This window comes from Orbicella franksi, chromosome 2 (genome assembly GCF_964199315.1).
Source record: "Orbicella franksi chromosome 2, jaOrbFran1.1, whole genome shotgun sequence".
Classification (NCBI taxonomy): Eukaryota; Metazoa; Cnidaria; class Anthozoa; order Scleractinia; family Merulinidae; genus Orbicella; species Orbicella franksi.
The window spans coordinates 35,057,624-35,175,123 of record NC_138146.1 but is presented as its reverse complement, the minus strand read 5'-3'; the positions used below and the strand labels follow the sequence as shown (position 1 = coordinate 35,175,123).

At 39.4% G+C, this 117,500-nt stretch overlaps 8 protein-coding genes across 12 annotated transcripts; 3 read left to right on the top strand and 5 right to left on the bottom strand.

Annotated features, from left to right (window-relative positions):
* Positions 1-1,649: 1,649 nt before the first annotated feature.
* Positions 1,650-8,701, top strand: LOC145479555 (uncharacterized). Of its 3 annotated transcripts, XM_081457951.1 has the most exons (5): positions 1,650-2,364; positions 3,473-3,585; positions 5,050-5,435; positions 6,663-6,881; positions 7,371-8,701. In XM_081457951.1, exons 3-5 carry the CDS (start codon positions 5,357-5,359, stop codon positions 8,027-8,029), a joined length of 957 nt encoding a protein of 318 aa, XP_081314077.1. In that variant the 5' UTR covers positions 1,650-2,364; positions 3,473-3,585; positions 5,050-5,356; the 3' UTR covers positions 8,030-8,701. The 3 variants fall into 3 exon arrangements, with proteins under 3 accessions (XP_081314077.1, XP_081314078.1, XP_081314076.1); XM_081457952.1 differs by having other exon boundaries at positions 3,473-5,166; XM_081457950.1 differs by having other exon boundaries at positions 3,473-5,435.
* A 4,988-nt stretch (positions 8,702-13,689) lies between these two features.
* Positions 13,690-31,491, top strand: LOC145479554 (sushi domain-containing protein 2-like). The gene is made up of 15 exons (XM_081457949.1): positions 13,690-13,944; positions 16,674-16,967; positions 17,216-17,350; positions 17,906-18,068; positions 18,434-18,685; positions 19,106-19,352; positions 20,125-20,306; positions 21,978-22,134; positions 23,100-23,335; positions 23,825-24,036; positions 25,142-25,358; positions 25,936-26,061; positions 28,053-28,322; positions 28,558-28,734; positions 29,802-31,491. The coding sequence occupies exons 1-15, from the start codon at positions 13,738-13,740 to the stop codon at positions 30,101-30,103; spliced, it is 3,177 nt and encodes a 1,058-aa protein (XP_081314075.1). The 5' UTR covers positions 13,690-13,737; the 3' UTR covers positions 30,104-31,491.
* A 9,364-nt stretch (positions 31,492-40,855) lies between these two features.
* On the top strand, positions 40,856-42,514 carry LOC145479552 (uncharacterized). 2 transcript variants are annotated; one of them, XM_081457947.1, is made up of 2 exons: positions 40,856-41,268; positions 41,588-42,514. In XM_081457947.1, exons 1-2 carry the CDS (start codon positions 41,056-41,058, stop codon positions 41,627-41,629), a joined length of 255 nt encoding a protein of 84 aa, XP_081314073.1. In that variant the 5' UTR covers positions 40,856-41,055; the 3' UTR covers positions 41,630-42,514. The 2 variants fall into 2 exon arrangements, with proteins under 2 accessions (XP_081314073.1, XP_081314071.1); XM_081457945.1 differs by lacking the exon at positions 41,588-42,514 and adding an exon at positions 41,336-41,487.
* Positions 42,515-45,545: 3,031 nt separating this feature from the next.
* Positions 45,546-50,869, bottom strand: LOC145479527 (uncharacterized). The gene is made up of 6 exons (XM_081457913.1): positions 50,451-50,869; positions 47,438-47,690; positions 47,291-47,311; positions 46,911-47,178; positions 46,233-46,332; positions 45,546-45,615 (listed from the first exon to the last, which is right to left on the bottom strand). The coding sequence occupies exons 1-6, from the start codon at positions 50,825-50,827 to the stop codon at positions 45,600-45,602; spliced, it is 1,035 nt and encodes a 344-aa protein (XP_081314039.1). The 5' UTR covers positions 50,828-50,869; the 3' UTR covers positions 45,546-45,599.
* Positions 50,870-53,172: 2,303 nt separating this feature from the next.
* LOC145479535 (uncharacterized) lies at positions 53,173-67,818 on the bottom strand. 2 transcript variants are annotated; one of them, XM_081457922.1, is made up of 9 exons: positions 67,485-67,818; positions 66,231-66,511; positions 63,805-64,057; positions 63,255-63,573; positions 62,023-62,135; positions 61,312-61,495; positions 54,896-55,008; positions 54,449-54,632; positions 53,173-54,006 (listed from the first exon to the last, which is right to left on the bottom strand). In XM_081457922.1, exons 2-9 carry the CDS (start codon positions 66,509-66,511, stop codon positions 53,957-53,959), a joined length of 1,497 nt encoding a protein of 498 aa, XP_081314048.1. In that variant the 5' UTR covers positions 67,485-67,818; the 3' UTR covers positions 53,173-53,956. The 2 variants fall into 2 exon arrangements, with proteins under 2 accessions (XP_081314048.1, XP_081314049.1); XM_081457923.1 differs by lacking the exons at positions 53,173-54,006; positions 54,449-54,632; positions 54,896-55,008 and adding an exon at positions 59,327-60,775.
* On the bottom strand, positions 55,962-57,947 carry LOC145479545 (uncharacterized). Its single transcript, XM_081457938.1, has 3 exons — positions 57,835-57,947; positions 56,929-57,209; positions 55,962-56,686 (listed from the first exon to the last, which is right to left on the bottom strand). The coding sequence occupies exons 2-3, from the start codon at positions 57,207-57,209 to the stop codon at positions 56,245-56,247; spliced, it is 723 nt and encodes a 240-aa protein (XP_081314064.1). The 5' UTR covers positions 57,835-57,947; the 3' UTR covers positions 55,962-56,244.
* A 2,743-nt stretch (positions 67,819-70,561) lies between the features above and the next one.
* Positions 70,562-76,888, bottom strand: LOC145469909 (uncharacterized). Its single transcript, XM_081453726.1, has 7 exons — positions 76,815-76,888; positions 75,470-75,750; positions 74,283-74,535; positions 73,583-73,871; positions 71,921-72,033; positions 71,624-71,807; positions 70,562-71,132 (listed from the first exon to the last, which is right to left on the bottom strand). The coding sequence occupies exons 2-7, from the start codon at positions 75,748-75,750 to the stop codon at positions 71,083-71,085; spliced, it is 1,170 nt and encodes a 389-aa protein (XP_081309852.1). The 5' UTR covers positions 76,815-76,888; the 3' UTR covers positions 70,562-71,082.
* A 6,009-nt stretch (positions 76,889-82,897) lies between these two features.
* On the bottom strand, positions 82,898-96,131 carry LOC145473730 (MYCBP-associated protein-like). Its single transcript, XM_081455073.1, is given in 19 exon segments — positions 82,898-83,310; positions 83,699-83,786; positions 84,196-84,260; positions 84,782-84,836; positions 86,589-86,686; positions 86,792-86,877; positions 87,012-87,088; positions 87,675-87,703; positions 90,042-90,209; positions 90,581-90,794; positions 90,931-91,089; positions 91,092-91,155; positions 91,893-92,017; positions 92,631-92,755; positions 93,136-93,218; positions 93,704-93,767; positions 93,922-93,972; positions 94,211-94,279; positions 96,029-96,131. Coding segments are annotated over 19 exon segments (1,803 nt in total). The 3' UTR covers positions 82,898-83,230.
* Positions 96,132-117,500: the final 21,369 nt, after the last annotated feature.

Sequence of the window (117,500 nt, the reverse complement as noted above, 5' to 3'; positions counted from 1 at the left end):
GCACAGTTTTCACAGCTCCGACGAACTATGTATCACTGAAAAGCTAATTGCTTGCACATTACAAAAATGTATATTTCAATGGTGTGTCGGTTATTGTAATATGACAACAAGCTTTCAAAGTATCATATGCTGTGCATGACCCCCATGCACTTGAGAAAATATTTTTATGTACATTTTAAAGCAAACGATGTCTTTTTACTTGTATTCTTAAGTAAACAAATGTCCAGCCCTAATGAATAAGAGATTTTGCGAAATTTGAAAATGCGGAGCTCTGATAACCATTTAAAGCTGCGCAATCTAAATTGTGAAACATTTTCCCTCGTGCATAACAGTTAAATCAGGGAGACCTAGCAATTCTGAAAATCTAAGGTCAAAAGCTTAAATCCTTCTAGAGATACCTTTACTAAAAGGTAAAAATAACTGGTTCTGCATTGAGAAAACGAGCTTTGAACTTACAGGGTTCTCAAAATAAAACTTCAATACCGTAAGATTCAAATTCCGGTAAAATTCAAAACTTCCAAATTTCTACAGAATTTCAGGTATAGCAGTCCCGCCTTAATGCACTCCCATTCATACGATTTTTAGCTATACATGTCTAATAACATCGATTCTTATAGAAGTATAATTAATTGCCGTGAATTATTTAGCGAGTTTATCTGGCTAGAAGGTTCTGTGGGTTTCCTGTGCCGATGCCCAAATGCTTTGGAGAAAATAAAACAGGTAGGGAAACATTGCCCCAGTGGACCAACGCCCTTCAAAGGATAACCACATATTTCATATTTTAGTTTTAGGTGGCTGAACCAGTTCGCAACATTTTTCTGCTCCTCCTCTTTAGGGAATCAATGGAGGACCGTTACTGACTTAAGCCAGACTTCCTGAAGGTCTGTAGCAAGTGACTATGATCCAGTCTCTTGTCTGTAGATACTCTAATCAAATACTTTTACTCAAGGATCCGAACGACCTGGGTTCAATTCTGGCTTTTAATATCGTCTTTTTCTTTTTTCCTTGTTTAGAGAGAAAAAAAGTGTCCGGACCCATTCCTGCAATTAACGCCATGTATTCAGAGACTAACTGCTCGTTTGCTAACGAGTATCTGTATTTTAACAAATTTCGCGAAATTTAGTTCCTTCTAACGCATTTTCTTTGGGTGAAATCGTGAAATTTATGTCCCGCGAAATATGCTCGTTCCAATTTGGCAAAGGTATATTCCCGCGAAAACAAGTAACAATAAGGCAGCGAAAATTTAGTCCAGGAATCTTGCCAATCAGATCATGTAGCTCCAGAGCCAGTTTTTGCTCTTGCCAAGGCTCCGCCCGCCAAGAGAGACGGGCTGGGGACGAGAAAGAGGACTGGCAGTCAATTTAAACTCAGTCCTGAAGGACCTCCGAAGGTCTGTAGGAAATCTCCGTAGGAAATAAAGATGGCGGCTGTATATTTAACCACAAAAACCATGTTTGTGCTATATTTGTTCCTGTGCTAACGACGTTGTGCATGCTAGGTTTGAGCATTGTTAAAGGCATCGTGTGCTAAGAATTATGGGCAAATGTTCTAGTCGCTATGTTTTTTCCCACGGACGATTGTAATCCGACAGTTCTTGTTAGCTAGATTAGCTAGTGGATATTTTTTTTGTAATGAAACCAGAAACGGTGCTTTAGGGATCTTGCCAATCAAACCCTTGTCTTCAAAACCGCCTTTTGATCTTCCTTGTGCTAAGTTCACGTCGCCCGGGGGAGGGGCACTCCCTTATATGGGCTATACAGGTATGTGCAGCCATAAAGGGTATGTTTTTCTTGTAGCCGTTTTGGTATCGATTTTGGCCATTTTGGTCATAAATAGGGTATGTTTTTAGCACTCTAGTCTTGAATTGGCTATGTGTTTTAGAAAAAGCTACTTTTTCATCATTGTCAATAAGACCATCAACAAAATCTCTTCATAAATTCTGTCTAGAGCGACTTTTTGAGCCGCAACGGTCATAAATAGGTATCAATTTTTGGTCAGGTCATAAATAGGGAGGGAAAATCGCAAATTTTGGTGATAAATAGGTACGGGTTTTTGGGAAACGCGCCGCACACCCCACCCAATTTTTCTTGGACTACCCCTCGGGTGTGGCCGAACAAAAATTTATTTTGAATACCTCAGGAAATGGCTTTGTCCGTGACTAAACCAACAATATCGTTCAGCTTTACCAAGATCGAAGGCAACCGGAAACTAAGAAGTTAATTTCTTATGCAAATTTACATGAACAAAGGCCTGACGTTCCATATATGAATATTTATTTTTAATATTTACTTTCTCACACATGACTCAGTTGCTGTTCTAGCTAGCGCGTACAAAGGCCGGTAGAGAAGTCATATCACTTGACAGGTAGGCGAGATAAATTTTAATTTATGCTTCCATTCTTTATGGTTCAGCCGGGTTTTTCGAGTGAAAGGCGAGGAATTCAGAAGTTCAGGCAGCAATTGTCATGCACGCGGAATGTTTGGTGTTTCTATTTGGCTTATGGCTAAAGATTATTTCAATATTTGAGAAAACACTGATTGTTTTGAGTAGCACTTCTTATTACGAAAATGGGTGTTTGGTTTCAGAAAACCTTAGTTCCTCTCTAATAGGTTAACAGGTGCAATTTGTGGTTAGGAAAATCCAAATCTTCTCCATCTTTTGCCGTGATTTAGCGTGTATGTTTTGATGTAGGGACGAGTGATAAAAATGCGCTCCAATGTAGTTAAAATAAGTATTTTAAAACACCAAAACTATCTATGTCACTTTTGATGGTTTCCCCGCGATTTTCTAAGCTAAAATTGCGCACCGTCGACGAATAAATAATCCAAACTGAATATGTGAAATTTTTATGAAAAGTCGATAAAATCAACACCGATGGAACACTGCTCATTGAGACCTGCGTTAAAATATAACTAGTATTACTTAAAAATTAAGGGTAAAAAATTCCGGTTGAGAATGAAAACTCTTCTCTTTTTAATACGAGAATTTACCTGTAAGGAACGTGAATAATTTTTTTTAGTGTGTGTTACCTGTTGTTGACACTTTCCATTGACAATTTCCATTCTCAGAAGGAAACCAGCTTGCATGTTGCTTGAATAAGATAAACAAAATATCTGAAAAGCGAAATACGTGACCAATGAAATATTGCAAAATGGATTTTGTTGTAAGATATTAAATATTTAAAGCGAAAGTAGTCATGGCACTCGCAAGTTTTATTGCAGAGTGCATTTGGCCAAGACATCTTTTGTGGAATCTGAACTGAATCTTTGGGCGATGGAATGAAATTCTTAGCTTCGACGTTAAGTAAAATTAACGGCATATTTGATGCACATCTTTTGCAGTGCTTCCTAATCATTTATGACAATGTAAGCAGGAAGATTACAAAGCGCGCCAATGAAATAGACTTCATCATGTAGAAAACAAATTATCATTACTGAGGACACGATTTCCCTTTTTTATCGAATGATTGTAGGTGGAGATTGGAAAATGTACATAACGAAACCCAGGGAAAATTAAAAGTTTGAGTATAAGACCGAAAAAGTTGACAACCATCAACGGATCTTGGAAGAAAGGATTTTTAATTTGGTAAGTTAATTTGCATTTCTTTTTGTTTACAACGTTAACTGAACAGTAGAAGTTACCATTCTTTGCAACGTGTGATCTGAAATTCATACAGTCTGCCAGGCTAACTCGGTTGTTTTATGAAATATATAACGCCGCCGAGTAATCTTGCACTGAGCAAAGCCCGCCATTCACTGTACACACACTACATCGCGTGAGCTGCGAAAACGTGCGAAAATTGAAACCTCATCTCCATTGATCTCATCTCTATGCAAAACCACGCGAACTTCATCACGCATGTCGCGGTAACGAAATGACGTTAACAACATAACGATCACATTCAGTCTGATGTCCTTCGTCTTTAAAAGAGTTGAGTTTGTCTCCCATGCTACGAAAACAAATTTGAACTTTCAGTTAGTGCGTGTCGTTTTTCCCTAATCAATGAAGCGGTTAATCTTAAAACGTGCGTAGTAACAATTTGTTTTTCGTTTCAACGCTTTACTCTTGTATGGTGAACCAGTTTATGTTTCTTATATATTTGAATGAACCAAAGTCATTTCAGAATGAATCGCTTGAAGCTTAAGACGCTACGTGTGACGTGCGGGTGTGGATTTAGTACCAGTCGACAGAAATCTTTCATCCGGAACATATTGCTATGCATGGCCGAGTTGTAATCATAATGTATAACCAAACGTTTGGTAGCGAACTTACTTCTCAAAATCTGAGCTGAGTTTTGGTCCTTAACTGACACCACCAGCGCTGATCGTGTTAGCATAGGCAAGTCACTACAGGTGATATTTTCAAAGTACCAGTGATATTCGAAAACTTTATCGAAATTTCACAAGCCTTTAGGAGAATATAATTTGAAAGAATTTTCATTTATCACGAGCAGCGTAAATTCTTAAAATTTTGCTTGAGCTTTCAATTCATACGATTTTTCATTTGGATATGACCGAGAAAATTACGAACGCGCGCGCCTTAATTTGCACTGCGGTGCAAATTAAAAATTAACGAGTCAAAATGAAGTATTTTTTTTAGTTATGTAATAAACTGAATAAACAAGAGTGACTCGGTGGGTTTTAATAGTTATCCGCTCTGCAGCACTTTAACTTCTGCGGGAGACAATCTGTATAAGATGATGGGAGAGGTGGCTGGGGAACATTGTCAACATAACTTGGAAGCTTGTCGCCTCAGGGCTGGGCTCAATAATTATGACTTTTTCTGTGTCTGTCTTATTCCCGCAGTCTATGATCTCCTTATACCTCAGACTTAACTAGAGCAGGAAGCAAGGGGGTTGGGGGTGGGGGAGGGATTTGGAGTAAACTTCATGAACAATACAAGTGTGGCCAGATTTCAGGTGTTCAAATTATATTAATCAAATGTCCATCTATGAAGTGACAATATTATGTTTCTTCAGTGAGGGTATAGATTGATAAACTTAAAATCACTCAGCATAGATCTGTTAATTTTAATCTCCAATCTCTTTAGAAGCCTCGTGTACTTGGACTCTCTCACTTAGAAGAAAGATTGCCAAACGCGTACATGGACTGGGATTCGAAATGAATGGAACAATGATGATGACGATGAACCCGACCAATGTTAGCGGTAAGCATTGACTGCGATCTCAAACAAAAACGCTGTATAAATAATGAAAGATCTTAAATTCAAAGTCGGTAAATAAATATGAAAGATGAAATTTGAGTACGTCATGAGGGTGAACAAAGAAAAGAAATATCCGAGTCCCTGACGAGATTTCCGGCGAGTTTCTCTGTTGCTCGCCGGTTAGAGCGCCTCAATGACTGGTCGCTGGGAAGTCATGAGTTTGAATTTCGTCCAGGAACCAGAAAAAAAAAATCCTCTTTCAGAAGAGCAAGGTCAGTGCATTTTCAGTATTCACTGAGCTAATTAATATGATCGCTGGAAATGCCTTGGAAAACTTGCCGCAATGATTCTCGTTGATAATATTAGCCTTAGATTTTCGTTATAGTTGTAAAATAAGAGACGTTTGGGAGTGAGAGAAAAAAAAAAAAACATTGAACGGTAAATATAACTCCGACGCCGCGGTGAAGGATCCTGGCTTTAAAGTGGTATAGCCTTCTATCGAGGGTTGATATTTGAAATGGGAACAACAAATCGCTTATTTAAAATGCTATCTTGTGATCTCAGTTACGTTTATTTTTTCGTTCGGCAAAAGCCTTTGAACTTTGATTTGTAATGGAGACATTTCTCCTGGCTTGTCAGAATCGGCAATATTTATCTGCAAAATTGCATTAATTATTATTCCATTAAAGCACCGTGTCATTTCGGAAACGAGACCCCGAAATATAAGAGAAATATGCTTTCGTTATAATTATTTTATTATTATTGTTGGACTGTGAAAATCCTCTGAATGTCCTTTTGGAGTTCTGTTATCTGTTTTGAACAGAGTTATTTAAAGCTCGAGTTTGCTGATTGGGTTACAAGATGATTTTACCAATATTTCTGGCTTCAGATTTCGAGCTCAACTTATTGCTGCCATACATTCAACTCTCTTCTTAATTTATTTTAATAACAGAATGACCTAATTCACTACGCAATATCTCACAGCACACAGTTCTGATTGACTAAACAAAGCGGCCCAACGAGATATTTGGCACAAAATTTCGCCACTAAGAAGGTGGCACTTAGATAAATATTATGTTCTGATCGAGTATTTATGACTTCCATAATTGTGATTTGAACTTATTTACCAGAATTATTATTATTATTATTAGAATTATTATTATTATTATTATTTCAATGTATAATTATTTTCTTTTATTGTCACTTTTGCTTGTCAATTTATTAGTTTAGCTTGCCGACTTTAATCACATTTATTTTTTTTCAATCCTACGTTTTTTCCTTGTAAGTGCATGTATTGCAATATCTACAAATGTATGTAAAAATGTGTAAATAGTGCAAAATAATAAAAATCTAAAAATAATAAGCACAAACTCGCACCATCGCATTTTGAAACATAGCAAAGGCATCGTAACGATGTGAAAACGTTGTTTACTATTCTCGCAAATTTCCACGTTGAGGTGTTTTTCATAAGTCGTGCTTCTTGATCTTTATCTCAATAGATTCATCTGACCAAAAGGAAGAGTCCGTAGAGGTGGGTGTGATTGTCATGGGGCTCTGCTGCATCTGTTTAGTGGCATGCGCATTAGTTGTCCTCCAGCTCCGCTCAAACAACAGACGCATTTCCGGAAACCGACAAAGATCTGGACCAACAGGCAACGACTGGGCTGATCGATCACGTGATCCGTTAGACGTGGAGGCGCCACCCTCTTATGACGCAGGTATGCTGATAGTAACCTACCACATCTTTCTACTATTTTCCTCCCAGCCTAGAATAAATTGATTTTTCAAAATGGTTGAAATGTTCACTAAGTTTGAGAGATCAGTTGGGCCTAAAAACACGGATATTATTTTTCCATTTGACCTTAAAATGGCTTGTCTTGTCTTAAATTGTCTAACGTCCAGAGCTGCCCAAAACACTACAGTTAAAGTCTTCGTTTAATAGACCGTATTCGTATTCTCGGTATTGGACTGGAACTAGCTTCCAATGGAGGCTCAAGCGGGGGAATATCATTAAAAAGAGATTGATGTCATTTACATTTGAAAAGATTTCTCACGTTAGCCTCAGTTACAAGCTAGTTCCAGTCCATTACCGAGAATACGAAAATGGTTCATTGCAAGGAAAAGAAAAATTCTAATAATCTCGATTCAAAAATTCTGGAGTTTAATTATTTCCTAATTGTTTTGTTTTTTTTGGTGTTTATCATTAGTTATTCGCTCGCCTCACCTCTACCCACCATCTAGAAGGACGTCACTAACGTTAGATATCTCGGAGACAAGACGAAGCTCTGGTTCAAGTGCTTTTAGCTTGTCCGTTCACAGTCCTCGCCTCATACACCACCTTCGTGTGGTACCTAGAGGCTTATCTGAAGACAATCTGTCTCAGCACACAGACATTCAACTTTGGGGCTCTCAAGAAGAGGATAATGAGGAGCCTCCACCACCTTATCCAGGAAATAGTACATCGTGCGATGCGGGTACCACAGACTATATTGTCAGTCCGAGACCCACGCGTCCAGATACTATAGCCCATGGTGAAAATAGGCCCCGCCCCTCAGGCGAAAGGGGCTCGGCAATAAGGTCGAATCAAGAGCATCATGAAATGGGGCCAAATAGGGCCCACGTGGTGAACGCATGGATTGACAGCGAAGAGGTACATCGAATTTCTCGCGGTGAAACCAATAGTGAACCTTGTCGGCCGAATATTTGTCAATCAACCAATCCTGAAGATAGGAACTTAGGTGTTAATGCGGGAGACCCGAATTGTTTGAGGACGTTTGTTTCTCATTCGTTACAAGACTCTAGGGGTGTGGTATCAACTACGCACACTGTCCCCTCTGTAAACGCTGAGCTTACGGAGGCTGTATAGTCATTACAATATTATTTTCTTAAGTTCTGATGTGAAGTTGCCATTTCATTTCCCAAAACACTTGAAAGAGTGGCCGACGAATTTTCCTCGACTTCAGTTGATCTGAAGTTAACACAATAGCATTAATGAACAACTCCCTAGCCCTAAAAGACACTTATGTGGCGCATGCATTCTTACAAGAAAGGAATATTGTAATTATTCGATTTAGCGCCCTCTTTCCAAAAAGCATTTCCTTTCTTATAAGCGCTCCTTATTGAGTGTCGTTTTTTTAATAAGCAACCTCTTCCAACAAACACCCCTATAAAGAAAATGACATTGATGACATTGACATAGAATTAGACGAATAAATTATGAAATCTGCTTTCTAATCTGAGCGTAATATTGAACATTATGACTATCAGAGTACCCATGGTTACAGTTCTGTTAATTGGTTTTTATTACGGTAGTGTTCCACCCCAGGGGGAGGTGGGGGGGGGGGATTCCCATATAAAAAGAATGGGGTTGCTCGTCGTATTCGTTAGGGGTTAAAAAAGCGGTTTTGGTACCTCTGAGCGTGAATAGCCTCAAAAGCTCCTTAGCGGGAACAACGATCACAAAACAGGATCTTGGTACCTCTTAGGGGTTCTTTTCAAAATTTCCAACGAGCACACCCGTCTTTTTTTATATGGGAGTCCCCCCCCCCCGGGGTATGATACTCAGATGTACATGTCCAAAACGAAATAAGCGTCCCATCCATTGAGCTACCCAAAGCAAATTAACTCCCCGGGAGGTAAATGGAATCATTAGGGTAAGCTCTATTGATAGGGTTTCAAAATGATTTATGCTCACCTATTTGCAAAAAGGGGTCTCTGCCCTGAAAAAAAGAATCACACACAGATAAAGAAAAAAAAAAAGAAAAAAGAAAAAAAGAAAAAAGAAAAAAACAGAGAAAAAAAATCATGCAAAACGATGCGCTAAAATGTTGGAAGACATCTGAAACTGGCAATGTAACGAAAAAACAACAACAACAAAACAAAAAGTCCTGCACAAATTAAAAAACAAATTCTTAGACAAATTGCACAAAGATCCATCCTGCCCTCGATACTTAAGTAGATTTTAAGACAGCATACCTCGAATAAGCCCTTCCCGACACGCCTGAAACATTTCTTATGGTCGAGGCGACTGATCGGGAATTACAAAATTTGTTTTAGAGTTTACGGTTACAATTAAGTATAAGTATTCTTGTTTTTTGTTCAAACTCAAACAACGCTAATGCGTGGGCAATGTAATTGAGTGACATTGAAGGTTTGAGTGAAAAGGAAGGTTGAATGCACCAGGGTTTATTAATAAGTAATAAATTATTAATAAATTCTTTGGCAATCTTTGTTCTTGTGTACGACATTTTGCTTTTACAGTGCCTCTCTTCACAGGTGCAATGAGGTTAACTCTATTATATGGAAAGCACCAACCCGTGAGACAAGGCCAGAACACAACACCGGGAACTCCGTGCCCAGCTCTTTGCGATAGGTGTGAGCATGGGTTCTTTAACTTCCCCGGCTAACCATGTAACGCTGGCGATGCAGGAGACGGGGCCTACAATCTATAGTCCTTGTCCGGGAAGACTTGAACACTTAACCATTTGCAGATGTAATTGCAAAGGTAGTCAATTCTCCTCAGTTATTTTAAGACCCTGTGGTATCGGCTTTTAATAATGTTTGGTGAATTTTAAGGCTATTCATGCCTTATCCCGAACACAGGGAAGTTTATTTACTTCATGGGAACACCATTTTATGCGCGAGAAACTTAGAAATCTATGACGGAGAAACTTATAAAAGTAACAACATTAGAGCAAAATCCTGCGCGTTGTGGCAGCTGAATATTAGCTATGTTGATTGAACTCCTTCAAGCTCGAAAAGCTTAGTGCTTAAAGTTTTTTTTTCCTGTTCCCGGTACACTAGCTCTAGTACTAAACATGGATATTGATCAGGGCTCCAGATCACGTTCAACTTTTGAGAAACACTCCTTCAACCAGCAGTATGCCCAGCTAAATTTTGCGAGGGTTCTGGTTTTTCTTCACAAAAATCAAAAACAAGGAGAGAGGGTTACCCTAGCAGGCAGGTTACCTTAACAAGCGGGTTACCCTAGCACTTAAACATTTTTGCTAGTAAACCCGGGATATCTTTTGCCTTCCAGCTAGGGTTAACCCGCTTGGGGGTGGTTACCCTAGCAAGGGTATATCCCGGGCTTACAAGCAAAATTTCACAGGTAGGGTAACCCTACAACCCGGGACAACTTAATAAGCGGTTACACTCATCAAAGAGTCTGGAAACAATAGAAAGTTAACCCGGGTAGGCGGGTGAACCCTACCTGGAGTGTTTACAAGTGAAAACGTTAACCCGCCTGCCAGGGTAACCCTAGCATGCAGATAGGGTAACCCGCCTACCCGGATAACCCTAGCTGCCTTGTAAACACGACGAAGAAAAAAAGAGGAAATGTCTGAGTGCTAGGGTAACCTGCTTGCTAGGGTAACCCTCCCTCCTTGTAAACAGGTCGTTACTTTGCTTTGCTGAGGGAAAGTGCATGCCACGATGGCGCTAAGTTGCACATGTTATCGGACAATGTAGCAGTTCTCCTGAAAGTGGCACGGACTCGAGGATGTTCATAATTTGTAAAGCGTGGGAAAAGGAGAAAGCAAACAGCGTGACGGCTGCACTCCCATTAACCTTTGTTAAAATAGGGTACAAGTATTACAAGTACAATATATTACACAACATTTCAATAAGCAGCGATGTTAAACTACACGATTACTTAATAAAGTCTTCGAGAGAGATCTAGAAACACGTTTACTGAATTGAGTCATATTTATATTTTACGAATATTGTTAGATTTCAAAAGTGCATTACTGGAATTTTGTGGTTGAAAATTTCTCAACTTTTATGTTTCCGAGGAGAGTTTTTCTGAAAATGTTAGATGGACATTCACTTTCGTCGAGAGAGAGGATCAGTCTTTCTCTCCTAATTTCTTCGATGTCATCACCCCTAATAGCATCATATTTAACCTTAATATAATGACTATACGAAATTGAATGTTGGGATGAAGTTTCCAAGCAAGTTTCCATTCTCAAGCAAGTTCTGAACAAAACCGTTTCTCTCTTTCTTTCTCTCTCTCTCTATCTCCCTCTCTTTCGGGATTCCACTGTTAAAACGTCCTTAGTATTAACTTACCATGAAGAAAGTTTCATTATTGTTATATTATGAAAACTGCTTTTGATCAAGTTTGCCCCGGCCGTGAGAAGTTATAAAGATTTTAGTACATATTTCCGCTGAAAGCAAAGTACCTCACATCATCTTATATCGGTCAAGGTGGAAGCTGAATTCCACAACCTGTGAACAAGTTTCTATCATGGTAAAGAGAGTAAACAAAAACAAGGCTAATTCTTGCCCGGGCTGAATGTTCGGCTACTAATTTATTCGGCTTTAACCGACTTTTTACGATTCATGATTACAGTATTAGTATCTGACAGATCCGCAACCCTTTACTGGGTAGCTGAAAGCTACAAGTAACGAAAAACTCTAGTAATTAGAGTTTTCTAGTTTATAATTAAACACGTTCTTGTTTTCTGTACTTCGGGTAGGAATAAGTTGCTTTGTTTGGTTTGTAGCCTTCTTACAGCCAGGTGCAAAAGGATGTGAGACTCATCCAGACATATATTTATGCATGTGAATGTATTGTCGGCCTTAGACCATCACCATAAGATTAATTGTTGTAAATGTAACACGATAAGAATTTTAATTAACTTAAGAGTGACGAACGTATAAAGGAAAACAAACACAAGAGGAGATGAATGAATGGTTCAGTACTGTGTACTTTTTTCACTCTCAGCTCTCGTCAGTTACAGATCTTACGACGCTATCCATTCGACGAAAAATTCCGGTCTGAATTTCTGAACATTCCAGTTGTGAATGGAAGAGCGTGTTCTAGTTGATCTGACTGCACCGAAATATGGATCCCAATATTTCCTTAGAGAGGACCGTGAACTCTCCGTTCCATTCCAAATTTCTGTTCCACTCTATTTTGCTCCTAAAATGTCCGGACGTTTGGGATGAATGGTTTGCATTTCGAGTATTTCAATAGATTTCGGATTTTCTGGAATTATTCCCTCGAAATTTCCATACCCTTGCTCCCGTTCTGTAATTTCTGAAAACGTCCTTGATTTATAATCGAAGCATCATCAATAAGACTTGCATTAATTGCTTCACTGAAATTAGAAGTCTCTTGATAATCTTTTAACAATCTTAATTTTCGAAATGTCTTTTTCCTAGGTAGACATGTTAGGGAGGTGTAATTCGTTTTTGTTGTTCTAGTTTTCTTTAGAATGAAGACAAACAAAAAGCATTAACCTTGTTATTGGCGCAGATTGTTGGAAAAGGCAAAGCTGGATAAGCACGCTGGAAGCTAACTCAGTTATTAGCCTGAGGTTTTAAAAACACCTTCGAGTTAGTAAATATACTTACGAACGAGTTCCATGTAATGAAAATAAAAGCTTGAGATGCATGTGAATGACAATAGTATTGCAGTCAAGAGACAAATCACAAAATCCGAACTCCTTCCTTCTCTCTTCCCTTATTAACCAACGAACACAATGTACATTCACTCAGGCTATCGAGTGTCACTCACTAGTAATGTTCCTTTTCGGAACTAATCCAATCCAAAATCAGTAAATGTCATAGGCCATTTCCGAGTTCGCTTGTGCCTCTGTTTCAAAACGAGTCTTCGTCCAAACTATTGCTATGGATTCATGCTGCTAAAACCATTGTTGATAGTGCGGAATGGTTTCGAAGTCCGGAAAACATTAAAGGAGCAAACAGAAATGTCAAGATTTATGTTGGAAGGTCCACGACCGTTATGAAGAAAAATGGCTTTCGTGTTGCACATTACGTCCGCATACCAAGTGCAAACAAGGAAACATTGTCCCCTGGATTGTTAACTTCCCTGTTTGTGCACTGATTCTATAATGATTTGGTTTCATTTTGGATCTAGGAAGTCAAGAAGTGTTTAGGGAGACTATCACCGTGCTTGGCCATTATCCAAAGGGCGGCCATTCCGCGAATTGTGCGGAAACGTAGTCAATATGAAGAACGAACACAGCGAAAACAGATGAAATAACTCTGACTACAAACAAGACTGAGAAAATGATCATAATCTCTTGCTGCAAATTGCAAGTTGAACAATCTCAATTATCACGCTATTTAAAATCGTACAACCGAAAAATGAAAGCTAACCTACAAAATGGATCTATATCAGGTGTGGGAGGGGGGTGGGGAGGGGAGAGGGGGACAGAGGAGAGATAGGAAGGGTAAGGTACTATGAGTAGCCAGGCCGTTCAGTCTGGAATAAAACGTGATTCACCTACACAAATGACTGAGATTTTAAAATTTCCCCATTTACCCTGCAATCCGGCAAAGTTCCTTTCTCTTTGGTAAAATACCTCCGCCGCAGCGGATTCTTGCAATTTTGTTTTCGAGTGGAAAATAATTCCATTTCTAATCCCCCTCCATTGATCCATGTCTCGGGTCACAAGATCATTATTCAATGAAAGTATCTTGTCAATAAGCCGTCTACTCGCGGGATACGAATCATGGGTACAATTACATTTCGATGGAATTCAGGTGACCCCTGACCATGCTAAATTCAGATTTCACGCAGATCACAACACACTCTGGCTAAACATGAAGATTGTTGTGATACTTTCGCCGCTTCTGTTTCTCGCCTGTGATGAAATCCTAACTTCGGAGGCTGCAGTACTTCCGAATTTTTATCCGTTTGGACAGAGTGAAGGCGATCAGGTTCTTCCACAAAATGACGACCAGAGCTCTGGGACAGTGCCGATTTCGATTCAATTTCCTTTTTTCGACCAGAATCACAATTCCCTCTTTGTAAGTAGACAATCTTTATTTTACTATACGTGTACCGTAAGTTGGCATCGAAAAAGTAAGGGCAGCCAGAACTTATTATAAACAACGTCTGTACCCGTTGGCGTGGAAAATGTCCGCGATTCGAACTGAGCAATGTAGCTCAATACCCTCAGACACGAGCTTTCACCCCAGCTAGATCAGCCCGGAAACTTGTGCGAATCAAGAACGGGGCATCTTGTAACTTTCATTTGAAAGCAGTAATTCTGTGGAAGGACAACTCAACAACATTTTTGTTTCGCTCGCTGTACAATTTACCGTTATCAAAGTATCAGTCGACGCTTTAGTCACAACAAATTAATTCCATTCGTCGGATATTACTTCGAAACCTAGAAACATATACAAAGGCATGACCAAACGTAACAAGAAACTAAACGAAAGAAACATAAGCAGTTCGACGCCTGTTGGCTAACACTTACCCGGTGGCTCAAGAGAGTTACAGCAAAACGAAACTACAGCTAAAATCTCTGGTAACTGTTACAAGGACGCTGATTGCGAAAGACTGATAGAATATGAAAATACGTTAACAGCGATGATTCATGCATATTTAAGAGGCCCTACGAGGCCCTTCAACACTGTGTAGTTTTCTCATTATTTTGCGTTGCGATAGTAATTTCTGAACAGTTTTTCGCGGAGGCTTATTTTCGGCCTGATTTTGTTGCTATCAGACGGGAAAAGTTTGCGGCTCAATATTTTTGGTTTAAAGCGAAACTGAAACAAAAGATATTCATTTTTAAATAGTATTCGGTAACCTCTGCTTGGGAGATAAAAATCAGCCGATTTTATTTTTTAGCCGGAAATCATAGGTCGTTTCTTAGGCGCAGGGCCTCTTAAGCACGCGCGAGCTCAAAATAACGCACGTTCTTTCCCGAACGAAACAATTTTGATGCGGTGAACTAAACAAACAAATTACATGACGTTCACATAGATCAAAAAAACATTATTGAAACGAGTGTGTTAAGATACATATATCAAGTCAGAAGGATTTATATCTAGAACTTCTTAACACATTCCTTTTTTGTAATGCATGACGTGGGAGCTTCAAGTTAAAATATGTGCGAACAGAACATTGTTCCTGGGTTTTTAATGTATTTCAATTAAAATCCTCTGCTATGACTTCCGCCGGTGGAAGAACGGGGTTAAATTTCATGAGACTTGAATACTTGTGGCAGAAAGATGCATTAGATTCTTTTGGGTACCGTACTGTTGATTTCAAATCATGATTATGAAGTACAATGACCATGTTCAACGTTGTTGCCGTTGGACGGGGTTGTCGATGATAAAAAAAGAAGAAAAAAGTGCCCTCTTCCTTATCACCAAAATAACTTCTCGAAACTTAACGCTGCAAAGCTGCCAAAAGGGTTGCAGCTGCCATGTGTCCATCACGCCAGTACATCATGAGAGTCTCTCTCGCTGGCTGAAATGACCATTGCAATTTCAAAACCTTCAACTCGGATAACTGACTCAACAAGTTAAATATTATGCCTTTTGACATGAGCCCAGATAATGGGATATAAGACCAGTCAACGGGGCTTGCAAGGCTTCCGAGATCTAGTTTTGTCAAGTAAAATCGATTCTTTGGTAAGAGAAGACGGTATGAGGAGACCGATTATCAAGCTCTCGGTTTCAGGCTGCGACTGAGATCTCGGCAGACGAGCGGAAAATGATTTCCATATGAACGCTCCAGCCAGCTTGCTGGGACCAATCCAATAGTCTTGTTTTGGCGTGAAAATGAAATTTTACTAGGAAGCTTTTTTGTCTTCCTTCTTAAATTTTGTGTCCAAACTTGGCTTGTGCCTTTTTCACATCTCGGTAACCGAATTTCCCATATCGTGAACAGAAAACAACATTTGTCCCACTTACTGGGCCGGTTCAGTTTATACCAGGGTCATATGAAGAGACCATGATTATCGGCAAAACTCTCAGTTTGTGTGGAACAGACTGTCAAACCTGAGTTGCCATGGAAACGGAACAAAGGTGACACGCTTCAATGTTCTCGCTGTCGTTATCTTATATGTCACGCAAAACGCGAGGTGCATTCAATCACGCGCCCTTCCAATTCAGAAGCCCTCGGGACAAGAGTTGCGTTACGTAACTTCCCAAATAATGTTGAGATGGATTAGACGCCGGGTTAATACTAGTTATGCAACGCTTTCGAGTGGCATACCAAGGAATATCCCACGAGTTACTTGCACTTTATCGGTCTTTATTATATAGATAGGACCCTGCGCGCGCTCTGATTGGTCAAAACCCACGTTTTATCAGAGTATAAACATAGAAAAAGCGAGTTTCATTGTTTTTCGCCACATTACCTCTATATCATAAAGCAAATGACGAAGCCTAAGCCGTGTATTACACTGTGATAAAACACTCTGGACAATTGAGAACACTCGAGAAATGTATATTTCCCTCGTGTTCTCAAATGCCTGTCATGTTTTATTACAGTGTAATACACGGCTTAGGCTTCTTTATTTGTTAAATGAAACGAGCCCTCAGGCAAGTGTGTATACCAAGAAAGGCATAATTCGTCTAATCTTAGTACTACGGAACTTTAACTTTACGCGGTGTATTTCAGCGCCCCCTCCTCCCACCACCGTCCGATTAGGACGAATGCCTCCTGCTTAATGTTAATGTTGTTACAACTTGATGATGTGCTATATCATATTTCTTCCTGGTGTTTATTGAAATTGCAGGTCAACACCAATGGTGTTATTTCTTTCCTGGTGCAAGTCTCACAATACACACCAGATGCTTTTCCTCTAGGCGATAATCGTCGGCTAGTGGCGCCATTTTGGGCCGACGTTGACACACGAAAAGGAGGAGATGTGTTCTACAGAGAGACCACAGATCTTAACCTCCTGCAGCAAGCAACTAACGATGTGACTGCTACATTTGTGGACCAAAGAAAGTTCAAAGCCACCTGGTTATTAATAGCCACGTGGCACGATGTGGCTTTCTATGGCGCTAGTGGGAATTATACAAGTAAGGTAAGCCGACTAAGCTATATACGTTATGTATCTCCATTTATTCAAGTAGTCTGTCTCAGCAATATTAATAGATACATGTGTTATTGAGAAGCCAAGATGGCTGGATGTTGGCCCAGTAAGTTCATTTTTTGCAAGATACTCCCTGTTAAATAAAACATGACTAGTTTCCTTAAGGGTCGAAAACAATCATGATTTGTTATACCATTTTACTCGAGTCGTTAAAACAGTTCTCCTTCTTTAAATTTCAGAGGAACACTTTCCAGGCGGTCCTAATTTCGAATGGAAGGCATTCTTTTGTAACTTTTAATTACAACAAAATCACTTGGACAACTGGTACGGCCAGCTCAGGAAATGAAACTGGACTCGGAGGTACCCCGGCACAGGTACAGTCAAATTGCTCTGTAGCTCGCGGGGGATGGTAAGGTTCCCTATCATTATGATTGCCAAGTTTTGTCCTTCGGCCGGTTGAATCGAGACACGTTCAGCCCGTGGCTCACTTGATCGTTTGGTTTGGTTGGTTAGTTGGTCAGTTGGTTGATGTTGTCAGTTTAGAACCATAGCGTCGTGAGGCGCTTTGGTGCTAGTGCAGACTTACACAACCTTTGAAAGTTTGAGAAAGGGGTGATCTTCGTAGCAGGAACGCGTAATCAGGAACACTGCCAGCCAACCCAACGATCAAACGACGATCGACAACCCAACTGCCTGATCAACCAACCAAGCGGCCGAACGACCGGACCCAATTCGACCGGCCATTGAACAAATTAGACCGACCACCCAATTCCAACCGATCATCGACTCACTGACAGACCGATCAACCAAACAAATGATCGACTCACCGACCAAGCGACCTATAGCCTGATCGATGGACTGACCGTTCTACCAACCAACCGTCAATTAGTCAATCATGTATTAATTGATGAGTGGCCCTTTTTTGACAGGCGGGCTTTAACGCTGGTGACGGTAGACGATTTTTTAGTATCCCTGGGTCTCGTACTCATCAAGTTATTAACCTACCTACACAGTCTAATGTGGGAAATCCCGGTCGGTGGATGTTCCGTATCGACAGTGCGAAAATCGAGGCTGGTGGCTGCAACACGAAAGGTAAGAGCTATTCTTTCAGTATGCTCTGAATTCATCCAAACGGCACCTAATTTAACCAAAATTATAACAACACAATAACAGAACGGCTTTCAATCATCGACAAAAGAACGCAGAATGATTCAATTGAATTATGGGTGAACAAACGCAACAGTTTTGTTCGCTCAGACGATACTAAAGTTTAGCTATCAGGGGTATGGACCTCCACTTCTACATGTCAATGAAAGAAGATTATGGAAGCCGAATCGTATTTAGCCGAGAACACTCATTTCATGCTTCGTCTTGCCTGGCTAGGCTTAGGTCAGCGAGAATGACTCGTTTTAAAATAATTGAAACAACTGGCCGAGACTACTTAATCATTTTTCTAGGTTCGCTCGTGGTTTCACCTCGTACGGGAATTATGCTTGGTGGTGATAACCTTTTTATAGCTGGACCCTGCTACCAACCATCGGATGTAATCGTCTGTGAATTTGCTGGCGGGAAAAGAAGCAACGGAAGTTATATTAGCAATATCCGGGCATCCTGTACCGTGCCCATGCTTTACGTTACAGGCAGGTTGGCACTTAAAATGTCAGTCAATGGGGGAACGAGTTTTGATTTTCAAGCAGTTATTACAATTGGTAAGATTATAGTAAATTAAGGCTAGAGTAATCTACGATCATAATGTGTCACCCACCTTACGCTCTTGGGTCATGCATATTCCCTAAATAGATACAAACGACTAAATATAAACGCAAGGATATGCTCCTTTGCTGAGCAAGAGTCTTAAGTCTGTAAGTCAATGGTGTGCAGCTTGTACATGGCTGATGACTTCATGTTGGGGTGCTGGACTTCGCAGGATGTTGGTTTGGTGCGTTCCTTGGCACTAATGAATTGTCCGTCTTACCTGACTGGGGTAGCCTGTATAAGCTCACATCCCATCCAGGGACAAAGGTGCGGGGTTGTAGAGAGAGAATCTGTATGTTCTTACTATAGAAAGAGAAGGCTGAAAACTCTAAGAGTAACCTTCTTACACTACACCAAGTCGTTATTTCTTGCAGTAAACATCAAAAGGTTCACGCCTCGTGTTGTCAGGCTGTTCGAAAACATGTGGCAAGAACAGAATCGATTGCAGATCACATGGGATCCAGGTCAGCTTGGAAGTGAAAATCAGAAAGTGTCTGTCCAATTAGCACGTTTTTCCATGAGAACTAGCGACGTGGTTTTTGACAGTATGTTTACTTTGGTGGCAGAGCAGGCTAACACAGGAGAGGGCCAGTTTATTGTACCAAAAGGAAAAGGTCAAGGGTGAGATATTTAAGTTGTTGCCCCTGTTAAACGAAGCCATGCTAAATTACGTAGCTTGCTCCTCAAGCTGGAAATGGGGCTTCAATTAGTCAGTACTGGTGTCTATTTGTTGCGAGGTTAGCTTATCCTGGACGGGAGGGGGAGGGGGAGGGAAGGGGCACTCCCTTTTATGAGCTATATAGGTAAAAATTTAAGGTTAGTCTGCCGGTTTTCATGTGACGTTGACATATTCTAAAAATAAAAATTTCCTCTCCTTATGAGATTTGCAGATGTCTGTTAGTGAAACTAATATATTTGGCCATAAACATCAGAAATATGACGCCCTTCTCAAACGCAAACAGTAGGCATTCTTGGTTGGTTGAGGTACGCGTTAGAGACGCGCATAGATGTTGGCGGTCTGAAATTAAATATGGTATCGATTTTGGGCAGGTATAAAAAAGGATATGAAAAATCAAAGATTTTGGCCTGAAACAGGGTAGAGGTGTCAAGAAAGGTACCGTACACCACTGCCAAATATTTTGGGCAGTTCCATCCCCCTACCTTTCCGCATGGGAGACTTGAGAGAAAAAAAAAAACAATGTTGACGACGCACAAAACGACATTAAATGCAAAATGCAATATTTCTTGGCTCTCTCAAACCGGTGCGACGGAGGCAAGGGTAGATGAACGGAGAACATAACTACTTGAAGATTTAAATCGACACAGTTTTTTAAAATTTATTTGCATCGTAATTTTTGTTTCTTTTAGCATGGTTTAGATCAATATTTTTCAGGGCTGCTGTTGGGGACGGCCGTTTCATTACACTAGTGATGGTGAAAAAAACTGGACACAGTAGCGGTAATTCCCCGGCCGAGTGGATCTGGAGCGATTTGTTCTCCTGGATCAGTTATGAGTTTGGCAAAGAACGATGCAAGCACTGGTACAGAAATCAGCCTCACCCAAAGATATATTTAGGTAAAACACATAATTTCAAATCCCTATAACCGTGATTATAAACCCGCTTGTATGACCATAAAGAAGTGATGTTTCTTAAGAGACTACTGTGCATGCTTACAAAGTTCGCATTCAACCACGTGTAAACCAAAAATAAACTGATTTCTGCCTTTGTAAATACAGTTTTTGATTTGAAGCATGTTAACTTATTGCTCAGGGTACAGGCGCTTGTATTTAGCGTATTTATTTTACTACTTACAGTAATAGAATTACAATAACCTACACGTACACTAATTACAGTTGCCCCACTAAACAATGCAAATAAACGGTGTTTACACTTATAGTAATATGGTACTTATTTAATTACTTGCACTTTAGCCGAAAACAGTACTTATAATTAGCTTAACCGTATTTTGAATATATGCTTTCTCTAGCCGTATTATATTAGGGTCATTTATACGAGAAAAATAATCCGCGGCTTATACAAGCCGCGGATTAATTAAGACGCGAACTTGCCGTATAAAAGGTACATTTTAGCCAGTTCACGTCTTACCTAAGCCGCGGATAACATAAGCCGCGGCTTGTGTAAGAGGAGGGTTTTGAGCTCGGCTTAAACAAGCCGCGGCTTATATAAGACGCGAAGCCACTCGTATAAATGGTATCGCGGCTTGTTTGCGGCTTACTTAAGACGCGAACTCACAATGCGCAAGAACAGGGAGCCCTCACATCCGTTTAGAATATGAATAAAAGATTAACCTACCTTTGTCGCGCGTGTTTTGTGTTCTGTGGCGGCCATTTTTAATTTTTAACACGCGCGCTGTCTACTAGTGCGAGGTCTGGAACCGAAATTAAGAAAATCGCTCGGAGCCTGCTCGGAGGTCTAAGAAAATGACACTTGTCACTTTATTATCCTCGGGGAGTGATCGGCTACCTCCGAGAATTCGGTAATTTTCCCGCTCGTCCCAGACTTCCGTAATTTCGGTTCCAGACTTCGCACTAGCAGACCGCGTAATAAAAATTCAAAATGGCTGCCACACAACACAAAACACGCGCGATAAAGGTAGGTTAATCTTTTATTCATATTCTAAACGGATCTGAGGGCTCCCTGTGCGCAAGCGCAAGTTTTTCCCGCGTTCGCTCGAGCGCAATTCCGCGATTGCTATGACAACCAACACAAAAGCGAGGCATCAGTCACGAATAAGCCGTGAACCATTTATACGAGCACTTCGCGTCTTATATAAGCCGCGCTCGTATAAATGGTTCAGTTCGCGTCTTACGTAAGCCATGGCTTGTTTTTCTCGTATAAATGGCCCTATTGTTTCACTTATTCCTTAATATTCTTAATATGGGCAACACAAAACCGAACATCCACGTACAAAGCACCGAAAGAGAAAGAAGGATGCTCTAGTTTTTTACCGCACAAAATAACACCTTCTGTGTAGATTTCAAGATTTAAACGTGGGTGGGGGTAAGGGTCAGGGCTTTGACAGCGTTTAAAAAAGTGAATTGTGTCCGGGAATACTTTCTATGTTCGTTTGCCCTTAACATAAATGGAGACACTTAAAACGCAGAACTAGTGTGGAGGGGCCCCCGGGAACACAGAAATATCTTAGGAAAATGTTTGATATTTAGCAAAACGTAACGTTTCCGTCTTAAGTGAATTCATCTGTTCTTCTTTTTCTATCGTGTCAGATGACCCTTCCCTGCTTCCATGCCCACAAACCCTTGTGCAAGCAATGGCGGATCGTGGGCGATTCACGATGGATGAATATTGCAATCCTGATGCTGAGGAACACTGTGTGCGTTATCATTATAAAGCCACGCACTGCTTTAGGACGAACACACCCAGGTAAACAACAATAACAAAGGCTGAACAAAAACAAATTGTCGGGTAGAGCTATTTCAGGGAATGTCCGCGCAAATGGGTCAACACTAGGACCACATTGGAAGCTTGAAAGTGGTACATGAATACCCCTATTAATGCTGGGGATTTTTTAACCCCATCAAGACGGGGCACTCTGATTTGAGTTTCCAAACCCACTTTGAGCCCTCGTAACTTTAGAAGTGCTTGAAACTTCAACCCGGTGACGTATGCTGAAAGTGGCAACTAATGTGGTCCCTGTCACTGTTTAAGGAAGCCGATGTTCCCATAGCAACAGTATTTTGGCAGGCATGTTCTCTTTCTTAGAATAAATTTTAGTTTCTAACGGAAAATTAGCCTCCTTTATAGGTTTTGACTATTTTAGGACGAATTGTGGTGGTTTTCTGACCTTTTGTAAAAATCATGAACCAAGATGAAGGATGAAGATGGTGGCTGTTTGGAAAAACAAAAACTACATCATTTCTAAGTCAAATGCTATCATTATTTCATGTAATGCACCTCAAGGGATACATGTTTGGACCTGCTATACATGTATATCCTGCACGTTTCATTGTCATTTCTGAACGCTACAAAGGGTGAGTCTTAAAAGCCTCCACCCACCGTCTCAGAAAACAACAACTACGAAAAAAACAAAAAAACAAAAAAAACGGTCTCCACTGGCACCACTTGACAAAACATTCGTTTGCCTGGAACCAATTTGCTCTTCTTCTCAACACAAATTGACCTTGAACTTGACTTTGACTTTGACTTTGACTTTGAAGCTCAGTAACTTATTAAAGAGGTTGATTGTGCAAAAATCCTTCCTTATACAGGAAGTTAGTACTCTTAACTGGCTTAACTGAACTTCAGGTTTTATACAGGCGGATTGTAATGTATTCTAGAACAGAATAAAAAGATCTTTCCCACTAGCAGAATATATTTTGAATTCATAGTAATCAAGGTGCAGGACAGCAATGTTGCTACACTGGTCAGGGAAACTTGATGGTTGGCTCGCCAAACAGAGGATCACTGGATCGTTTTCATATTGAGGCGGGAGTACCAGTCCTCTCTCATTTCTTTCATGACCTTGTGCCATATTTGGATTGTTGTCTGTTTTCTGACAACTGTGGAAAGTACTTTGAAAAAAGACCTTCAGATGATGGCTCCAATTACGAACCTCCAAGACCAGGTATACTATCATAAACATGACTTGTCCCATCAAGAAAAACCGGGTGAAATTTAAGGGAATATTGTTGTGAAGCTTAATATATATATTTTTATTTTCATCGTTTGGTCGTTCTGTCGTTAGGCCGGTCGGTCGGTCGGTTGGTCGATCAGGCAATCAATCAATCAATCAATCAATCAATCAATCAATCAGTCAGTCAGTCAGTCAAGCAAGCAAGCAAGCAAGCAAGCAATCAAGCAAGCAAACAAGTAATCAGTCAGTCAGTCAATCAGTCAGTCAGTCAGTCAGTCAGTCAGTCAGTCAGTCGGACAGTCAGTCAAGAAATCAAGCAATCTATCAGTTGATCGAAGTATCGCTCACTCAAAAAATCAGTGACACAAGCTACTCAAGCTACTACATTCTCCTGCGTTTCTCCAATAGGAGTAGAACCCATGAACTTGGACGCTCTATATAACGCTGATTTTTTTTTGTTATATCATTTTTGTTAAATAGCCACTGGATTCGGAGATCCTCACATGATTACACTTGATGGAGTGGAATACACCTTTAATGGATACGGCGAGTACCAAATCCTCCAGGTAGCGGGCTCTGATTTCCAACTACAAGGACGAATGCAACCTCTGATCAATGAAGATGGCAGCAACAGCCGTGCTACAATTTATAAAGCGTTCGCAATGAAGGAAAACGGCTCAGATGTCGTGCAGGTAACATACCGTACTGTACCAAAATTAACCAGTCAGGAACAAAAATTTATTTTAGCTGAGACGGGTGCTGTTGCAATGTGCGTCTTCTCGGACTGGAATAGCTGATAAGCCTAATTGTAGCAAAATTTACAATATTTACAATATTTAGAGAGGAAGCCGCCAGCCTAGCTGGTTTTTATGCGTGTCCTCTAATCTGGTCGAATAATTTGATGTTCTTTTTTTGTGGAGGCTGAAGAAAACCGGAGATCCCGGAGAAAAACCTTTGGAGCAAGGCGAGAACCAGCAACAAACTCAACCCACATATGGCACCGGGCCGGAATCGAACCCGGGCGACGATAGTGGCGGAGGGGGGATGGGCGAGCGCTCTCACCTCTGCGTCATCCCTGCTTCCCCTCCAGGATTAAGATTAAGCTATGAAAATATCCAGTTTTATGTAGCGAAGCCCGCAGATGCGAGAGTCGCATATTGCATCAAGATGCGGCTCGTTTATTGGTGCATGCACATCACTAACGCTAGCTATTAGGAGCAATAAGATTTACCAAGAGAAAATGATGGCCTTACTATTCTCGGAAAGCAAAGCACTTGCCCATTTACCTCTATTTTCCCCCTCTTGTCCATTTTTACCACTTATTGCTGAATTGATCACTCTTTCTGTCTGTGCCTACGTTGACTTGTGCTTTACTTCGTTAAAGAATGTTCTTGATTGTTCTTTCTTAAACTCAATAATAATTCATCAGGTTTAAACAAAGGAAATCAAGACATGCCACTGATGGTTGTTGAATATCTGATCTTAATTAGTATATATATTTTTTACGATTTTATTTCGCCGTTTCCTCTTTTCTAGTTTTAGTTTTGATTGAGAAGATAATATTATATCAAACACTCATCAAGAGAGTGTTTGACCACATTTCCAAACACCTCGAAGTTCTTCAAATATATTCCTCTGTACTTGGTATTTTCAACTCTCTTCTCGAAGTTAGGAAATATGATCAAACACGGTCTTTCGTGTTTGGTATGTTACTTATCAAGTTTAAATAGTATTATAATCTGCTAACTTAATAAAAGCTACGGAAAAATAAATGTCAGAGGACTTTTTTCCTTTCAGCTCCACATCAGTGGTCGTAACGAAATAGAAGTGTTGGTGAATGGAAATCTGATGGAATTTGATGAACAGTTGATGATGGATTTTAACGGCGTCATTATTTTAAAATACAACAACACACCTAAATACTCTGCCATATTTGATTCTGGAATATCAGTCACGGTTGAGGAAGTTGAAGGAATTTTACAAATGATTCTACTGGTACCTCCAATGTTTAAAGGTGCGTATCCCATTTTATTGCTATATTTCTTTCACTTGAATATTTCTTTATGAGAGACAGTGTTTCATCGGGATATCCAAACACTGAGAAGAGAGTTGAAAATACGACACGCAGCAGAGTATTTTTGACGAAATTCGAGGTGGTTGGATAGCCGATGAAACACTGTTTCGAGAGTTTGATATATCTTCTCAATTGAAACAAAAACTAAGGAGTAAACGGGGAAGTAAAATCGTCAAAATCTATGCTTAAGACCGGGTATCCAAACCTCCTTCACTGTTGTGAGTTTCTTTGTTTTAACTTGATGAATTATTGATGAGTTTGAGAAATAGATGCCACGCCGTGTAAGAATTAGTCGAATTATAGATGGATACAGAACCTCACCAACTATATGTCTGGAATTCTGTGCATTTGTTCTTTAATTTAAATACTGTGAATTGTGATGTACTGAGAAACTTCTTGCCACCATCGGTCCAACACTCTCACAGCTACACATGTTTAGCCGGCTAGAGTAAATGCATGCAGCCATGCCCCCAGAATCTTCCTCTTTCGTTAATTTTCTAGCCCTATAATTTTTCAGGAAACACAAGTGGCCTTCTAGGATTCTGGGATGGAGATCAAGACAAAGAATTCCTGCTCCCTAACGGAGAATTCCTGGAAACCAATTCAAGCCATAGCAGAATTCACTACGACTTTGGACAGCTATGTAAGCTTAGCAAGACGATTCATGTACTAATAGTGTTCTCGCTACTTGTATGTGAAAGATACGAGAGCGAAAAAAATGACCTTAAAGCGTTCATGAGGTGGTATATTTCTCGCCACAGACGGAAACAATCAGAATGTGGGGAATGAAAACAGAAATAGTGCCAGTTGTAATAGTAATAATAATAATAATAATAATAATAATAATAATAATAAAAGTAATAGTAATAGTAATAGTCATAGTCATAGTCATAGTCATAGTGATAGTGATAGTGATAATGATAATAATAATAATAATAATAATAATAATAATAATAACAATAATAAATAATTGTAATAGGACTGAGTGGAGTCCAATTCGGTCTGTAATCATACGAGTGATTAACAAAATCGGACGACCGCGAAGCGGGAGTCCGATTTGTTAATCACGAGTATGATCACAGACCGAATTGGACGACACAATGTCCTGTTACCAATTAATCATAACCATTACAATTTCCCACAATTTGAAAAATAGCTTTTGATAGTCATTTTTAAATATCATAATTAAGAATATGGGAATAGCTTGCAAAATGGCTGTCAAGTTTCTTTCAAAACAGTCACTAGAAACTAAACCTCCACAATTTTTCAGTCAGTCTCTTTAATTGGTTACTATAGTGATTGTAATCAATGTCGTGATTGGTGGATTTAAAGGAGAGGACTTAAAATGATTGGCTCACATAACTGTCCGATTACAGGTGTCCGATTACAGCCAACTGTCCGATTACACTGTCCGATTACAACTTTGCAGATTAATTAGAGCAAAATACACCAGTTTATGAACCAATCAAATTTGAGGAAATTATAATTGTTATGATTAGAATAATAATAATAATAATAATTATTATTATTATAAAATTTCATGAAATGTTCAAATGATTAAAAACGGAATAAAAGGCTAAAAAGCTAAAATTACAATTAAAAGTAAACTTACAATGATTTTAAAAAGCTTAAATTACAATTAAAAGTAAACTTACAATAATAAAAACAACTACGATAAAAATGCATGACGGAAAAGGTGAGTTTTTAGCTTGGCTTTAAAGGTTTATAGGTACTCTAGGGCTCATCAAGAATTAGACATTGAAAAACTACACGGGAAAATTCCCGGGGCAATAAGCATCAGTGAGCTACAGAAAATAACCTTATTATGAACGGCCAACAAATTAAGGAGGGTTCTGTCTTGAAAGCAAAATTTAGCAGCCCTGGTGTGCCCCAGCACCAAAGTTGAACCTGGCCCTCCAGCAGTAGATACAGCAGCCTAAACAGCAAGAATTTACCTTTAAATGCCCAAACACTGTTCGATTTCCGAATGTCTGAAGAAATACTGTTTCACAATCTAGGGGCACACGTGGGAAACGCCCTGTCTTCGTAACATTTAGTTTTAGATATTTGTTGTAACAGGAGTTTTAAAGAGTTTGGCATGCTTCCGGTACTAAAGTAAATCAATCAAGTAGCTTTGTAAACCAGCAGAAGTAATTTTAACGATCATCGACGTTACGAAATTCACAATTAGCCCGCCCAACAGATCTATGTCTGCTGTCCTGATCTCCCGCGATATCAAGTCACTAATCTGATATGGCAGGGTTTAGGGCCGAATTTGTGTCCTGTAATACCTAATGGTACCTGCTAGCGGCACGCTTTGGAGGCCTATTAGGCTCATTTAGTATTTTCAAATGTATATTTTGCAAGCATACTGAAAAAGCACAACTGGGTTCAAACAATTGGATTAAGTTAGTTTAAATGATTACGGTTAGTCATCCAAGGGGTATTTACAAACGTGTACGTGACTAGTGTACGTGAATACCCGATGTACTCTTCAGTGATGCTTGCTGAGTTTTCCGAGCAATAGTCAGCGTAATTGCCGATACCTTATCATTCCCAGGTGTCACTCAGTGAATGCTAATTTTTTTTTGTTTCTCCAAAACTTTCTAAATGACATTTTTATTCTTCTCATAGGGGCTACATCTGTTAATGATTCGTTATTCATTTACGAAGAAGGCGAGGATCACTCGACTTATTTTGATGCTGGGTACGTGCCGATATTTTTGGACAAGGATGACTTGGTATTTGATAATGTAACGCTGGGCAAGCAGGCTCGTGACGCGTGTGCTGATAACAAGCAATGTCTTTTTGATATTTTCACCACCGGAAGAGTCAGCATTGGAATGGCCTCTAAGCAGGCTGTGGAATCTTTCATTGCAGTTGTTAATGAAACGGAAACAGCAGGTGAGTAGGCCCATCCTTAAGTGGGACCTAAGGCGAGTAAGTCCGAGTAGGTCTGTCCAAAACTGGTGATATCATCACAGATGAAAAGGCCCCTTGTTATTTAAGTGCGTTGACAACACACGTTAGAATGTCACTTTGCCATATTGACTGCATTTTTACCACTGTTAAACATCGAATTAGGGAAATCATAAAAACAAACACTGAATACTTTTTCCGCAATTACAATTTCTTGCAGGCTGTATACCAATTGGCAGCACACTGCAGAATGGCTTAATGCAAAGAAACGATTCTGAAGATGGAGGAATGGTCTACCAATTCTACTGTGATAAAGGGTTCCTTCTTAACGGTCCTGCTGTCATTCAGTGTAACCAAGGACAGTGGAATGGCTCTAAACCAAGCTGTAAGTCAAAAGGTTAGTATTTCTAAAGAGTAAAATGTTGAGTAGGTAGTCAGTTCCCTTCAAACTCGCTACAGGAGTAAGTTTACCTTTATCAACTTATATTTAGTTGATTATTACACGACTGAGAAAATTACTTCTTTGTGATTGGCTGAGAGCAGGCCAATTTATCGTTGTTATTAATTGCATTACGGTGCCAGTCAACGCGCGCGCGTTCGTAACTTCCTCAGTTATGAACGAGTAATCGTATAAATGCAAGGCTGAGTTTACACTTGGTGCCCCAGCACTGGTGCCTGGGCACCGGCACAAAATAGTCTTGCGTTCAGACATGTGTACTCCAAGTACCCAAGTACCATCTATTGGGCGAATTCTGGTGTAAGTACTTTGGGTAACAATTGTCTTCACCTTAGTGTCCAGCTAGAATCATACCAGGGGAACGTGCTCGGGCACCAAGTGTAAACATAGTCTAAGAGCAATTAGGGATTTAAGCAAAACCTCGTATTTGAAAAATTCTCAGGTCAAATTACACTTGTAGGCTCGTGCATTAGAAGTGTAAATCTTTTACTGCACTCCCCTTCATCACCTATAAAACTTCGCCAAGAGTTTCACTTACCAACCGTTGCAACACTACTGTTTCTTTTAGAAACTAACCGTAACCCTAAGATGTTTTTTTTTCTGTAAATCAAATATCAGCTCACCTTCACGTTTACAATCTACTTAGCTAGAATGCAAACATCTGTATGATCAGACTTATCTTGTTACTGTCAGTGATAGAAAAGTGCAATGATGATTACATTACTTGCCTCATTTTCTAGCACTGTAAAAATTGCCGACCGGACAGCTACTGAGTTCTCGCTCTTCCTGTGTATCCTTCATGGTGAACTGTCTTGCTGTCAACTTTGCCGACCTCAGCATTTCGTTTTGTTGGTATTAAATACAAGACCGTCCAGGACTTAATTCAATAGGGCTATAATGGTGATATTATAGACAGATACTAGGGCTAGAAGCGCAAGAACTTCTGTAGCCAACGGCCTCTTCAATTTCAATTAAACGCACTAATAAAGCTGTTTCTTGATTTACAGACGAAGAGATATCCAATAGCACACGTGTCCCATGGTATATTTTCGCTGCTGTTTCAGCTGCAGCCATGTTCGCAGTCGTCGCAGCAATCGCTCTGCTCATCTGTTTTCTTCAAGGCCGACGTAAAGATCGTCAACAGAGTCCTAAAGAACAGGCCGCTTCACAAGCTGGAAAGGAGACTAAACCAGACTTGGTCTTCCTTGCTTCATTTACCAACCCGGCGTACACATCATCAAGTGATCTTAGATCAGAAGGTTTACGTCACGAGATTTGGTCAATCAAAGAAATGCAATCAGGAGAATAGTCATGGATTCAAACTTTACCGATTTATTAGTGGTTGTCGGAAAAAAAGTGAATTTAAAATAATACACAGATCTACAACTTAGTTATTTTGTTACCTGGGATCGCTTAAACCTACAGGAAAAAACTGTTACACGGTTCTTATTTTCTGTATTTCAGGTAACATTAATTACTTGTTCTAATAATTCTAATAATGGATTACTCATGCTGCTTACTTCAACAATTACAGCTCGTGTCCACCCGCTCCCCTCCCCTCCTGGAACTTACATTCAGACAGGCAGCTATATTAGTATAGTACTAATCAACAATTTTGTATGGGGAAGAAACCAGAACGAAAGGCTTATGATTTTTGATAATTCGTTTTAGCTTATCAAGCGTTTAATCAAATCATTTCATCAAACGTTTTATGATATTCGCATTTACTCGCATTTTAAAAACTAGCAGCATTTTTCAGCTTAAACGTAGCTTTAAATTCAAGTTGTTTTTCAAGGTGCTATTGCTGACTGCACGAACTATAAATACATTGACGGTTTTTGAGATATAGTTTCAGTAGCAAAAGCTTAGGTAGTTTTAAAGTCGCTGATGGTGAGATCTCGCACAATAAACTGACCTCTAACAGTTGACTGTTAATGTATTCCAATTCTTATTTTTCTCGATACTTTAAGTTGAGTAGTGTCATTGAGAAGGTAATTTTTTTTCTTGAGCCCGTTTGTTATGATTGCAGTTTTGATCAATAGACGGCTTAATTAAACGTTACCACTTGTCTAGTATTACACAACCTTGGAGGCCACTGCTCTGATCTGTTCTTGACGGGACTAGCTATGCCTTGATGCGAGGCTGACCGTTGGCATTGCACGAATTTGCTCTCCCCAAGTCCACTTTGATACAATAGCACCTTCTGAGCAGTCCTTTAATATTGGCTCACAGATAAATTCAACCAGAAGAACATTTCTGAAGCATGCACCCAGAGCATGTCCGCGTGTATTTCCTTGTAAATGACCCGTGTTGTTTGGTAACCTGATAAAATTCACTTTCCAGGTAAGACTTAATTCAGTCTCATGATCTTCAGAGTAGGCCTTCAACTCGCTCTTAGCTTCACTAGCAAGCAAGCATGACCGCTGCAAGTACAACAATTGCAGTGATATGGGACAGTGCATAAACCCCGAAAACGTGACCAGATGATTTGGATCTAAACACTTTAATTGCTGGTTTTGCGTTGTACATGTGCTTGAATCGTTGTGAATGCTCAGGTTTTTGCCAAATTTCTTGGGCTCCCATTATGCTTCCTTAGCTAATGAAAACCGCAATTTAATCTCTTTCTTTTGTTATTATTTATTACATTTTTGTCTTTCACTAAAATATTGAGATAGTGGATGCCCCGTGATATGGTATGGGACGTTAAACAATACCCATGCCAAATAAAGTTACAAACACCTTTTTTGGCTTTGGTTTTTTTAAGAGAAAATCTTAGCCAAAATCTTTATGAGATCTTTCCAACTCTTTTAATTGTCACAGGAAATAAGTGAATATAAGACCATTACCGCAGAGTTCCATATTGACTACTTCACGTGCTTTCAACTCGATCAAAAAACTCAATCATTATCACTGAAATAGTAGATTGTTCAGGTTTCACTCTTTTCACTAAATACCATGATCATGAACAGCGCTATATGAGGGTCCCCAATAGGTTTGGCGGGATGCGGGATTTGGCTTTTTTTCGCCGTGATATTCGGGATTTGAGCTGAAAACAGGGGGGGCAGGAAGCGGGAATTACAATTACGAGTGGGAGCGGGATTTCGTGTTTATATAGGGTTGGGATGCGGGATTCGCAGGGGGAACAGAGCGGGATGCGGGATTTCAATTCTTACGTGACCTCATAAATTGACCAGCGCAAAAGCCGCAAGTTGGGCAGAAATGAACCTTTTGTGCGTACAGCTGTGTCAGGTTTCAAGTAATGAGTAGCAACGGCTCTGTACCCTGTCAGGTTAGGTCAAACGCATCCATTATCGCTTGACTAAGTTAGTATCATGAGACTGTATGAAGTCTTGAGTCCTATTGCGATCCTCTAACATCAATGACATCTACCCATTTCCCACATCTTCGACGCTTGCAAATGTAATCTTGACCTCCTCCCCCGCCCCCCGGTCCTTTCTAGTTTCTCTAGTCTTTCAACCTTTTCTAGAGCGCTTGTCTTAGCCAGGATGGCCACATTGGATGGCGGTGATAGTGATTTACCGAACGAAGTATGAGACATTATAAATTGCGTCGCCATACATGTGCGAGCGGGAATACCTTCATTCGGAAAGAAAAGTTCTGAAACCAGATTTCAAGGAAAGTGAAGATGCTGAAAGCTTTGAAAGAAACCGTCAGGTGTGTTTACGGGCCATCCTTGAATATGGTAATGAAAAGTCATTTTCTGTCACTGATACGTAGACAAAAGAAAACAAAACAGTAAACAGTTTACAGAAAGAAACGTTATAATCATTTGTGCTTACTTATCTGCTATCTATTGAATCTTTTTGTGATCTTTTATGCGATATCTATTTTTACAAAGTTTCTGTGTTAATAATCAAATTAATTATTAATTTAAAAAATTAATAATTAACGCAGAAACGTCTTTGAAAAGTAGGCGGGATCGGGATTTCCAGACAAAAAAGGGTGGGATGGCGGGATTAACAGTGAAAAATGGGCGGGAAAGTGGGATTTGAGAACCCTATTGTGGACACTCCTATATTGACTCCAGGGTCCTCCAGCCGGCAAAGTTTGTTCAGAACAAAAGTCGCAAAACAGTTGTATCTACCTAGATTGGCTGAACCATGCATCTTTGACCAATACAGTCAGTATCTCGTCTACAAGATGTCAATACTTGGATTTTACTATTAGTGCAACGTGATTCAAGTTGCTCGGAAGTATTTCAATATTCCCTCGCTTGCACATGGCAATGTCAGCCGCAATCAAAATTGTAATCCATTTCACATGTACTATATTGACATGAAAACGGCTGGCTCTGTGTCAATAAGAGAGACTAAAAATCCGATGGAATTGCTTATAAAAGGATTTTACAAAAAGTAGCAGAATTATCAGTTCCATAATCAATTTTCATCCTGGATCGAAAGACAAGAGAATGCAATGCGATAAAACAACGCCTTCGGATAAAACACGCTTTAAATAAATATTCAGAGTATTGCACTTACACTTTTATCCAGGGAGATCGATATCTGTTTGTTTTTCTTCTTTTTGCGGCCTTGCAATTGGACAGGAAATAAGTGACGATAATTGATTTAAACTAAACAAAGTGTGTTCAACATCAGCTAGGTGCGAATCTGATCTTCTTGCCCTGATTTTCTGCTAATTAATAATTTTCGTGACAAGCTGAACTTTTTTCAAGTATTCAGACTGACTGTCGTTGACTTTGATATAAAGTACTTCATGTTTTATCAGGGCCCGATCTAGAAACTCCATATCCCACTTCAAGGAACGGCCAATGGGGGCCGTAAAAGTTCATATAAGGGTTCGAGGTTAAGCATAGAGGAATTATAAAACTTTCTGCCCGAGGAAAGTCAACTGAGTTTTCACATTTCTCAGTTACCGCCACCTAAGGCTAACACACTCGTGGCTGTAAAAACAACTGTTAAAAAAGGTAGTGAATGAAGCAAGCAGTGTAAAATAAGGTACTTCTATTTTTCAATTGTGCTTTCTAATGCTCAGTTTGCTAGACAAAACAAAATATTTAAATGCTGGGCTTTCGTCAGAGAAGTTTTTCTTTGGAAAACCAATTATTTGCCTCGTCCACCGGCCATTGATAAAAAAAATCATTAGGACAGGTATAATCATCTTTGATTACTTCATATACCTATTGATATTCATCTGGCGAGAACAACTTATCCAATAATTTTCTCACGACGGGTGAAGAAACAAACCAAAAACTTAATATCACATGACCACGTTGAATATAATCGTGATATCGATATACTTTTTTTTTGATAAGACTGTTTCAATTTAAGCTTACGCGAGTATAACCACTAAGCCTCAGGATTTTGATTTTGCATTAGTATCTTTAATTTGTTGTTTTAAATTTAGGCAAGTCGCTAAAATACGTATTCTCGGGTCAGTCAACGTTGCTATTATATATATAACACGTGTAGAAGTTACCAACTGATCCAGTGGGAGGAAGATTTATCTGAATGACAGCCGGTATGCCGGGCGTCCCGACCCTACTGTCGGTTACCACTCCCTCTTGTAATTTTGCAAATGTCTTTCGTGCGGGCTAGGCGCGTGAAAACTTAGGGCGCAAAATTTAAAATGTGATAATTAACAATGAAAAAAGAAAAAGCCACTAGGTTTTTTCTGCTTTTATAAGAACAGTGAGAATTGAAAATTGTGACTTGTAAGGATGTAATAGAGTAGTGCGACTGGAGTATTCACATTTGATGTCCGTTTCCCTTTCTACTGTCTTTTTTTTCCTAATTAGGTAATTGAAATTCTTTAAGAATTTGCATGGCTCATCATTAAAACTTTTATCTTTTGTGGTATAAATGGTTATTATGGAGTTGCTATTTATATCATTTTAATTGATGAGAATATCCACTTCATAGGGAGTTAGTTGTAATTTCCATTTCTCTGTAGGTAGCGTTAGTAGCAGTTGAACGCGACTACCCTTTTATTTTAGTGAAAAAGCGCTAAAAAGGCCTCCTTTGAAGACAGACACGAAGAACTGGTCTTGATATTTCATTTATAACGAGTCTTTATCAATCAATCTTTCTTTTCGTTCCTCAATTTGCATTTTGTAAAAATTTTTATTTATTTTAGATTTAAAATTGAGGTCAAGGATGAGTTGGAACACTCCCGGTAGGTTTTCTGCGATGCTCCTTGTTGTTGTCTCGTGCAACTTCCAACCAACAGTTTCTTTACAGACGCAAAGGTGTGTTGCGCGTGAATGTAAATTAACCTGCCCAAGGAGCCCTTTATATAATTCATGCAAGCAGATTTGTACCAGAGGAAACTGCAACCTGATATGTCATGCCGCCCAAAAGTGCCACTTCTCCTGCACAGGGGGAAGTTGCAAGCCTATTCTGTGCACCACAAGGACGTGCGATTTGTCGTGCACTATTGGAGGTTGTGAAATGGACCGCAAAGGAGAGCATTGCAAAGCGAGTTGTACTGGTGGTAGATGTATTCTTAAGTGCTCCGCAAACGCAAAAACATGCAACCTGAGATGTACCGTTGGACCGTGCAATACTGTTCGACCAACACCATCTACAGAAACTACAGCCCTCACTTTTCACTCTCAGACATGCTATCCAGTTGCTGGTTGTACATGTCCAAGAAGCTCCTACTACTATCGATGCAATCAGGTTTGCCTTGGTGGTAGATGTCCTTTAACCTGTCATGCATCTGGCATATGTGACATGAGTTGCACCGGAGGAAACTGCAAACCTATTATGTGTGACTCAACAACCTGCGGTTTGTCCTGCACTGGTGGAGGCTGCGCGATAAACTGCAGAGGAGAACTTTGTAAAGCCACTTGTACTGGTGGTAACTGTCCCGCGACTTGCCATTCGACCGATATGTGTAACATCATGTGCACCAGAAGGAATTGCAAGCCCATTCTGTGTACTTCGAAAACCTGTGATTTGTCGTGTGCTGGTGGAGGATGCGAGATGGACTGAAGAGGAGAACACTGTAAGTTCAGTTGTACGGGTGGAAGATGCACGCTGAAATGTCCTCCAAACGCGAAAACCTGTGTTCTTAGATGCACAGGTGGGCCCTGCAAAACTATCAAACCAAAAACACTTACAATTCAGCCCACCCTACCGCTTGGTCCGCACATTCAAAGATGTGTACAGGGTGGCTGCAAATTAACCTGTCCAAGAAGCTCCAACTACAATCAGTGCGAGCAGATTTGCACCGGTGGTAGTTGCCCCTTAAGCTGCCATTCGTCTGACAGATGTGATATGACATGTGCTGGAGGAAGCTGGAAGCCCATTCTGTGTACCGCGAAAATATGCGATTTGTCGTGCACTCGTGGAGGGTGCGAAATGGACTGCAAAGGGGAGCACTGTAAAGCAAGTTGCAGGGGTGGAAGATGCACTTTAAAGTGTCCCTCAAACTCGACAACCTGCAACTTGAGATGTACAGTTGGACCGTGCAAAACTATCAGACCACCCAGCACGGCACTTACCACAGTACCACCAACAAATCCTCAGCCAACTACTCCGCGTAATCCATCCAATCCCTTTTAGAAGTGCGCTAGACCACAAGGTGGTTGCAGGCTCACATGTCCGAGACGTCCCAATGACACTTCCTGTGTGCAAAACTGCAATAAAGGTAAAGGAGGCTTCTTTTTTAAATAATTTTTCATCATTTCAGTTTTTACTTTCAAATGTTTTTGGGAAAAGGGGAACTTTTATTTAAAGATACTTGTCACACGTTTTTCGGTACCTTACATAGTACGTTATAGTACAAGGCAAAAAGGAAATAAAAGTCCTTTGTGCTTTTAAACGAAGAATACGGTGGCAGAAACATGGTTACACTTAATCGGTTTAAGGGCAGAAAGTACACCAGGTCTTGTTAAATGATCTTTTAAATCGTGCAAAAGTAAAAACAGAAACTCGCGTTTAGGAGTCAGGTGAAGAAATCATTTTATAGATCAAAGAAAGCTTGCACCTATCTTTTGAAACATCCACTATTCTTTGTTGTCTTATTCATGTCTTTGATTTTCCACCGCGGTGTTCAGAAGAGAGAACCAGGATCGTCGGTAAAAGACCTGGAAAGGTTGTCATGTTTTCAAAGGCCTTATTTGCTGGCCGACGTCATTCCAACTCCTACTTAGCTCAAATCCTCGCTTTAACGCCCAGAAATGGACTTGCTCCATCCGCAAGCAACAATTGAATGTGTCGACTGCCCGTTTAATGATACGAAAGTTTGTCGAGACGGGATAGAGAATGTGAATGTACACAAGTTGAGGCGTACCTAGACATACATCAGTTCTTGAACGTCAGTCATCCGTCTACATGGATAAGTTACTTTTGTATCCTTAAATCTTATGACAGCCTCACTTTCAATACTTTAATTTTTAAGGAAAATGTCAGTTAAGATGTTACGCAGAGGAAAAGTGCACGATGACTTGTATTCGTGGGAACTGCAAGCCTGTGATCTGCACTGCAAAACCGTGCCTACTGTCTTATCCAGGAGGGAACTGTGCCATGAACTGCTGGGGAACCTTCTGCAGGAGCTCTTGTTCAGAGGTGGCTGTTCTCTGAGTTGCTCCCCCAGTGCCAAAACCTGTGAACTGAGGGGCACTTATTGCAGGCCGCGGTGTGCAAGAAAAAGATGCGGATGTACCAAACGTCGCGGATAGCGAGGGAGCTCTCTGAAATATTTGCCATCTGACTGCTTATTTGAAAACCTTTTTTATATTAAAATATTTTTCTACCATAACCACAAAAATAGTTTTTAAACTGGAGTAATTACAAGTAAAAACCTTTTGAAGCCATCACTTAGTAGTGAATACCCATTTGTACCGAGCAACTTTTTCATTGCGTAAAAGAATGTCAGTTTAAAAAAAAATAGGAAATGTGTTTCGTTTAGACTTATAGTGAAGCAAAATACTGAACTTGTCTACTGTCACGCTAATCAAAGTAGCTAATCATGTTAACTTTTCTCTGACTTACTGCCAGGTTGGCAATCTTGGTAGACCTTAATTAACTGACAGCTTTCAAATAAAAGAAAAAAAACATATATATAAATAAATGCTTGATCGGATGCATATGACTGAATGAAGATTTTCGACTTCAAATTGAAAAGGTAAAGGGCAGAAGACATCTTTAGGCACTAAAAACTATCAACAAGAAGCAGGCGAGGATTAAAAGGGGGTCGATTGGGTGCTTGTCACTTCTCTATAGAACCGCCTAGAAAAAGGACAGGACAGGACGAGACAAGAAGGAACAGATGTATTCATATTAGCGCCTTTGTTTCTAGTCAAAACAGTGATAAACCATGAACGTGTAACGAGAACTCCTAGATGCAGGAAAGGATTCTTTCGAGTAGATTTAATTCAGCCATTCGAGCTCGCAATGGTTTGCATTTAGCAAAATACAGAAGAATACCCAATTCAAATTCTTCAACATACATGGGAGTAAATAAATTCGGAATAAATTCCATTAACAACGTTTCTGAAAACCATTATTCAATTTGCAAAACTATTGCAAGTTCTCGTTAAATCTAATCGCCAAGTATTTGAAGTTCGCACTACTTGCAAAAAGTTCTCGTACAGTGTTTTTTCTTTCACCATGACTGATTCCGGCGCCACGAACTCCTGCATTTCTCTGTAAAAGTATTTGGAATAAATTTAAAAACTATTTAATAATAATAATAATAATAATAATAATAATAATGATGATGATGATGATGATGATGATGATGGTGGTGGTGGTGGTGATGATAATAATAATAATTTATTTTAAAAAAAATAAGACAAAATTTACAAGTTCATCACTGGTATAAAAATTAAAAGTTCGTAATCAAAGTATTGAAATACTGTTTAAAATAACTAAAAAAGATTGGCATACACCTGTCGAAAAAGATACCTTTTCGACTGTTTTTTAAAACAATCTTAAGAGCATGTCCACCAGAGGACCAGGCAGAGGTGATACATGCCATCTCACCGATTTCAGTGAAACTTGGCCAGATTGAAGGGCATACCCAATAACTTAAAAAGCCAAAACGGTTTCAAAATTGCAATTTTCCGGGGGGAGTTACACCACCCCCCTACTTTTTTCACATAAATTTCTTTAAGTACTACAGTAAATGAGGGTAAAAGTAGGGGGCTCTTAAACCTGAGCAATTCATCCAATTCAATTGTGGCTATACATGAGTGTAGATTAGTCCTACATGAGTTATGTACGGGAGTTTCATGTAATTTGATTGATTACCTGTCAATCAATGTAAGCTAATAACTACCCATGTAAAATGGCATAGCAAAGTATGGTGATTTTGAGGCCAAATATCTCCTGTGGCCAAGTCCCTCCCAAAGAGATATCTATACCACGGTTCAGTTCCACCTTTGGTCTGTACGAATTATCAAAAAAATTTTTGGGACCTGCCATTTTTTGTCCGCAGATCGACCTCAAACCCTGCACATCTTGCACAAGATTTTAGTTTAATGACTGACATCGTAAAAGTTCCTGCATAAACCGCACCCGTAGATTAGCCATAACCCCAAGATGGAAGCTCAAATATTGAAAAGCAACGTAAAGACAATAAAGTTTGAAGTTCCAGTGAAGTTCTAATTGGTATAAAAACAAAGACAACCAAGTGCGGTTTCAGAACACTGATACAGCGGCTGTTGCGAGCCTTCAAATGCATTTAAAAGTCTTTAGATAACAAATTTTCACTTGTTATACCTTCTCGTCTTCCTAATTCACTCTTCCTAAACTTGAGATTTTCTCTTGATAACATTATCGCTTCGCCGGAACACTCCATGACATTAAACTTCGTACACCATATCGAAACGATACGAATTAGTGCTTAGTAGCCAAGCTTTGAAATGTGGAGAGGAGTCTGGGCATCACAACCCGTAATAGAGGGGCTACGACAAAACACTGACCCCCTACTTACCCCCCTTACCGACCCCCTCTAAAATCCACTGGAAATAATAATTAAAGAAAAATATACATTAAGGCCGACTTACCCAAGGAAAAAATTATTTTTCAATACCGCACAGTGTTATTACGGATACACAACGTGTATGAGCCGAGCGATAATTTTCACGTGCGTTATATCGTTTGCACGTTCACTGAGAGACTTGAGAACATCACGGCATAAAACGAAAAAAAATAGTAGCATTTCCCCAAAACATTTGCGTTTCTGACGGGCAAAACAAATTGATTGAAAGGGGGAAATAAATTACTATTCCTACTGTAAACATTTTCACTGATGCGCCGAGGTTTCTTGCTTTGTTTACTTTTTGGCGCAAAGATAATTATGTGGCGTCACGAAATATCCCAGTTCATGTTTCACCGAGGTTTTTGAATAGTAAGTTCAAAAACAATTTGATGACCCTGAACTTGGAAAAAAGAAATTAACCCGACATTCCCTGAAAAAATTCAGAAAACCATTACTCCAATAAGCCGAGACAGAAAATTACGGACATTCATAGTTACTGTCCATTTTCAGCTTAAATAAAACACTTCCTCGCCTTGTTTATTTCAAAGTACCTTTCCTTTTTCTTTTTAACAGCATTTCTTAACGACTATTATTAAATATATTTTTGTGAAATTGTTCTTGAACTTATTGTTTAAAAACTTCAGCGAAACATGAACTGTGATGTTTCGTGCGCCAAATAATTACGTCTACACTGAAAAGTAAACAACTTTGTCTGCGATTGTAAGTGGGACCTTGGCACAACAAAGTCATTTTCTTCGTGACCTTTACGTTGTGAAAACAATGTCTAATTTTTCCTGTTCCTTTGCCTCGCACTGTGACTCTCACTGCGATATTTCATCCCAAGGAAACGAGCTTCTTCCTCTGAGCTCTTGCTAGAGATATAAGTGCTCATCTTCGACAAATCTCCGTATCCCAAACAAGCGTCTCTTCTGAGAAAGAACTAATTCTTGCACGCGTGGGGTTGTTTGATGAAGGCGGCCGTGACTTCACAATTTGTCCAAAACACCGGGATCAGTTAGGCGTCAAGTTCAAGGCCTCGATAAAATGTCAGCATCCACTCCATGGAAATCGTAAGGGTAAGAGGGAGAGGAGTGTTAACCTGCGAATGTCAAAGGAAATCAAGAATAAATGGAATGTTGTTGTCCCCGTTGGAGCAGGTAAACTGCTTTGTCTCTTTATCTTCGAATCCAGCTAAAGTACGAATTCCTACCTTGATTTGTTTTCAAGAATTATAAGCTCGATTACCAGTCGGTGTTCGAGAAAGCGGAGAAAATCTGGCCTTACAAATAAATGATGTCATATTCCATGAACACAGGTATTTCTAGAATTTGTCGTGGGAAACATCAAGCTACCATGAAATTCGTAGCAAATGCTTCACCGCCCCAGGAGCAGAGAGAGGAACAAAGTTCAGCAGACCTACCCATGGAGAAGGCTGACAGCACCATTGTTGATCCACAAGCGCACGTGCGATTCTTGTTACCACCGGAAGAACCATCAAGTGAGGTATTACACATGTGTACTCAGTTATCTATTAGTTTGTTATGGTAACACAAGAGTATTTTATACGTAGATACGGTTCCAAGAGATTTTCGAGTCGATTTTTGAAAGGAGAGTTTTGAAGAGGCAGATGAGGAAGACATGCCTTTGGTTACACAGCTCATTAAATGCAGAAGAGATGAGTATATGCCCAATTAGCGTTAAAATATTTAGTATTTGAGGATTATAATGCACTGTTGATCCTTTTTGATAAAATTATTAGCATTGTAAATAATTATCATTATTAGTTCTTCTAGTTTAGCTGCGACTGCTATCACTTTTACAGCAACATTTATCCATTGGATTATCCAACTACTCGTCTGTGTGAAGTTTTTCTCCTGCTGTAGTCGATCAAAGATCTTGATGGTACGTAGTATCCCTCGAAAGTAAAGAGGTGTCTTCTTGTGTGTTGTGATGCCCAGACTCCTCTCCACATTTCAAAGCTTGGCTACTAAGCACTAATTCGTATCGTTTCGATATGGTGTACGAAGTTTAATGTCATGGAGTGTTCCGGCGAAGCGATAATGTTATCAAGAGAAAATCTCAAGTTTAGGAAGAGTGAATTAGGAAGACGAGAAGGTATAACAAGTGAAAATTTGTTATCTAACGACTTTTAAATGCATTTGAAGGCTCGCAACAGCCGCTGTATCAGTGTTCTGAAACCGCACTTGGTTGTCTTTGTTTTTATACCAATTAGAACTTCACTGGAACTTCGAACTTTATTGTCTTTACGTTGCTTTTCAATATTTGAGCTTCCATCTTGGGGTTATGGCTAATCTACGGGTGCGGTTTATGCAGGAACTTTTACGATGTCAGTCATTAAACTAAAATCTTGTGCAAGATGTGCAGGGTTTGAGGTCGATCTGCGGACAAAAAATGGCAGGTCCCAAAAATTTTTTTGATAATTCGTACAGACCAAAGGTGGAACTGAACCGTGGTATAGATATCTCTTTGGGAGGGACTTGGCCACAGGAGATATTTGGCCTCAAAATCACCATACTTTGCTATGCCATTTTACATGGGTAGTTATTAGCTTACATTGATTGACAGGTAATCAATCAAATTACATGAAACTCCCGTACATAACTCATGTAGGACTAATCTACACTCATGTATAGCCACAATTGAATTGGATGAATTGCTCAGGTTTAAGAGCCCCCTACTTTTACCCTCATTTACTGTAGTACTTAAAGAAATTTATGTGAAAAAAGTAGGGGGGTGGTTTAACTCCCCCCGGAAAATTGCAATTTTGAAACCGTTTTGGCTTTTTGAGTTATTGGGTATGCCCTTCAATCTGGCCAAGTTTCACTGAAATCGGTGAGATGGCATGTATCACCTCTGCCTGGTCCTCTGGTGGACATGCTCTTAAGTCTCACATAATAGTATATCCTTTGGAAAAGAGTTCCAAAGAGATGGCGTGGATACCGAAAACGTACGAACGTGGATTATAATCTGGTATTTCCAATTTCGTATCGGTTGAGGACCTTTCACTGATAGGCCTTTTCCCTTCCCTTCTTAAAACGTTTATAGCGCTAAAAGTTTTGGTCGCTTTTTCTGTGGATTTTTCTGAAGGAGCTGATTCGTTGCTTCAATTCTTTTACCCGCTATTGGTTTGCCCACGCCATCTCATGATTCTCCTGAAAATAAGTAACTTGATCACAAAAGTACAATTACTTTTCCTCGGGCTCTTTAACTTACATTTTCCACAGTAATATCAGTCATAAAAGCGGTAGGCCGCTTAGATTTCTGTGTGTTTATCGACGCAATAAACCCACTTGGGATGTTGGGAGAACACGAGAAAAGTTTGTGAATCACTCGCCTAGCGGCTCGTAACTTGCAAGCTTTTCTGGCGTTCTCACAGTTTTCTCACGTTCTCTCAACATCCCCTCGTGGTTTATTTCGCCGATCTGAGTCTATAGATATGTATAGCGGTATATTGCTTGACTAATCTTGATTGTAAGTGAATATATTTCTCATATCTTTATGATTGGTTAGGGAGGCAGGTGTGGCTGCCTGTTTGGCTCGCTGGATGGCCGGTTGCTTGCTTGCTTGCTTGGTTGATCGATGGGTGGACCGATTCAGTGATGGATTTATTGTTCAATTATATTGATCGAGCAAGCACGAAAAATAGGAAAAACAGTAGCAGGAGAGCATTAGAGTTTCGGGTATTGTGAGGTTGCATATTTTTATGGGTTTCTCGTTCCGTTAAATTTTAACCTGCATTACAATCCATAAGTTGCATAACTCGGCCTTACTTATCAACATGTCCACTAACAAATACCACAAACAACAACAACAATAACAAAAAAAACAATATAGTTCCAGACTTGGTAAAACATTTGCTTTTTCTTTTTTCACTTTCATAACAAACTTTCTTTACAATTACATTAATGATTTGGAAACAAAGTGAACTAACGCCTTGAGAAAAACAACAGTATACTCTAACAAATTGAAATTTAACAAATTGAATTAGTACAGTTATAGTTGAACCTGGTTGACAATATCTGTCTCATTAGCATGCGCATGCACATAGTTGGTAATAAATCTGAAACAAAAATCAGTTCTAAATATTGAACGGTCATAGCACTATTAACGCTGACAAGGAATTTGAGCCCGATGTACTAAATACTTTTTGTACGTTGTTTTTTTTTTTAACTCAAAGTATGGACTCATTGGAGCTTTTGCCACCCAAAAAATTTTGCAATCCTTGGAAGACAATTTCTCTTTGAATATTACACCCAAAGAGCTAGAAATTTCATCAAGTACTAAGTTTCAGTAGCTCGTTAACTATTTGGAGTCGATTGATATCTAACATGGCTCCTTCTGTACGCAAAACCGTATGCTAATGAGCTGAATTGAAAACAATGCAGACAGTAAGGAGATGAATACGAGATAGTAGTAATAGTAATAGGCTTAGTTCTTAATAAAGCCTTTTCTTAGTATTCAGGATCAGCAGCAAAAGGCATCTCCAATTCTCTCCACTGTTCATCAGATAAATCTGTTGGATACAGTTAACAAACACAAATAACTCTTTAGAATTCACAGTACCCCGGCAGCAGTTAATTTTTCCTGAAAATACCAAAAGCTAGTCAATCTCTAAGAACTGCATGTGTAAGGCGCCATTAAATTTGAAATGTAGCTCTTTCGGCTAACATTATCCAGGTCACACAAAATTTGGTCATTTCATATCGTTCTTTTGCAGAGAGCGGCAAAAAATACCAAGATTTATATTGCACGCGCACAGAAAAAAACCCTTTTATTTAGTTTAGCTTGCCTCAAGTCCCTAAATATTATCACAGTGAAGGAGAGCAAGGACGATGTAGTGCTGAAAGCCGTCGTCTCAAAACGATATGGCCCAGGACCAAAGCCGGCGTCACACGGTTGAGTTTGTTGTTGGTTCTCGCTTTGCTCCGAGAAATATCCGGGTTTTCTGGTTTTTCCCCTCCACAAAAAAACAATTAACATTCGAAATTCCGGTTCCATCTGAAAACATTGGAGGAGTCTCCCCGTTGGACATGTAACTCCTTCTGCCAATTTATTCGTTTATTATTAATTTATTTGTTTTATTTTTTTGCTTGTTTTTTTTTTTTTTTTAAAAAAATGAAGCGGAAAGTTGGGTTAGATGGGGGGCGGGGGAGGGGGCTAGGGGGGCTATTTAGCAGTCCGTAAACAAACTATAGAGCAAAGAACTTTTAGTGGGACATACGGCTAAGTACGTGATTTCCGTTCGTAACATTCCATACGATTCCAGCAAAAGAAAATAATGTCATTATCATATTCTTTTGACTTGCTACGGTTATGAAACATTTGCAGAAAGGTGAATCTTGTCATGGTTGCAATTTTTCATAACCCATCCCAAGAGATTACTAAAAACTAGGTTATAAACGTATTGAAATGGATGGTGCTCTGCCCCGTTGGGAACCAAGAGTGTCCAAAAACAGAACACCGTGAATGGAAAAGCAGTTTGTATGTTATTATTTTTGAAAGAAAAGGGTACAATCCAATGGTGATAATTTACTCATTTTATTACAAGCACAGTTAATAATTGCAGTGAATTCCTGCAGCATCGTGAAGAAGGCAAATAATGTTCGGAGTTACGAAGCGAAACTATGTTGTACATATGTTCTTACCATCCAGCACTTTGAAGGCAATGGCAAAATCCTGAATTTTTGCTATTGAGAGAGATGTCAGATCCAGCACGGTTGAATCCTTTTCACAAGGAAGGTAGACACTTATCAGGAAAGCACAGTCTTCCAATGTCATTGCTTCGTCAAGCGTCAACTCGTTTTGGTCAGTCATCAATGCTTTTTCAAACTATACAAAAAAACAGTCGATGTTCAACTGATCGTCTTCACAGAAAGGAATGATCCCTGAATACTTTTAATAATTATCGATTACTAAGAAACAATTGCCGTGAGAGCCAAAACGAAAAGTTGTTAATCAAGCACATTTGACAGATAACCATATGGGTTCGTTTTGTCATTGAGAATCAGATTGTGTATTATAACACTGTGTCCAGGTCGATTGACAAACAGAGCGACTGACCGACCAAAATAAATCCTTTATTTATCTCGTCTGTGTCTAGCACAAAGCTAGGCAAGTGTAGAAGAGCAATTAAACATAACTTAGTTCAAAACCCAACTGGAGCTGGAGGAAGCAGACCATTTGACTATTTACAGGTATAGCCGAGGGGTTGAACTCGTGTCTACCGCGACTCTCAGATTTTTCAGGTGTAGCGCCCAAACAGCTCGGCAACGCTGCGACCAACAAACAGACAGACAGATAAACATAGACAGAGGGAGCTGACTGCCAAAACTGGCTGCCGTTCAGAGCGCTAACAGGATTAGGAGCTGAATAGTTGCATGAAAGGCTTTAAATTTGCTCCTTTCCAGTTTCTCGGTTTTTGAATTCAACTAATTTGACTCACTCACCCAGTGCAGGTACTTGCTGAAGCGGGCTTTACGCCGTGCTGTAGTCTTCTCAGGTAACAGCACCACTCTAGTTTGTCTATATCTTTGGCTGTGAAATAGTCTGGTTGATAAAAGAATATAACATTTACAGTACCTTATGCTCGGACGTACAGTGGATGCCACCCTTCCCCTCCCCAGAGGATTTTCAGAATTCTGAAAAGAGGATTTCGTCTATAATGCAGGAACGTTTAGTAGCTGTTTATTTATCCCTTGGCAAGATTTTGATTTTGTTGACTGTCCTTCCACGTCACTTGACATTGAAACGACAGCCAAAATTTGGCATACACCTCAGGCCAAGTTTCATCCTTTTTGACAGAATTGCTCGTTTCTTCCGTTTAATTTCTTGCAGAATTAGCACCTTTTTACATTCTGTTATTGTTTTTGGTTAATTTCCTATCAATTCACGTTAATTTTTCTTACTTTCTAAGAAGACTGTGAAATCCAAGAAAATTAATATAATGATCTCATGACCATTGAAACATAGATCATCTTGTACAGCGGACCGAGGACAATCTTATGAACGCAAAACTATGTAGATAAGTCCAAATGGAACGTAAACATCTACTCCTTTGCACCATTGGAAGAGAACATTTCTGTAAATATATTAGTTTTATTTGATTACATATCTGTTTCATTTACCTGGTAAATCTGTCTGGTCTGTAGTTTCTACCAGAATGTTGTCATACTCAGGATCTTCCTCACTGCATGTGTCTCTGCGCACAACTTTCCCGACATACTCTCCTTTGCTGATTTCCAGTCGATTAGTTTCTTTATTGTAATCCACGCGGCAGCACTTGAAGAGAAAGGGTGCTTGTGATTTCCTGGCCGCTGCATCTGGAGGAAAATAGGTATCCGTAGCATAAATCCTTAGAGGTGAGTTTCTGTTTATGTTGAGGAACTGCAGTGACTTAAAACCACTTAAAACTGCGCGATTTAAAGTAAAGACTATTTTGTACGTATATTTACTGCTAATTACAATGTCAAACTAGACTCAAAAGAAAAATAACCAATTAGGTAACAGGAGGCATGTTTGATAAAGGCTTCAGTATCGAAATCAGGTCATGTTTTATTACGACTTCCCATTTTCAATTTTTTTTTTTAATTTTTATTTTCCAGTGATGTCAACAAATATTCCTTTTTTTACAACGATAGAATTTGGTTTTTACCTGATGCATTCTTTCCCCTTTCAGCTCAAATTTTTCGCTGTAAATAACAGACGTTATGAGAAGTAATTTATCACATTCTGCGAAAGATTTCATTTTGTTGGCATCCAGCTCTGCATTTGCCAGTATCCCACGAAGATCTGGATCGTCAATGTATTTTTGGCTCAATTTTCCGAGTGTTAGGACGCCTTGGTTGTCACATAACTTAATAGTTCCTCCTGCAAATCCTGCGACGTCCACGTCAAACTCATCGTTCCTGGGTTTGAGAAAAAAAAAGAATGGGCAATTGAGCTATAATGCTGCAATTTTATGACCATCTCCCTCGAATCCCTCATCCTTTGCGAAATTTTAAGAATGTTTTAACCATAAACCCGAGGCTGAGATTTTTAAAAAGAATACGTTTCTTTATGTTAAAAATTTACAAATACAATACAATTATGTGCTTTAACTAACGCGAATAAAATTCTTCCTTTCCGGCTCTAAACGGCAAAACTAGCGAGAAAAAAAAAAAAATCAGCACTAGCCGTTTGTTCGATGTTAATAACATTTTTGCAAGACGTTATGAGCGTGATGTTAGGTTTAATGCCCGCAGGCCGGCTCCAAAATTACTTAAACACCATCCATACCCTAAACGCACTCGAAAACAGATATGTCATACGCTACAATCTAAGAATATTCACAAGAATAATTTCAGCCTAAAATCGGCAGAAAAATAAGAATATTTAGCCGCGGCCGGAAAAAAACAATATTTTTATAAGAAAAAAAAAAGAAAAAAAAAAAGAATGTGAGGGGGCTGAGATATATCCCTCCATTTTTCGTCCCCCTTTAAAGTGCACCTAACCACAAAAATTTTTTTTCGCTAGAACGAATCTACTTACTATTTGAAATAGTTCTGCGAAAAATTTTTTGAATTCCGTTAAATCCTCGATTTTCTGTGCCACGATGAAATCTCGAAAATAGCTCCAAAACACCGCCATTTTGTTTCACGACCGAGTTTGAGGAGAATGGGTCCAGCGGCTCTTGTGACGTCTACCCAGGAAGGTTGGATATCTCATTTCCTCTCATTTCCTTCAGGATGGTGCAATACACATTCGAAAAGTGCGCAGAAACGCCTTCCAGAGGTGCTATCGGCTGTTGCAGCAATATTCCAGATTTAAAGAAAGATATACTGTACAATTTACTGACGATGATCGGCTAATGGTGCAATAAAGACATAAACGATGGTTGATTTTGTCGAACCAAAACAAGCGAACTGAATCTGTGAGAACCATTGAAGAACTCTCACTGGAATTTGTTCCGCAGACTTTCGAACGCTATTTTCATAAATTTTCTGCTTAAAGCTAACCAGAAATTTGTAGAAATACTACCTACAACCTATATCTTCCAATCCCGCAATATTTATAACATAACCGGCAAAGTTGTGTGATCCGGTCATGATCAAGAAGCGTTATACTGATATGTAAATAGATCGCAACTGTACGCCGCTAACCAACACTTATTTCTCTTTCGATTTAGATGAAAGTCGAAGATTAATCCTCTAGAATTACATGATAACAAAATTGTTAGACTCACAGAGTTTTTCGAAGGTTTGGAAATCAGCAGTGCGACAAAGATTCTGTGCAATAGCGTCGAAAATATGACCGCGTAACAGTATCTGCGGACCGCTTAGGGAACACATCCTTTTCGCTTATCCGACGAATTTCACTGCAAACTTTGAGAACAATTTACATTGGTTATTTGGAGTTACGACTTAAAACGTGTGACAATGTGAAATCGGTAATTGTATGAAATGTTTCCTTCCGCCTTGCTTCCCGCAGCTTCAAAAATACAGGTCCAAACAATACGATTTTCAATCGATCGAAGCCAATGTTTTGGAGGTCATCAAGTCTCGAAAACTGCAACACGTACGTCGCTCTTATAAACATGAAGCATTCAACTGAAAGTAAAACACAAACTGGATTTAACAGAACCTTGACAAAATACATTCTCGGTAAGGACAAATGTAAACGGGCTATAAACACGCGTGGGAATCTTATGTTTAGTTGACGAAATTACCATCCAAAGCAGTCCTTGAGTTTTCTTTCCTGCTTTTCGTTTGCCTGCTCCTCCACTTCGTATCTAGCTTTCCATTCCTAATATACAAGCAGCTCGTCCGCAAAAACGTCTTCCCCGTCGTCGCTTGAAATATTGTAAATTGCTCTCAAAGCTCTAAGCAGTGAGTTCACAGTCGTCGAACGTGCTCGATCGAAGTTTATTTCGGAGCCTTCCGAATCGAAACTTAACTCTGACTCCAGTGACGAAAAAGAAATGATTCTGAGACAAAACTTGGACGTTTTAGTCCCAAAATACATCGGAACGATTAGTTTTGCGTTCTATTTTCTCGAGCAAATACAGAGAGTTGACTGAGGCGCTATTGTGTTTGGTTCCTGGGTAGACGTCATCAGGTACCGCCGCCCCAGACTCCCTAAAACGCGGTCGTGAAACACTTAATCGCGACTTTGAAAGGGCATAGAAAATCGAGGATTCAACCAAATTCAAAAATTTCTTCGCCCAAATGCTTCAAATAAAGTCTAGATTTGTTTTAGCGAAAAAAAAAAAAAAATTGGGGTTAGGTGCACTTTAAATGTATTAATTGCCAGGTTATATTTTAGACAACTTTTAATTATTGTAACATGTTACATGATATCTCCCAAGGGAACTCCCAGGGAAAAGAAATTCTTAGACCGGATTACTTATCGAATGATACATTGCCACCACGCGCAAGATTTGCAAGTCTCCTTTCTCCATACCTCCATACAGATGTCATCTGATCTTTTTTTAATTACGTGCTTACTTAACTAGTTTCAGTTTTTTTGTGTTTAGCTTTAAGGAAGGATCTGGTCTGGAGTTTTTGTACACAAGTTGCAGCCTTCATTACATCATTAATCAGTCCAATGAGGACAGAAAATACCATTTTGCAAGTTATTACTCGGCTATTGTGATAGCTTATTTTGATCTAGAGTGTTCCTAATGGTACCTGGCAGCCATGTCAACCTTCTGTTTCATTGACAGCTCTTCATCTCTTATATTTGATGTGATGGATTCACAAACTGTCTCCTGTACAGCATCCTCGACATATCTCTCGAATCCTGCGAGGATTACAATTTCCGATTTTGCAAAAGGTCTTTTCCATAGTGGCCTATGCTGCCTGACCACCAGTGCCAAGGTTTGTATTTGATCAGTTTCGCCGTGGAGGACTGGGAAATATTTATGACTAAAATTCTCCTGGGCAAACTTTCGAATCGCGTCTTCAATCATCTGAAACAAAAGCAAATCGAAAAGATCATTTAAACATAAACAAAATGTCCTGTCGTCCTTTGATCTACTGTTGGCAGATTTAGCTATCAAACTCATTTTTATGTATTTCGTAACAAAGTTCTAAAGATTATTTTGATGCACTAGGCCTTCCCTGCACGAGATCAATAAAATGAAGGCGAATTATATCGCGTCTAAAATCATCATCTTGGGAGAATGCATAACCTTGCTCCTACTAACAGCAGAAGTGAAATGAAATCTTCCCCTGGCAATATTTCTAACTTTACTCTAGGAAGGTTTGTACAGTTTCATAGACTTAATGAATGCCACTCTTTTCTATTTCGTAAATAGGCATGGTGTTGGCAGATCTAATATACAACTTATTTGTTTCGATCAGATGCGACGTTTTAACCAGCGTGATGCTTGCGGGGAACTCTAATGAAATAGAAACTTGTCTTTCTCATTTAACGGTTGATCATTGTGTTTAATTTAGCACACGATGAGCAAATTTACAGAAAATTTCTCATTAGCAACAGCATCCTCCGGTAAACACACCCAGACAATGTACTTGTACAAAGCAAAAATGTTCATCACCGCGAGTCTGGTCACATCACGGCATGCGTGACAAGTGAAAGGCGGATGTGACAGGCAGCTCTTCTAACTTTATTTTTTCATATCAATCACAACACCAAAGGGCTTATCTGGAAAGATCACTTATTGCGTGGGGGTCCCAGTAGCATGTTAAAACAAGTAAGTCCAGTTCAATGTTTATAGTGTTGTCGTCCTCCACAAGGCTTCCCGTCCCCGCTTAAATTAAAAGATGGATGGAGAACTAGAGGGTTTCAATTCCAAGTACGACGGAAATTTTTCGAAGGTTTTGTTATAATTTGCCAGGTTATATACTTTTTCCCGGCAAACCACGCTGCGTTTAGTTCAGAATTTTCCAACGTATGGTGACTTGTGAATTAGTAACGAACTAGTTGAATACCGGAAATAGGCCGAACAAATTGCTAAGAATATATCACATCACACCACAGAACGGAATTTGACTCAAATATTTTATTACCGAAGCCCTAAAATTCCTTCGACATTTCAAAATGAAAAATAATTAATATTTCAAAAAAGCAAAACGCCGTCAATAGAATATTCCAAAGATGCGCGTTCAGTTTTGAGGATTTACAAAGATGTTATTTAGGTCGGCGTTTTGGTTTATGTGAAGGAACGTTTCTTTTTTCCTTCAAAAGTACTAAATTGTATACTACACTGAAAATGATCGGGTTTTCTTGCACACGCAGGTTAAATCTCCATCTGATGAGCACCATGAGAGGAAGACAAATCTTAAAGGAGCTCAGTGTCACGGTTTTGCGCTTCTTGAAAAGTTTAGCCGAAATGTTTCAAGGTACAGTTGGTTGTTTTAGCTTCGAATGAATCGTATTCATCCTTGCTCTTTTATGGTTAATTGTTATCTCTTTAGTCTTTTCCTATCTTTATAGAAACTTCTGTTTCCAGGTTTCCTTGAAATAACTGTACGTAATAACTCAAACTATTGTGATTGAGCTCTAAGCTCTCTGCACTGACAACTCAATAAAAAGCCTGCTACATTATAATTAAATACATGTATAACAGGAAGATAGCTAGGAAAACCATGGAATTGTCATACCGTAAATTCGCGCACGACGTGTTGCTTGGGTTGACCTTGCTTTAACCAATTAACTCAAGATAAGTTCAGTCAACTAAAGGCACCTCTTGCTTAGCAAGGAAACGAAGCGAGTCGTCGTGTCTTCTCCAAGAATATTCTTGGTACATCCGCTATCGGTGCTTCTTTCGGTTTCTTGAAATGACGTTTGCTAGGTAAGGACGTCATCATTAAAATCCAGCTCGTTGGGACTAGACTGTAAAAGGCATTCGCCGCCGTATTTAGATAAAAATTCCTAGCAATCGAAAACTACCTCGAATGCTTGTGTCAATACGTCAAGGTTTGATAGTTAAGGGAAAAAGTAGTGTTGTCTGTTTCCACTGCCGTGACATGTGTGTGTCCATTACGAAACCAAAAAGTTCTTATACTTGCTATGCATTTTGGCTTATTGCTATTATTATTTTTTCAGTATATCTTAAACCAAGAGCAGATGATATATAGCCGAAGGTCGTCGACCAGGGTAAGGCGGAAGGTAACGTCCAGTTCGCGCAGCTTCGGTTTTTTTTTTTTAATATGTACATAATTTTAGCAATGTCACGATAACGGACTAGGAGAAATTGTATCATCATTTCTTGCGCCTGCGATGAAGACTAGAATACGTGCAATTGCTATTTCTGACCTCGTCCAAGAGTTATGAATCACATGCTTGTATCTCCGTCAGCTATTTTGGTTTCGGAAGAAAGCGAAATAAAGAGAAAGAATTACGTGCCGAAAAAAAAAGCATTAACAACAGAAATTAAAACTAGATAATAATTCAAACTGCGATTATAGAATATGTAACGCGTGTCCGTAGCGCATGACGCGAGCGTGACTGCTTCAGTATCTTGAAGATCGAGACCGTGTGCTCTGGGAGGTAATGTAATTTTACAATAGGACGCTATGTACACGAAATAAACGCTGTTTTCCTCCTGTACACTTGGAGATTCCACACAATCAGCCGTGAATGGGTAGGGGAGAGTGTGGGTCCCAGTCGCTCTTCATTTTCGTTGGATTATCCAGCCCCCTCCTCCCGGAGGCCCTCCCATGTGCAAAAGTCGGGGATGCAATTTTCACACCCTAACTGCCTCTCACCCTTCGTTGACGAGGGCATTGTGACTCGATTAAAAAGCTATTAAAAATGTCATTGAGCTGTTTTGCACTAGGGGTCGGCTCGATATAAGAGCATAAATATGCATCATAACTCTTGATTCTACTCGACCGGATTTCTCTGGTCCGCTTAATAAAGTATGGAAAATCAATAACAATATATAAATCGGTAAGAGAATACCTTTATTTAACCGCGAATGCACCTCTTCTTTACAACTTTTTCGGAGTTTTAAAGACCTATAATTGCAGCTTGATATATATTGCTGCTTGTGAAATTATTCCTAATACCTTGATAATCTAACGACATTTTTAACGACCCTTGGGTCACAATTATTGCAATCGAATTTCATTAAGTAACAAAGAAGTAAGGAGGGCATTAATTAAGAAAACGTTATCCTTTAAACACCACATTTGGAATGGTTCTGTCTGTAGCCAGCTTGTTCAGTTTACTCATCCAAAGTCGTCTCCAGTTCACTCCATTGCTCATCTGGTAACTCTGTTGGGACAAAACAGTGATCTGCAAGTCATTTTCTCCTAACAATGCCACGGCCAAATCTAGTTTTGAAGCCACCACTATTGGTTTGAACAAGCCAACCTTTCATTTTCCCCTTGAGAACCCCTGGATGGCAATAAAGGAATAAGTGTGGAGAAACTGTAACATGTCGTAAGCTAGTTGCAAATGGGACAGCGCGGCACAAATGTCAATTGTTGCCGAAAAACGTTTGTACTAAAGGCCCAAAATTTCCCCACTCCCCGCTCCGCTGTTGAAACAAGAAAGAACTTATCTTCACACTGGACTGAATGCATAGAACTCTTAACCGATTATTGCTTGTTTACTGAGGTGAATAACCCTTTTGAATGCATGGGGGCATCGAACCAAAATAAACAGAAACATATGTGGTGGATAAGACTAGGCTAGACAGAGATCAAATTCATACCACTTAGCACTTTAAAGACAATTCCATATCCCTGAATGTCTTCCTTCGTGAAAGATGACAGATCAAGCTTGGTAGAATTCTTAGAGAAAGGAAGGGCGATGCTTTTTAGAAAGTTGCAGTCTTCTGAAGTCAATGGCTCATCAAGCAACAGCTCCTTTTGGTCTGTGGTCAATACCCGTTCAAACTGTTGAAAAAGATGTCTTCTTTTTAGCATATAAAAGCTTGAAGAATAATTTGCTTGCCTTACAACACAGAAAAATAACCAAATGCCTCCTAATGTAGTTCTTGAAAACTATTCATAAGATAATCATCTAGGAAATCTAGTGTCGGGCCGTTTAATTGGTGAACAATTACTTTGTAGAATGTAGTTAGCGATGTGTGTTTTCTTTGTTATAATGCATGGATTTTATGTCATGAAACCCTCTAACATCTTCCAACTTCACTTACCCATTGTAGATATTTGTTAACTCGCGCTTTACGTCGTTCTAAAGTCCTTTCCGCAAGCAGCACTTCTTTTTTGATAATGTCCAGTTTAACAATATCTTCGGCTGTCAAAGAATCTAGTCAATAAGATAAAAAACACTTGTGAAAAACAACATTAGACATAAATCACCATAACAATCCCTACTATTTTTTCCTAAAAAGCAATGAACATTTGCAAGAGAGGATGAACGATAAGAGAAATAATCCTCCATATAGGTCCTAGTCTCAATAAAAATCCCAAGGCAATCTGTTTCAAGTTATTTTTACACATGGCACCCTTTCCTTTCACGAAAATGTTACCAGTTGCGACGTGTAAATATTTTTGTGGAGGATGAAAATACCAGTAGAGACGCTCGGGTTGTCCACGCGGGCACTTGTTTTTTACAGGATTGACTATTTCTAGCCCATCCTGGAGTTTCTTATCTGGGTTGTGATCTGATTACTCTTCATGCTCTCTTCCCATTAGCAACGAGTTCGACAAAGTAACGCGAGAGCAAGAACAGAGGTAATGCTAGCTATTTTTGAGGAAGATGAAAATACCTGTAAAGCCTACAAAGCAATTGCCTTCGCTCTTAGCTTACTCTATCAAAACGTTCAAAAAGAAATAACCCTCAGAAGTTTACTGAGCCCATTATTTTATTGAGGAAATGAGAAAAAACTGTCATTAAAGTCAGAAGGCAGTTCTTTAATCTAAGTTTCTATGGCAATTATACATTTGTTATTCTGACCTGACAAATCGCCATCTTCATCCGTATATATCTCTACTGGCAGTGAGTCGCCGCACTCAGAATCTTGCATTTTGGTTGGGTGGTCCAAATCCGCTGTAACAGTCTTACCCACGTACTCTCCTTTGCGGATTTCCAGTCGATTGACTTCTTTATTGTAGCCAACGCGGCAGCACTTGAAGAGAAATGGCGCCCGTACAGTTCTTGATGCCACTTCTGGGGGAATGTACGTCCCCTTACAATGCGCTTTCAGATGTGGTAGTAGTATCTGGACAAACGGCGGCATCTCAACCTATAATGCAAGCGAGTGAAAAGCGCTTGTTACAATAATGGTAGTTTTGCTGCAATGTAAGAGAAGATGAAGGGTTTAGAGAGTCAATCCTTATTTCCAATGTAGTCACTGTCAAGTTATTTTTAGACTTGGTACCCAGTTCTTCCGCAGATACAGTTTTTAGAGGTACGTTTTGAAGATGCTTTCATGGAGAATGAAAATAAGGGCTGTCCACGAGAGTAAGATAAGCTTTTTTAAAGGGCACATTTATTGGCACTCTCATATCCTTATACCAATGGCTCTCTCTGCCAAAGAAGCTAATGAAACATTGCTTGGACGAAAACAATCCAAACTGCAGTCTGATTTTTGCACCGCGCCAAAAATGAAGATACAAACAAAGTATTTAAAGGAGGTATGGGAACCCAAAAAATACAAACCAGAAGAGCAACTTTGCTAATACAATTTTTAGAATTCGAAACACAACATATGTTGGACAAAATTAATACCTGACGCTTTCTTTTCCCTCTAAGCACAAATTTATCGCTGTAAATCACAGACGTTGCAAGAAGTAGCTCTTGATCCTCAAAATCCTTCATTCTTTTGGCATCCAGTTCTGCATTAGCCAGTACAGTGCGGAGATCTGGGTCTGAAATGTAGTCCTGACTTAAGTTGCCAAGCTTCAGGACTCCCTGCTCATCACTTGATTTGAACGTTCCCTCGGTTACATGTCCTCCTATCTCTACGCGGAGCTCATGAGAACTAGGTTTAAGGAAAACAAGAACTATGACGTGCGTTAGTCGATATATTACGTTCTGTGAACAACACTTCAACTTTCTCAGCTAGAGGATGCAATGTGTACATTCTGGTTCAGTATAACTATTTGGAGGTTAACCACCATAATATAAAGCTTGAACAGTAGTCCAAGCCATGAATGACTTATTCGGATAAGAAGTGTAGCAAATAAAAGATGGATTTGAATTTAATTGCCACTTAATGCATACCTTGACCCCATGCCAACTTTTTGTGTCTTTAAGAACTCTTCTTTTGTGATTTTGGACCTAACGGATTCAAGGAATGCTTCTTCTTCGCCGCTCTCCACATATCTCTCAAGTCCTGCAAGAATTACCATTTCCAATTTTGCAAACGGACGCTTCCATATCGACCGACGTTGTTTGACTACCAGTGCCAAAGGCTTGACATTTTCTGTTTCACCGTGGAGGACTGGTAAGTACTTGTCGCTAAAATTCTCCTGGGCAAATCTTCGAAGTGAGTTTGCAATCATCTGAAAACAAAACGGGGATAAACATTATCTGGAATTCCTATTATAACAGTATAATAGAGATAACAGAGGAAAGTCACCGCATGAACGTGACAGTTACATCTGTGTGAATTCAGCACGGCCTGTTGATAGAATAGCTTTGGAGTAAAATCGAAAAGCAAACGTAGTCCTGCCCAGCGTTTGACAGTGAGTAACTCGGTGCGGTTTTTGGTGTAGTTCTTAGATCTATAGACTACAATGAATGTAATGTGTCACGAAAGCTCAGTCCCTTTTCTTCACTACTTCACAACAGATATTAATACTGAAAGAACTAAGTTCGTGGATATAAGTAGGCCAAAAGCTAAGACGAATCAATTTACGAAACCCAGTATTTCACGGACGGAGTGGTGTGTCGAGATCACGATTCATTTAGTCAAGCACTGAACCTAATTATTGTCCAAATGTGGCAGATATTCATAGACAAGAACTCTCACAAAACATTTTGCTCTACATCTATAGGTGGCAAATGAACATCGGTAATTCTCCTTGTGTCAGGCGAACTGCCTAAAGGCTGGCAACTATAAACCATTGGCTGCCTTCTCAGTCGATATATAGAATGAGAAAAAGCTAGGTAGTTTGGAAAACGTACCGTGAACTCCCGGCTGGCTTAGCTGCTTGAACGTATAGTACCATAAACCTTGTAGATTGACGAATGAAAACTGAAATCATACTGAAGACCATAGATATCCATGACATAATAAAAAAACTGACAACTTCCGGTATAGTAAAAACAATAATAAAATAGAATTCTTAACCATGAAAATAGAAACTCGTCATCAGATAACATGAAAGCAAAACTGAGCGCGTTGAAGCAACGGAAGTCTGGTGAATAAATAAACAATGTTCTTCCCCGCTAATTTTTAACAAAAACAGAGCGTTTGTTTTTTACAATAACAAATTGTCGACTTGTCCGCTCTCGCTCGTCGCGTCAACATTGCATAGACTATAAATTCATGCGCCTGTGCGTCCGTTTATTGACAATGAAAGCTAGCCAATGAGCGCGCGAGAATTTTTGCAGTTATTGTAAAAATATTTATTTAGGACAAAAACAAGGTTTGTTAGGTTAGGGGGATTCTGGACGACGTTTATCTTTAAAGCGATCGCCAAATCGTTTCATCTTTGTCAGTTATGTAGCAAAATGTCTTTATTATGTTTGATTCAAGTATTGGCTTCCGTTCACTGAAAGACATTTAGTTTCGATCTTCCGCTGCCGACCGTTGGCTCCCAGGTTTTCCCTGTTTCGAATCTAAAACAAAATACGAATTTTTGATGAACCTGATTTTGTCTTCACTACGCGCACAACGGAACATACTCAAAAGTTATGAGGCATGGGCGCGTTGGTCAGCCAGGGCCAACATATCTTTTAATTGATACAATAAGGTTACAACAAAGTGGATAAAAGATACATAAGAAAAAGATACAAGGAAAAATAGGGACCGTGTACCCCAGACTAAATGCAATGGCGCTATCTTTGAGGTTTTATCTTGTTATATAAACAACAGAATGAAAGAGGAATAAGAACTCACCATCCCAGCGGCAGGTCTGGATTAGCCACTAGATGGCAGTGACTCCAAGATTTATGGTGGATTAGCTTGGAGTGGTATTTTAGTGAAAGGAAGAATTTAATTTAGAAAAGGTTTGTCTTCAATTCATTTGTGTAAGAGGTACGTTTATGAAACTAAACCATCTATCACTGCACACTTCTCTTCGCTTGATAAATGTTGACAATAAGAAGTTATGTATTCATTTGGTTAAAACCGCAAGGTTTGGTACTAAGAACTAAACAACAGTTAAACGGCAACCTATTTTATTCTTGAATATAAAGGTGGAGCTTGGCCACAAAAAGGTCAAATAAATATTCACGTCATGGATGAGAGCGGATTTCTTATTTTCTGTCACAATTATGAGCACTCTTTCCTGTTTTTCAGTTTCTGTCAAATGTACATAATAAAGCACATTCTAAATTAATGAAACGTTGTTAAAATATCCACCCCAGCCTCGTTCTGGTAGTATTGTTTGCACGCACTGAACTAGAAGTAAAATCACCGCGAAAGGTAGTTTTCCAAGATCTGAATGGACAGTTGTATTAATAGTCTGTTTCCATCATTTTGTAAAGTTAGTTAGTCAATAAAACAAAGAGTCAAATTAGCGGGTGTCGTTTAGCTTAAAATGCCTTTTCCGTGTACCACTGCTAATTTTTAAAGATCACTAGTTGTTCAGGATTTAGGGGGTAACTCGGTAGACATTTTCGGAGACCCTGGGGCAGCTAGTTGAGACGATGCGATATTTTCGGGCAAAAGGTTTTTCGGGCGAAGTTTTACATAAAAAGTGCGAGAGCCCCTGGGCACTTACCCCTACCGAGCCAGTTTCAGAAGAGTTTGAATTCCTTCCCGCTGATTGGCCAGAAAAACATTTTTCTGCCCAATATATCAACGAGGAGGACCAGCCGAGCGACTCTGGTCTTCTTATTTGAAGTGGTTTTCCTCATTGATCGTCGTAGTTACCTGGCCCGTACAACGGTAAGATTCTCGTGGAGATGGTTTCAGAAAAAAGATTCAATAAAGCCGTGGAAATCGCAAGTTGTAACATAAGCGCAACGAAACAATACTCGTCGATTGATTTTCACGGTGGACTTCAATTCTGAAACTTTGTGCGAATCTCTTTTACACGGGTCACGCGACTATGTCGATCGAACGTGGGGACGATCAACCAGCTGCAGTGCACCACTCGCCCCAAACCAAAAATCCCTCACCAATATGGCTAATGTAAACAGTGTTGGGCGTAAATTCAAGTGGATATCAATTAAGCAAGTTCAAAAGTATAATTACGAACATTTCTCTCAAGTCTAATTGTTTGTCTTTTTCCGTGGAACGAGAGCTTTCATCGCTGGTCATCGCTGGTCGCTGGTTTGGGTTTGTCGACTGGCCTTGCCTAGGCCCACCAATGAAGCTCCTGTTCAGGCGTTGATTCTCCAAGGTTGAATATCTTAATAGTAATATCAAATGCTTTGCTAATCAGTTATAGAAGTGGCGTAAAAGTGTTTGGGACAGCGTTCTACAAAGATGTTTGATCCTCCACAGTCATTTGACCCGCCGGTGCCCAGCGTGTTAATTTGCTAAAGATCACAGAGGACAGCTCAACTAGAGACGACCCGTGCCCATAAAGTGCAGATCCCCTTTACCTCTCGAGAAACTTGCCGGGATCTTTTAATTAAAGTGAAACCATCTTTATTTTGATCGGCACTTTCAGGATTCTTTTAACAACCAGCAATTTTGTCTTTACACTGTACTTTTGAAATATCATTACATTTCGGAAATTCAAGTTCAGATATGCATGCTTATATTGAAAATCAGTTTAGTCTTCCTCCTTGTTACTTTAAGAGTATCGACAAGGATAATACAATTGTACGTCGTTCATTGACAAAGAATCTAAAAAAAAAACTGAATTAGTTCTATGAGTTAGGCCACATTTCCTTTAATCGGGGCAGGCTGCCAACGTCTCCATTTCGCTCCACTGTTCATCAGGTAACTCTGTTGGATACAGTTGAAAAACATGAGTAACTCTTTAGAGTTCCCTGGAACCGGGACAGGAGCTAATTTTTTCCTAAAATATCACAAGCTAGTCAGACGATGAAGAAGTAGAAACAGGGAGTTCAATTAAGCAACCGTGAGGACGACGCTGATAATCAAGCCTATTGGAAAATGAATTTATATTTAAACTACGAATCTCGTGATAACTTAGAGTCATCCAATTCGTCTGTTACTATCGGATCTTAAAACTGCATGCATGTACTAGACAGCGTGACACTGAAAAAATAAACTGTTTGAAAAGTTAGCAGTCTTGACTCAAGTTTCCAGGCTCACACAGCCAGTCTACTGCTCAGTAAACCCTTTGTATAGATAATTAGTGAATTTTCCGTTGTCGTCGCGAGTCGAGATAGTTTGTTAATGTTATGACGAGCATATACCCAATATAGTGAATATAGTGGATGCGCGCATGATCACAAGGGAGGCATAGAATGTAAGGGATTGCGTAACAGCGGAAGAGATATTATATATGTTCTTACCATCAAGCACTTTAAAGACAATTGCAAAATCTTGAATTTCTGCTATTGAGAGAGATGTCAGATCCACCTCAGTTGAACCCTCTTCGCAAGGAAGGTAGACACTTCCCAGGAAAGCACAATCTTTCAATGTCATTGGCTCGTCAAGGTCCAAGAATTTATTGTTAGTCATCAGTGCTTCTTCAAACTGTGGAAAAAAAATTACTCGTCTATAAATCTTTATGGAAAGAAATTGAATGCCAGTATAACTAATGATTACTGAGAAACAATTCATATGAAAGCCAGATCGATTAGCACATTAGAGATAGCCAAGGGAGAATCATTACGTTACGGACATGCATGAAAATAACGGGTAATTGTGATTGCACTGTTTCGAGCACAGATCAGAAGATAGACGAAAGACAGACAAACAAACAAATGGCGGATCGACAGTTAGACAGACAGATCAAAATACTGATTGATAAACAGACCGATCGACCCACTAAAGGACCGAACTGGAGTCTAACGCAATCTCCGCATTTCAGGGACAACACCCTAACTAGACTAACTACTCGTCCACGCAGCGACTGACAACCAGACACACAAACAAACATGCAGTCAGAAAAATAAAGACACACCAACCAAAAGACAGAACGAACTATTCTAGAAAACCCAAACTGACTGCTGTTTGGGCCACTAACAGGAGAAGGCACTGATTAGTTGCATGAAACTTACCCATTGTAGATACTTGCTCACGCGAGCTTTACGCTGTGCTGTGGTCTTCTCTGTTAACAGCACTACTTTAGTTATATTGTCCAGTTTCTCTATATCTTTGGCTGTGAGACAGTCTGGTTGTTTAAAGAATAGAAAACTTACAGTATCTTGACCCTCGTACGGGCGATGGGTAGTTGGACAGCCCCCTCCCTCCTAGAGGGTTTTTTTCTGAACCCTGAAAAGAAGATTTACCCTGTCATGCTGAGACTTTCAGTAGCTGTTCATTCATTGTCTGACAAGTTTTAGGCATGTCAACTATTGTTCTGGGTTAATTGGCATTGCCATAGCAACCGAGTTTTGACACGCACATCAAGTCAAATCTCGTCATTTTTGACAGAAGTCTTCGTTTTTCAGTTGTTCTTTTTTGTTTCTTTGTTTACTTGTTTATTTCGCTTGCTTAAGTTGCGTTGCCATAAAAATGAAATACATTGCTTAATATAAATTCTTCATTAAATTTTCTGACGTTCTGAGAACACAGTGAAATACAATAATGAGGATTCAAGATAGCTTAATGACGTCATGTGTATACCAACAAAAATATGTTATACTCACGTAAATGCAAAACAATTTAGATATGTCTTGTTTCAACGAAAATTAGGGGAGGGGTTCTATCGACAGCCTTCCCTTGTACCACTGCGGGGCTGTGAGTTTACGCATGCTTCAGTAACCATATTGACCTTTGAGGCCAAATGCAAAGGGCAAGGAAAGTATCATTAATATCCTTATCAAGCATCAGCGAAAGCATCCACAAAGAAAAATGCAAAACGAAGTTTGGAAGACCATTTCTTTTATCACGTTATTCATTTGTCCACGATTCAATAGGAAAACCATTTGCTGCAAAAAGGCTCGTTTTCGAGCTGATGGACGAGATATAAGATCTATAAAATTAACTGATAGCTGAAAAATTTGCTGAGATTTGAACTGGTACCCGAGATATTGCCGAAAACTTATAAGTAATAACTGCGACTGATCCGTCACAGCCATCCAGATGGATAAAAGAACTAGTGGTGGTTTTTCTTTTCATGGAAACGACTCTGATAATTAGAGATTATGGCTCAAAGAATTTCTTTTTGTGTGTGTTACGCGACATTAACGATAGAGCCAACCTTTCTACAAACATATATCGATTGGAGGAGGACGTTTCAGTAAATATCACTATTTCATGTTTCTACGTACGTATCTGTTACATTTACCTGGTAAATCTGTCTGATCTGTAGTTTCTACCAGAGTGTCGTCATACTCGGCGTCCTCCTCACTGAATGGGGCATCCACTTCTCTGTAATGAGTTACAACTTTCCCGACATACTCTCCTTTGCAGATTTCCAGTCGATTAGTTTCTTTATTGTAATCCACACGGCAGCACTTGAAGAGAAAGGGTGCTTCTGTGTTCCTTGCCGCTGCATCTGGAGGAATGTACGTGTGCTTAGCATGAATCCTCATAGCTGCGGTCTTGTTTAGGTTGAGAAACTGCAAATACTGTGGAAGATTTCCCACTTCCATGGCTTCTTCAGTCTGTAGATCAAATAAATGAAAACACCTTTTCTTTTAAAATCTCTACCGCTTTTGGATGGACGGAAGTCTTTTTTCCTTGGAATTTGGAAATAAAGTTGGCTTTGATGGGACGACATTGTTTAACGGCATCAACTTCAGATGATCGGATTGAAATTTCTCAAGAGAAAATAATTCCATCCTTTTCCCATTCAAGATAGTACCCTATAAACGGAGATAAAATTGGATGTTTACCTGATGCATTCTTTCCCCTTTCAGTTCAAACTTTTCGCTGTAAATAACAGCAGTAATGAGAAGCAATTTATCACTTTCTGCAAAAGACTTCATTTTGCTGGCATCCAGCTCTGCATTTGCAAGTATCCCACGAAGATCCGGATCGTCGATGTATTTTTGGCTCAAGTTTCCGAGTGCCAGGACTCCCTTCTCATCATCCAACTTGATATTTCCTCCTGCATATCCGGCCAGTGCAATGTCAAACTCGTCGCTCCTGGGCTCGAAAAAACAAGAATGTGCACTTGAACTTTAATGATACGATTCGAATCTCGCATTCCTTTCTTTTTCCGAGAGGAAGGAGAAGGGGGGTTAAAATGTACCAGTCCAGTTCTCCTCAGCTCTACGATTCGCCCGGTGCGCTGCATCGGTATCGCAGAGGTCATGGGTTCGAATCCCGTTCAGGATTGACGATATCACTAATGTCCAGTGAGGACAGAAATTACCATTTTTTTATTATATAAACACCAGTGAAATACCAGGATTTTTCCTTTTACTAAAAAATCATATTTTCATCGCGCGCAGTGAAGATACTATTTTTATCCTCCACACTGTGAAGATACCATTCCTTTTTGATAACATTTTTCTTTTGTCCCTTTAACTACACTTAAATTTGTTGATGTATTGATCGAAACATCTTCGGATATTCTTCGGTCGTCTTCGACAGTCTTCGGGAAATGTTCGCAAATGTTCGGAACATGTTCGCAAGCGTACGTCTGGCCTTCGGAACAATTTTGGAAAATCTCCGGAAAGCTTCGAAACACGTAGGGGCCAAACCACCCCCCAAATGTTTCATCAGTTCTTGGGTATTTCAAATTATTTCGCATTACTTGAAAAGTATTGACTCTTTCTGCACCAAACTTGGCAGATGAGCAGGAGACCTATCGCCAATTATATTTACGTGAAAAATGTCAGTAAATGTTAAAGTTGTGACGTCACAGTGATGACGTCATGTTTTTTGCCACTTTTGAAGTTTTTAATATGCATATTCTTTACAATGTGTTCGAAAGAGCACATCAAGGGGAGTTGAAACCTGAAAAAATTTTGTCCATATCACAAAAGTTAAATGAAATATGGCATTTTTAAATATGAAAAATAACTCTGCAAAATATGGGGTCCCCCCCTTGAGAAAAATCCCCAAATTGGAGCCGTAATTTTGTTCCAGCAAATGCAGCTATGTTGCACATGTGAGGTGCCAGATGACTAAAAAATTATCCCTCTAGTGTTATTGCGTTAAAATTAGTTTTGTTACGTCATAACCTGTGACGTCACCCGTTTTTTAACTGTTAATACCATCCTAACAAAGCCGAAAATCAAACTTCTAAAACCATATGATTTTTGACAACATCAAGCTTTCTATTTTTCTAGATTATTAGCCTTCATAGAATAAAACTGAAAAAAATAAACCAGAGAGACTGACTTAAGAAGGACAGTATGGTTAAGCAAATTCCGGGGGGGGGGACAACAAAAAAATATTTAACTTACCATATCTCGAAAAATAATCATCATAGCAAAAAACGGTTTCCGGCATTTTACTCCTCAAGTCAAGGCCTTTCCAATGACATAATCTTTTCATCAGATTTTACAAAAAATTATAGGACGTTTTGGTGACATCATAATCTGACATTTTGTCACAACTTCCAAATTAAAATAAACTGGAGAACAAAGAAAGCTCATCTGCCAAACTTGGTTCAGAAATATATTAACCAAGCAAATATAACCTTCATGAAACACTACGGGGGTGGTATGGCCCCTACGTGAAAAGTGGTCAGAAATCTTCGGAAAATCGTCAAAAAAGTCGTCATTAGTATATTTATATAATAAACAGAATATTACATGCCCGCTTGTGGATACGAATTTTTATCTTCTCGTGTTCAACTCAATATCTCTCTAGTTCGCTGCGCTCACTCGTGAGATATCGAGTTGAACACTCGAAGATAAAATTCGTATCCACGCGCGGGCATGCAATATCATCTATGTAAATTGTTAATACTCCCCTATATATTGTGGGAGGCGCAGTGACCTCATGGTTAGTGCGCTCGACTTCAGATCGAGTGGTCCTTGTCGGGGACATTGTGTTGTGTTATTGGGCAAGACGCTTTACTCACAGTGCCTCTCTCCACCCAGGTGTATATATGCGTACCACCGCCGAACTTAATGCTGGGGGTAACCCTGCGATGGACTAGCATCCCATCCAGGGGGGAGTAGAAATTACTCCTAGTCGTTTCGTGTTACAAAAACCGGGATGAGCTCCTGCCTGGTGGGCCACTTGGCTCGTATGCAGACTTTACCTACCTACCTACCTACCTACCTACCTACCTACCTACCTACCTACCTACCTGCCTATATATTGTCATAGCCTATTTTAATAAAGAGTTCCTAATGGATACCTGGAACCCATGTCAATCTTCTGTTTCGTTGACAGCGTTTCATCTTGTGTCTTCGATGATATGGATTCACAAACTGCCTTCTGTGCACCGTTCTCGACATATTTGTCGAATCCGGCAAGGATTACAATTTCTGATTTTGCAAAGGGTTTTTTGAATATTGAACGGTGTTTCTTGACCACCAATGCCAAGGGTTGTATTTTATCACTCTCGCCTAGGAGGACTGGAAAGTATTTATGACTGAAATTCTCCTGGGCAAACTTTCTAATCGCCTCTTCAATCATCTGAAACGAAATGCAAATCGCTAAATAATCTTGAATCTAACATTCAACACAGACCATTTTAACTTAAAAAGACTGTGCTATTTAATTTATTGCTTGCAAAGTTGGTTATATTAAAGTCATTAATATTTATTTCAATTCGTAACAAAGTTGTCGTGATTATTTTGTTGTACTGAGACCCTAGAATTTAATGAGTGCCTCCACGTCCCGCCCATAGAAACGGCGCCAATGGTAATTAAATGGGTAATGCTGTAAAAACGCTCGCCTGTGTTCCCACAGCGATTCTCGTTCTCCCAAACGTAAACCTTTGCTCGTGTTTTGATAAAACCAAGGAAGTCTTTTCTGTTTTGTAAATGTTTCCCGATGTTTGTAGATCTCATACACAACTTGTTCATTTATTTAAAAAAGATGTAATGTTATACCCCAGCAGTACAGGGTACAAGGTACAGTGGAGGACAGAGATAATTTTGAAAATTTATGCTCTTTTCCCGACCAACCACGCAGCATGCGTGCTGAAACTAGTTGCAGTATATGAGGCCTTGTACATTCGTATCGCTATAGTTGAGCTAATTGCTAAAATACTTCTAAAATACTTCTAAAATAAGTCACATCACGCAAGAACAACAAACTACATTTGGTATTTTATGACGGAAGCCTTAAAATTCCTTTGTCCATCCAAAATGAAAACATATAACGTTTCAATGGTGGCAAAAAGCCTACAAGCGAATTCCAAAGTTCCGGCGCATGTTTGGTTTTCAGAATTTAATGAAATGTAATGAAATATTTAGCCCTATATTGCACTGGAAATTGAAATAAAAAAACATCTTTCGGGGCTTTCTTGGTTATCAAGTCGAGATCGCCCCTCGATGGTAACTCTAGGTGTATTGTCAAAAAAAACCCGCTTTCGTAACATTATCTACATGTCTGATGCAGTAGGATGGTTAAGAACACCAAGAGATTGTGTAAGAAATCATACCGTGAAATTGGGGCAAAGAACTGCTTGAGTTGAACTTCCTTTGACAGGTTTACTCAAGATAAGGTTAGACAACTAATTCACTCCTTGCTTACCAACGTAATGAAGCGAACCGTTTCCTAGCTCTAGAAATATATTCCTGTTCCCACATCCGGTATACGAGATCTTTCATTTTTGAAATGACGCATGCTAGTTGAAGGAAAGAAAAGAAAAACCAGCTCGCTTGGACGAGACTGAAATAGACTTCGACCATGACGTTTAAATACAAAGCCTTAGAAATCCGCTTTTGTCAGCATTCAAGAGAAAAGGGAGTTTTGTTTTTCGCTCCATGACATCAATGATAGTGCCCTTTACGAAACCAAAAATACACATTCTTGGACTGTGAGTATATTAAAACAATCGGAGTTAAAGCTTAACTTGCAAACTTTAACTTGCGCAGCAATTATCTATTTTTTGAGACTATGATTGCAATTTTAGTAATGTTACGATCGCGGATCAAAAAGTTATTTTACTATGTGACCATCTGCTCCTGAAATAAAAAATAGAATATGTACAATTGTCATTCTTGGATTTGCAGCAAAATACAAGAACGTCACACGTCAAAGACATGCAAATCTTAATAAATTACATGATATTGTTTAAAGAAGTTTAAAAAAAGAATAACGTGCCAGAAAACATCAGAATTTTAACATCGACATAACGTAAAGTACTATTCTTGGGGGAAGGGTAGGAAAGGGATATTGTGCGTAGCAGCCCATCTTTAAGCCTATCTTAGATCACGATTTGCGACGTTCCGTGTTCTATATATCTGCGCGCCTCCCGCCACCTTTAAATCAAGTCTCGCGATGATCGAACTCAAAGGTAAGGCTATCTTCAGTTAAAGATAACGCTACCGAAAAGAGTCTCCAAAATGTTTTTGAGAACTTGTCAATGTTTGGGTGTGTTCTTGCGGAAAATTTTTAAAGCAAAATAAACTCGTTTATTCTTGATAGAAATGAAGATCTATTTACACTTCTGACACTCAGCAACCACATGCTTATGTATATCCTCGTTCACTATCATCATGAATGAAATCAGCAGTTCCCTCAAATAAAAACATCTCAGTGCATGGGATTTTGACCGCGGTAAGACCTTCTCGCTCAATTGCCGCGCTTTCGCGCATACTTGATGAAATTCTTTGGAACAATAGATTCATCAGGATTGGTAACTACTCAGTGTACTACAAAGAATGGCATGAAGCGGGTGTAGAAAAAATTAGAGATATCTTCAATGGTGACACATTTACATCTTACCGAGATTTCTGCTCTCACTTTGCCCTTAAAACTAACTTTCTAACCTATTACGGTTTATGCCAAGCAATTCCATCTAACTGGATTAAAACTTTGAAAGGCAAATTACAGCCGCTTTCCAAGGAACCTACAAACATGGATAGAATTCCCCTTGAGAAGCTCTCTTGCAAACTTGCTACTAACTACCTTGTTGAAAAGAAGTTCGTTTCTGCCACCGCCGAAAAAAGACTGAAAAGAGCTAATTTGAACGACCAGCAAATTCATCAAACGTACATGATGCCTTTCAAGGCCACTAAAGATATTCAACTCTCGATGTTTCAGTTCAAGATTGTACACCATATTTTACCCACCAATGCTGCATTACATAAATTCGGTATTAAAGAGCACGACCGCTGTCATTTATGTGCTGAAAAGCAAACAATTACACATCTCTTCGTAACTTGCCCCAAAGTCCAGCTGTTTTGGACAGAGTTTACTGATTGGTGGTACAGAAAAAACAATACTGTAATCACGCTCTCTGAAGCACAAATACTTTACGGCATCACAGACACCGTGCCTCTGTGTCTCGGTTTAAACCTCTGTACAATAATTGCAAAACATTATATTTACACCGCTTCAAAAAATGAGGAAGATTATTTCTTAGACGCTTTCTTGGCTATCCTTAAAAACAAAATAGAAATAGAAACTAGCAGAGCAAAGGTGCAAGTTAAACTGTAAATATAGCTAAATATACTGTAAATTGTCGCTTTCTTGTCATTTTTTTTTTTTTTGCAGTTTTCACTAGTTCTAGTAACCGTAGTAAAAGTTTGTAGTAATTGTTCGCGATTAAAAAGTAGTGTAACGTAAGCGGTTTAAATAATACTGTTGTTTTCGTCAAGCATTGTAATTAGAGCAAGTTGTAATTAGCGTAAGTAGCTGTATTGTTGTAGTTTTATACGTAGTTTTTTGTAATTAATAATGTAAGTATGCGTGCTGTAAAAAATAGATAATTAATAATAATAATAATAATAAAAAAAAAAAATAAAAAAAAAAAAGGTAAGACCTTCTCGCTCAATTGCCGCGCTTTCGATCGCCAACTACAAGGTAAAAGGAAAGGTTAAGTCTGCATACGAGTCAAGTGGCGCACCAGGCCGGCGCTTATCTCCGGTTTCTGTAGCATGAAGTGACTAGGAGTATTGCTACTCCGCCTTATACGGGATGCTAGTGCATCGCAGGGTTAACCCCAGCATTAAGTTCGCCGTTACCAATTTATACACCTGGGTGGAGAGAGGCACTGTGAGAGTCAAGTGTCTTGCCCGAGAAAACAATACAATATCCCCAGGGCTCGAACTGGGACCGCTGTAATCGGAGACGAGCGAACTAACCAGGACGCCACCACGCCTCCAGATAGACAACTACACAGGATTTTCTATTTTGCTGAGAAGTCATGCGATGAAGTTGGACGATCTTAATTGTTCTAAAAAAGAGAATTTTTTCGCACCATTACTGGGTGAGAGTATGCGTCGATCCGAGTCAGGGAAATGTTGCGACACGATAATCGAGGTATTCAAAATGTCACTGAGCTGTTTTGCACTATCGGTTTAAAATTCAAATTTTTCTATTGAAAAACATTTCTCGAGAAGAACTGCTTAGCCCCAAAGGATCTTGGCAAGAATTTTATTTCTTCATTTCTTTACCCTCAACATTCTTGCCTTCAACATTTTTGCCCCGCATTTTAATCATAACTTTCATATTATTTATCATTCGACCGAGATTTCTCTTGTCTCAAACATACAATTGGGGCAGCGATCTTATTTTAAAAAAGTACAATCAGTGACAATAAATAAATAAGTAAAATGATAACTTTATTTAACTGCTAATGCACATTTACTACTTCACACCATTTTTTTGGAAACTTTAAAGAGCTATAATCGTATCTGTAACAAAATTCTCGATCGCGATTATTTGTCACGTAATCGGCGCGCGATCATGTGGGTGTCCAATTACAGGTATCCAATTTGAACTTTTTGTAATTGGATACGTGTAATTGGATACCCACGTGATTCGCTCGTCAATAGATATTTGTAATTCCAAAATTACTCCCTGAATTGTACTCTACTCGGTCCAATTACTATTACTAATTGCTGCTTGATATATTGACGCATGTGAAATTATTCCTACCGCCCTGATACTGTAATGAAAGCTTTGACGACAATTAAAATATTTCATTGAGCGACCAAAAAGTAAAGGAGGAAGGAGTATTAATTAAGATAACTTTATCCTTCAAATATGACGTGACATTTTGAATTGGCTATGTCTGTAACCAGCGTTTTTCACTCCTCCAAAGTCGTCTCTAGTTCCTTCCATTGTTCATCTGGTAACTCTGTTGGGACAAATTCACACAAAAAAAGACTTTTAAATAGTGCCAAGTCAAAATCTGGCTTTGAAGCCATCACTAGTGATCTTTAGCAAGCTACCCTTCCATTCTGTGCCGGCTTAAAAACCCTGGAAGGGAAGACAAAGGATCAGTAGTGGAGAAGCTGTAACCTGTCATGAGGCAGTCACGAATGAGGAGGGGAGGGACAGGGGGAACCAATACACATGATGGCCGAATAATAATAATAGTACTAAAGACCCATAAAACTTCCCCTTTTAAACACCCCCTCCCCCTCCCCCCCCCCTCACCGCCGTGTCATTGGAGCGCGCAAGGAAGGACTTATCTTCACTCTGGATTCAATGAATGAAACTCTCCACTGACTCAACAGAGGAAGCGTCAAATTAATACTAGTTTATTGGAGTTTCATGGCGACATCAAACCTAAAAAGAAACATATAGGGTGGATCAGACTAGGGTAGATAGAGTTCAAGTTCATACCACTTAGCACTTTAAAGACAATTCCATATCCATGAATGTCTTCCTTTGTGAAAGATGACAGATCAAGCTTGGGAGAATTCTTGGAGAAAGGAAGGGCGATGCTTTTTAGAAATTTGCAGTCTTCTGCAGTCAATAGCTCATCAAGAAACAGCTCCTTTTGGTCTGTGGTCAATACCCGTTCAAACTGTTGAAAGAGATGACTTTATTTTAAACATGTGTGGCTTGATGAATGATTTTAAAATTTCCATTACAAAACAAGCACTCCACAATCTTTTAAGATCTTCCAACTTCACTTACCCATTGTAGATATTTGTTCACTCGCGCTTTACGTCGTTCTAAAGTCCTTTCCGCAAGCAGCACCTCTTTCTTAATGATGTCCAGTTTAACAATATCTTCGGCTGTCAAAGAATCTAGTTAACAAGATAATAACACTTAGACCACTAACAGTGCCTAGATGTCTTCATTAAAAGCACTGAACATTTGCAAGAGAGGACACTTATGTCCAGGATTGAACGTAAGCATTGTTTAATAGATCGTTTTCACTGTGACGCAATAAAAAATAAATCGTAAACCATCCATTGGACAAAGCTATGAAATTATGATGTTATAGAAGATAAGTAAATGAGTCACTTCTCCAAGTTTTAGGCCTGCGCGTTTCCCCAAACTTCAGATATTCGTCGAAATGTTTCGCAGATATTTACAGAGCCCAGTATGAAAACGCCATGTTGGTGTACCTCCGTGGTACACCAATATGGCGGCCGGAAAATAGTGTAAACATCTGGAACTTACTTTGGCTATCTAGGCGACTGATTATCAGTACTGATCAAACAAGCATTTCCAGAAGCACTTCTAAAAAGGCTCAAAATCATAAGATAAGTATATGTTTTTCGACGAACTCGATCGTAGCCTTGTGTCACGACCCTCCATAAACCCGAAATTCAAAATGCTCTGGATTCCAAACGAAGAACGTTATTGAGCTGTAAAATTAATTGTAAACAGATATAAATATACCGCCTCTTATGCCTGATGAGGATAAAAACTTTGGTGGCTCTTTAGTTTTGGATCTTAGAAAGTGATGATGTGAAAACGATCTATTAGTACCTCGATCGCATTTGGCAGGTTTATTTGACATTTTCATATTACTTCATATTTGACAAAACTGTGTGTGTTTTGGTGACTTTTTATCATTGAGGACACTTTGTGATACCCATCATAAGGAATTTGAATCTCATCAGCGTTCAGTCCTGGACTGGACATATCTGGGAGAGGATGAAGATTGAGGAAGATAATCCCCCATATGGGCCCCATTCCCACGGCAATCCGCCTCAAGTTATTTTCACTCATGGCACATTTTCTTTCACGAAAAATGATATCAACTGCGATGTGTAAATGTTTTTGTGGAGGATGAAAATACCGGTAAGACGCTCGGGTTGTCCACGTGGGTAATTGTTTTTTACAGGATTGACTATTTCTAGACCATCCTGGAATTTCTTAACTTGGATGGAATCTCATTACCCTTCATGCTCTTTTCCCATTAGCAACGAGTTCGACAAAGAAACGCGAGAGAAAGAACAAAGAAATGGGACTTACAACCTAACAACATTGTTATACAAACTTATATCTAGTTGTTTTTGGTGGTATCATGTTCGAGTTCAGCAACGTAAGAAGCCACTAAGAAGGTTATGAATCCTGGTTGTGACGAGTTTCAGCCGACTGCGTTTTGTTCACGTTTTATATGTAAAGAGCAAGCCCTTAGATAAAAAACAAACTGATTGTCTCACAGCAGCAAGGACGCTCTGGCTTAGCCTACGTCCGAACATATCCTCAAAAACTTTACCATGAGGTTTAGGAAAATTACTCTATAAATGATCCTTGATTTCATATCGTTTTAAATAGAAAGAAACACGAAAGAGCTGTACATCCACGTTTCTATGGCAATTATACATCTGTTACTCTGACCTGACAAATCACCATCTTCATCCATATATATCTCTACTGGCAGTGAGTCGCCATACTCAGCATCTTGCATTTTGGTTGCGTGGTCCAACTCCGCTGTAACAGTCTTACCCACGTACTCTCCTTTGCGGATTTCCAGTCGATTGACTTCTTTATTGTAGCCAACGCGGCAGCACTTGAAGAGAAATGGCGCCCGTACAGTCCTTGATGCCACTTCTGGGGGAATGTACGTCCCCTTGAAATGCGCTTTCAGATGTGGCATAAGAATTTGGACAAACGGCGGCATCTCCACCTAAAATGCAAGCAAGTGAAAAGGGCTTGTGACATTGATGATCACATTTTTGCGGGCCCATATGGTATCGAAATATATCGGTCATGGCAGGGCTACCGCCAAGCAAAAGTGGATGTTGGGTTAGAAAGTCAATCCCCCATAAAGGCCCCGTTCACTGTGTAGTCTACTGCGGATAATGCGTTGCGATAATGCTTCGTGGAAGATGCAAATACGGCCAAAGAGCATTCAAAGATATTATTTGGACAAAAACTCGGATTCAGTTGGCAAATCACATTCTAAATTCTAAAATGAAGAGGCAAACACAATTTAAAGAAGGTATGAGATCTTATATTAGAAAAAAGTGGAGCAAAATTTGCTGTCGGCTACAATATTACACTTCGTCACACAATATATGTTATACAAAATTGATACCTGACGCATTCTTTTCCCTATGAGTACAAATTTGTCGCTGTAAATCACAGACGTTGCAAGAAGTAGCTCTTGATCTTCAAAATCCTTCATTTTGTTGGCATCCAGGTCAGCATTAGCCAGTACAGCGCGGAGATCTGGGTCTGAAATGTAGTTCTGACTTAAATTGCCAAGCTGCAGGACTCCCTGCTCATCACTTGATTTGAACGTTCCCTCGGTCACATGTCCTCCTATCTCTACCCGGAGCTCATGAGAACTGGGTTTAAGAAAAACAAGAACTGGGCGTTGGTCGATAAATTACGTAATATATCAAACACGAAAGACTGTGTTTGACTGCATTTCCAAACACTGAGAAGAGGGCTGGAAATATGATGCGCAAGCGTTTTTAACGAACTTGCAAGGTGTTTGGAATGTAGTCGAACATTTTCTTGAGTGTTTGATGAGTTCTCAATCGAAACTAAAACTAAGGAGAAAACGGACAAATAAAATCGTAAAAATCTATGATAATTAAGATCTGAAATGCAGACACCATCACGGTCTTGATTTCCTTTGTTTAAACACAATGAATTATTAATGAGTTTGAGAAGTTCTGTAAACAACACTTCTACTTCCTCAGCTACAGGATGCAATCTTTACATTCCAGTTAGCTCTATTTGGAAGTCACAATCCATAATATGTAGTTGTGGTGTGTTTGGAGCATTTTTTTAGCAGTTAAAGTAGGGAAATTATGTGTCGACGCAGTTGGCACTGAAGGCCGTTATTTTGTTATTTTTACCCGTAAATTATTATGCAGCACGTATGGAGAAAAATACTACGAGAAGGACACAATGGAAATCGGCAAATTTCTAAAATATTGAGCGCAGATTGAAAGTCGCTCTCGTTGAGTGAGTGCAGTCTCTCTGTAAAGTTATTTTTTCAACTATGGCATATTACACTAGTATAGCTAGAGCTTACTCCAGTTTAAATGGCTAATTATGTAATGTATGTTCCTTTGCTTTTCTCGCTGACGTTGAGATAAAAGACAAACATTTTTTATTGCTCAAATAGTAGTGTCGTAAGCTCAGAACCAGTCCAAGGGATGTATAACTTTGATTCGGATAAGTAATGTAATATGGATCTTGTTTAACGGCTTACACAAGATTTGCCCAAGAAGATGGTTATAATTTCAAAATTACAAGCTTAATACATACCTGGAGCCCATGCCAACTTTTTGTGTCTTTAAGAACTCTTCTTTTGTGATTTTAGATTTAACAGAGTCAAGGAATGCTTCCTCCGCGCCGCTCTCTAAATATCTCTCAAGTCCTGCAAGAATTACCATTTCCAATTTTGCAAAAGGACGCTTCCATATCGACCGACGTTGTTTGACTACCAGTGCCAAAGGCTTGACATTTTCTGTTTCGCCGTGGAGGACTGGTAAGTACTTGTCGCTAAAATTCTCTTGGGCAAACCTTCGAAGCGAGTCTGCAATCATCTGAAACCAAAATGGGGATAAAATCTTGAATCGAAATTCTCTATTTACAAGTGTTTTTTTTTTATAACCGTCGAATAGAGCAAAGCCACCCAATCAAGTGAGAGTTACATTAGTGTAAATCAGTTCTTTTATAGAATATATAGCTTTGAAAGTAAAACCATAATACAAAAGTATTCTGCCTAGCTTCTGACAGGGACTTCGGAGTGCCTTCTTTGCTATATTTCTTAAAGCTACATACAACTGTTTGTCAATGAAATGAATATACCACAAAAGCGCAGTCCCCCTTCAAATTCGAAACAAACATTAATGCTGAATGACATGATGAATTCGTGGATATTGAAGGCGGGAAAAAGCTAACACAGATTAAGCGAAACCCCATAAGAAATCAAGCAATTTCAGTTTTTTGTGGAGAAAAACCTTGTACCAGAATAATTGTGAGTATAGTACTGTCCTTTTTGAATTTTCTAAAAGCTAAATAACGATAAAAATAGTTGCCTGAAATGACACTAAAAGCAATTACCCATGGTAACTCGAGAAACTAAATTTCAAAGTTTAGAGAAATTGTGCAAACAGGTACAATTTCATCATCAGCTTCATCTCACCAGTATTTTCAAGTGTTTCACATAAACTTCAATTTTTTTTTCGACATTTGGTGTTGTTAGAAATGATTTATTTTGAGAAGATATTTAAAACAGTCGCTTTTCGCAAAGAAGTTTGCAACACGATATAAATAATCTTGGTGCAAAGTGTCCCGAGTGACTTCTTATTCGAACTTCTGGTGGATTCCTTCTGAATTTACAAAATCCAGTATTTCACGGAAGGAGTGGTATGTCGAGATTAAGATTAATTTAGTCGAGCACTGAGCCTAGTTATTGTCAAAATTTGGCAGATATTCATAGACAAGATAAGTAACCCTCACAAAACATTTTCTCTACATCTGGATGACAAATGAACATTGATAATTCTCTTCGATTTAAAAAAGGCTGCCAACTTTGAAACCTTGGCTGGCGAACTAGTGGATCATGTATCGGAACGAAAAAAGCTAGGTAGTTTGGAAAACTTACCGTAAACTCGAGGCCAGTTAGCTTCTTTGGTTAATTCTCGTGACCAACTGAATATAAAGTCTCATAAACTTACTTGCAATAGAAGCTGACTGAAAACTGAAAAACATGAAAAGTGAAATGGTGCTGCCCCCATAGATATCCACGAAAAAGAGATATGACATCTTCCGGTATATCAATCCAATACCAGAACTACTAGTTCAAAATAAAATAGAATTCTTAACTATTATATAAAAAGACACAAAACTGAGAGCATTCAAAGAACGAAAGTCTGGTGAAGTAATAAACAATTTTCTTCATCTCTAGGTTTTGACAAAAATAGAATGCTTTCTTTGGAAAAGTGTTATATGTAATTCTAGCTTACAATCTTTCGGTTTCGTGAAATTTAAATAGATTTATCTAGTTTGTCAAGGGATTCTGGAAGACGTTAATTTTAAAACGATGCTCAGAAATCTTTTCATCTTTGTCGGTTTTGTAGCAAAAATTCCACTCTTACTTTTGACTCAAACCTTTTGGACTTCCCTTCAATGAAAGCCATCTAGTTATACCAGCTTCGATTTTCCGCTGCCAACATAGCCCTCTTGCACGGTCCCCGTTTCAAATAAAAAAAGATGATTTTTTTCTTTTCGTTCTTTGACCTCGCACGGGAGAAGGGAAAATAGTTTTAACGATTGATTTGATTGATTTTGATTTATAAACCTTTGTTCTTACGACGGCCCAGTCAGATCTGGGAATACTATCTCTGGCTGCGATTGTTTAATGACTTTGTTCACATTCCAGTTTAGCAGTACGAACAATACCACCATTACGATGCTGGAATGGATATTTTTACATCGTTTCATCGATATAGAAAACGCTTTTGATCAGGTGTTTTGGTTTTGACAGAAACTGAAACACAGGAAGGAGTGCTCGTAATAATTGTGACGGAGAATCACAAATCGCTCTCTCCCATGACGTAAATATTTATTTCGCTATGTTGTGGGATTTGACATTCGAATTAAACTCCACCTTATTCAAGAAAATCGGTTACCGCTAACTTTTTGAGTCGTGTAGTTTTAACTAAATTAATACTTGGCTTCTTATTGTGAATCAAGTGAGGGGAAAGCTGCAGTGATAGATTGCTTAGTTTTTTAGAAGTACCTCTTACAGAAATGAAGTGAAAACAAAACTTTTCTAAAATTCTTCATTTCTCTATAAAATATCCCAAGCTAATTAATCCACCATAAATCTTGGAGTCAACCCCATCTAGTCGTTAATTTGGAGTGCTGATGGGATAGCGAGGTTACCATAAATAAGACAGCGAATTAATTAATAAACAAAGTTTATTTCCATTATTTTACAATGTTTATTTTAACACTGTTGCTAAGATATCTGTATGATAATAACAAAAAAGGTAATTCAAAAATTTTATATTGGCGAGTATCCTTTAGGTTTAAATGTCTTCTACGTCTCCCACTGATACTTTTTAAAGGTCACTCTTTGTTTAGGAGTTAGGTGGTAACTGGGTATATGGATATAGGTATATAGGTGACAAACATACGCTTTTCAAACTCATTAAGAGCCAGTGCCTGTAGATATGGTGAATCCGGCGAAAGAACCGAAAATTCCAATTTTCTTTTATTTCGTCAAAAAGAACATATTGGTGGATTATTTTTTGCTCAGTCGTCTAAAAATGACACAAGTTTTTGCAATGCGCTTCATAGTTTTTCTTTTAGCGAGTTTAATTTTCATGGGCCATTCCTTCTTTCTCTACTACTGCCCTGTTAAAATGCTCAATGTTGCATTAAATCCCCCTCCCTTCGTAATTCTTGGTTGATCGATGGGCTTTTTTTTCGAAATTTTCCGAGATTTCACAAAATTGAAACGTTAAAACATGTTTCTTAAAATAATTCTCCAAAAAGGTCTTTTTCGACGAAATAGTGGAGAATTCGAATTTTCAGCCCTGTCGCCGGATTCTCCATATTTACAGCCAGTGGCTTTTAATATCTCATCAATTTTAAATATTTACCATGACGATATTTTAGATAACTGATCTAAAATTATATTTAGTTTGCCAAAACAATGCTCTAAGAGAAATAGCTAGGTAAGGGCCTCATAACTCCAAGAGGGAACTCATAAAACCACGTCCACAGGGCCATCATTCAGGGCATGCGCAATCCATAGTCCTCTCCAGTTCAATCCACTTTTCGTCAGACAAAGCTGTTGAGTAAAAAAATTTTCAACCATGAATATCTGGGAGATTCCTCTTTCCTTTAATTCAAAAAGAAACAAAACGCATAGTTAGAGCTTCGTTTTCCTTTAATCTCCACGAGGCGTGCGACTAGGGCTTGCACTGACATTATTTTGTGATTTTTGTCAGTGGTATAAAAAGGTTCGAGTCCGTTCCAATTTAGAGGGTAGAAGAGAAGTCAGATGAATCATTAGTGCTTGAAGTATCGATACTCCCCAATGATTAGGAGCTAATCCATCGTAGATTCATTTGCCAGTACCCATTTATGTTCCTAGGTAGTTAGGGGCGATGTACGTGAGAGTCAAGCGTCTTTAGCTACCCGAAAATACAAAACAATGATTCAGTTAAGGATCGACTAAAAAAGTACAGTGTTATCATGATTTTTGGAAGCTCGAAGGGAAGCGGAAGTTGCTTTAAAAAAATTGGGTACATCGACAAATCAGGGGCAAAATTACAGTGTTCGACAAAGTGGAGGGAAACGACACTGTAGATGCATTAGTTTAATAAATGAATCTTGTATTCTTACTATCAAGTGCACTGAAGACGATTCCATAACTCTGAACGTCTTCCTTTGAGAGAGAAGTCAGATCCAACATGGTGGAATCCTCGGCCCAAGGAATATTCACAATATTCTTTTATTAACAGTTCGTCAAGCGTCAACTTGTGTTGGTCTGTGCTCAGTGACCGTTCAAACTGTTGAAAAGGGTTATTTGTATAAGCAGTGAGGGATTACTTGTTGAATAACAAGATAGTTATTTGAAACCATAAAAATTCGGTCAACAGAAGCTTTCTTGTCATACTCAAGCTGAGTCTAGGAAGATAACTCAACATCTCTTTTTGGAATTTTCTCTTTCAGCTAAACTTAGAGTTTGAAGCCTCAAGAAGGTTTCTCTGGAACTTCCTCAAAAATATGAAGAGCAAGCAACAAGACATTGGGAATGGCTTGTTTGCCCGCAGAAGGAAATGGACAGATAGACAGAATATAACAAACCAAAAGCTTCTAAAGGTTACTTGTTTTTTCACTCACCCAGTGTAGATACTTGCTGATTCGAGCTTTGCGTTGTGCCCTGTCCATTCCAGGTAACAGTAGTTCTTTCTCTATAGCTCGCAGTTTTATCACATCTTCCACTGCATACTCTGAGTATAGAGATATGGAAAAACTACCTTGGCTGGAAACATTATGTACAAAACTCTGACACAAATACTCTTAGATTGACTATTATCAGCGTCAGCATGTGGTAGTCATTGTTTTGGTACTGAGTAACATCATTAAATGCCAGCTTGATGTAATTCACGTAAATTTGTTGCTGTTGTACTAAAACATTGAAGCTGTGTATTGACTGGAGAAATAATTAAATCAATTCAACTGCCAAATGCTTCAAACAGGGAATTCATTAGTCAAGGCATTGTTTAGTGATGCACTGCACGCTACTTCTCTTAAAACTAGAAGAAGGCATTTGCAGGAGACAAATAAAGGCATATTAATTTTGGAAATGGCGTTTCTTCTCTGGTAGCGCTAAATTTAACGACTAAATGATGATGACTGACAGATGATGCGTCATTGAAGTCGTCCGTTTAATTATACATATGCTAATCTCACCTTGGAAATCAATCTCGTCCAAATTACAGTTTACAATGGTGTCATAATACTCGCCACCTTCCGCTTTGGATGGGGATTCTCCCTTTCTACCGCCATACAGAGTTTTGCCGATATATTCTTCTTTGGGAATCTCCAGTCGATTGTTTTTTTTGTTGCTGTAGTCAACACGGCACCATTTGAAGAGCAGTGGTCCTGTAATATTCCTCTCCGCCCCCTCTGGGGGAGTTTGTGTCGTCTTAAAACCTGCGCTCCCATACACGATGTTGGTGGACAACGGCAAAGGCCCTACGAATACGTTACCTTCCCGCTGCAAATCAAGTGGACAATATGTTGAGGCTAGGGAACGATCATCATTTATCGATAGTGATAGACACCGTAGTATTCAGCAGGTTCACCACCTCTTAATTCAGTGGTGAAAGCTTTTAATGATGGACCCTTCCCCAATCCTTGACGCAAACACATATGCCAGTGTTGATATGCAGACATTATGCCTCTTTTAGACTCTCCTAGCAGATACAAGTGCTCACGAACGATTCAGCTTCTCCAGAACTCGGCGTTAAAAAACAAATATACTTGTTATACCTCTTAACTCAGATACGTTTTTTAATTGGAGGAGAACGTGCCATGAGTCAAAACACTGACTCCCTAGGGAAACAGCAACTTTAATCTTCGACTCGATCGCACGTGATCAGGTTGAGCACCTTGAAACCCTGGTAAATTTGTGTGCCAGTCTGCGACAGGCGAATAATTTTTTTTCACAGTTTTGAGTTGGGAGGTATAACAATACACTTATTGACTGGCCCTGCGAGAAACAGTGAGTTTTGTTTCCCCTCGACCTTCAATGTTCCCTGAGGTGGACATTGACGGCCTCGACTCAGCCTTGGGGCTGAGTCATTTTATAAAGGTATATCACTTGAAGTTTCATTGAAGTCTTGCTTATTTGGCAGTAAACAAACGGTCTAAGAAAAGACAGAAAAAAAACAACCTGCTGCTAATATGAAGTGGGAAACGAAAGGTCCTTAGTCTAGAGGACCATACCCAAAAACCCTTCGAAATATGACCCTTTTGCATTATGGGGCTTAAAGTTTTGAAATGTAGATCTTAAACATTTCAAGTCAGTGCCTTTAAGTACATTATACTCGACTATTGACCTTGTTAGATAGTCCCAAATTAAGAAAAGAAGACAGAACATCCACATCTTTGTCAAAAAAAGTGATCAATAATTTTCTCATTCCATGCCTTTGTAGAGTAAATACCTCTTGTTTTCTCCCTCCTGTCACCTCAAACGTTTCGCTGTAAATCACAGATGTAATGAGTAGCAGTTGATCTTCATCATAAGGCTCCATTTTCTTGACATCCAGGGCTGTGTTAGCCAACAATCCGCGGATATCTGGAACTGTTATGTATTTCTGGCTTAATTTGCCGAGCCCAAGGTCACCCAGGTCTTCATGCAGCTTGACTGTTACTTCCATTGCTCCCGAGATATCTACACCAAAGGTTTAAGAAAACGAGACTTGGGCTTAATCTGATAGATCACTATTCAACGATATACCTAAGCTTCCTTAAGTTCCCCTAGAAACCTGCCATCTTTTTCTGACGTCTATTTTTACTTTTATTGCTCGTTAGTTAACAGTTACCGTGGTAGTAGTGCGTATTTCTCTGCAGTGCATCAATGCATCAAAAAGAGCAGCCCTGAAGAGTTCAAAGATGATTCATAAAATTTAAGTTATAACTTAGATGCATACCTTTTTCCAAGGGAAAGTTTCGGTTCCATGAGCAGCCCTTCTTCAGTAATCATTTTACTAAGCGCCTTGAAAAATCTTTCCTCTCCTTCGCCCTCCACGTATTTCTCTAACCCCTCAAGGATTATCAATTCATTTTTGCCAAAAGGTCGCTTAAACATCGATCGGTGCCGTTTGACAATAAGTGCTAAAGGTCTTATTTTCTTAGTTTCACCATGAAGGCATGCGCAATATTTATGGCTAAAATTCTCTTCTGCAATTTTTCCCAAATCGTAGCCTGACATGATCATTTTTTGAATACATCATCTGGGCGTAAACAACACCATAAGCTGTTTATCGACATAAAAAGCTAATCCTAAAGTTTAAATCGCTTCACCGTAAGTACTTAACGTGTTCAACGTGCTCACTAAACGTGTTCACAAACTGAAACAATGTACAAATCTAACTTTACATTACGAAAACTATACATCCTTTGTCGTCTCATTACTCGTCCACAAAATGGGGGGAGGGGAGGGGGGCGCTTATTTGGCCGATAGGAGGGGCGCTTATTCGAAGGGGGCACTCCGGGACTCGAACCTTACGCTGTCATCTCTCTTCGTCTGAACCCCACTCTATTCTATTTGGTCTAGGTGCTCAGCGTGGAGTAGTTTCTTAGCTTCAAGTGGTTTCATTTCGCGCGTTAGGGTTAGCTGTCAGAGACTAACCAAGAAGGAATCTGAGCATGATAAGCTCATTTGTAACACATACAAGAAGACATTTCATCGAGTAAACAACACCATATTTAATTCTGCTGTAACAAGAGTTGATATAAATACAGTTCGTTCTAAGTAATTGGGCAGCAAAAGCTCTACTCTGATAACACCGCAGTTTTAATGTTATCAAAAACAATGTCCATTCTGTCAAATGTATCCCCTACAAGGGCATAAGCCTGAACAAACAACAAATACAAATATCTTAATGCACATTTCTAACAACATTTTTTAAACTGACACTGTCATAAATCAAATCAAACTTTTCAGCATAAGTATACGGTCACTTTTGAAGACATGATTGATCATCCTAGTCATACGGTCCATTTTACCACTGCTTAAGTATTTGGACTGTCATGCACAAACTCTGTTCGTTCTTCCAACCAGGTTTCGTAATGTTGAATACCCATTAACACGCATGATAATTAGGAGGTTTTCAAAATCTAGTTGGAGGTGGATCGTTAGAGTCAAATTTAAACGTAAAATGTCAGGAAAATGTCAAGGAAAACCAAGGAACTGCTGACACTTTTCATTCACTCATTTGTCCATATCAAGAAAGCTTCATATCTGCGTAAAGAGCTTGTCTCTGTATTTTGCTTCTAAAACAGGGTCAGCAGCATTATCCACTGCTAAACCATCTACACTAACCGGAGTCTGAAAAAGATTACTGAAGAAAACAAAAATTATTTAAGGAAACAAGGACGCTTTTGTACCTACGGGTCACCCCTTAGTTTGCCCGGCCCGAAACACAAAGAAGATTCCAGATACGACATGGTAAGGGAATAACGCTAAATGATTATGGGAAGTAAACTTCATAAATTTCAGAATTAGTCACATTAAGAAGGCTTTGCTGTGCTCTCTACCTTGCCTTGCATTTGATGTGACAAACTATTTACAGATATTAAGTGCTAGCAAATAGGTTGAGAACGTGCATGTTTGTAAGCTCACCAAATCGTCACTTGCAGAACTAGGGTGGTGCGATCGCAAGATATTGTAATAATAATAATACGTTCTAGCATTCTGCAACTTTCAGTATATTTGGTAAAAATGAACATGATCTTACCCCAGTCCTGTCCGCTGCAGTTTCACTGAGGGCTGATTTAGACTGAGAGGAAGGTGTAGTGGTACCTAGAAAGAGGATTGGCCGTGAGTAGCGTGCGGGAATTGTATCGACCCACACTAGCGAGAATAAAAGGGAGAGGCACATCAAAAGCAAAGAAAACTCAAGCTTCACTGGTTGCACTCGGTTTGTCTTGAAGGCTGTTGTATTCTTTTGTCATCTGGCATGACGGAGTTTGTAAAATATGGGCAGCTCATGCAAAAGGCCCATTGACTTCTCAAGACATCTTTCATTTTGGTTTTGTTTTGGTTTTGTTGTTGTCAAACGCTTATATTTCATTTTGATACACTTGTATTAAAACTGACACTTTTTCTGGTCGGGAGACTTCAAGAAAAATTTAATGCTATGTAGGTGGCCATTAAAATTCTTCCTCTTGAAGTAGAATAGGAAAATTAACCCTTAAACAAGAATGAGACTGACTTTTGCTCTACTATACTGGAAACGGCGTTTTTTCTGCCGGAACTGATTACCTCTGAACTAAGTCATACTAGGTAGACAATACATTTTTCCAATGAACATTACTACAGACCTCTTCCAGACTTTTTTGCTGATAACTTCGACCGCTGAGTGGAATTTGGACGATGCTAACAAAGAAGCAACAAATGAGATACGCAACCAATACGTGCGTTTGAGATAATCGCTTCTTAAAGAGCTATATCACGAACAAACTTAAGGACACTGGGAGCCGGCAGGAAGAACGAGTGCAAAAAAGGCGAGGGTTTTGGTGCGAAAAGGGCGTTTTTCCCGATGTCCCCTCATTCTTGCACTCGCTTCGTTCGCTTTTCACTAACCACCCCCCCCCCACACCGCCCCCCGCCACCCCCTCTCTCGACCACAATGCGAGAACCTGGACCGGCTGAGGACAACTTAACATAACAGCATGTAGATGTAAAAAGAACGTAGAAAAGCGCGAAAGAAGTTCAGCTAAACCTCTCTATACAGCTAAACCTCTATATTACGGACAACTCATCTGGTGCAAGAGTGAGTAGTATATTCCTATAGTCTCTTCCTCTACAAGATAGCTACCTTCATCATACAGACATAAGATAGACACCTTTATTATACAGACACACAGCTAAGAGATTTTGGTGTCCGTATTGAAGAGGTACATGTACGACTGAAATAGTTAACCGAAAAAAAACACAAAGATGATTACGACTAAGAAAGATCAAGACGGATTACAAACGGTATAAACTTGAGAGAAGCGGATGTGCTATGAAGCATGCTACCCACTTCAAGAGTAAATAAATTTGCGTGTTCTAAAATATATCTACCAGGGAGTGTTAACTCAACCTTGCAGAAACATTTTTGGAAAATCGAACACGCCACGACCTCATCTTAAGAATTCGATGTGCAAAATCTTTGTTTTGTCTCCCTGTTCAGCTCGGTCTTGTGACTCTAGCTTTGCTCGCATTGCTCGATTTAATGCTTGAGGTCTAGTTTTGTGTACTGGTAGCCGTTTGGATAGGAAAGTACGTAAGTTTGGATAGGGTAATACGTAAGTTGGGACAGGGTAATACGCAAGTTTGGACAGGGTAATACGTAAGTTTGGATAGGGTAACACGTAAGTTTGGATAGGGTAATACGATTAAGTTAGGTATTACTAACAGACAGGTCATGATCTGGTACGTAATAACAATCTTGAAGAGGTTCTGGACTCTGAAAGCCACAATTGTCTTAGTTAAAATGAAGATGCCAGCAGAACTTACACCTTCCATGAACTTTGTTTAATTTTTGAAAATCGTAACTTTGGTCCAGCTTATACATCTGGCCAAGGTGGATAACATTATCCACTGGATAAATCACTATCCAGCGGATAGCGTGGTTTGTTTTGTCAACACTTATCCACTGGATAGCGATTTATCCGGTGGATAGCGTTATCCACCTTTCGAACAACTGGGGCCTGGTCTCATCAAATAGATGAGAATAAAACGATTATCAAAGATAGAACTTCCCCGGTAACGGAAAGCAATTAGAGGTATTAGTTCTCTCACTGGAAGGGATTCTATCCATCGCAGATTACTCCCTAGCAATTTTCTCAGGTCCTGTACACCTGGGTGGAGAGAGGTACTTTGAAAGTAAAGTGTCTTCCCCAAGACCACTACGTACAACACAAGTCGCCTGACCAGGCCTCAAACGTGAGCTCAAACTCGTAGTCCAACACCAAGCCTGAATGCATGGCAATGAACAACCAGAACAAAGAAAGCAAGCGTTATCTCTTTAGCGTATAGTAAAAGCCGTTATGTCTGCCACCCCTTGTTGCACATATATAAAACGTAATATGAAATGTTATAAGAGAGGCTCTACAATGATCCCACATGCTGACACGAACTTACAGATTCAGGAATCTTGCCTCCTGTCTTGTCTTTCTTGTCTTCCTTTCTGCTGTCCGCTTTCGTTTCAGAAGTTGTTCCTTTACGTAGCCGTTTTTCTACTGATTTGTTTTAAAACATTTTAAAAAAGCAAAGAAAACAATAAAATATAAGTACAAAGTAGTACCAAGTAGTTACCAGGTCTTACATCTAGCGGAAGAGCCTACTGAGGCTTTTAAACAAGAAGTAGCATTCGCTCGGATTAATAGAAAATAAATCAGCGACGGTCCTTGATATTGAGTTACAGTGAAACCTGCTGATGTAATAGAAACGATGTAATAGAAACGAGGGAAATGAGTTTAATCAGGATAACCGTGGGTTACCCTGTGGAGTGGATTCCTTTCTCGTACAATAACCTGGGTTACCTGTTGAAGGGACTTTAGCTACAAGTCCCAATCCTCGTCCTTTTCGAGCTGTGCGTAAATCTGCTTCAGTTCTTGAACCACCTCATCCTGGAAATACATCTGAAAAGATGGACCACAATGAGATCAAAATGGTTTATTTGGCGGGTCATAGCCTCTGTATTCCAGCACAGCTGCCCATCCGCCCGGCGGTAGTCTCGGTCTCTGTGGTAGGAAGCGAGTTATGCACAAGGAATATGGAATGCTAGTCCATTGCAGTGTCTCCCATAGTAAAAACAGGCTGCTGTCACTTTTACCCCTCAGGTGGAGAGAGAATCTATGAGAGTAAAGTGTCTTGCCCAATAACATAACAAAATGACCTCAGTCAGGGCTCGAGCCCGGACCGCTCGATTGCACGCTAACCCATGTGGACACAGAAACTCGCATAAGAAAGCGATTCACAATCATATGTACAGTATTTAGTTGTACCACGTCAGAAAGAGTCTGGAATGCTTTGGTCATTTGGTCTACACTTGATAAGGTAAGCTAAGATGTGAACAGCTATGTATGTAGTTTTTCGTCTCAGCCCTGCAGCTGACAGTTTTGAATGGATTTCCCAAATGCATTATATCCAAATTAGTTTGATTTAAAACATCGACACTGTTTCTTATGACATGTACAACTATCTGTTGCAACAAAAAGTTCTTACCCCTTGGTTTGCTCTTCCAAATATCTCCTCTTCCCAAAACATTAATAAACAAGCTCGTGATTATTTTGCCGTTACTGATAAACTTCTTTTTTAAAATAATACAAATATGAAAGTTACGTTTACCAAGATTTATAGCATGGCATAGAAAATACAGCCAATCAGAACACAGGAAAGTCGCTTTTACCAGACGGTTACACCTTTCCATCGTGTGCTGCGGGTAAGTCGCATTGACTGTGATGGCCACTGCTTCTTCTATGGCTTGGTACTGTAGCTTCAGTGTATGCAACGCTTTTGACAGCCTCGTGTCAACACCGAGAAAATACAAGTGGGATATTCCATCACTCAAAAGCGTTGGATAACTACTGGAAATCTCAAGCCCAATTTGCTATCCACAAACACCCACATTTCTAAACAGTCACCTCTGAATAACCTGTGTTGGATCCTAATTTAAGGATATAGTGGCACACAAATTTTAAAGACAAAATGATGGAATCTTAAATTATAGTAAAAATTGACGGGGAAAAATAATGAAAGAACTGCAGTAGAGAGAGGGTTGAAAGAGAGGAAAGAATGATCAGTGGGATGAACGGCTATCGAATCTCAGTCGAAAACGCACGAGAGAAAAAAAAACAGTTTGCACAAAAACGTCTTTTGTAACATGTGGTAAGCGTGTTAAAACACGCTCATGTTACTCTAAGTCAATAAAATGACACGGTTCACTTTACCTCTAGGGTATAAAAGTACAACAAGCGAGTGTAACATATTGGCACGTGAGAATTAGCACCTATTGTATATTATATTTTGTGTACGCATATTTAAGTAGGATAGCACATTATGTAAATGTAGAAAGCACACACATCCACGCGGTGTGTATGAACAAGCAGAATAAACCTATTCGACAACACACTACATGGTGGCAGCGTTTTACAAGAATAATTTCTAGAGTTAAATCAAGAGAGGACAGCAGAAGCGAATTATGGCAACAGCAACGTCTTTTGCGTCGCCTCAGATGAACTGGGACGCTCCTGATCCGATAACTGCATTCGCAAGATCAAACAAAAATGTTAGCTTATGTTCTCAAGCGTTCTCAAAGACGCCGATGACGAAGAAAAAGTGAGCTATATTTTGCTCTGGTCGGGTGAAAAAGGCCTGGATTTATACAACAGTTGGACATTCACAAAGGAGGAAGACAGGAAAAAGCCTGCCATTATTTTCGAACGGTTCGAGAATCAATTGGAACCGAAGACGAGTCATCGAATTCACAGATACACACTACAAGGAATGCGACAAGAACAAGGTGAGCCAGTGGATGATTTTATCTCAAGATTAAAAAATCTAGCAGCAAAATGTCAATTTCGCGACAATGCCGAAGTCGAAGACAGAGTTTTGGATCAGCTCATTTGGGGGTCAAGAAATCTCGATTTCCAGAAGTCTCTCATAAGCCGAGACAAATCATTGACGCTTGCAGCCGCTATTGAGACTGCAAGAAGCTACGAAGCGACAAGTAAACACATGAAGACACTGGCAGGAAGTAGCGAAAGCCATCAAGAGGGTAGAAGTATAGATGCCATTTATAAGGAACAAGAAAGGGAATCCTGTAACAACTGCGGAAAACAACACCCGAGGAACAAATGTCCAGCCAACGGTACATTATGTCGAAAATGCGGCAAAGCTAATCATTGGCAATCTGTCTGCCGATCCAGCAAACGGAGACAACTTAACCAAGGAAGAAAACCGGCCTTCAAAAAAGTTATTCACACGATTGAGGATAGGGGCGACGAGGAAAATGATGAAATTCTGACAATCAGTACCATCGAGGTTAACACCATAGAAGACACGCAACATTCGACACACGACACACGCGATGAAGGCTTTCCAACACTTGAGATAACTCAGCCAGAAAAGAAGCGGAAAATTAATCTCCAGTGCAAGGTAGACACAGGTGCACAGAGCAATGTTCTGCCTATCAGGCTACTTCGCATAATCGCCCCAGAGAAGTTTGACGACGAAGAAAACCCCAAACCAGAAGCACTGGAAAAGAATGAAGCCGTCCTTTCAGCATATGGTGGCTCTGTAATCAAGCAGCTTGGCACTATAAACATCCCTTGCAAGTACAAAGAGAAGAAGATTAACTGCATTTTCTACGTCACAGACACTTCAGGGCCAGCTATTCTCGGTCTAAAAGCGTGCACTGCTCTAAAACTGGTCACCCTACACTGTACACTAAGAACAAATCAATTAGACCAGGCTGATTTAACTCGCAGTGTCAATGCCCCAGCTCAAAATTCGGGTACTTGCAAGAAAAGCTCGAAATACATTGGAAGTCATGCGCTCCACCGCTATCCCCAGTCACCTGAATGACACCACTCGCCGTGATATAAGCATCCACAGGGGATCTGGGCCTGTCGGGAGTTCGAACGCCTTCAAGGATCTCATCCAGAAGTCTAGCTGCAGTTTCCACGGCCTCTCTGTGAGCTAGCTCCTGTTCGATCTGTTGTCTGGCCTCTTTGCAGATGCCATCCTCCACTGCTACGCCTAAACAAACATGTTTATAAACACAGCTGAACACTGCCATTTCGAAATCTCAGGGGAAACAAAAAACAGCTCGAAATAGCGGGAGTTCCAAATAAGCGATAGCAAATGACAACAACAGTAATTCTTTATTAAAACACGACTTGGTTAAAAGAAATAGGTGTGCTTGTAGGGTCGTGTATCTAGCCAAACGTTTAAGAAAAACAGAAATATGTACAGCAATGATACAATAATTCTACAATTCCAACAATTCTACAGCTCTACAATTCTATGACTGGAGGGCTAATCCAAGGGAAATGATACTGAGTGCGAAATAAAGGGGAAAAACTTCAAAAGAAATGACCCGCAAACTTACTCAAGACAAAGCTCATTACCTCTCAGAGTGATTCTTATTGGGACGCCACCACACAATGTAGGCCTAGTCATAAGCTCCCACGTCTCTGTGAAGATCCCAGCATTGGGGGATTTAAATACGAATGGGAACTTCAAAGTATCCCCTGGCAGAATCACCCCGCTCTTAGTGTCAAAGTAAAACCTTTGAGTTTGGCCTGCGAGCTTTGTACACAGCACGTTGAGCCGAGGTATTTTCTGTTGGGTAAAGAATAGAGTTAGTGTACAAATATTCGAGATAGCACTTCATCACATTTCAAACGCCTCGAATATACGTTCAAAACAACAACGGCAATTTCAACACCGAAAAAAAAAGGCTAAAGTCATAAAATACCTTCCAGGAAAAGTATATAGCCGTTGTTCCATCGTTGCATATATCCAAATGGGAGGTGACCCTATCTCCCACATTGGCGTCAAATATCACGCGGCAAGCCACGCCTACTTGTCCACTGACCGCAGTCCTCTGTCCGCTCCACTGAGCCGTTTGCCCACCAAAATGGATAACGACGGTCCAAATATGGGCTGAGGTACAACATCAGCAATGTTTGCTAGAGGATCCCTGGAAATGGACAGACCAAACAAACAGTGGCAATGTTCAAGGGAACCGGTCAAAGCGTCCCCTAGACAGAACGCCCTGGACAAGACGGCGAAGACGCTCCCTCAAGAATATGGAAAAACACTGGTTGTACAACGTATCTTCAAACAAGGCTTATTCCATATAAATATCCCAGGGAAGTTTTGTCTAATGGGTGGTTTGACTTCACTTATAGGTGATATACACTGTACACTGTATGCACGAGCAAAGTCACTAAAAATCACGCAAAAAATTCATGAGTTTTGTGGCGGTAAATGAAAGAGTGAAATCTGTATTGCGTACAGAAATAAAATACTCCATGAAAGCGATTCAAAAGCGTCCTCTGATTTAAGAAGGTTAAAATTTCTACCTAGCAGTTTTTTTATACGTTAGAAAACACGCGAGTTTCTGATTTTCAAACTTCTGTCTCCAATATCTCGATACCTAGGTGCATTTTCAGCCACTTTTGATTCCCAGTCATAATGACTCGCTAATTTTGCTTACTATAACTGCGGTGATGTCTTAACAGAAGAAGAATCCAAGCAAACACCAGGATGGATTTAACCAGCCGCTGTTTCGGGAAATGAGTCCACGCTCACCCCCAAATTTGAGAGGAACACGACCGGACCCAAGAGAGCGGCGGAAATCAAGTCTAAATAAACAATGCCAAGTAAAGTAACAGAAAACGAATGAAACGGAGTGAGGACATTTTGGATGCTGACCTTTCACTCGTGGTTTCTTCTAAAATTTCACTCTCCTCTTCCTCTTCTTGTACGACCGACATCATATCAAACTTGGATGAATGTTGAGGCTGGTTTGTTCCTATCACCTCGAGCTCATCAATGTACTGATCAAGAGAAAACAAGACTTTACTATGCGCCTGTCATGCAATCTTTCCTTCTCCACAAGGGAGAGGAAAGCGTGACGACTACAAAAAGCACCTCAGCAGTGTCACAACACAATTTGGGACACTGAGGAGTTCGGCCACAGTTTCTAAAGTTCGTTGTTCGCAATCTTAATTCTTCCTAAATCTTGGACATCGTTAATAATTTTTGTTGCGCGTCATTTCTGCCTTTAGTTAATTAAACTTACTATTTTGCTGTTTTCTTCGATGTCAAGAAAAATTTAAACATTGAGAAGATATAGCATAAGTTAGATTGACTAAACTTATGTCCTTGGTTTACAGCTTGGAACTGGTTAACGTGTCTGGTTAGTGTTAGCAAGTCTAGATATCTATAATCAAATCTCCACTACTCCATGAAACTACAGAACAAGTCAAGCAGAGAATTTTTCAAGTTTGCAAGCCTTCGGCATCAAAATTTGCAGGAAAAATTTGTTTACCTGTAGCCTTCATGAAAAACGCGTACATGTAACTCAGTTTTCAGATAAACGACTTGATTGAAAACCACAATGTTTTGCAGCAAAGAGAACACTTTTGTAACGATCAGTTTTCTTCTTACCGGCTCATGAGGATCCAGCTCATGTAGAACAGTTTGGAGCTGCTTCTTTCTCTCCTGAATATAAGTTGATTTTTGCCATGGATAGTGCACTGAAGCAGACCTGTGGGTTTTGGACCACTCTATGCCTGCACAACAAAATATGTTCCATTAAAGGTCTTCCTCACCGGGTGGGGGAAAGGAAGGGTCCCGTATGAAAATGATGGCGAATCGTGTCAGAAATTTGAAAAAAAAAAAAAAAAAAAAAAAACACTCAAAAGACATCAGAAACCATATTTCTAAGGTTGGGGAAGGGGGAAACCAGTACAGAATGTATTGCCAATGGAATTAACAAGTAGATTATGAGCTCGAGATTTCTACCACGCGATAGTTGACGAGAGTGCAGCCTAATCAGTCATTCTGCTTACCTAACTTATAGCCTGTGTTTGTTGAAATACACATGGTCCAGTAAGAAAGCGAAAACGTAACTTTATTTGCCAAACCATGAAACTGTGCCTTAAAAACTTACCCATTTCATTCTTGATATAGATGGCTTTTCCAATGTGTTCAATTGCTGGTGGATAACCACGCTCAGTCTGTTTTAAAGTCATACTTCAAGAAAACAGAACGTGATAAACCATCAATTACCACATGTAACTGAAATAAAATCTGCATTGATGAAGTTAACTTAACCAGAGAACCATAAAAACACCTTGGATAACGTTAGGTAGAAAACAGGCCCTACCATTTTAAAATAATTTGCAAAATGATAATTGCAGCTAAGAGGCAGCCAACGATTACATTAAATAATATTGTTAATATTAGAAGCATAATAATTAAGAGTATTATTAGTAACATTGGGATAATGCACCTTCGACAATTTTTTAGTATCATATGTAACAAATTGCTATTCAGCTCTCATACTTCAGTCTATGAAATTAAAAAAAAACACCAAAATATGAATTTTCATTCAACCGCTATTCTAGATACTTATGAATGAGTTCTCCCTGTCTTTGCAACGAGATGGCTGCAATGTGAAAAGGGAGATCTAAAATATTTTAGTATCAGTTTAATAATACTTACTTACTTAATCTTACTTAATCCCTGTTTCATCGTCTCCTATTTGTTCTACTTGTTTCCAGAACTCACTGCCAACACGATCTACAAACATCATTAGCACATACGTACAGTATGAGCATTAAAAATATATTAACTGTATTTAACTATATGGCCAGTTTTACACAACATAGTGTGACTGAAACCATTACTGAAGTCACAAATCAGGACTAAAGCGGTAATGTAAAACTATACTTACATCCTTTGCCATAGTCCATTGATGGGATAGACCTGTCAATGGCATACCTGTAATTCCCGGAAATCAAATTATTTCTTTTTGTTTTGAATGACATCAAAGAAAACAGCTTGATTACTGGTTATCATAATTGATTGATTGATTGATCGATCGAGTCATCAATTGACTGATGGATTGATGGATCAATGGATCGATTGATTGATTGATTGATCGATTGAATGATCGATTGAATGATCGATCAACTCAGATTGATAGATATACACGTGTATAAACTATTTTTCATGTACCTGTCTATTTTGCGTTTCCCTGTAGTCTTCACTTTGGTTCATTACCAACATATCTGTTGAGGTCTTAAAAATATCTGGAAAATACATTTTAAAACAAGTTTAAAAATTTGGTCTGTTAACTGAAATATGTAGTTGAAAATTAAATTATGTATTTCACAGTCTGCTGTATCAACCTGACTTTAATTCACATGAAAACAAAGGAGAGAGACTTTATTGTTTTTGCCTGGCAGCATCAACTAATAAAGCTGCTGTAAGCTACTCCCCACTCCTTAGCATTCTATCAGCAGGTACAACCTACAATTTGTCACGGAAAACATTTATAATACTTTAAAATCCCAGGTTGAAAAACCCTGGTCTTATATGACTTCATAAGGGGTTTTGGGTGGGCTTATAAACAGGGAGGGTTATATCCAGGGGGAGGGGGGTGGGGAGGTTGGGCATATTAGCAGAATAAAAGAAAATGTTTCGGAACAATGGGATAAAACGTATCTGAGAACAAATTAAAGCTAACATATCATTATATGTACATTATTTTAGAGCTATAACCCTATTACCCTATTGACTCTTTTCATGTGACGTCATCATTTTCCAAAATGAGAAATTACTAATCCTTCTGAAGTTTTAGTTTCAACAGATGGAAGACCCTCTAATAACTTGACGTTTTGCAGCGTTTAAGCTCGACAGGGTTCCTCATTTTGAAATAGGGCACGTTTGAATTTCCAAGTTTATGCGTTGTGTGACGTTAAAATGGCAACCCGATAAGGCTCTCGAGTAGTCAAAAAGATGAGTTATTGCTCAAGTTTTTGCTAACTAAACAGTTGTTGCTTTATAAAAAGTGTTAATTTCAATGTTTCGGAGCTCTAGAGTAATAACTTTTCGTTTCAATGACAAAACTCGATGACAGATGTTTCTGTTACTTTACGGCCGCCATGTTTGTGTCCCTCTGAGGGGCACAAACATGGCGACTTCATACAAAGCTCTATAAATTTGAGTGAAACACTTCTCCGAATAACGGGAGAATGAAAAACTGCACAGACCTCAATCTTGGCGAGGTTGTTTATATATCAATCATCTTTCATATCCCAGCGTCTTGACTAAATTGACTGTATGGTTATGATTTTTATTTTTGATGGCGTGACACTTCAAACCAGCCATTATTACTCCCTTACCCTATTAATGATTACCCTGTTTACACTATTTAGCTTTAAAATTTGTCATTTGTAAGCACATAGAAGGGCTTAATTATCCAGGGGGGCTGATAACCAGGGGGGCTTTAACCTGGGATTATATGGTATACCTAGGTCGAGAGAGGCACTAGTCAAGTACATGTACAGTATCTTGCCCAGAAACACAATCCGAATTGACCCCGGCCAGGGCTTGAACCCAATTAATTATGCTGGGACGCAAGTTGCACAGTGGGACTTCCAAAACAAAGGAAAGTTGGGCTGGACTGGTACGAGTTTCTTTGTTCTGGAAGTCCCACTGTGTAACTTGCATCCCAGCATAATTATTTCCGTACCATGTGGCCAGATCGTGCAAAGGGCCTGTTCAAAGTCAAGCACACTAACCCTTACCAAGGCCACCACAACAAACAACATTGAACTTTACTCCAACTTAGACTAGAATACCAGTACGTGCAGGTACAGTCATGATATTATATATAATTCTGAGCTCAATATATATAGCCGTACTCTCAAACTCTTCAAATATTCATTTTAATTGATAAAAATGTGCACATGCTTTTGTCAAATTTATTAGTAAATCAAATTAGCTGTAAGGAAGAGTTTCTGATGTGCCGGTATGTCACTATGTCAAGAACTTACTAGAAAGGTGTTGCTGCTGTTTCTTTCTTTGTAACATCTGTCTCTGCCAGTTAGTCAGAGCATTATTTTCATTTATCTTCAAAGAGCAAAGAGAAAGCACCATTTTTGATGAAGACAGGGAGCATGATAATTTATACATCTATTACTTGTAGTAATCAGACATTATGAGAGTGTGTTCGACGCTCTCACTTTAATATATATATATAGTTTGAATAAACAGAAGAAGATGCGAACTTTTCTCGTAGGAGGTCTTTAATTCAAGTGGACGTTTCGCCCATTCGGGCTTCTTCAACACTAAGAATATCGATACTCGGAATCATCAATACTCACTATCAATACTCGGATTCCGAGTATTGATATTCTTAGTGTTGAAGAAGACCGAATGGGCGAAACGTCCACTTGAATTGAAGACCTCCTACGAGAAAAGTTCGCATCTTCTTCTGTTTATCCAACCTATAATTATTTAAAGAAGAAGCGTTCTGTATCCACTGGATCCTTTTCTCCAAGGCATCATCGTTGGCAAACCAACATCGTTTACACATCCATCTATCTGTCTATCTATCTATCTATCTATCTATCTATCTATCTATCTATCTATCTATCTATCTACATATGTATATATATATATATATATATATATATATATATATATATATATATATATATATATATAACTAACTGCAGACAGTACTGTTTCGGCCTTCGGCCTATATATATAAATCGTTACCAATCGGGAATCCTTACTGATCCTCGTGGCGCTGTGACACATTTGTTGGCCTGAGCTTTCTGGTAACGATTTTTCAATCTTATTTAGAGCTCGTTTTTATTCAAAAGTTGTAATAACTGAAGAAGGTCTCTGACCGAAACGTTTTTTTATTAAATTTTTTAATCTTTTTTACGTCAGAAGTTATCCGTCCTCACAACTTTTTAACTTTCTACGTTCGTTTATGCTGCGAGGTTTGGACTAGGAATCTTTACTGATCCTCCTGACGCTGTGACACCTTTGTTGGCCTGAGAGTTCTGGTAACGATTTTTAATATTTTATATTCTGCTCTCATCCGCCTGCGAATCATCCATCCTGGTTGATCCAAAGATGTTACCTCTCAATTTCATAGTGAGAAAAGCTGCTTTTGTTTGGAACAAGCTCTCCAGGTATCAGTACCTCTGTACTTTCCTTAAACTTTGTTTGGTTCGTAATGTTATTCCGGTTGGCTTTAATTTTCGTTTTCATTTGGCTTTAAACATTGACAATGTTAACCTTAACACGTTTTGTAAGCACTCTCTTCAACGCACATCAAGGGACATTTGCAATGCGGTACTGCGAGCTTGCCAAGAGAAAGTTAACCTTCTTCAACAGGAGCTCAGACTTCACAGGGAACAATTGTTTTCGAGACTTAGCTATAACTTGGCTCTTTTCCTATGGAATGGCCTTAAGAGTGAAAACGGCAATCTACTCCACACATTGAAAGAAAGGGAAAAGCGCAAGTGGCTCAAGACTATTCCTCTTGATCCTGAATTGGATTTACCCAACGCCACCGTGACGGATAATCCACCTACAACCAGACGCAGTCGACGCTACAACAAGTGGGGCAGGCTCTTAAGGAAACGTTAGCATTTCCGCCAAAAACGCCGATTGCCTAACCCGGTCAATTTGGACCAACTACACCAGTTAGACCCTGTTAACCTTTCGAGCGCGTCCATGGATGCAAATCAGGTCAACTTACTGAGGAAAGGACCATCGTTTTGTCCAACGCCTAAGGACATCAATTAGCAAAGCGTGTATGACGACTTGGAAGTTTTTGAAGCCCGACTACGAACTGCAGCTTTCTTCATTGATAGCAATCCCGATGACAACTTGGCGGTCTGCTCTTAACTCGGGTTCCAAAGGATAGGAAATGGAAACCTCCAATGTCAAGGTACCCAGAACTTGAACTATTTTTAGCTAATATACGGCGTGATCTTATTAATCCTGAGAACATTAGACAAGCTAGAGATAACCTTTCTAAAAAAGAACGAGTGGCGCTTAAAGAACTTAAAAATTCTAATGTAGTGATTCGTATACAAGACAAAGGCTCTCGATTTGTATTAATTGATGAGAAAGAGTACGAGGAAAAAATGTTTGGTCAGCTCAACAACCGGTTACATTATAAACCTTTGCAATCGGATCCTACCTCTAAGCATTTGGCATTAGTAGAGAGTTGGTGCTCTAAATGGCTAGGAAAGGGTGAGATTTCTCCCGAAGTAGCTAAGTGGGTTTTAAATAAAGAAGCGAGACCAGGAGTTGCCTTTGGAAATATCAAAACGCACAAAACGGGCAACCCGCTCAGACTTATTACATCTTGTTGCGGCACGGCAATTGAAAACTTATCGGTCTTTACAGAATTCTATTTACAACCACTTGCCCGAAAATTACCATCGTTTATTAAGGACACCACCGATCTGCTTAACAAAATAGAAGATCTAAATACAAGCGGCCCCTTTCCAACTGGCACCTTACTGGTCTCGTGGGACGTGGTTTCAATTTTTCCTAACATCGATAACAAACTCGGCCTCACTGCAGTGAGGAAGGCTTTGAATGCTAGAGAAAACAAATTTCCATCCACGACTTGTATTTTGGAAGCTGTAAAAATTTGTTTGGAAAGTAACCATTCTGTTTTTAAGGAAAATTTCTTTCTTCAAATCCATGGCACAGCTATGAGTCCAAAGAATGTTTGCAGTTATGCTGACCTAGCCATGGGCGAAATTGATCTCAAAGCTAAGTTTTCTGGTCCGATAAAGCCGTCCTTATGGTGGCGGTATCGAGACGATGTTTTTGATCTTTGGCAGCAAGGCCTTCCTGCCCTACAATTTACGGATTACATTAATTCCGTTCTCTGTATCCTACCATTAAATTTGAGTTAGTTTTTTCTGAGCGTGAGCTTCACGTACTAAATCTTACTTTATATCTTATCGATGGGTTTATTAAGACAGATGTCTATTCCAAACCTACAGACAGCCACTTATATCTTCCACCTTCTAGCTGCCATCCTAAACATGTTTTCAAGGCTATTCCTTTTGGAGTAGCCACAAGATTAAAAAGAAATTGCTCGGAGGAAATTTTTCTCGCCGACAGAACAGCTGAGTACAAAAGGTACCTTGTTAACCAGGGTTATACCTCTAAATTAGTTTCTGATCAATTCTCCAAAGCCTCCGCCATTCCTATAAATGATTTACTTAAGACTCGTGGAAAGGAAACGAAGAAATTATTTCCATTTGTGATTACATTTAATCCAAATCTACCCGACGTAGGCAACATAATCAGAAAGCATTTGTTCATTCTACAATCCAACCCCAAATTAAAAGAACTTTTCCCTCGAAGTTCTATCATACCATCTTTTCGTCGATCAAAAAATCTCAAAGAATTATTAGCACCATCTCGTTTCAAAACTGTCGAAGAGGGACAAATAATTCATCAAAACAATGGTTGGTTCAAACGTGATAGGAATAGATGCGACCTTTGTCGAAATTTCTTTCTTGAATCCAAATCATTTCTTAGTTTTCAGACGGGCAAAAAATACACCATTCATTCCAGGCTTTCTTCCGATTCAAAAAATGTAATTTATTTGGCTTCTTGCAAGAAATGTCGCTTGCAATACGTGGGATCTACCACTACCGATTTTAGAATTAGGTTTCGTAATCATAAACAAAACCTTTCAAAACCTTTCACAAACAAAACAACTTGTGAAGTAGCAATACATTTTAACAAAATCCCACACACTCTAGATGACGTTTCGTTCCAATGTATTGATCAGGTACAGACCTCAAACAACTCTGAGGAGATCGATAGGCTTCTAATTACAAAAGAGGCTTATTGGAATGCTCAGCTGTTCTCTTTGGCACCCCATGGCTTAAATAAAAGAAAAGAATTTCATTCGAAAAATAGAATTTGTTATAATTAATGAAATCCTCTCCTATATTGTACGTTATTGATTGATAGTCCGAAGGCCCTTTTCTTGGATTTTGTCAGCCTTTTAGGTGTTGATTAGACTCAAAGGCCCTGTCAAGGGATCTTATTATGATTAATATTATTTAAGGGTCCCTCCAGGGATTTTGTTGCTAATTTGCCCTTTCAGGCTCCAAAGGCCTCGTTTTGGGATTTTGTTCCAGTTGATGTTTTCAGTTATATGTAGGGGAGGGTTTTACTTTTTCCAATGCTTGCCGCGTTGCCTCTTCGGTTATTTTATTTGTTTTAGCCAGTTTGATCTTTTAGTTTTTAGCTTTTATCTCTCAGACTCTGCCGATTATTTTCATAATAGTTTGTTTTGGACTTATTCAATATTTCTGCGCTTTGTTGATTTTGTTTTTTGTTCTTTGTTAATTAACACCACTTTTTGCTCTTTCACGTGATTTTGTACTTTTATTAATTGTCACTTGTAATTACGTAATCACTAGCACCTTAATCTTATTTAAAGCTCGTTTTTATTCAAAATTTGTAATAACTGACACTCATCAGGGGATTTAATGAGAATAATCTTTACCACCGTTTATATACAATATAATTTACATAATATATGCAGCGCGCAATTTAACGGGTTAGTTGTTTCGTAGGAGGGCTTTGTTTCTGTGGCGGCAAGATGATACGAGTTCATTACGTTTGTTAAGTGTTGATAGCTCGGGTTGGCAGATGATAACGAATTTTTCTTTAAGGCAAAGGTTACATCTTTGGCTTGAGCTGTTATACGGCGAGTGTGATGAGAGAATGCGCCAGGAAATAAAGTGTTCGATGTTATTGTCTTTGAGGATCCAGATGTGCTTGCTGCGTTCGGTCGAGTTTCTGTGTTTAGCATGGCGGAATGATGCGGTGTGGTTTCTGTATCTAGTTTTGAAGTCGCTCTCTGTGAGTCCAATGTACGTTTCTGCCGTGTTGTCGTCTTTGCGTGTTACGGTGGCTTGGTAGATTACAGATGATTGTAGGCAGTTTCCGTCGAGCGGGCATGCGTTCTTTTGTCGGCAGTTACATGACTTTTTGTTGTTGATGGTAGCAGCGGCGGCGGTGTCATCAGTCGGCATAGATGCAGTTAGGATGCGTTTGTTATGGCTGTCGATTATTTGTTTTGTGTTGTTCATGCAGCTGTAACTGATCTTAATGGTGTTTCGGTTAAAGATCTTTCTTAGCTTGTGATCTTTCGGAAAGTGCTTATCTATTAGGGCGAGGAATTTGTGTCCGATGTTGGTGCTGGTGTTCTTGTTAAAAGGAGGGTTGTACCACAGGATGTTACTACGTTGTCGGTTTCTCCGTTTGCGTGTGTTGGCTGGTTCGTACTGTAGTGTTTAGCGGTATCCACTTTCGTCGAGTGCTTTCTGGTATGGAGGGGCGGCTTGGTCAAAGGATGCTTTGTCGGATGATAGGGATGATAGGGATGATAGTCGTTTGTTGATGCCGGCGGGAATGTTCTTAGTGGTGATCGGCGGGTGGTTACTCTCGCGGTGGACGTATTGCAGTGAAGTGTTTCGGCTTTGTAAATGGCTGATAAGTGTTTCGGTTAAGGTTGAATGTGACGTCTAGGAAGTTGATTACTTGTTTGTTAGCTTCTATGGTGATGCGTAGTCCGTTATTGTTAAAGATGCGGCATATCTCTTTCTTGATGTTCTCTGTGTCCCTAGGTGTGGCGTTAGTGATGGCTAGTCCGTCGTCTCTTTGGGTTCATTCATACCCCCTTAAGTTATGGTGTATGGAAATCAGAACTTACAAGGATAAAAAAATTATATATATTCTGTATGCTGCGTCCTCTCCGTCCACATAGTCTCCTTCGCAGCCGTTTTTTTGGGATGAAGCGTTGCGTGACATCCTAAAAAGCGGCTGCGGAGGAGACTACCGTCCACACTACACCGCTCGAAAACGGTGATATGTTATTAGAAAACAACACAACTGTCATCTGCACATGCGCACATAATGTGAATGACATCAGCATTTTTGAAAGCTTCCGTCACTAATACGATGCTCGGGGAAGGTAAGGGGGTACTCCCATATATGGGCTATGCAGGTATGTGTCGCGGGATAGGATACGATCGCTCTCCTTCAATTCAAATGCTCTCTCCTCAGCAGGACCCACAGGAGAGCTGCAAAATGTTCGTTATATAAAGCCGCTGTGCGAGATTAGTGCAGGCGCAAAGTGAAATGGATCTGCGCCTGCACTGATTACGTTCAGCGGAATCTGCCCACCCGAAAAAACCCTTTTGAGCCTCGCTCTGTTATGAGCCTCTGTGGAGGAGAGCGTTTTATATGTATGTTCGTTTTCGGCGAAAACGATAAACGTTTTTGATCGTATTTAAGTTGGCAGTAAGCTAAAACGCATCGGAAATTATGCGTATACTTACCTAGTTTGGACGCCGACGTGGCCTTAAGGGGGGGGGGGGGGGAGGGCTCCACCTGAAATATGCCCTTTTCTACACAGTTTTCACAGCCCCGACGAACTATGTATCACTGAAAAGCTAATTGCTTGCAAATTACTAAAATGTATATTTCAATGGTGTGTCGGTTATTGTAATATGACAACAAACTTTCAAAGTATCACATGCTGTGCATGACCCATATGCACTTGAGAAAATATTTTTATGTACGTTTTAAAGCGAACAATGTTTTTTTACTTGTATTCTTAAGTAAACAAATGTCCAGCCCTAATGAATAAGAGATTTTGCGAACTTTGAAATTGCGGAACATTTAAAGCTGCGCAATCTAAATTGTGAAACATTTATTTTGATAACTTCTATCGTAAGAATTCTATGGCAAATTCCCTCGTTCATAACAATTAAATCAGTGAGACCTAGCAATCCTGAAAATTTGAGGTCAAAAGCTTAAATTCTTCTAGACTGATACCTTTTCTAAAAGGCAAAAATAAGTGGTTTCGCATTGAGAAAACGAGCTTTGAACTTACAGGGTTCTCAAAATAAAACTTCAATACCGTAAGATTCAAATTCCGATAAAATTCAAAACTTCCAAATTTCTACAGAATTTCAGGTATAGCAGTTCTGCCTTAATGCACTCCCTTTCATACGATTTTTAGCTATACATGTGTAATAACATTGATTCTTATTGAAGTATCATTAATTGCCGTTAATGATTTAGCGAGTTAATCTGGCTAGAAGGTTCTGTGGGTTTCCTGTGCCGATGCCCAAATTCTTTGGAGAAAATAAAACAGGTAGAGAAACATTGCCCCAGTGGCCCAACGCCCACCAAAGGATAACCACATATTTCATATTTTAGTTTTAGGTGGCTGAACCAGTTCGCAACATTTTTCTGCACCTCCTCTTTAGGGAATCAATGGAGGACTTTACTGAAAATTCTCACCTTAAGCCAGACATCCTGAAGGTCTGTAGCAAGTGACTATGATCCAGTCTCTTGTCTGCAGATACTCTAACCGAATACTTTTACTCAAGGATCCGGCCGACCTGGGTTCGATTCTGGCTTTTAAAATTGTCTTTTTCTTTTTTCCTTGTTTAGAGAGAAGAAAACCTAAGTGTCCGGAGCCATTCCTACAATTAACGCCATGTATTCTGAGACTAACTGTACGTTTGATAACGAGTATCTGTATTTTGACAAATTTCACGAAATGTAGTTCCCTCTAAAGCATTTTTTTGGGTTAAATCGTGAAATTTATGTCCCGCGAAATATGCTCGTTCCAATTTGGCAAAGGTATATTCCCGCGAAAACAAGTAACAATAAGGCAGCGAAAATTTAGTTCAGGAATCTAGCCAATCAGATCATGTAGCTCCAGAGCCAGTTTTTGCTCTTGATAAGGCTCCGCCGGCCAAGAGAGACGGGCAGCTCTGGGGACGAGAAAGAGGACTGGCAGTCAATTTAAACTCAGTCCTGAAGGACCTCTCAAGGTCCGTGTAGGAAATCTCCGTAGGAAATAAAGTTGGCGGCTGTATATTTAACCACAAAAACCATGTTGGTGCTATATTTGTTCCTGTGCTAACGACATTGTGTATGCTAGGTTTGAGCATTGTTAAAGGCATCGTGTGCTAAGAATTATGGGAAAATGTTCTAGTCGCCATGTGTTTTTTTCCCACGGACGATTGTAATCCGACAGTTCTTGTTAGCTAGATTAGCTAGTGGACATTTTTTTTGTAATGAAACCAGAAACGGTAGTTCAGGGATCTTGCCATTCAAACCCTTGTCTCCAAAACCGCCTTTTGATCTTCCTTGTGCCAAGTTCACGTCGCCCGGGGAGGGGCACTCCCTTATATGGGCTATACAGGTATGTGCGACCCCAAAGGGTATGCTTTTCTTGTAGCCGTTTTGGTATGGACTTTGGTCATTTTGGTCATAAATAGGGTATGGTTTTAGCACTTTAGTCTTGAATTGGGTATGTGTTTTAGAAGAAGCTACTTTTTCGTCATTTTCAATAAGACCATCAACAAAATCCCTTCATAAATTATGTCTAAGCGACTTTTTGAGCCGCAACGGTCATAAATAGGTATCAAATTTTTGGTCAGGTCGTAAATAGGGAGGGAAAATCGCAAATTTTGGTGATAAAAAGGTACGGGTTTTTGGGAAACGCGCCGCACACCCCACCCAATTTTTCTTGGACTACCCCTCGGGTGTGGCCGAACAGAAATTTATTTTGAATACCTCAGGAAATGGCTTTGTCCGTGACTAAACCAACAATATCGTTCAGTTTTACCAAGATCGGAGACAACCGGAAACTAAGAAGTCAATTTCTTATGCAAAGTTACATGACCAAAGGCTTGACGTTCCATATATGAATATTTATTGTTGCCTCTTCGGTTATTTTATTTGTTTTAGCCAGTTTGATCTTTTAGTTTTTAGCTTTTATCTCTCAGACTCTGCCGATTATTTTCATAATAGTTTGTTTTGGACTTATTCAATATTTCTGCGCTTTGTTGATTTTGTTTTTTGTTCTTTGTTAATTAACACCACTTTTTGCTCTTTCACGTGATTTTGTACTTTTATTAATTGTCACTTGTAATTACGTAATCACTAGCACCTTAATCTTATTTAAAGCTCGTTTTTATTCAAAATTTGTAATAACTGACACTCATCAGGGGATTTAATGAGAATAATCTTTACCACCGTTTATATACAATATAATTTACATAATATATGCAGCGCGCAATTTAACGGGTTAGTTGTTTCGTAGGAGGGCTTTGTTTCTGTGGCGGCAAGATGATACGAGTTCATTACGTTTGTTAAGTGTTGATAGCTCGGGTTGGCAGATGATAACGAATTTTTCTTTAAGGCAAAGGTTACATCTTTGGCTTGAGCTGTTATACGGCGAGTGTGATGAGAGAATGCGCCAGGAAATAAAGTGTTCGATGTTATTGTCTTTGAGGATCCAGATGTGCTTGCTGCGTTCGGTCGAGTTTCTGTGTTTAGCATGGCGGAATGATGCGGTGTGGTTTCTGTATCTAGTTTTGAAGTCGCTCTCTGTGAGTCCAATGTACGTTTCTGCCGTGTTGTCGTCTTTGCGTGTTACGGTGGCTTGGTAGATTACAGATGATTGTAGGCAGTTTCCGTCGAGCGGGCATGCGTTCTTTTGTCGGCAGTTACATGACTTTTTGTTGTTGATGGTAGCAGCGGCGGCGGTGTCATCAGTCGGCATAGATGCAGTTAGGATGCGTTTGTTATGGCTGTCGATTATTTGTTTTGTGTTGTTCATGCAGCTGTAACTGATCTTAATGGTGTTTCGGTTAAAGATCTTTCTTAGCTTGTGATCTTTCGGAAAGTGCTTATCTATTAGGGCGAGGAATTTGTGTCCGATGTTGGTGCTGGTGTTCTTGTTAAAAGGAGGGTTGTACCACAGGATGTTACTACGTTGTCGGTTTCTCCGTTTGCGTGTGTTGGCTGGTTCGTACTGTAGTGTTTAGCGGTATCCACTTTCGTCGAGTGCTTTCTGGTATGGAGGGGCGGCTTGGTCAAAGGATGCTTTGTCGGATGATAGGGATGATAGGGATGATAGTCGTTTGTTGATGCCGGCGGGAATGTTCTTAGTGGTGATCGGCGGGTGGTTACTCTCGCGGTGGACGTATTGCAGTGAAGTGTTTCGGCTTTGTAAATGGCTGATAAGTGTTTCGGTTAAGGTTGAATGTGACGTCTAGGAAGTTGATTACTTGTTTGTTAGCTTCTATGGTGATGCGTAGTCCGTTATTGTTAAAGATGCGGCATATCTCTTTCTTGATGTTCTCTGTGTCCCTAGGTGTGGCGTTAGTGATGGCTAGTCCGTCGTCTCTTTGGGTTCATTCATACCCCCTTAAGTTATGGTGTATGGAAATCAGAACTTACAAGGATAAAAAAATTATATATATTCTGTATGCTGCGTCCTCTCCGTCCACATAGTCTCCTTCGCAGCCGTTTTTTTGGGATGAAGCGTTGCGTGACATCCTAAAAAGCGGCTGCGGAGGAGACTACCGTCCACACTACACCGCTCGAAAACGGTGATATGTTATTAGAAAACAACACAACTGTCATCTGCACATGCGCACATAATGTGAATGACATCAGCATTTTTGAAAGCTTCCGTCACTAATACGATGCTCGGGGAAGGTAAGGGGGTACTCCCATATATGGGCTATGCAGGTATGTGTCGCGGGATAGGATACGATCGCTCTCCTTCAATTCAAATGCTCTCTCCTCAGCAGGACCCACAGGAGAGCTGCAAAATGTTCGTTATATAAAGCCGCTGTGCGAGATTAGTGCAGGCGCAAAGTGAAATGGATCTGCGCCTGCACTGATTACGTTCAGCGGAATCTGCCCACCCGAAAAAACCCTTTTGAGCCTCGCTCTGTTATGAGCCTCTGTGGAGGAGAGCGTTTTATATGTATGTTCGTTTTCGGCGAAAACGATAAACGTTTTTGATCGTATTTAAGTTGGCAGTAAGCTAAAACGCATCGGAAATTATGCGTATACTTACCTAGTTTGGACGCCGACGTGGCCTTAAGGGGGGGGGGGGGGGGAGGGCTCCACCTGAAATATGCCCTTTTCTACACAGTTTTCACAGCCCCGACGAACTATGTATCACTGAAAAGCTAATTGCTTGCAAATTACTAAAATGTATATTTCAATGGTGTGTCGGTTATTGTAATATGACAACAAACTTTCAAAGTATCACATGCTGTGCATGACCCATATGCACTTGAGAAAATATTTTTATGTACGTTTTAAAGCGAACAATGTTTTTTTACTTGTATTCTTAAGTAAACAAATGTCCAGCCCTAATGAATAAGAGATTTTGCGAACTTTGAAATTGCGGAACATTTAAAGCTGCGCAATCTAAATTGTGAAACATTTATTTTGATAACTTCTATCGTAAGAATTCTATGGCAAATTCCCTCGTTCATAACAATTAAATCAGTGAGACCTAGCAATCCTGAAAATTTGAGGTCAAAAGCTTAAATTCTTCTAGACTGATACCTTTTCTAAAAGGCAAAAATAAGTGGTTTCGCATTGAGAAAACGAGCTTTGAACTTACAGGGTTCTCAAAATAAAACTTCAATACCGTAAGATTCAAATTCCGATAAAATTCAAAACTTCCAAATTTCTACAGAATTTCAGGTATAGCAGTTCTGCCTTAATGCACTCCCTTTCATACGATTTTTAGCTATACATGTGTAATAACATTGATTCTTATTGAAGTATCATTAATTGCCGTTAATGATTTAGCGAGTTAATCTGGCTAGAAGGTTCTGTGGGTTTCCTGTGCCGATGCCCAAATTCTTTGGAGAAAATAAAACAGGTAGAGAAACATTGCCCCAGTGGCCCAACGCCCACCAAAGGATAACCACATATTTCATATTTTAGTTTTAGGTGGCTGAACCAGTTCGCAACATTTTTCTGCACCTCCTCTTTAGGGAATCAATGGAGGACTTTACTGAAAATTCTCACCTTAAGCCAGACATCCTGAAGGTCTGTAGCAAGTGACTATGATCCAGTCTCTTGTCTGCAGATACTCTAACCGAATACTTTTACTCAAGGATCCGGCCGACCTGGGTTCGATTCTGGCTTTTAAAATTGTCTTTTTCTTTTTTCCTTGTTTAGAGAGAAGAAAACCTAAGTGTCCGGAGCCATTCCTACAATTAACGCCATGTATTCTGAGACTAACTGTACGTTTGATAACGAGTATCTGTATTTTGACAAATTTCACGAAATGTAGTTCCCTCTAAAGCATTTTTTTGGGTTAAATCGTGAAATTTATGTCCCGCGAAATATGCTCGTTCCAATTTGGCAAAGGTATATTCCCGCGAAAACAAGTAACAATAAGGCAGCGAAAATTTAGTTCAGGAATCTAGCCAATCAGATCATGTAGCTCCAGAGCCAGTTTTTGCTCTTGATAAGGCTCCGCCGGCCAAGAGAGACGGGCAGCTCTGGGGACGAGAAAGAGGACTGGCAGTCAATTTAAACTCAGTCCTGAAGGACCTCTCAAGGTCCGTGTAGGAAATCTCCGTAGGAAATAAAGTTGGCGGCTGTATATTTAACCACAAAAACCATGTTGGTGCTATATTTGTTCCTGTGCTAACGACATTGTGTATGCTAGGTTTGAGCATTGTTAAAGGCATCGTGTGCTAAGAATTATGGGAAAATGTTCTAGTCGCCATGTGTTTTTTTCCCACGGACGATTGTAATCCGACAGTTCTTGTTAGCTAGATTAGCTAGTGGACATTTTTTTTGTAATGAAACCAGAAACGGTAGTTCAGGGATCTTGCCATTCAAACCCTTGTCTCCAAAACCGCCTTTTGATCTTCCTTGTGCCAAGTTCACGTCGCCCGGGGAGGGGCACTCCCTTATATGGGCTATACAGGTATGTGCGACCCCAAAGGGTATGCTTTTCTTGTAGCCGTTTTGGTATGGACTTTGGTCATTTTGGTCATAAATAGGGTATGGTTTTAGCACTTTAGTCTTGAATTGGGTATGTGTTTTAGAAGAAGCTACTTTTTCGTCATTTTCAATAAGACCATCAACAAAATCCCTTCATAAATTATGTCTAAGCGACTTTTTGAGCCGCAACGGTCATAAATAGGTATCAAATTTTTGGTCAGGTCGTAAATAGGGAGGGAAAATCGCAAATTTTGGTGATAAAAAGGTACGGGTTTTTGGGAAACGCGCCGCACACCCCACCCAATTTTTCTTGGACTACCCCTCGGGTGTGGCCGAACAGAAATTTATTTTGAATACCTCAGGAAATGGCTTTGTCCGTGACTAAACCAACAATATCGTTCAGTTTTACCAAGATCGGAGACAACCGGAAACTAAGAAGTCAATTTCTTATGCAAAGTTACATGACCAAAGGCTTGACGTTCCATATATGAATATTTATTTTTAATATTTACTTTCTCACACATGACTCAGTTGATGTTCTAGCTAGCGCGTACAAAGGCCGGTAGAGAAGTCATATCACTTGACAGGTAGGCGAGATAAATTTTAATTTATGCTTCCATTCTTTATGGTTCAGCATATCACTTGACAGGTAGGCGAGAAAAATTTTAATTTATGCTTTCATTCTTTATGGTTCAGCCGGTTTTTTCGAGTGAAAGACGAGGAGTTTAGAAGTTCAGGCAGCAATTGTCATGCGCGCGGAATGTTTGGTGTTTCTATTTGGCTTATGGCTAAAGATTATTTCAATATTTGAGAAAACACTGATTGTTTTGAGTAGCACTTCTTATTACGAAAATGGGTGTTTGGTTTCAGAAAACCTTAGTTCCTCTCTAATAGGTTAACAGGTGCAATTTGTGGTTAGGAAAATCCAAATCTTCTCCATCTTTTGCTGCGATTTAGCGTGTATGTTTTGATGTAGGGACGAGTGATAAAAATGCACTCCAATGTAGTTAAAATAAGTATTTTAAAACACCAAAACTATCTATGTAACATTTGATGGTTTCCCCGCGATTTTCTAAGCTAAAATTGCGCACCGTCGACGAATAAATAATCCAAACGGAATATGTAAAATCTATATGAAAAGTCGATATAATCAACACCGAACCTTGATGGAACACTGCCCATCGAGACCTGCGTTAAAATATAACTCGTATTACTTAAAAATTATGGGTAAAAAATTCCGATTCTTCTCTTTTTAATACAAGAATTTACCTGTAAGGAACGTGAATAAATTTTTTTTTAGTGTGTGTTACCTGTTGTTGACACTTTCCATTGACAATTTCCATTCTCAGAAGGAAACCAGCTTGCGTGTTGCTTGAATAAGGTAAACACGTATTCTGAAAAGCGAAATACGTGACCAAATAAAATATTGCATAATTGATTTTGTTGTAAGATATTAAATATTTAAAGCGAAAGTAGTCATGGCACTCGCGAGTTTTATTGCAGCGTGCATTTGGCCAAGACATCTTTTGTGGAATCTGAACTGAATCTTTGGGCGATGGAATGAAATTCTTAGCTCCGACGTTGAATAAAATTAACGGCATATTTGATGCACATATTTTGCATTGCTTCCTAATGTAGAAAACAAATAATCATTCCTAAGGACACGATTTTCCTTTTTTTATCGAATGATCGTAGGTGGAGATTGGAAAATGTACATAACGAAACCCAGGGAAAATTAAAAGTTTGAGTATAAGACCGAAAAAGTTGACAACCATCAACGGATCTTGGAAGAAAGGATTTTTAATTTGGTATGTTAATTTGCATTTCTTTTTGTTTACAACGTTAACTGAACAGTAGAAGTTACCATTCTTTGCAACGTGTGATCTGAAATTCATACAGTCTGCCAGGCTAACTCGTTTGCTTTATAAAATATATAACGCCGCCGAGTGTATACACACTACATCGCATTCAGTGTATACACACTGCATCGCGTGAGCTGCGAAAACGTGCGAAAATTGAAACCGTCGCGTGTGATCTCATCTCCATGCAAAACCACGCGAACTTCATCACGCATATCGCGGTAACGAAATGACTTTAACAACAAAACGATCATATTCAGTCTGATGTCCTTCGTCTTTAAGGTTATTCCCCAGTATTGCATTGCGCATCCCTACCGCGCATAATTTCACGCGTGATTAGTACGCGCGCATTAAAAAATGGCGGCTTTTTCTTTACAGCTGGACCTCGCCATAGAGGTAAATCGTCATTTTCTCGCAAACGAGTATGGTTACCTATCATTTTTTCTGTTGTTTGAATTGAGTAATAAATTTCTCTGCGTAAAATAAATATTGACTAATTCTCAGTGTAGAACAAAAAGCAATCGTCGGAAACGTGAATTTAGCAAGCAATCGTGACTACAATCGTGGTGCTATTAGAAGGATTTATATGGGTATCCATAAGGTGCTGTTGCTCCTAAACGAACACGGGGACCCCTCATTTTTATTTCAAAATTTAAATTCCTATAATATAAACAATCAATAGGCAAAGTTTCACAAAAATCTCAGTGCAGGTTCTATTTCAGTGGAATGACCTTAAAAGAGTTGAGTTTGTCTCCCATGCTACGAAAACAAATTTGAACTTTCATTTAGTGCGTGTCGTTTTTCCCTAATCAATGAAGCGGTTAATCTTAAAACGTGCGTAGTAACAGTTTGTTTTTCGTATCAACGCTTTACTCTTGTGTGGTGAACCAGTTTATGTTTCTTATATATTTGAATGAACCAAAATCATTTCAGAATGAATCGCTTGAAGCTTAAGACGCTAAGTGTGACGTGCGGGTATCGATTTAGTACCAGTCGACAGAAATCTTTCATCCGGAACATATTGCTACGCATCGCCGAGTTGTGATCATAATGTATATCCAAACGTTTGGTAGCGAACTTACTTCTCAAAATCTGAGCTGAGTTTTGGTCCTTAAGGACGGTGCCTACTTTTGTTAGTGCGCACACGTCCTGCGCATCCCGCAAGCCATGGTTGAAGCGCCACGCGCGCGCTGGGTTGACATGACGCAATCAACTACGCTACCAAGTATACGACTAAATTGAAAGCAAAATTTTCCTACTGTGACCAAATTAAGTTTAATTAGCCTGTACTTAAATCAGGAACATCAGAACAGCAGCGTATCGCTAACCACTAACTGTTAACGTCTTCCAGCTGAAAAACTAGCTGTTATCTGTCGAAAATTATACTGAGATCCAACTGTAAACATGTACCCGCAGTACCCGCGCGCAAAACAAGTGCGAGATACGCAAATGTTTTACTTACTGGGGAGGTGACAGGAAAAAATGTAACGGGCACCGTAAATAGTTTCAAAAAGGATCAATAACATTAAAAAACGCGTAGTTACCCCTATATTTTATGTTATGAAATGGAAGTGGCAAGCCTATTCAGCACGTGATTAGTTTCTGGTTGCGAGCAAAGGATATTTAGACTGTATTTTAGCTGAAACAGAGAAAGGCTGTCAGAGACGCTAAACGTGCTGTTGCAACGATTTTGTTATTAAAAACATACCAAAAATGGTTTTTATGTTACCATTTACCATGTAGTTTTCAGATCTTTATAAACGTGTTTGCTTTTCTGTATGTAAAGGCGAATTCTAAAGAAAGCTGTGAAGAAATATCCTCTCCTTCTATTTTCAGAAAAATGCTGATGTCAGCATTTTTGTTGAGATTCAATGCTAATTATCTCAAAAATATGCGTGGCTACCTCCTTTTTTTCTTTGTGGATTCCGATAGCCCTTACAAAGATGTACTCTTTCCGCGTGGTCCTAACCTGGCGCAAAAACCTTTGCATTTAGTAGGCATCGTCCTTAACTGACACCACCAGCACTGATCGTGTTAGCATAGGCAAGTCACTACAGGTGATATTTTCAAAGTACCAGTGATATTCGAAAACTTTATCGAAATTTCACAAGCCTTTAGGAGAATATAATTTGAAAGAATTTTCATTTATCACGAGTAGCGTAAATTCTTAAAATTTTGCTGGAGCTTTCATACGATTTTTCATTTGGATATGACTGAGAAAATTACGAACGCGCTCGCTTTAATATACACTGCGGTGCAAATTAAAAATTAATGAGTCAAAATGAAGTAATTTTTTCAGTTATTTAATTAATTTGGAGTAAACTTCATGAACAATACAGGTGTGGCCAGATTTCAGGTGTTCAAATTATATCAATCAAATGTCCATCTATGAAGTGACAATATTATGTTTCTTCAGTGTGGGTAGATTGATGAACTTAAAATCACTCAGCGTAGATCTCTTAATTTTAATCTCCAATCTCTTTAGAAGCCTCGTGTACTTGGACTCTCTCACTTAGAAGAAAGATTGCCAAACGCGTACATGGACTGGGATTCGAAATGAATGGAACGACGATGATGATGATGAACCCGACCAATGTTAGTGGTAAGCGACAAGGGTTAGATAGGAATTGAATGTATTGACTGCGATCTCAAACAAAAACACAGTATAAATAATGAAAGATGTTAAATTCAAAGTCGGTAAATAAATATAAAAGATGAAATTTTAGTATGCCATGAGGGTTAACAAAGAAAAAAAAATATCTGAGTCCCTGACGAGATTTCCCGCGAGTTTCTCTGTAGTTCGCCTGTTGGAGAGCGCCTCAATGACTGGTCGCTGGGAGGTCATGAGTTCGAATTCCTTCGTGGACTCAGGAAAATCGTCTTTCAGAAGAGCAAGATCAGTACATTTTCAGTATTCATTGAGCTAAAGAAAGGAAAAAGAAATTCCGATTGCGAAGGTCAGAACATTTTCCACTATGTGTTCTGCAGCTATAAATTATGCCTACCAATGCCCTTCGGCTTTTTCACCCTTGCATTCAATGTAGAAATAAACTTATAATTAATATGATCGCTGGAAATGCCTTGGAAAACTTGCTGCAATGATTCTCGTTGATAATATTAGCCTTAGATTTTCGTTATAATTGTCAAATATAAAGGACGTTTTGGGGGTGAGAAGAAAAAATACGGTAAATATAACTCCGATGCCGCGGTGAAGGATCTTGGCTTTAAAGTGGTAGAGCCTTATATTGAGGGTTGATACTTGAAATGGGAACAACGAATCGCTTAATTAAAATGCTATCTTGTGATCTCAGTTAAGTTTATTTTTTCGTTCGGCAAAAGCCTTTGAACTTTGATTTGTAATGGAAACATTTCTCCTCTGGCTTGCCAGAGCCGGCAATATTTATCTGCAAATTGCATTAATTGTTATTCCATTAAAGCACCGTGTCATTTCGGAAACGAGCCCCGGCCCCGAAATAAGAAAAATATGCTTCCGTCATAATTATTCTATTGTTATTATTGGAAAAACTTCTGAATGTCCTTTATAGCTCGAGTTTGCTGATTGGATTACAAGATGATTTTATCAATATTTCTGGCTTCAGATTTCGAGCTCAACTTATTGCCGCCATACATTCAATTCTCTTGTTAATTTATTTTAATACCAGAATGACCTAATTCACTACACAATATCTCACAGCACACAGTTCTGATTGACTAAACAAAGCGGCCTAACGAGATATTTGGCACAAAATCTCGCCACTAAGTAGGTGGCACTTAGATAAATATTATGTCCTGATCGAGTATTATGAATTCCATAATTGTCATTCGAACTTATATACCAGAATTATTATTATTATTGTAATTATTGTTATTATTATTATTATTAGTAGTATTTTAATGTATAATTATTTTCCTTTAAATTAATGTCGCTTTTGCTTGTCAGTTTATTAGTTTAGCTTGCCAACTTTAATCATATATATATTTTTTCCAATCCTATGTTGTTTTCCTTGTACGAGTATTGTAATATTTACAAATTTATGTAAAAATGTGTAAATAGTGCAAAATAATAAAAATCTAAAAATAATAAGCTCAAAGTCGTACCATCGCATTTCGAAACATGGCAAAGGCATCTTAACGATGTCGGTGGGAACGTTGTTTACTATTCTCGCTTATTTTCACATTGAAGTGTTTTGCATATAGTCCGGGGTATAAGCGACAAAAAATCATAGAATTGTTCAAATAGTGATACAAGTATGAAACTCTCAGTAAATGTAGCTTTTAACATGTAGATTAATATAAAAGCAAGACCCCAGATGGATCTTGCTCTCTAAGTTTATATTTTGGTAATTTTTAGTATGCGGTCAGCGGTTTGGGCAAACCAATCAGAAAAGTCTACGTTTTTATTAAGAAGGGTAATTTTGTCAATTTGCTTCCAATCTGAGCTTCCTGTTGTGTGCAGTATTGTTTGGCTGATATTAGCACTCAGCGAGTACGCCTGGCTGATATTAGAAATAGCGCCTGGCTGATTTTAAAAGTAGCACCTAGTTGATATTAGCTTTCGAGCAAGAACTTGCAGTGTTTAGGATATTGGATTATGGGAACTGGTCAGGTAAGAACAGAAAAGAACTGGAATTTCTGTGATTTGTGTGAACAAGAGACAGAAGAGAATCGAAGTTAGTGTGTCCTTTAAATAGTACAAGGAAAAACTACGGACCGGGGTACAAAAGTTTGGCAGACGATCTACAGCAATTTCGTGAGATTGGTGAATTGCCAATTCAAGGCTCTTTGTCAAGCCTCGATGAGGGAAACGGAATAGAAGTAACGTTAAAACGTCATGAAGCAAAATGGCACAAGTCGTGCTTTAAAAAATGCAGCACTCTTAAGCTGCAGAGGGCTCAAAAGAGGAAACTCGAGGACAGCTCAGTAGAAGGTTCTGAAGCACCGAGTCTTGTTAAAACTCGCACTAGTCTAGGGATATCCTCAAAAGAAGTACCAAAAGAATCTCAGCAAAGATGTTTCTTTGTGATGAAACTGGAGATAACCTTCGCAGAGCAGCAACTCTTACACTTGACAGCAAGGTCAGAGCAGCCGCTACAAAACTGCAAGACCGAAAGCTTTTAACAAAACTTGCAGCCGGCGATATGCTTGCCATAGATTTATATTACCGCACAGGATGTCTTACTGCCCTTTACAATCGATTAAGAAGTAGTTCACCTAAAGGGGAATAAAATATCACAACTCAAGTTTCGCTAGAAGCCGTTGCTTTAGCTGAGTTAGTTGCATACATTGAGGATAATGCAAAGCAACAGTTTTCAAGCTGTACGATTTGTCAAAGCTTTGCTCTTCTAGACTTGAGCAACTAGGAGCTTATGTTCCCGAGCGGGTTAATTCCACTCGGCTAAAGGAGCGTTTGCTATCACAGTTGCCTGATCTCCGTGAATATAACGAGGGAAGGGAGGTAAAGCTAGCTTTTTCTAGCGACATCAGTGCAGCTTTGCAGTTTGCGCAAGACTATGATTATGACGCAGAAGCTATTCATCTAACTAAAGCTGCCACATTTGTCAGGAAAGAGGTGCTGACTAAGCAACAGCACTTTAATAGATCATATGAGTCTGACTGCCATCACCAAGCAGTTCCAAAATCTCTATTAGCTTTGGTAAACATGATATTAGAAGGGCATATATTTAATGCTGTCAAAATTCATAGAGATCCGACATCTGAAAACACAACCATCCAACATAGCTTAATGAGGGAGACCCCACGGTCAATCTATGTAGGACTAGTTCTTCACGCTGAAACACGCAAGAAGAAGCGGGTCGATAAATTCTACAGACTGGGGTTGTGTATCTCTTATTTCAGAGTAATGCAGATATCAGCTGATCTGGGAAACAGTATATGCGCACAATTTGAAGAAGAAGGGGTTGTGTGCCCCTCAAAGTTAAAGAAGTCTTTGTTCACCACTGCTAACGTGGACAACATCGACCACAATCCAAGTGCACGTACAGCAAAAGATTCATTCCATGGTACTGCTGTCTCACTTACTCAGAACCCCAGTGGCGACAGAGAAGGCATCGCTAGAGATCGAGTGGTAAGAAGCCCAGATTCACCTAAGAAGAAAACTCTGACCGATCTGCCAGAATCTAACACAGATGTTCAACCCGTAGCAGTTCAAGTAAAGAAGGACTGTTATGTTCCAAAAGGGTGTAAATCTGTAAAACCTTCGTCAGATCTGATCGGTGAAGGTATGAAATCTGAGTATCAGTGGCTAGATAAAGTCATCAAAGAGTTGTTAGAAAAGGATAAACTGGACAAGGAAGACTACATCTCTTGTTCAGCCCACTTTGCCTTGCTGCAGTCCCAAGCCACGATCCGGCCACGATCCCAGGCCATTACTGCGCTGTTACCATTCTTTGATGAAAATGCTCATGCAATGGCTATGATCCAGCATTCAATGAAGATAGTCAAGGAAGGAGTCGCATATGTTACTCCTGACCAAACTCCTGTAATCGCTATGGATCAACCATTGTTCGCTATTGCGAAGCAAATCCAGTGGGAAAAAGCAGATCTGTACGGAGAAGAAAAGTATGTTGTGATGTTGGGTGGCCTGCATGTCAAAGTGGCTTCGTCGAAAATGGTTTGGCACTGGTTGGACAAAAGTGGGTGGGACAGTGCATTGGTACAAGCTGATATTACGACTAGAGGAAGAGCGGATGGTATTCTGAAAGCTGCCCATATCACTAGATCACCCTATGTCCATCAAGTAAGTGCCTGCGCTCTGTATATATTACAGGGAAAAAGGAAT

Excerpts from the sequence above, each read along its gene's own strand:
- LOC145479555 (XM_081457951.1), top strand. The coding sequence starts at position 5,357 with ATGACTGGTCGCTGGGAAGTCATGAGTTTGAATTTCGTCCAGGAACCA. Across the intron at positions 5,436-6,662 it reads TCCTCTTTCAGAAGAGCAAG|ATTCATCTGACCAAAAGGAA; the intron begins GTCAGTGCATTT and ends TTATCTCAATAG. Across the intron at positions 6,882-7,370 it reads GCCACCCTCTTATGACGCAG|TTATTCGCTCGCCTCACCTC; the intron begins GTATGCTGATAG and ends GTTTATCATTAG.
- LOC145479554 (XM_081457949.1), top strand. The coding sequence starts at position 13,738 with ATGAAGATTGTTGTGATACTTTCGCCGCTTCTGTTTCTCGCCTGTGAT. Across the intron at positions 20,307-21,977 it reads TCACCCAAAGATATATTTAG|ATGACCCTTCCCTGCTTCCA; the intron begins GTAAAACACATA and ends CTATCGTGTCAG. Across the intron at positions 23,336-23,824 it reads TTACGAACCTCCAAGACCAG|CCACTGGATTCGGAGATCCT; the intron begins GTATACTATCAT and ends TTTGTTAAATAG.
- LOC145479552 (XM_081457945.1), top strand. The coding sequence starts at position 41,056 with ATGATGTCATATTCCATGAACACAGGTATTTCTAGAATTTGTCGTGGG. Across the intron at positions 41,269-41,335 it reads CGGAAGAACCATCAAGTGAG|ATACGGTTCCAAGAGATTTT; the intron begins GTATTACACATG and ends TTTTATACGTAG.
- LOC145479527 (XM_081457913.1), bottom strand. The coding sequence starts at position 50,827 with ATGAGTTTGATAGCTAAATCTGCCAACAGTAGATCAAAGGACGACAGG. Across the intron at positions 47,312-47,437 it reads AAGGGGAAAGAATGCATCAG|CCTTTATCAAACATGCCTCC; the intron begins GTAAAAACCAAA and ends TCGATACTGAAG. Across the intron at positions 47,179-47,290 it reads CTTTATCAAACATGCCTCCT|TCACTGCAGTTCCTCAACAT; the intron begins GTTACCTAATTG and ends AGTGGTTTTAAG.
- LOC145479545 (XM_081457938.1), bottom strand. The coding sequence starts at position 57,209 with ATGATTGCAAACTCACTTCGAAGATTTGCCCAGGAGAATTTTAGCGAC. Across the intron at positions 56,687-56,928 it reads AAAGTTGGCATGGGGTCAAG|TTCTCATGAGCTCCGCGTAG; the intron begins GTATGCATTAAG and ends CCTTAAACCTAG.
- LOC145479535 (XM_081457922.1), bottom strand. The coding sequence starts at position 66,511 with ATGATTGAAGAGGCGATTAGAAAGTTTGCCCAGGAGAATTTCAGTCAT. Across the intron at positions 63,574-63,804 it reads AAGGGGAAAGAATGCATCAG|ACTGAAGAAGCCATGGAAGT; the intron begins GTAAACATCCAA and ends TTTGATCTACAG. Across the intron at positions 54,633-54,895 it reads TTAACAAATATCTACAATGG|TTTGAACGGGTATTGACCAC; the intron begins GTAAGTGAAGTT and ends CTTTTTCAACAG.
- LOC145469909 (XM_081453726.1), bottom strand. The coding sequence starts at position 75,750 with ATGATTGCAGACTCGCTTCGAAGGTTTGCCCAAGAGAATTTTAGCGAC. Across the intron at positions 73,872-74,282 it reads TAGGGAAAAGAATGCGTCAG|GTGGAGATGCCGCCGTTTGT; the intron begins GTATCAATTTTG and ends CTTGCATTTTAG. Across the intron at positions 72,034-73,582 it reads TGAAGATGGTGATTTGTCAG|ATTCTTTGACAGCCGAAGAT; the intron begins GTCAGAGTAACA and ends CTTGTTAACTAG.